The following is a 114,090-nucleotide window of genomic DNA, read 5'->3' on the forward strand; positions in this document are numbered from 1 at the left end:
AGAGAGAGACACAGAGTTAGAAAGAAAGAGAGACACACACAGTTAGAGAGAGACACACAGAGTCATACACCCAGTTACACAGACACTCACAGAGTTAGGGAGAGACACACAGAGTTAGACGGAGAGACACACACACACAGTTAAATAGGGAGCGTCACACAGAGTCATACACTCAGCTACAGAGAGACACACACAAAGTTCGAGAGACACACACAAAGTTCGAGAGAGACACAGAGTTAGAGAGAGTTAAATAGAGAGCGTCACACAGATTCATACGCACAGTTACAAAGAGAGAGACAGAGACACAGAGAGAGACACACACACAGAGTTACAGAGACAGAGACACACACACAGTTACAGAGAGAGAGCGACACAGCGAGTTACAGAGACACACAGTTACAGAGAGAGAGAGACGGACACAAAGTTACAGAGAGACACACAGTTATAGCGAGTTACAGAGACAGACACACAATTACAGAGACAGAGTTAGAGAGACACTGTTACATAGAGAGACACACATTTAAAGAGAGAAAGACACACACAAAGTTACAAAGAGAGAGAGTTAGAGACACAATTACAGAGAGACACATAGTTACAGAGAGAGAGAGAGACACACACAGTTACAGAGGGGAAGACACAGTTACAGAGAGAGAGACACATAGTTTCAGGGAGAGAAAGTTAGAGACATGCACAGTTACAGAGGGGGAGAGAGAGTTAGAGACACACAGTTACAGAGAGACACACACACATTTAAAGAGAGAAAGACACACACAGTTACAAAGATAGAGAGTTAGAGACATAGTTACAGAGAGAGACACACAGTTACAGAGAGTTACAGAGAGAGACACAGTTATAGAGAGTTAGAGGCGCGCACACACAGTTACAGAGACAGACACACACACAACAATTAAAGAGAGAAACACAGTTAGAAATAGAGAGAGAGAGACATTCATAGTTACAGAGAGAGAGACATAGAGACACACAGTTACAGAGAGAAAGGCACAGTTACAGAAAGAGAGAGAGACATAGTTACAGAGCGAGAGGGCCACAGTTACAGAGAGAGTCACACAGTTACAGAGAAAGGAAGAGACACACAGTTAGAAAAAGACACACACACAGTTGCAGAGCAAGAGAGACACAGTTGCAGAGAGAGAGAGAGACAGTTACATAGAAAGAGAGAGAAACACACACAGCTACAGAAAGACACACACACAGAGTTACAGGGAGAGGGAGAGAGGTACACAGTTACAGAGAGAGAGAGACAGTTACAGAGAGAGAAAGACAGTTACAGAGGGAGATACACACACAATTACAGGAAGAGAGAGAGTTAAACACAAGCACAGACTAACAGAGAGAGAATTACAGACACACACATAACTACAGAGAGAGAGAGTAACAGAGAGACACATACACAGCTACAGAAAGAGAGAGAAAGTTAGACACACACACAGCATCAAACAGAGAGCCACAACACATATACAGTTATAGAGACATAGAGGGTTACGGACACACACAGTGTTACATAAACACACAGTTACAGGCACACACACGGTGGCTGGCACAGTGGTTAGCACTGCTGCCTCACAACGCCAATACCTGGGTTTGATTCCAGCTTTGGGTGACTGTGTGGGGTTTGCACGTTCTCCCCGTATCTGCATGGGTTTCCTCCGAGTGCTCCAGTTTCCTCCCACAGTCAAAAAATGTGTGGGTTAGGATGATTAGCCGTGCTAAATATGCAGAGTTATGGGGATAGGGTGGGGGAGGGCCTGGGTAAGATGCTTTTCCAGGCTGTTAGTACAGAGTCGATGGGCCAAAGTGCCTCTTCCTACACTGCAGGGATTATATGGTTCCAGCTACTGAGACACAGGTGCTAGCAACTGGAAATAAAATCAGAAAACACTGGAAATATAAACTCAGCTGGTTGAGGAGTATTTGTGGAGTGAAAAAGAGTTGACCACAACTGAGATCAAGAGAGAGTCACGTAGTGTAGAGACAGAGACTGAAGCTACAGAAAGGCTTAGACAGACACACAAAGACAGAGAGGGAGATTCATATTTACATAGAGTTAGAATGACAGAGAGAGAGAGACATGTAGAAAGTCATAAACTGACATCAAAATAAGGGAAATAAAGAAATGGAATGAATAAACAAATAAATTGAGGGACAGATAGAGAACATTCTCACACACAGACACACACACACGCAGACACCAACTCACAGATACAACACACTTGCATACACGCTCACACTCTCACACACACTCTCACATACACACTCTCTCACACAGACTTTCACACACAAAAACACACACACAAAACATGCACACACACATTCTCACATGAAAACACACATTCACATACATACACACACTCACTCTCACGCACAAAACATACATACAAACTCTCACATACACACACACTCTCATACATACAAACACATGCATATGCACAGACACACATGCTCACACACAAACACGTGCACCCACAGACACACACAGTCTCACATAACACACAAACATGCACAAACACACACATACACACACACACATACGCACACATACTCTCGCATGCACACACTCTCACATATACACACACACATTCATATACACAGACACGCACTCTCACATACACAGACAAACACAAACACACACAAATGCAGACACACGCTGAGACAGACAAACACACAGACCGATAGACACACTCGCACATGCTGAAAGTGACAGAGAAAAAGGGACAGAGTAAGACACACATCAATAATCAGAGAGAGACACACTCAGGGTTTGTATTAAAAGATAAAATCCAGTCGACATTCACTTACAAAACAACATCTCGCCAGATGTACAAATACTTATTATTAAAAATAAAAATTATTTGGTGTATAACATTCCTGGTGGTTATGTAGCCCTGTGGATGTACAGATGTCGACAACACTCTGAATGACATTATTGTTACTAGAGAGGCGGTGCTTGACAGACTGGAGGGACTGATTGTGGACAAGTCCCCAGGACCGGATGGAATGCATCCAAGGGTTCTGAAAGAAATGGCGGAGGTGATAGTGGATGCCTTGGTGATTATTTTCCAAACGTCGCTGGATTCCGGGGAAGTGCTGGAAGATTGGAAAATGGCTAACGTTATGCTGTTGTTTAAGAAGGGTGGCAGGCAAAAGGCGGGGAATTATAGGCCGGTTAGTTTAACATCTATTGTAGGAAAAATGTTAGAATCCGTGATCAAGGAGAAACTAGCGAGGCAGCTTGACGAGAATTGTTTGGTAGAGCAGACGCAGCATGGTTTTGTTAAGGGGAAGTCGTGTCTGACGAATTTATTGGAGTTCTATGAGGATGTGTCTCGGGCGGTGGATAGAGGAGAGCCGGTGGGTGTGGTGTTTCTTGATTTTCAGAAGGCGTTTGACAAGGTACCTCACAGGAGGTTATTGCAGAAGGTCAGGGGGCATGGAGTTGGGGGTAGGGTGTTAGCGTGGATAGAGGATTGGTTGTCAAATAGGAGGCAGAGAGTGGGGGTCAATGGGTGCTATTCGGATCGGCGGTTGGTGACTAGTGGAGTGCCCCAGGGGTCGGTGCTGGGGCCTCAGCTATTTACCATTTATATAGATGATCTGGAGGAGGGAACCGAGTGTATGGTGTCGAAATTTGCTGATGACACCAAGACTGGTGGAACGGCAAATTGTGCGGAGGGTGTGGAGAGTCTGCAGAAGGATCTAGATAGGCTGGGCGAATGGGCCAGGAACTGGCAAATGGAATTTAATGTTGGCAAATGTGAGGTGGTCCACTTTGGTAGGAATAATGGTAGGAAGGACTATTACTTACGTGGCGAAAAACTGCAGCATGTAACGGTGCAGAGGGACCTCGGGGTCCTTGTGCATGAGTCGCAAAAACCCAGCCTACAGGTGCAGCAGGTGGTCAGGAAGGCAAATGGGATGCTGGCCTTCATAGCGAGGGGGATTGAATATAAAAGTAGGGAGGTCTTGCTGCAGCTGTATAGGGCACTGGTGAGGCCGCAGCTGGAGTACTGTGTGCAGTTTTGGTCGCCGCACTTACGCAAGGATATTTTGGCCTTGGAGGGAGTGCAGAGGAGGTTTACTAGGCTGATTCCGGAGTTGAGGGGGTTGAGCTATGAGGAGAGGCTGAATAAACTAGGCTTTTACTTGTTAGAGTTTAGAAGAATGAAGGGGGATCTCATTGAGACATATAAGATGTTGAATGGGTTGGATAGGATAGAGGTGGAGGGACTCTTCCTGCTCAGAAAGGACAGTAGGACTAGGGGGCACAGCCTCAAGATAAAAGGGGGGCGGTTTAGAACAGAGTTGAGGAGGAACTTCTTCACTCAAAGAGTGGTGAATCTTTGGAATTCTCTGCCCATTGAAGTGGTGGAGGCTGCCTCGCTCAATATTTTTAAGACGCGGGTTGATAGGTTTTTGATAGGCAAGGGGAGTAAGGGTTATGGGGAGAAGGCGAGAAAGTGGAACTGAGCCACGACAGATCAGCCGTGACCTTATTGAATGGCGGGGCAGGCTCGAGGGGCTAGATGGCCTACTCCTGCTCCTATTTCTTATGTTCTTATGTAACACTCATTCACACTGGGCAGTACATTTAGCCAATGATACCAACTCAGGAATCACAAGCTTTGAGTCTAGAATCTATACCTGTGACAAAGCAGCGTGTATTTAGTGTACAGACGCCAGTCTCTGGGAGTACAGAGTATCAGCATGTATTTAATGTGGAGGTGTTTCATTGGAGAGAACACAGTTTTGGAGTAGATTTAATGGTTATTCTGACAGTTCTACAGTGTATGAAGTGTAAGCTGTCACTGGGAACCGCCTGTGTTTCAAGTTGCAATGTGTTTATTCCATTTCGCTCATTAGAAAGCTGCTGTCTCTTTTTTAATTCCCTCTTTTTAGGCAACACGCTAACATCTCACAGATAACAGAATTCTTATCTGAGATGGACAGAGAAAGCTTCAGTGAGACAGAAAACTGCCCTGCTTCACAGATAGGGAGCAAATGGAGAGATAGACCAAGTGAAGCAGGGAGATAGGGCAGAGAGAAGGAAGAGGAGAGTGCAAAAGGAAAATAGCAAGGAAGCAGAGGCAGAAGGAAGAAGATATGATGGGCAGAGGAAGAAAGCAGCAATATTTATAACATTTAGCAGTCGAGCTCTAATTTTACATGTAATGTCATTAATAATCTGTGCTGAATATACACAGACCCTAAAACCACCGTTTATTAACCATTGAGTAATGTCATATCTGAAATACAAAGAATATTCACCGATTTTTTCAGAGTTCCAAAGAAAATGATTGTCACTCTGTGAAGAAAACAGGTAGAGGCAGAAAAACAGAGACATTTGCACAAACATAGAGGTGATATTCACACACTGCACAGATGTAGGCACAGAGTGAAACAGATAAGCACACACATACCCATGCACACAGCCACATACACACCCATATACATACACATCCACACACACCACATACACACACATATACACACACATATGCACACACCCACACACATACATACACCCACACACAACATACACACACCCACACACAAACAACACATACACGTCCACACACAGACACAAACACACACACACACATACACCCAACATGTATATATATATACACACACACCCACACTATGCAATGGTTGTTTCCCCTGATCAGTGGCAGACAAGAGATTATAACAGTTCATTTAGACAAAGCATCATCAGCCCATTTGCCCAGAAACCCTCAAACCAGCGGGGGACATATTTCCCATGAGGCACCAACAGTGAGAACGGTCAAACCCGGCTCCCCCACCCGGACTCCGGATCCTGGTGAAGGGGCTGCTTTTTTGGGTATCGCCACATCACGAAGAAGCAGCCACGAGGGAGGGGATCACCTCCACCGTCACCGTGTGGAGCACGCGGGGACCCAAGTACACACAGCGGAAAGAGAATGCAGAATCCAGAGTGTCCCATCCACCTTATCCAACACCAGCTGCCAAACCTGCGGCAGCTCCAGGATTGGAGTATTCGGCTACCGCAGAGCCCACCTCCCCAAAGTGGAAGCAAGACCCTGAGGGACTGCCAGAGAAAAAGATCGATACATCACTCTGCATTATAACACTGAATACATTTCATTATCGTTCGTTATCATGCAAGAATATCCCATAAATCTGATCAATGACAATCCCAATATAATTTCCAGTGTTTCTAATATAGAAGACAAGATGGAATATTTCTCTGGATGCCTATATAACGTCAAGTGAGTACATCACCAGGCACACCTGTCCCCTCCATATCTCCCTGTCAACATCCTTGGGGTTACCATTGACCAGAAACTCGACTAGATTCGCTACATAAACACAGTGGCTACAAGAGCAGGTTGGGAATTCTGCGGCAAGTAACACACCTCCTGACTCCCCCCAAAGCCTGTCCACAAGGCACAGGTCAGGAGTGCAATGGAATACTCGCCACGTGCCTGGACAGCTCAAAAAGCTTGACACCATCCAGGACAAAGCAGCCCACTTGATTAGCACCCCATCCACAAACATTCACTCCCTCCACCACCAACGCTCAGCGTGTACCATCTACAAGATGCACTGCAGCAATTCTCCAAGGATCCTTAGACAGCACCTTCTAAACCCACGACCACTTCCACCTAGAAGGATAAGGGCAGCAGATAAATGGGAACACCACCACCTGCAAGTTCCCCTCCAAACCACTCACTGACTTGGAAATGACTTGGCAGGGAGGTCTTGCTGCAACTGTACAGGGCACTGGTGAGGCCGCAGCTGGAGTACTGTGTGCAGTTTTGGTCGCCACATTTGCGTAAGGATATATTGGCCTTGGAGGGAGTGCAGAGGAGGTTCACTAGACTGATACCGGAGATGAGGGGGTTGGACTATGAGGAGAGGCTGAATAGACTGGGTCTGTACTCGTTGGAGTTTAGAAGGCTGAGGGGGGATCTTATAGAGACGTATAAGATAATGAAGGGGATGGATAAGGTAGAGGTAGAGAGATTCTTCCTGCTTAGAAAGGATAGCAGGACTAGGGGGCACAGCCTCAAGATAAGGGAGGGTCCAGTTTAGATCGGAGTTGAGGAGGAACTTCTTCACTCAAAGGGTGGTGAATCTCTGGAATTCTCTGCCCGTTGAGGTGGTGGAGGCTACCTCGCTGAATATATTTAAGTCACGGGTAGATAGGTTTTTGACGGACACGGGAATTAAGGGTTATGGGGAGAAAGTGGGAAAGTGGAACTGATCCACTTCAGATCAGCCATGATCTTATTGAATGGCGGGGCAGGCTCGAAGGGTTAGATGGCCTACTCCTGCTCCTATTTCTTATGTTCTTATGTTCTTATGAAATGTATCACCATTCCTTTGCAGTTGCTGGGTCAAAATCCTGGAATTCTCTTCCTAAAGGCATTCTGGATCAATCCACAGCACATGGACTGCAGCGATTCAAGAAGGCAGCTCACCACCACCTTCTCAGGGGCAGCTAGGGATGGGCAATAAATACTGGCCAGCCAGAGATACCCATGTCCCATGAATGAATAAAACTAAATATATATCTGAAAGGATGTTGCCAACATTCCAAACTGGCCAACACACAAAGTAAGATACCATTCAGGTTCTCAAATACATCACGTTACACTCTGAGGTTCTTCAATTTAGTCAAAGAAACATTACAGACATTTCAAAATAGTCACCACAAATGCTGCAAAGGTTTTAAAGTTGTCTACATCGCTCAAGTGGGTGGCACGGTGGCACAGTGGTTAGCACTTCTGACTCACAGTGCCAGGGACCCAGGTTCAATCCCTGGCTCGGGTCACTGTCTGTGTGGAGTTTGCATATTCTCCCCATGTCTGCGTGGGTTTCCTCCGGGTGCTCCGGTTTCCTCCCACAGTCCAAAGATGTGCGGGTTAGGTGGATTGGGCATGGGTAAATTGCCCCTTAGTGTCATGGGGATGACCAGGGCAAATATGTGGGTTTACAGGGATAGAACCTGAGTGGGACTGTGGTTGGTGCAGGCTCAATGGGCTGAATGGCCTCCTTCTGCACTGTAGGGATTCTGCAAAGTGTCTTTTTGAATAATTCCCTTAAGCTGGTGAGATCCTTTTCCTCAGATAACTGATCCCTACACCTTTAATTCTTTTATCGCACACAACCCTTCTCTGCAGCCATGCCCATCTCCCTGGCCCGGTGACAATCAGCTGCTGCTCCTTTCCCATTACAAATGTGAGGCTGTAATCCAGGCCGACATTTCAATGCAGTGCCTGGGGTGTGTCACCTTGTCAGCATCCCGCCTCTGGGACGAGGCATTAGACTGCGATTTACCCCAGACTGTGTGTAACCCCAGATTTTGATTTGATTTGATTTATTATTGTCACATGTATTAACATGCAGTGAAAAGTATCCTTTCTTGCATGCTATACGACAAAGCATACAGTTCATAGAGAAGGAAAGGAGAGAGTACAGAATGTAATGTTACTATCATAGTTAGGGTGTAGAGAAAGATTAACTTAATGTAAGGTAAGTGCATTCAAAAGTCTGACAGCAGCAGGGACAAAGTTGTTCTTGAGTCAATTAGTACGTAACCAAAATTTTGTATCTTTTTACTGATGGAAAAAGGCAGAAGAGAGAATGTCTGGAGTGCATGGAGTCCTTAATTATGCCGGCTGCTTAGCCAAGGCAGCGGGAAGTGTAGACAGAGTCAGTGGATGGGACGCTGGTTTGCGTTTGGACTGGGCTACATTCACGACCTTTTGTAGTTCCTTGCGGTCTTGGGCAGAGCAGGAGCCCAGACCAAGCTGTGATACAACCAGAAAGAATGCTTTCTGTGGTGCGTCTGTAAAAGTTGGTGAGAATCGTAGCTGACATGCCAAATTTTTCTGTTAAATGATTGGATATTTTGCAGATGAGCACAGGTATCCGGCCAATTCTCTTTGTTCAACCAATACCATAAAAATGAAACAAAGTTGGAACCATTCTTGGGCCTTCTGTTCAACAAAGAACAAAGAACAATACAGCACAGGAACAGGCCCTTCGGCCCACCAAGCCTGGGCTGATCACGTTGCCCTGTCTAGACCAACCGTCTGTATCCTTCTATTCCCCGTTTGTTCTGTCCAGATAAGGGATCTTGATCAATTGGGCCAGTGGGCTGACGAATGGCAGATGGAGTTTAATCTAGACAAATGTGAGGTGATGCATTTTGGTAGATTGAACCAGGGCAGGACTTACTCAGTTAATGGTAGGGCGCTGGGGAGAGCTACAGAACAAAGAGATGTAGGGGTACAGGTTCATAGCTCCTTGAAAGTGGAGTCACAGGTGAACATAGAACATAGAACATTACAGCACAGTACAGGCCCTTCGGCCCTCGATGTTGCGCCGACCAGTGGAACCAATCCAATGACCCTCTAACCTAAACTATTCTAATGTTATCCATCTGCCTATCCACTGACCATTTGAATACCCTTAAAGTTGGCAAATCCACAACTGCTGCAGGCAGGGCATTCCATGCCCTTACTACCCTCTGAGTAAAGAACCTACCTCTGACATCCGTCCTATAATTACGACCCCTTAATTTAAAGTTATGTCCCCTGTGAAGAAGGCATTCAGCATGCTTGGTTTCATCAGTCAAAACATTGAATACAGGAGTTGGGACGTCTTGTTGAAGTTGTACAAGACATTGGTAAGGCCACACTTGGAATACTGTGTACAGTTCTGGTCACCCTATTATAGAAAGGATATTATTAAACCAGAAAGAATACAGAAAAGATTTACTAGGATGCTACCGGGACTTGATGGATTGAGTTATAACATGAGGCTGAATAGACTGGGACTTTTTTCTCTGGAGCGTAGGAGGCTGAGGGGTGACCTTATAGAGGTCTATAAAATAATGAGGGGCATAAACAAGATAGATAGTCAATACCTTTTCCCAAAGGTAGAGGAATCTAAAACCAGATGGCATAGGTTTAAGGTGAGGGGGAAGATACAAGAGTGTCCAGAGGGGCAATTTTTTCACACAGAGGGTGTTGAGTGTCTGGAACAAGCTGCCAGAGGTAGTAGTAGTGGCGGGTACAATTTTATCTTTTAAAAAGCATTTAGACAGTTACATGGGTACCAAGAGTATAGAGGGACATGGGCCAAATGCGGGCAATTGGGATTAGCTTAGGGGTTTTAAAAAAAAGGGCAGCATGGACAATTTGGGCCAAAGGGCCTGTAAATCTCTATGACTCTAAGTTTTAAATGTCGCTAATGTGTCTGCCTCAACCACCTCACTTGGCAGTGCATTCCAGACCCCCACCATCCTCTGTGTAAAAACCTTCCCCACGTTTCTACTGAACCTTCCCCCCTTATCTTGATCTTGTGCCCCCCTTGTAATTGTCATTTCTGCCCTGGGAAAAAAGCTTCCAACTCTTCAGCCTATCGACACCCTTTACAAACCTCTGTCAGGTCACCCCTCAGCCTCTGTCTTCCCAGGGAGGACAATCCCAGTTTATTCAATTGCCCCTCGTGGCGGATGCCCTCCAGACCAGGCAACATCCTGGTAAACAGTTTCTGCAGTCTCTCCAGAGCCTCGTCCTTCTGGTGGTGTGGTGACCAGAATTGGACACAGTCTTCCAAATCTGGCCCAAAAAACACTGCCAACTTTTATACTCATTTGCTGTTTGTGGGATTGTCCCGTGCATAAGTTGGCTGCTCGGCTTGTCGTCATTGCAACACTTGAACAGCAGTCATGACTTCTTAAGACTGTAATATAAAGAAAGGACTCGCGTTTCTATAGCAGCCAGGATGTCCCAAAGTGATTTACAGTTTACATCCCTGAGTACGGCAAGATCCCACACATAGCAAAGTGATAACAATCAGGTAATCAGAGAGATTGCTTCTCCGTATCCTTGTTGATTTTGATCCATTTCTCACGCTGTCTCTATGCCCTCTTACCACCTCCCCCACCTTCCTCGCTCAAGGTTTCTCCCTCCCGTTTTGCTCTGGCCCAGTTCCCCCTCCAGTTTGTTAACACACTGACTCTAGTTCACAGGTGGAAGCCAGTTGGGGCCCCTCGCTCCTGCAGGCTGGACTCAGATACCTCGCAGTCCTGCCTCTTCAGTTCATTTGCATTGGAAATAACTTCAAATGTTTCCATCTGATTTGAGTACAACTGTTGTGAGAAACTGTTGCTGGAACAGACTTTATGGAAATGAAGGTTCGAATACCTGTCCCAGCAGGTGAAGGAACTGTGAGTCACCCAGTGAAATCTCTGCTACCTTATATCCCTTAACACAACACCAATAATAATGGAAATCTTTCTTTATTTTATCTCTAAGCGGCTGGATTCTCTTCAATGGCAATGAATCATTTGTGCAGATTGATTCCCGGGATGGATTGGAGCTGGGAATATTGGTTGGGGGATGTATGGAGTGCTGGGGCGAGAACAATCCCCATCAAAGAGAAACTTGAAGACAGAGCAGCTGCAGTCAGCACTGGTGTAGACATCACTTTATCCAACTATCTGGCAGTTTGTGAGTTTGTCAGGCTATCCCCTTCCTCAACTAGCTCATAAATAGATGGGATCGACAGATAGAAACTCTATCCGCAGCTCTGAGACTCTCGGACTGGGGGACAAAGAACAAAGAACAGCACAGCACAGGAAAGAGGCCCTTTGGCCCTACAAGCCCGTGCTGCCCATTTTAACACTCAGTGAGTACCTCATTCAAGTCCTTCGTCATTTGCCAACGTTTTTGTCTACCTCTAGTGGCCTCCACAATAAAGGGGGTGGAAATTTAGGGAATTATATGTACGCCAGATTAAGGGACATCCAACTCAGGGACAATTTATTGACACCAATCAACCTAAAAAGCACGTTTTTGGGGTGTGGGAGGAAACCGGAGCACCCGGAGAAAACCCACGCAAGCACGGGGAGAATGTGCAAACTCCCATAGACACGGACCCAAGTCGGAGATCCGACACGGGTCCCTGTAACTGTACAGCAGACAGTGATAGTCACTGAGCTGTCTTGTTGCCCGTCAGTTGGTCCAGTTTAAGCGCACACTAACGACGTGAAGCACTAGGCAACTCTCGAAGCAACATCCAAGAGCAGCCCTCACACGACCCACCGCGTGTTGGCCAACAAGGTGGACCGAATCACCTGTGGATGTAAAAGGAGACAGAGTCTAACAATCACAGCCAGAGCTTTTAGGAGTGAAATTACCCAGAACTTCTACACACAAAAGCTGGGAGAAGTTTGAAACTCTCTTAGATACATGATATAGGTGCAGAATTAGGCCATTCAGCCCATTACATCCACTCCACCGTTCAATCATGGCTGATAAACTCCTCATCCCCATTTTCCTGCCTTCTCCCCATAACCCTCCAACTCATTACCAATTAAAAATCTTTTGGGGTAGCACGGTGGCACAGTGGTTAGCACGGCTGCTTCACAGCGCCAGGGACCCAGGTTCAATTCTGGCCTCAGATCATTGTCTTTGTGGAGTTTACACATTCTCCCCGTGTCTACGTGGATTTCCTCCCACAGTCCAAAGATGTATGGGTTAGGTTAATTGGCCATGCTAAATTGACCCTTGTGTCAGGAGATTAGCAGAGTAAATATGTGGGGTTACAGGGGAATAGGGCCTGGGTGGGCCTGTGGTCAGTGCAGACTTGATGGGCCGAATGGCCTCCTTTTGCACTGTAGGAATTCTATATCTAACTCCTCCTTAAATTTACTCACTGTCCCAGCACCCAACGCACTTTGGGGGGAGTGAATCCCACGGGTTCACAACCCTTTGGGAGAAGTAGTTTCTCCTCAACTCTGTTTTAAATTTGCTGCCCCTTATCCTCAGACTGTGACCTCTCGTCCTAGAATGTCCCACAAGAGGAAGCATCCGCTCCCCGTCTACTTTATCCGTACCTTTTATCATCTTGTAAACCTCAATTTGATCTCCCCTTATTCTTCTCAATTCCAGAGAGTATCGGCCTAAACTGTTCAATCTCTCTTCATACGACAAACCCCTCATCTCTGGGATCAATCCAGTGAACCTCCCCTTCACCAACAACCTGTCCCGGCTTCCCCGAGTTAAGAAAGCCCCACCAACACCTCTACTTTCTCAGGAGACTAAGGAAATTTGGCATGTCAGCTACGACTCTCACCAATGTTTACAGATGCACCATAGAAAGCATTCTTTCTGGTTGTATCACAGCTCGGTCTGGGCTCCTGCTGTGCCCAAGACTGCAAGGAACTACGTGAATGTAGCCCAATCCATCACACAAACCAACCTCCCATCCATTGACTCTGTCTACACTTCCCGCTGCCTTGGAAAAGCAGCCAGTATAATTAAGGACCCCACACATCCCGGACATTCTCTCTTCCACCTTCTTCCATCGGGAAAAAGATACAAAAGTCTGAGGTCACGTACCAACCGACTCAAGAACATCTTATTCCCTGCTGCTTTTGAATGGACTTACCTCACATTAAGTTGATCTTTCTCTACACCCTAGCTATGAGTGTAAAACTAGAATCACAGAATCCCACGGTACAGAAGAGGCCCTTCGGCCCATGAAAGGCCCTGACCTGCCCACCTAATCCCACCTGCTGGCACTTGGCCCATAGCCCTGAATGTTATGGTGTGCCAAGTGCTCACCCAGGTACTTTTTAAAGGATGTGAGGCATCCTGCCTCCGCCACCCTCCTGGGCAGTGCACTCCAGACCCTCACCGCCCTCTGAGTGAAAAGGTTTTTCCTCAAATCCCCCCTTAGCCTCCCTTTAACTTGTGTCCCCCTCGTAACTGAGTGTTCAACTAAAGAAAACAGCTACTCCCTATCCACTCTGTCCGTGCCCCTCACAATCTTGAACACTTCAATCAAGTCATTTCTCATTCTGCACTGCGTCCTGGATTGTCTCCTTCCCTTCTCTATGAACGGTATGCTTTGTCTCTCTAACATGCAAGAAACAATACTTTTCACGGTATCCCAATAGATGTGACGATAATAAATCAAATCAAATTGATAGTCAATTAATGCTGAACCTGAGATTGATCATTTTTTTGTTTGAAAAATGTGATCTGGGGCAAAGGCGCTGAGGTTAGTGTGAAATTAGCCAAGATCATAGAAGCCACGCAGTACAGCATCAGGCCATTCAGCCCATCGTGTTTGCACTGACTCCCTGACAGGGCATCCTACCCAGACCTTGAGCCAATAACCTCACTAATCCCCCCGAACCTACACATCTTAGGACACTAAGGGGCAACTTTAGTATGGCCAATCAACCTAACCTGCACATCTTTGGGTTTCATTGAATGAAGGAATAAGCTGAAGGGGCTGAATGGCCTTTCTTTGTTCCTGCCCATTTTTCACACTTTCTTGTTCCCTCTTGCAGACATTCGTAAGCCGTTTCCTGTAGCCACAGAAGCGCAGCAAACAATTAGAACGTCTCACCCGGAGAACTCCCTAATCAGGTCTATCCAGGCACCCTGAGCCATCTCTGCAGATCCACGGTGGCACAGTGGTTAGCACTGCCGCCTCACAGTGCCAGGGACCCAGGTTCAATTCCGGTGTCTGTGTGGAGTCTGCACATTCTCCCGTGTCACATATCTGCATGTGTTGCTCCGGGTGCTCTGGTTTCCTCCCACAGTCCAAACAAAGATGCGCAGGTTAGCTGGGTTGGCCGTGCTAAGTTGTCCCTTCGTGTTAGGAGGATTAGCAGGGTAAATGAGGTTACGGGGATAGGGCCTGTGTTGGTGCAGACTTGATGGGCTGAATGGCCTCCTTCTGCACTGAAGGGATTCTATGATTCTACAATGTACATGGGACAATTGAAGCTGAGACAGGGAAGGGTTAAAGCTGCAGCGTGGCTCCATTTCTAACAGGGGCGCTTTGGCCAGTTTGGGACAATGACATACGCACGTCCTCTGCTGGTCACAAATCAGTATTACACCGGCCTGCAACACCGCCGTCAGGTGAACGGAGAGTTCTGGCCTCAGAATTCACCTGACAAAGAGTTTAACCTCGAAAGCTTGCGAGTTTACTATCAAATAAATCGGTTGGACCTGGTGTTGTCAGACTTCTTACTGTGTTTACCCCAGTCCGATGCCGGCATCGCCACATCATGACTACCGCTGGCTGCCAGCAGATGGGAGCGCTGAGCTCGGCTTTTTATCCATTCACATTTGGAACTTTCTGTTCAAAACAGAATTAAATTTCTGTCTATCTGCATAACTGGAGTTATTCATCCCCAGAACCATTCCTGTAAATTGAAGATCTGTGGTGTGGGGATAGATCAGATTGGCCTTTATAGCGAGGGGGATAGAATATAAAAGCAGGGAGGTCTTGCTGCGGCTGTATAGGGCACTGGTGAGGCCGCAGCTGGAGTACTGTGTGGAGTTTTGGGCGCCGCACTTACGGAAGGATATTTTGGCCCTGGAGGGAGTGCAGAGGAGGTTCACTAGGCTGATACCGGAGATGAGGGGGTTGGACTATGAAGAGAGACTGAATAGACTGGGTCTGTACTCGTTGGAGTTTAGAAGGATGAGGGGGGATCTTATAGAGACGTATAAGATAATGAAGGGGATAGATAGGGTAGAGGTAGAGAGATTCTTCCCGCTTAGAAAGGACAGCAGGACTAGAGGGCACAGCCTCAAGATAAGAGGGGGGGGACAGTTTAGATCAGAGTTGAGGAGGAACTTCTTCACTCAAAGGGTGGTGAATCTCTGGAATTCTCTGCCCGTTGAAGTGGTGGAGGCTGCCTCGCTAAATATATTTAAATCACGGGTAGATAGGTTTCTGATAGACAGGGGAATTAAGGGTTATGGGGAGAAAGTGGGAAAGTGGAACTGATCCACTTCAGATCAGCCATGATCTTATTGAATGGCGGGGCAGGCTCGAGGGGCTAGATGGCCTACTCCTGCTCCTATTTCTTATGTTCTTATCAGAGCCAAAGGAAAACAAAGTTTCTCCAAAGATGTGTGGGCTAGGCTGATTGGCTATGCTAACGTGTCTTTTAGTGGTAGGGTAAATATGGGGGGTTATGGGGATGGGACATGGGGGGGGATTGTTGTCAGTGCAGACTCCATGGACCAAATGGCCTCCTTCCACACTGTAGGAATTCTATGATTGTAAAGTTTTGTGATGTGAGCAAAATGTAAGATTGGTGGAAATTATGGAGTCTGTGAAGGGTGAATTGTAAACCTTGGGGAACCAGAAGACAGGTGAATATGGGATTGAGATGGACAACTGACTTTTGGATGAGCTCAGGTTTAAACAGGTTGCAGACAGGGGGCCGAGTATTGGAGTAGCAAAGACTGGTTCAGCAGCGAGGGAGCAAATGCAGGTGAATGTTATGGGGAGTGGAAAAGAGTTTTCTCAGGGATTGTGGATTTTCAAATTCTTTATTTGCAGAGCAACAGAGACTACATTTCAGAAACGTATCTATTGAATGTGAAACACTTCCAGGTTATCTGGGGGCATGAACACAAATTCTTTTTATAGAAATGTCAAACGGCGGCCTGGAGTAACAGCACCGCCTGCTGGCAACAATGCAATATAACCAGAAAAAACTATTCTTTTACCCAAAATGTAACCTAACGACTTAACTATGTACAGCACACGCTACACTTCATCTTAGCCAAAAGGCTGAGTGTAATACTGCGTGCCCTGAATTAGAGACAGTGTCAAACTGTTTAAAAAGTTGGGGAATTTTACAGGTTAACTGCACTTTTCATTTCGTTATTTTAGACAGGAAATCTCGGCCTTTTGGCTAAGATCAAGTGAGCAATAACGGCACACGGTAATTTATTGAGGCATGTATATAGCGTTAAGTATTGAAATGCAATGACTGTAATTTGTATAAAACTGTAAAAATGTTTTGATTCTGCACTGTTTGCAATTCAAAGCCATGTAGATTTGCAATCGTTTATTTGAGGTTTTTATGAATAAAGTATATTTTTGGAAAAAAAAGTGTAGTATCGACGTGCTGTGCTTGGTTGAAGTCATTAGGTTACATCTTATCTTAACTTGAAGCAATTTTTAAAAGCGGCATCTCGGCCTTTTGACTAAGATGCAAATGAGATCAGGCCTTGGAGGGGAAGCAATGCGTACTCCAATCAGCTTGGATCATATAGATCAAGCCCAGGAGAGGAGGTGAGAGCTCTGTCCTGTCAGCTTGGATCGGGAATGCCTCAACTTGTTAAGATTCTGAATTGAACTTGATCGGATCGAATTGGAATTTTAAAAAATCTATTGTATGAAATATTTTATCTAAACTCATGTTCATTTGCATCCGAGGGAGGCAATGATGAACAATGAGTAAGTGTTGTGCACAGATTGCTGCATTTTTCTTGTACTGTAAACAAATATAATTCACAAATTATTAATAAGTGATGGGATATTGAAAAGTATGGAACTTTGAAACCCAACTCTGCTTTCCTACGGCTGAAACCCTCATCCATGCCTTTGCCATCTCCAGGTTAAAGTTTATTTGTTAGTAAAAGCCACTAGCTTTTCTGATCACAAACAGGGCATATAAAGGCAGTTTACAGAATACTGATTAGAATGTGAGTCTTTACACCTTATCAAGTCTTAAAGGTGCAGACAATGTGAGTGGAGATAGCATTAAGCATAGGTTAAAGAGATTTGTATTGTCTCCAGACAGGACAGTTAGTGAGGTTTTACAAGCCCAGGCAAGTTGTGGGGGTTACAGATAGTGCGACATGAACCCAAGATCCCGGTTGAGGCCGTCCTCATGTGTGTGGACCTTGGCTATCAGTCTCTGCTCAGCAACTCTGCGCTGTCGTGTGTCGTGAAGGCCGCCTTGGAAAACGCTTACCTCTGCTGATGTTCGGGTAAGCGTTCTCCAAGGCGGCCTTCACGACACACGACAGCGCAGAGTCGCTGAACAGAGACTGATAGCCAAGGTCCACACACATGAGGACGGTCTCAACCGGGATCTTGGGTTCATGTCGCACTATCTGTAACCCCCACAACTTGCCTGGGCTTGCAACACCTCACTAACTGTCCTGTCTGGAGACAATACAAATCTCTTTAACCTATGCTTAATGTTATCTCCAGTCACATTGTCTGTACCTTTAAGACTTGATTAGGTGTAAAGATTCACATTCTAATCAGTATTCTATAAACTATGTGTGCCTTTATATGCCCTGTTTGTGATCAGAACTCCCCACTCACCTGACGAAGGAGCAGCGTTCCGAAAGCTAGTGGCGTTTACTACCAAATAAACCTGTTGGACTTTAACCTGGTGTTGTGAGACTTCTTACTGTGTTTACCCCAGTCCAATGCTAGTATCTCCACATCTTTGCTATCCCCAGACATGGCTTTTCTAACACTCCTAGCCAGCATTGCACATTCTACCCTCGATAAGCTGGGTCATTTAACTTATGCAATTGGGATCTTTTTTGACGATGGGGCTGGTTAAGGGAGTTGGACACAAAAGTGGAGTTAAGGGCACAGTCTTATTGAATGGTGGAGGAGGCTGGAAGGGGCAAATGACCTATTCCTGCCCCTCAGTCCTATCAGTCACAACTCACACCAAATGCCATTGTCCCAGGACCCCAGTATTGTTCCCAGTCAGGCAAATTCTCAATTATCATAGAATCCCTACAGAAGGAGGTCATTTGGCCCATCGACGCTGCATTGACCACAATCCGATCTAGTTCCTATCCCCATAACCCCACTTATTTACCCTGCTAATCCCCTGGCACTAGGGGCAATTTCATATGGCCAATCAACCTAATCCGCACATCTTTAGACTGTGGGAGGAAACCAGAGCACCCAGAGGAAACCCTCACAGAACCGGGGAGGAGAATGTTCAGACTCCACACGGACAGTGACCCAAGGCTGGAATTGAACCCATGTCCCTGGCGCTGTGGGGCAGCAGTACTAGCCACTGTGCCACTACGCCACCTGATTATAAAATTCTCAACCTTATCTACAAACCCCTCAATGGCTTTACTCCTCCTTATCTCTGTGATCAGCTCCTGCCCCACAACTCTCGGAGGTCTCTGCACTCCTCTAATTCTGGCCTCTGGTGCATCAGTTTTAATCATTCCACTATTGGTGGACATTCCTTCAACATCCTGGCATCTCAGTTCTAGAATTCTTTCCCTAAACGACTCTGCCTCTCTCAGTTCTCCTTCAAACCTATCCCTTTAATTAAACTTCTGGCCACTTACTGTAATAATACTTATATAATAATAATTACCTTTATAATGAAGCACCTTGGATACCTTATTAATTACTCAGTGCATTCATTTTATAATACATTGAAGACGCTGTATAAATACGAGTTGTTGTTGACAATCCAAGAATCCCGACCATGCCAAAGGAGGCCATTCAGTCCATTGAGTCTGCACCAACTTTCTCACCCATGCCCTCTCCCTCACCCTACCCCTATAATCCTGTACATTTTTACCACAGCCAATCCATGTAACCTGCACATCTTTGGATGCTGAGGAGCACCTTCCCATGGCCAATCCACCTAAGCTGCATATCATAGAATTCCTACAGTGCAGAAGGAGACTGTTTGGCTCATCAAGCCTGCACCAATAACAGTCCCACCCAGTTCTTATTCCCATAACCCCTGCTATTTATCCTGCTAATCTACACATTTTGGGACACAAAGAGACAGTTTAGCATGGACGATCAACCTAACCTGCACATCTTTGTATTGTGAGAGGAAAACGGAGCACCCAGAGAAAACCCACGCAGACATGAGGAGAATGTGCAACTCCACACAGGCGGTGACCCAAGGCCAGAATTGAACCCAGGTCTTTGGCTCTGTGAGGCAGCAGTGCTGACTACTATACCATCCCTGACCGTGGGAGAAAACCAGAGCACCCTGAAAAATCCTACACAGACACAGGGAGAATATGCAAACTCCACACAGAGAGTCACCAAGGCTGGAATTATACCCAGGTCCCGGACGCTGTGAGGCAGCAGTGCTAAGCACTGTGCCACCATGATTCATCAATTGTAGTTCTGCTTAGATAGTACCCAGTGTACAACAATATGGCAGGGTTGTGTTCTGAAGCAACAACAGAAAATGCTGGAAAATCTCAGCAGGCCTGACAGCATCTGTGGAGAGAGAACAGAGTTAATGTTTCAAGTCTGGATGACCCTTCGTCAGAGCTGCTGTTGTGATGTTCAGAGATGTGTTCTGCAGCAGTGCCCTTCCTCCAGCAGGTGTCAGTGTCACCATCCACTGCAAACAAATTGAATTCTTGGTGTTTTGCTGCAGTGACATTATTGTTCAGCAGGGGGCAAAGTTGCAGTAATATATTGTTTGTACAGTTGGGTGAATCACATTGCTATTGTGGAATCTTGCTGTGCAGAAACTGGCTGCCACATTTCCTACATTACAATAATGAGTAGTTCCAAGACGCTCCAATTCTGTCCCTAAACCTTTCCACCTTTCTCTTCTCCTTTGAGACTCTCTTTAAAATCTACATCTTAAAACATGACACCCAAGCCCTTGGCCACCTGACCTAATCATGTGACTCAGTGTCATATTTTCTGAGGCTCCTGCTAAGCATTTTGGGACGTTTCATTACACTAAAGGCGCTATCTAAATGCGGGTTGTTGTTGCTTGCTACATTTCAGAAATATTCCGCTGGCCATAAGAACATAAGAAATAGGAGCAGGAGTAGGCCATCTAGCCCTTCGAGCCTGCCCCGCCATTCAATAAGATCATGGCTGATCTGTTGTGGCTCAGTTCCACTTTCCCGCCCTCTCCCCATAACCCTTAATCCCCTCTCTTATCAAGAACCCATCAACCCGCTTCTTAAAAATATTTAGCGAGGCAGCCTCCACCACTTCAACGGGCAGAGAATTCCAGAGATTCACCACCCTTTGAGTGAAGAAGTTCCTCCTCAACTCCGTTCTAAACCGCCTCCCCTTTATCTTGAGGCTGTGCCCCCTAGTCCTACTGTCTTTTTTGAGCGGGAAGAGTCTCTCCACCTCTATCCTATCCATCCCATTCATCATCTTATACGTCTCAATGAGATCTCCCTTCATTCTTCTAAACTCTAACGAGTACAAGCCTAGTTTATTCAGCCTCTCCTCATAGCTCAATCCCCTCAACTCCGGTATCAGCCTAGTAAACCTCCTCTGCACTCCCTCCAGGGCCAAAATATCCTTGCGCAGGTGCGGCGCCCAAAACTGCACACAGTACTCCAGCTGCGGCCTCACCAATGCCCTATACAGCTGCAGCAAGACCTCCCTACTTTTATATTCAATCCCCCTCGCTATGAAGGCCAGCATCCCATTCGCCTTCCTGACCACCTGCTGCACCTGCAAGCTGGGTTTTTGCGACTCATGCACAAGGACCCCGAGGTCCCTCTGCACCGTCGCCTGCTGCAGTTTTTCGCCACGTAAGTAATAGTCCTTCCTACCATTCTTCCTACCAAAGTGGACCACCTCACACTTGCCAACATTAAATTCCATTTGCCATTTTTAAGATCCTGAAGTTGTAAAAGATGCAACAGAAATGGGAAACACATTTTGCAATACTCTTAAGGAATGATTTACCTGTATAAGGGTTAAAAACATGGGAACAAGAGGCCATTCAGCCCCTCATGCCTGTCCCATTAGTCAATGAGATCATGGCTGATGTGTGAGCTCCCTTTGCAAACCCTCCTTTGTCCCATATTCCTTAATGTTTTTGTCCAACAAAGCAAAATTTATCAATCTCAGGCTAACATTTTAACAACTGGTGGTAGTGTAGCAGTATTGTTACTGGACAAATAATCCAGAGACTCACCAAAATGTTCCAGGATCTCGGTTTGAATCCCACCACAGCTGATGGTGAAATTTGAATTGAATAGAAATCTGGAATTAAAAGTCTAATGGTGACCATGAAACCATTGTCGATTGCTGTACAAAGCCATCTAATCTGCCATCCTTCTCTCCCACAACAATATAGTTGACTCTTAAACAGCCTAGAACCTTCCCAGTCAAGGGCAATTAGCAATGGGCAATAAATGCTGGTCCAACAACATCCACATCGCAGGTAAGCATTTAAAAAGATCTAAGCTCTGCAGTCCTGCCACATCCAGCCATGAATGGTGCTGAACAATTAAACAACTCACTGGAATTTGATTTTATTTATTATTGTCTCATGTATTAGCATACAGTGAAAAGTATTATTTCTTGTGCTCTACACAGACAAAACATACGGTGCGTAGAGAAGGACAGGAGAGACTGCAGAATGTAGTGTTAGTCATAGTTAGTGTGCAGAGAAAGATCAACTTAATGCAAGGTAAATCCATTCAAAAGTCTGACAGCAGCAGGGAAGAAGCTGTTCTTGAGTCGGTTGGTACGTGACCTCAGACTTTTGTATCTTTTTCCCAACAGAAGAAAATGGAAGAGAGAATGTCGAGAGTGCGTGGGGGCCTTAATTATACTGGCTGCTTTGCCAAGACAGCGGGAAGTGTAGACAGAGTCAATGAATGGGAGGCTGTAGGAAGCTGAAGGAAGAGTCTCCACAAATATCCCCAGCCTCATTGATGGAGGAGCCATCAAAACAAACATCTGTAACCATCTTCAGCCAGAGGTGCTGAGTGGATGGTTCATCTCAGCCTCTTCCAGTCATCGCCCTTTTACATTCAATGGCATTACCATCGCTAAATCCTCTATTATCAATATCCTGAGGGTTACCATTGACCAGAAACTGAACTGGACTAGCCATATAAACACAGTGGCTACCAGAGCAGGTCAGAGGCTGGGAATTCTGTGATGAGTTTATTGCAGTTTTAATGGAAGCCTACTTGTAACTAATAAACAAATAAACTTAAATAAACCTCCTGACTCTCCAAAGCCTGTCCACCATTCACAAGGCACAAGTCAGGAGTGTGATGGAATACTCTCCACTTGCCTGGATGAGTGGAGATCCAATAACAAAGTTCAACACCATCCAGGACAAAACAGCTTGCTGGATTGGCACCCCATCCACAAACATTCACTCTCTCCACCTCCAATGAACAGTGGCAGCTGTGTGTACTGCGGCAGAGTGGTTAACACTGCTGCCTCGCAGTGCCACGAACCCATGTTCGATCCAGCCTTGGACAACAGTCTGACTGTGGGTTTCCTCCCGGTGCTCCAGTTTCCTCCCACAGTCCAAAAATGTGCAGGTTGGGGAATTACCAGGGTAAATATGTGGGATACAGGTGGTAGGTTGTTGAATGAGTTGATGTTTACGTTGTTGGTGCTGTTCCCAAAGTGATCCGACAGGAAGAGCAGTAACACCCTGATTTCTGTAGTAACTGCTGCCAGCCAACAGGGAGCACTATCACCCAATTTCATTTCCGAATTGGCTAAAATTTGGTACAAGGAGATAGGGATCCTCCATAATCCCTCACTCAGAATAAATTGTGAAAGATCCCCATCTACTGTCTGTACAACATTACAGTTTTAATATTCAATTTTATTATTGATGGCATTTATCTATTCCAAAATAAAATAATTTAATGACTCCTGTCCCATTTGTTCAATGGTAATTATGAAAAGTTGTCTTGTTCCCTGTTAACTTTGTTAACTCATTTGATCTGTCACTCTGCCCATCTATTGTCCTGTCTGTCCTCTCAATGGACATAAAAGATCCCATGGAACTCTTTTGAAGAGGAGCAGGGGAGTTTCCCCTGGTGTCATGGTCAATATTTATCTCTCAATTAGTACCTCAAAAAGAAGCAGTGATTAGGTGATTATCACATTGCGGTTTGCAGGAGTTGCACAAATCAACTGCCATTTAGCATTTCATCAAATGTAAGGCACTTTGGGACATCAGCAGGTTGTGAAAAAAATTCAAGTCTTATTTTTCTAACTCCAGCAAAGACAATCCTAACCTAGTCAATCTCTCCTCATACATCAGTCCCGCCATCCCAGGCATCAGCCTGGTAAACCTTGGCTGCGTTCCCTCAAGAGCAAGAACATCCTTCCTAGAAAAGGAGACCAAAACTGCGCACCTAACTCTAGGTGTGACCTCACCAGGGCCCTGTATAATTGCAATAACACATCCCTGCTCCTGTACTTGAGACCTCTCGCAATGAAGGCCAACATACCATTTGCCTTCTTTACCACCTGCTGCACCCACATGCTTACCTTCAGTGACTGGTGCACAAGGACATCCATATCCCACTGCACACTCCCCTCTCCCAATTTACAGACATCCAGGTAATAATCTGTCTTCTTGTTTTTGCTTCCAAAGTGAATAATCTCACATTTATCCAAATTATATTGCATCTGCCATTGATTTGCCCACTCACCCAACCTGTCCAGATCATGCTGAAGGATCTCTGCATCCTCGTCACAATTCAGCCTCCCACCCAACTTGATTTAATCTGCAAACTTTGAGATGTTACCTTATCCAAATCATTAATATATATTGTGAATAGCTGGGGTCCTAGCACCAATCCCTGTGGCACCTCACTAGTTACTGCCTGTGAATTTGAAAAGCACCCTGTAATCCCTGCTCTTTGTTGCCTCTCTGCTGACCAGTTTCTATCCATCTCAGTTCACTTCCCCCAATCCCATGTGCTTTAATCTTGCCAGCATCTCCACCTCATGAATATATTTAAGGCTGGGATAGACTGATTTTTTTTGTTCTGTCAGGGAATTAAGGAAAATGGGGAGTGGGCGAGAAAATGGAGTTGAACCCAAGATCAGCCATTATGGTACTGAATTGCACAGCAGGCTTAATGGGCTAAATGGTCCTACTTATTTTGTTTTTGTGTTATCTATAACTCCGTAAATCTTCTCATAAATCACCTCTGATCTGTTTACCCCTCATTTTCTTTCCACCCATCTCTTTCTTTCTCTCCATCCCTCTCCCTATCACTGTTTATCCCTCTCCTTGTCGATCCATCTCTCTCTGTTACTGTTTATCCCTCCATCTGTCCTTCTCTCCATCTCTCTTCCTTTACCCATCTCTCTAATTATCTCTCCCTCTATCCATCTTTCTATCTCTCCCTCTACCCTTCTCTCTAATTATCTCTCCCTCTATCCATCTTCCTATCTCTCCCTCTACCCATCTATCTCTGCCCCTATCCACATACAGTGGTTGACAGCTGGGAGGCCACGCCCCCCGTGCCCGCAAGTAACCTCTTCCCCAGAAGACGGTGACGTCATGCGGGTCCTTCCAGCCCGGCGCAGGCGCGCGGGGGACACCTGCAGTCACGCGCCGCCTCATATCCCTCCGCGCACTGGGGAGGGAAAGGGGGTGAAGCGGCTCGGGGACTATTTCCACAGATCCCTTCCCCTTCCATTAAAATCCACACAGGCGGCCACCGGGAGGGAGAGGGTTTCCTGGGGGCATGTTCGGATGGCGGGGTAGAGGCGGGGCTTGGCGCCGCCGAGGCTCAGATTGAGGGTTTTTTTTTAATGAGGGACGCTGGAGGAAGTAGTCCGGGGTTTATTTGTTTTGCTGGTGCTGGCGGAGGTGGCTGGTCCTGTGGGGGAGGGGGTGAGGCGGTTAAGATGGCGGCGCCCTGTGGAATGTCGACTCGGTGAGAGGTAAAAACCCCCGCGGGGCCGGGGGAGCGGAGCCCGGGGAGAGAGGCAGGGACAGGCCGAGGCCGCCAGCGCCCCGCCGGCCGGAGCAGCGGGAGGCCGGGGATCCGCGGCACCGGCCGCCTCCCCTCCCCCCACCGGCCCGGGCCCCGGCCCCGGCCCCGGCCTGAGGGACCAATACCCCCCCGCCCCCTCTCCCTCCCCCTCCCCCTCTCCCTCCCCCAGCCCGGGGGCTGGAGCCGCTGCCGCCCCGGGACCCCCACACCCCGAGCCGCCCCCGCGACCCCTCCCCTCCGCCGCCCCCCTCCCCGGGACCCCCCCCACGCGGAGCCTCTGCTGCCCCCGGGCACCGCCCCCCCCCCCCTCTCCCTGGAGGCGGAGTGAATGAATGTTTAAATTTGAGGAGATTGAGGTTTTAATTAATTGAATTTCTTTGTTTTATTTTCTCTAATGTCGGGTTTGTCTCGGGGTCTCTGCCGCTGGGCCGGGTCCCAACTCCAGCCTTTATTGTGAAATAATTATTTTGTTTGTGCAAAAACAAAAGTCAATCTGATCTTCCCCTTGCTTTTCCCTCACCCCCAGAACGTGGCGCAGCCTCTCCCCCCGTGGGCATCCTTCCAGTCGCCCCTTTGTGTTAAATGATTCTGACACAGACCCACCCCCCCGCCCTCCAACCCATACTTCACCAACACTCCGACTGTTTAATTTTTTATGGCTCTTTTGTGTTGCCTTCAAATAACAGAAGTAGAAATATCTGGTGCATGGAATAAACTAATCCTGCAGGATGTAAACAAGTCATGTTCATGGGTTAAGATGCAGATCGAAGATGTGCAGATTAGGTTGATTGACTACTAAATTAACCCTAGTGTGGGCGGGCGGCGGGGGAGGTTAGCACTGCTACCTCACAGTGCCAGAAACCTGGGTTCAAATCTGGCCTCGGGTCACTGTCTGTGTGGAGTCTGCACGTTCTTTCTGTGTCTGTATGGGTTTCCTCTCACATTCTAAAGACATGTGGGTCAGGTTGATTTGGCTATGCTAAATTAACTCTAGTGTCAGAGGGATTAGCAAGGTAAAGATGAGGGGTTGCAGGAATGGGGCCTGGATGGGATTGTGGTTGATGCATACTTGGACTGACTGGCTCCTTCTGCACTGTAGGGGTTCTAAATTGCCCCTTGGGCCATGGAGTTACGGGGTGAGCCTTTGTGATAGTTGGTGCAGACTTGATAGGCTGAATAGCCTGCTGCCCTGTAGAGATTTCTGTGATATTACTGAATGTCAGAACTGGCGTGAGGAGCTCAATGGCTGCCATTTGTTCCTGTGAGACCCAATGATGGGCTCGGCCCTGTACTGACTGTCAGTTTCTTTTCAGAAGCATTCAGTCCTTTTTGGTTGAATTGTCAGGCAGCCATTCAACTTTGTGGAATCTCTGGTAGTTGTATTTTTAAATGTTTACGCACCAATAATCTTTGTTCAAATGTGAAACTCGACAATGACAGCTTGCATTTCTATAATCCTTTAGTGAAATGTCCCAAGGTGCTTCATAGGAGCATTAGCAAACAAAATTTGACACCGAGCTGAACAAGGTACTATTAGGGCAGGTGGACTAAAGCTTGGTTAAAGAGGTAGGCTTTCACATTGGGGCCAAATAGCCTCCTTCGCGCTGTAACATTGTCTGTAACAGCTGTCCAAATGAGCAGGAGTATTTTAAAGGAGAGAGATTTAGGGTGGGAATCTTGGTGCTTAGGACATAAGCAGCTGAATGCTGCCAAAGGTAAAGCAGTGAAAATTGGGAGTGTTCGAACCCACAATTAAAGGAGTGCAAGAATATCAGATGGGTTGTTATTCCAGAGGAAATTAGGAATGGAGAGATTTGAAAACTTAACCAGCAGCCAGCGTTGGTTAGCGAACTCAGTATAATGAGTGAGGAGGTGCAAGTCAGCACATGGGCAGCAGAGTTTTGGATGATTACATTTACAGAGAGGAGGCTGGCCAGGAATGCAATGGAACAGTCAAATCCAAAAATAACAAAGGTGTGATGAGAGTTGTAATAACAGATCAGTTGAGGCAGAGATGGAATCAGACAATGTTATCAAATTGGAAATGGTGATGACACAGGCTTGCGATCAGAAGCTCAGCTCTGGTCAAATTTGACACTAAATTGTGAACAGTTTAATTCAGTCTTGGAGCTGTGAGGAAGAGGAATGCAGCTTGAAAAAGTCAAGTTCTCATGCTGTTCTTTTCCCTAATACTTTGTTGATTCTCAAATTTTAGTTGTTGCACAGAGCTTCTAGGGTAAACTAATTTCTCAGTACTGGTGTTTTACTAACAATGTTAGTATGTGAGGGCTTTCTGCTAACCTCTTCTCCACTTGTTTTCCACCAGGACCCATTTTCATGGAATCCCTACAGTGTAGATGAAGGCCATTCAGCCCATCAAACCTGCACTGACAGCAATCCTATCCCTGCAACCCCACGTATTTACCCTAGCTAGTCCCCCTAACATTCAGGAATAATTTAGCATAGCCCATCAACCTAACCCGCACATCTTCGGACTGTGGGAAGAAACCAGAGAAAACCCACACAGACTCATGGAGAATGTGCACGCAGTCCTCCAAGGCTGGAATTGAATCCGGGTCCCTGATGCTGTGCGGCAGAGGTGCAACCACTGTCCCACCCCAACCTACCACAGTGGGTAGTGAGGCTTAAAGTATTGCAACTGCTGTCATGCCCACCATGTGCCCTGTTCCCCCATTTGTGACCCTGATCCTTCTTTGTAATGTCCTGTCTCTCTTTCTCTCCCTCATATGCTGAGGATGGTGGGTTGAGGATCCCTGGCAGCATTTAACATCAGTTAGCTTAGATTGTGTAGAGGGATACGCAACCAATACTGTTGTGTTTTACACTGTTTATAATGCTTGCTTGTAAAATGGTGCACACTCTGACTCAAGATGAATAATGACAAGGGAGTTTATCTAATATATACACTTACAGCTGTTAATTCATGAGACTTGGGAGTTGCTGGCTTGGCCAGGGAATGTTGATTGTGGTTGATGGGTTACCAATCATGCGTGTGTCTTTGTCCTGGATGGCGTTGAGCTTTTTGAATGTTGGAGCTGCACTCATCCAGGCAAGTGGACAGTGTTTCACTACGCTCCCGGCTTGTGTCTGGTAGATGGTGGACAGCCTTTGGGGAGTTGGGAGGTGAATCACTTGCTGCAGAATTTCCAGCCTGTGTTTCTGTGGCTGGAGAACTTGTTATTACTTAAGTTATTGATCAGTGGTGACCCTTGGAATCCTGATGGTGCAGAGTTTGACTGGAAGTGATGGTGACTCGGCATTCTCTTGTTGGAGGTCAACATTGTCTGCCACTGAGATAATTGACATCCAACATCCATGACCATCTTCCTTTGTGCCAGGCATGACTGTAGGCATGGAGAGTTAGAACATAAGAACTAGGAGCAGGAATAGGCCATCCGGCCCCTTGAGCTTGCTCCACCATTCAATAAGATCATGGCTGATCTTTCTGTGGACTCAGCTCCACTTACCCGCCCGCTCACCATAACTCTTAATTCCTCTACTATTGAAAAATTTTTCTATCTTTGCCTTAAAAACATTCAATGAGGAAGCGTCAACTGCTTCACTGGGCAGGAAATTTCACAGATTCACAACTTTGTGTGAAGAAGTTCCTCCTCAACTCAATCCTAAATCTGCTTCCCCTTATTTTGAGGCCATGCCCTCTAGTTCTAGTTTCACCTGCCAGTGGAAACAACTTCCCTGCTTCTATCTTATCTATTCCCTTCATAATCTTGTGTTTCTACAAGATCTCAACTCGTTCTTCTGAATTCCAACAAGTATAGCCCCAGTCTACTCAGTCACTCCTTATAAGCCAACCCTCTCAACTCTGGAATCAACCTAGTGAATTTCCTCTGCACCCCCTCCAGTGTCAGTATATCCTTTCTCAAGTAAGACGACAAAAACTGTACACAGTACTCCAGCTGAGGACTCAGCAGCACCTTCTACAGCTGCAACATAACTTCACTGTTTTTAAACTCCATCCCTCTAGCAATGAAGGACAAAATTCCATGTCTTATTTACCTGCTGCATCTGCAAACCAACTCCTTGTGATTCTTGCACAAGGACACCCAACACAGCAGCATGCTGCAATTTTTTTTACCATTTAAATAATAGTCCATTTTGCTGTTATTACCCCTGATTCCCATTGACTTCAGTTTTGCTAGGGCTCATTGATGCCACATTCCATCAAATGTGGCCTTGCTGTTAAGGACAGTCATTCTCTCCTCACCTCTGGAGTTCAGCTCTTGACTATGTTTGGATTGAGGCTGTAATGAGTCCTGGAGCTGAGTGGCACTGGCAGAACCTAAACTGGATAAGAAGTCTCACAACACCAGGGTGAAGCCCAACAAGTTTATTTGATAGTCAACCCACAAGCTTTCGGAACTCTGTTTCTTTGTCAGGTGAGTGGAAAGTTCTGATCAGAAACAGGGCATATAAAGGCACACACAGTTACACATTCTGTAAACTGTTTGCCTTTATTTGCCCTGTTTCTGATCAGAACTTTCCACTCACCTGACAAAGGAACAGTGTTCTGAAAGCTTGTGGGTTTACTATCAAATAAACTTGCTGGACTTTAACCTGGTGTTGTGAGACTTCTTACTATGTTTACCCCAGTCCGATGCTGGCATCTCCACATCATGAACCTAAACTGAGCAGGTTATTGGTGAATAAGTGCCACTTGATGGCACTGCAAACACCTTCCATCACTGTGTGTAGACTGAAGGGGCAGTAATTGCCCAGATCAGATTTTGTCCTGCATTTTGTGGCTGGGCCATATCTGGGCAATTTTCTACTATGTTGAGTAGATGCCCGTGTAGTAGCTGGATTAGAACAGCTTAGCCAAGGGCAAGGCTAGTTCTAGAACTCAAGTCTTTTATAAGACAACCAGGGCCTATAGTCTTTGCAGTGTCCACAGTGCTTGCCTATCTCTTTATCACGCAAAATGACTTGAACTGGGTGAAGACTGACATCTCAGGTGGTGGGGACCTCGAGAGAATCAAGGAGAATCCATCTACTTGGCACTTCTGGCTTAAGATGGTTAATATTTCATCAGCCCGGTCGTTTACACTCATTGGCTGGCCTTTGCCATATTCTAGGGTGGCAATGTTTATAGAGCCTCTGGTTAATGTCTTGCCCATCGCCTGGGTGTTTGTTTCTTTCTGTAATCCACAAAGAAATTTCTCAACCAAAGATAGTTAATTTTAATTCCAAATTCCAACTGAGCTGGAGAGTTTGTGAATTTTATAAGCTATGTCCTTCTCAATGTTGAAGACCGCAGTATGAGTGAATTGGAAACCAGGACTCCTGTACTCTCCTGGTTGATACTCTTTTTTTGAAATGAGGGTTCTTTCTTTCATGGCCACCTGATACCCCAAAGTGTGTACTAGTCGATAAGTATGGTTTTTGTGTGTAGTCCTTATTGTTAAATAGAAAATGTTGCAGCTCCACAAATAACAATGTGATAATGGAATGACCAGAATCTTTTCTCCATAAAGTTGAATGAGGGATAAATATTGGCCAAGACACTAAGGAAATTTATTGAGATAGGGAAGGGGGCTCTTTTGCACCCCATCCAAACAGGACTGCTTCAGCCAACAGAAGGCACTTCTGACAGCACAGCACTCTCTCCATTCAGTGCTGGAGTTTGTGTTCAGACCTCTGGAATCCACAGTTTCCTCCCTCGGGGTGAGAGCTGCCAGTTGAGTTGTCAACGCTACCTGTCATTCGCAGCCTGAACCATATCAGGTGGCCGGGTGACACAGTGGTCAGCACTGCTGACCCACAGCGCCAGGGTCCTGGGTTTGATTCCTGGCTCAGGTCACTGTATGGAGTTTGCATATTCTCCCTGTGTCTGTGTGGGTTTCCTCCCACACTCCACAGATGTGCAGGTTTGGTGGATTGGCCTTGCTAAATTACTCCTTCATGTTAGGGAGGCTAGCTGGGTAATTGCATGGAGTTTTGGGGAATCGGCCGGGATCAGTGCAGGCTCAATGGGCTGAATGGCCTCCTGCGGTGTAGAATTCTAAGTGGTGTCTCCTGATGGGGCTAGAAAGGGGTGTGATGAATACACCAGAAGTAATACCTAGCCTTTTGGCTATAAAATGTAAAATTACTTTGAGGCAGAAAGGATTGTATTTTAATCAATAAATGAAAAGAAAAGAAAACAAAACAAAATCCAGAAATATTCCATTTTTACATTCTGGTTCTGTAGGATGTATGGGCAAAATATCTTCCAACAGGGATGAAAGTCTTTAAGATTGTTACTTAAAGTGGATTCTGAGTATTTTTCATATTATCTAGGGAGAACACAGTGCAACTATAAAACTAAGTCCATTGTGGTGACATTTCTGTGAATTGCTAGCCTGCTTCAGTGAAGCAGTGCCATTGACATGACTTTTTTCTGGGATGGTGTGGAGCTTGCACTGTGTTAAATCAATTTGACACGTGAGCCTCCTACCCCCCCCCCCCCCCGTTTTATGTCACCCTGATGTGGAGATGTCGGCGGTGGACTGGGGTAGGCAGTGTAAGACGTCTCTCAACACCTGGCTAAAGTCCAACAGGTTTATTTGATAGCACAAGCTTTCAGAGCGCTGCCCCTTCATCAGGTGAGAGAGTCCTGTTTACAGACAGGACATATAAACATACAAACTCAATTTACAAAATACATTACTTTATAAATCGCGTTTGTGTCTTTATATGCCCTGCTTGTGAACAGAACTCCCACTCATCTGATGAAGGAGCAACAGTCCGAAAGTTAGTGCTACCAAATAAACCTGTTGGACTTTAGCCTGGTATTGAGACTTCTTAATATGCCACCCTATTGTCATATCCTCTATTCCTTTCTCCCTTTATATCCAACTTCCTCATAAATGGCAGCATGGTGGTACAGTGGTTAGCACTACTGCCTCACAGAACCAGGGACCCAGGTTCACTTCTGGTCTTGGGTCACTGTCTGTGTGGAGTTTGCATGTTCTCCCTGTGTCTGTGTGGGTTTCCTCTGGGTGCTCCAGTTCCCTTCCACAGTCCAGAAATATGTGGATTAGATTGGCCGTGCTAAATTGACCTTAGTGTCAGGAGATTAACAGTCACTATGTGGGGTTGCAGGAATAGGGTCTGGGTGGGATTGTGGTCGGTGCAGACTTGGTGGGCCAAAGAGCCTCTTCTGCACTGTAGGGATTCTATGAAATGCATCAGTACTATTTATCGCAACCACTCCCTGTGACTGTGAGTTCCACATTCTCACCGTTCAAGTTCTTCCCGAATTCCCAATGGATTTATCTTGTATCGATGGCTTCAAGCTTTGAACTCTCACCCCGCTTTACATTGTCTCTGTGGAACCCTGGCTCATAACTGAAAGACCCCTTGCTGTAGCTACTCTGCCCAGTTGACCCACAAACGTTAATGCTCCACACACGACATGAATAGGAACTGAATCCCACCAAAGCTGGAAACCTTTAATCTGTTTTTTCTCTCTTTCTGAATGTTGACAGACCATGTTGTATATTCCAGCATTTCCTGTTGATTTTTTTTTAAGTCGGTGCAGAACTGCACCAGAAAGTCGGACCAATCTGGTAAGTCAGGAAATATTCTGACTCTAACACTCTCTCTGATATTTGCTTATTTTTTTAAATAAACATGCTTTCCCAGCTTCTGCTAACCAGCTCCATTTTAACTCCAATTTTAAAGAGTGTGAAGTCCAGTTTGAGGACTGTAAATAAAGTTGGGAACTTCTGTAGCCCTGGGCAAGTGGCCAAGAATTTGAACACGAGGCTCCCCAGTCGATGTTTTGAACGTCTGTCTTTTGCCAGACACAAGTGGTTGCTTTGTGGTTGCTTTTTTTTTGCTGTGACTGTTTCTGTTCCCGAGTGACAGTGAGTAGTCCTTATTAAGGTGCCTCGTTATTGTGGCTTTTGCGGGGGGTGGGTGGGCAGCAGCAGAACAGAACTCTAGGGATCTGCACTCTGCAGCTATTTTTGAATTCTGTTTGGCTGTAGCTTGTTCATATCATCGTGTTAAACTTCCATTTAGGAATTATCGCTCTCCTTACTACTTGTTGATTCTGTGACCTCATCTGGTCCCACAGCCCCAAGGTCTTTGCACCATTCCAATTCTGGCCTCTTGTCCATTCCTGACAGTGCTGGCGAGGGCTCTGCCTCTGCCTCCTTATCCACTTAAAGACTCACCTTACCTCTGGTCACCACCTGTCCAAATATCTCCTTGTGTGGCTTAAAATCAGTTTCTGTTTGGTGAAACGACTTGGGATGGTTCACTCGTATGTGACTGCAAGTTGGTAGATTTTTTTGAGCCTGGGCGTGAAGGACATTGGGGAGAGGAAAATATGATCAAAGCTTTTCTGCAGCCTATAGTGTAGCAATGAATATTGTGGAGGGGCAGCTTCTCTGAGTGTGTTTGTTCAGCTCTCTGATTTACATGGTGGAATCTCGTATTCTGCAATGTTACCTGGGGCTTTTGTTTGTGTACTGTCTTGTTGATTTTGCAGGGTGGATGCTGTCAGGGCCAGAATGACAAGAACCAGAATTGGTGGTTTTGACTCTGACAATCTGAGAAGAGCTGAATCATCCAAACAACTGGTGATCGGAGGATATTACCACCCATGACAATTTGGGGGTGGGTGCTGCTCGGCCGATTGGGGGCAAGATATTGTGATCCCCCTCCCCAGGTGATATACAATGCCCCCTATCTGTCTCTGGGTCAGTAGACAGCTGGTAGCTGCCTGTTCTAGTGTTCTCTCTCAAACCTCTGCAGTGTGCAGGATGGCTCGCTGTCTGAGCTCGGGGAAGAGAGCAGTGGAATTGGGACCATCATTCTTAAGTGAATGACTTGCATTTCTGTAGCACCTTTCACAATCTCTGGCTATCCCAAAGTGCTTTATAGCCAATGACGCCTTTCTTGAAGTGTTGTCACTGTTGTAGATAAAATAATACCTCTGAGATTGTTAATGAGTCAAAATACAGTGGCTTTTATTTCAAAGCTCTGGCGTTTATTCCAGTGCTTTGGGAGAACTGATAACAATGGACTGCCAGACTTCTCGTAGAACACAAACTCAAGTGGACATTTATACAGCATGAGTCTTAGTGTCAATCACGACACAAATTTCCCATTCCGGCCAGAACTCTGGATCTTCCTTGGTCGTGATACAGCCCCAGATTTAATCAGGAATCACAGTCCAGCTGGCAGCTGCAGTCATGACACAGGCTTCAATCCAGTCATGATTCAAAGCCCTCCTGCAGCAGTACTGGCACCCCTGTCTTTGCAGTTACTTGTGCGATCGTGGCTGTCCCAGCAGGACTCTTCCTGTTAAAAGCCGGTATCGTGATCTGCCATCAGCAGCTGTTAAAAGCTGGTGTCGTAAATTACCATCTGTGTAACAATGTCCAACTAACACAAGTAGGTAAGATCTGCAAAGTCTACAAAATAACAACTGCATTAAACTATCTGTCTTTATAAAAATGAGAGTTAAAGCATGTAATACATGAACATGAAACTTGTATTACACCGTTAGCTTTCAGAGCGCTGCTCCTTTGTGACACCTTACCGGATGAAGGAACAGCGCTTTGAAAGCTAGTGGCGTTTGCCACCAAATAAACCTGTTGGACTTTAACCTGGTGTTGTGAGACTTCTTCAAAATAACACCAGAGAGGACAAAGTGGCCTCCATTTAAGACTTCATACAAAAACAGCACCTTCAACAATGTAGCACTGCCTCGGTTGTGCAGTCGAGTGTTGGCCTAGAATTTATATTGGAAATACAAGAACACTTCCCGGTCCAAATTATTCCCAGCTCACCATCCCCATTTAACTTGGAAACTTCACATGTCTGGATTCTACGTGGAGTATCATTGGGGACCAGCTGATGTTAAAAAAATGAAAAATAAGGGTTGAATTTTAATTTTGAACCATTTGATTTGGGGAGGGAGTTACCATTGAACAAGGCAGACAGCGATTTTAAATGGATTGTTGGTTATTGACCCCCTGTAATTTAGGAGCACTGAGACTAATCCTAACACAGCAACTGGCTCAGTTAATTTGATATAAACCAGAGATCAAATCTTCCTTGTAAAGCTCAGCAGCTTAAAGACTTGCATTTATATTCCTCCTTCAACAACCTCATACAATTCACAGAAACATGTCAGATAAAATTCTTAACACTGAGATGCATATTATAGAACCCCTATGGTACAGAAGAAGGCCATTTGGCCCATCAAGCCTGCGCCAACAACAATCCCACCATATTCCCGCGTATCTACCCCCCCCCAATCCCTCCGAAACTAGGGTCAATTTAGCATAGCCAATTGACCTAACCGGCACATCTTTGGAATGTGGGAGGAAACCCACGCAGACATGGGGAGAACATGCAGACTCTGCACAGACAGTGACCCAAGTTGGGAATCAAACCCGGGTCCCTGGCGCTGAGGCAGCGGTGCTAATCACTGTGCCTCCGCTAAGTCCCTTTTAATATTGTCAACTAGTGATATTGCAGAATAGATAACCATTAATAAATGACCTGATGCAGCACTAACTTTGCACTGAATTCATGTCTGTGGATATAATAATGAGTAACAATGCCGGTTCTTGCTCTTGTGTTTACAGTGCTACCCTGCTAGTCAGCAGTCAGGGGTGAGTGGGTTTAGAGCTGGCTTGGGTTGAAGCTGCCACCTGGGTTTGAGCTGAGGACACGGGCCACGTGAAGCTCACACAGCATGACGCAGCCGGTAAATGTTAGCGACCTGGTCCCGCTGCTGGAATCCACGGACCTGCAGGTTCTTGAGGAAGTAAAAGGATTCATCACGGACCATCTCCGCTCAGGTGGGAGCGTGTAGGAGCTAGCTCTCGGCTCAGTCCTCAGTTCTGATGGAGCAACTCAACCAGAATTGTTTCTCTGTTATGTTTAGGATCAAAATATTTCCAGCATCTAATTTTTTTTTGTTTAGTTTCTGGTGTTTGCTGGTTTTAATTTGTAAAAGTAATTTTAATATGTATGCATTTTTGATTAAATGATCCCTGATAATCAGTGTTTAAACAGTTCTGCAAATCACCAGAGAGTTACTAGGGAGTAGTCAGTGATTGCTGTCATTCTGTTTGCTGTTCTAGGCTCATTCATCTCATCATCATTAGGCCCCTCAGCCCCATCAAACCTGCAACAACTCTTTGCAAGAGCTGTCCAATATGGTGCACTACCCATTCCCCATAGTCCGAGTTTTTAAGTATATATCCATTTCTCCTTTGAAAGTTACTATTAAATCAGTTTCTGCCACCCACTCAGGTAGCACATTTAAATCACTATAAGTTTCTACATTTAGATGTATTTAAAATTCTCAGCCCACCTCTGGTTCTTTTACCAGTGACCATCAATCCATAAATGACACTGGGCGGCATGATGGCACAGTGGTTAGCACTGCTGCCTCACAGCACCAGGGACCCAGTTCAATTCCAGCTTCGGGTCACTGTCTGTGTGGAGTTTGCACGTTCTCCCCACGTCTGCATGTATTTCCCCCCCCCACAGTCCAAAAGATGTGTGGGTTAGGTTGATTGGCCATGCTAAATTGACCCTTGTGTCAAGGGGATTGGCAGGGTAAATGTGTGAAGTTATGGGGATAGGGCCTGGATGGGATCGTGGTTGGTGCAGACTCAATGGGTTGAATGGCCTCCTGCACTGTTGGGATTCTATGATCTCTGTCTTCTGGTTACGTGACCCCATTAATTTATGTTGCTTGTCCCTCTGACACAGGGACAATTTAGCATTGCCAATCCATCTAACCCACGCATCTTTTCCTCTTATAGTTTAATTATTAGTGTCACAAGTAGGCTTACATTAACACAGCAATGGAGTCTCTGAAAATCCTGTAGTCGCCACACTCCACCTGTTCAGGTACACGGAATTTAGCATGGCCAATCCACCTAGCCAGCATGTCTTTCAGATTGTAGGAGGAAACATGGGGAGAATGTGTAAAGTCTGCACAAACAGTGACTTAAGCCAGGAATTGAACCTGGGTACCTGGAGCAGCACTAACCACCGTGCTGCCCATAAATTTGTAGTAAAAATTGTTGAGATCATTTGAAATTTGGAATTCCTGCATTTGTCCTGATGAATATAAGATGAAAAACTTTGGCAATACGTGTCTCTCTTTGCAACAAGCTCGATTATGCCAAGATTGTGGAGAGTACTTACTCTCTCTTCATAAAAGTTCTGTGTTTACTATTGATATTATCTATCTACAGATCGTGGCCCCTTGCTGCTGAATGCATTGGTAGATCATTACTTGGAACATAATTCTATGGTAGCTGTACAGATACTTTCAGCTGTACAGGAACCCCATGATAAGGTAAGCTGTAACCTTAAAGATGTGGTATTTCTTCCAACAGGGAACTAAGCTCTCCTTAAAGGGTGGTAATTGGATAAACGTAGCTCCAACTTCCCGAACTCCAGAAAGATTGGTCAGAATGCTGGTTCATCCTCTGTTCAGCTATAAGGACACAGAAGAGGAATCCAAAATTATTTCAACATGCTTTTTATTGAGCTAATGGAGGAAATTGGGGCTGCCCTTCGATGCTACAACCAAAACTCTAAACGTGATTGCTGGAATTTTACTGCCTTGCCTGCCAAGTGGTTGGCCTCGGGTGGGATTTTATGAGCTGCGCCTGAGCGAGTTTGTAAAAAAAAAAGTGCCAGATGTCAGGGGATGTAGACTGGAATGCCTAGGTGTTGTTATTAGACCAGTGGCATGATGACAGAGTGGTTAGCACTGCTATCTCACAGTGCCAGGTACCTGAGTTCGATTCCGGCCTTGGGTGGCTGTCTGTGCAGAGTCTGCATGTTCTCCCCGCGTCTGCGTGGGTTTCCTCCAGGTGCTCCGGTTTCCTCCCACAGTCCAAAGATGTGCGGGTGAGGATGTTTGGTCATGCTAAATTGTCCCTTAGTGTCAGGGGGACCAGCGGGGTAAATAGACGAGGTTCAGAGGATAGGGGCTGGGTGGAATTGTTCTCAGTGCAGACTCGATGGGCCAAATGGCATAAAGGGATTCTATGAAATATAGGTTTGTCTTAAATCTAGCGTACAACATCACAAATACTGGTAAACTGGATTCACTTCAGAAAGGAGGGAGTGACATGCTTTTTATGAATGCTAATCCTTTTAAGAAATATCACTTTTTTAAGATCTCTACAGCTGCTTCACATCATAAATCCGAGGATCACAATTTAAACCTGAATTTGGAGTTGAATATTGCAGGAACTGGGCACCAAATCTTTTTCATTGTATTTTCAGTATGTGTGAATTGTTGAAAGGCTGAGAGCCCAGACTACATGAGGACAGGCAGCCTGTTGTATGTCACCCAGGTGGCTACTTTTCAACTCTCCTGCCAGTTTTACTTCCATGCTGAAAGAGTGGGCTATCGCCTCCAGCAATCAGGGATCCATTTGAAAATGTTTTGTATTTTGCAGCATCTCATGGACCGACTAAATGAATGCATGGGGAAAGCAGCCACCCGACTATCTGCCGTGACCTTGCTGGGTCACGTAATCCGACGTGAGCCAACTTGGATCCATAAGCTCTTTCGTGCACCTGTGCTGGTTTCACTACTCAAGTGTCTGAAGGTTCAGTACACCCGTTTTTAAAATAACCTTACTACCCACTGTTTTTCTTTTCCCCCTAAAGTGTATCCCAGTGTTTGCGCCTAAAATGTGCTTTGGTGTTTAAGGGACTGTTGGAAGCAATAATTAGCTTCAAGTTATCATTGGGCTATTGATTGGCTTCATTTTAAAGGTTAATTTTTTACCTTTGCTCTGAAACTTTGCTTATTTGAGTAAAGCAGTTTTGATTATAAATGTATTTAGATTTCTTGCCCTTCTCCTCCTCTCCCTTCCTGTCTACCGTCCTATCTCAAATTCATCTTTTGATCTAAATTGGTACTCTCCCAAGCAGTAACCAGATAAAAACTTGGCTCCAGTGTCTTAAACATGTCCGTACCCCCCCATCCAATCAAGGTTCACGCTGAGGTTTAAGTGAAAGAATGGCTTGCAAGTAAAAGCAACCTTTTGCTGCTTCAGGACATCCAAAGCACTTTTTATTCATTTGTGGGACATGGGTGTCGCTGCCTGGCCAGCATTTATTGCCCATCCCTAGTTGCCCAAGGGCAGTTGAGAGTCAACCACATTGCTGTAGGTCTGGAATCACATGTAGGCCGGACCAGGTAAGGACGGCAGATTTCCTTCCCTAAAGGCCATTGGTGAACCAGATGGGTTTTTCCAACAATCAACAATGGTTTCATGGTCATCGGTAAATTTTTAATTCCAAATATATTTTATTGAATTCAAATTCCACCACCTGCCTTGGCCAGATTTTAACCCAGGTCCCTAGAACATTAGCTGAGTTTCTGGATGAATGGTCTAATGATAATACCACTCGGCCATTGCCTCCCCTTGTCTGTATGGATTCTGTGGGGGATCTCCTCTGCTCCTCTATGGATCCTACCATGGAATCTTTTATGTATAGTCCAGACAACAGGCTTAGTGAATCAAAAAGGCAGCTCCGACAGTGCAACAGTCCCTCAGTACTGCACTGCGGTGCTGTTTCAGATTATGGGTTTAAGTGTCTGGAGTGGGACCTGAACCCATGACTGTCTGATTCCAAGTGAAGCATGGCTGGTGGGTCTTGAGTTCCTGCTACCTCAATGCCAGGAGATCAGAAAGTAAGTCATTCAGTGCTTGGGAAGAGCAGTCCTTTTAAAGGTATGGGCTCTCTTCGGTTACGTCCCCGTTTTTGGCATCGTTTATAGCTGACTTGTTTCCTGGCACAAAGTGGGGTGGGAATCTGAACTAGCACTACTGCCACTAGTGCCAGGGACCGGGTTCAATTCCAGCCTTGGGCCACTGTCAGTGTGGAGTTTGCACTTCTCCCCATGTCTGCATGGGTTTCCTCCGGTTTCCTCCCACAATCCAAAGATGGTTAGGTTAGGTTGTGTTAAATTGCCCCATAGTGTCAGGGGAGGCGAGTGGTTAGCAGAGTAAACACTGGGTTATGGGGATGGAGCCTGGATGGGATTGTTGGTGCAAACTTGATGGGCCAAATGGCCGCCTGCACTGTAGCGATTCTATGATTCTGTTCAAACTAAGTTTCAATTAAAAAGTTCCAAAAACTGAGATTGGTAGAATGTTGTTAAATATGGGAATGATGGGATTGTGAGAGCTCAAACCATCACGCAAATCCATTGACACTGTCTACACTTCCCGCTGCCTCGACAAAGCAGCCAGCATAATTAACAACCCCACGCATCCCGGACATTCTCTCTTCCACCTTCTTCCTTTGGAAAAAAAGATAGAAAAATCTGAGGTCAAGTACCAACTGACTCAAGAACAGCTTCTTCCCTGCTGCTGTCAGACTTTTGAATGAACTTACCTCGCATTAAGTTGATCTTTCTCTCCACCCTAGCCATGACTGTAACACTACATTCTGCATTCTCTCCTTTCTTTCTCTGTGAACGACATGTTTTGTCTGTACCGTGCACAAGAAACAATACTTTTCACTGTTAGTGCATGTGACAATAATAAATCAAATCATAAAGAAGTTGAAATGGATCAATTGTGGTCTAACCGCCTGACAGCACAGCCGTGAGGGCCGAATGGCATCCTTCTGTTCCGAGAATGGCTTTGAATGTTCAAATGCACACGTGAAGATTCCTTTTTCCTATGGGTTCCTGCTCATTGCCTCCCCAGCTTGGACTGTAATTAATCACCATGTTTTACCGTTAGGTTAAACTGAAACACCTGCCTCCATTGAGTTTCAGCTGTCGCTCTTCTCTCTGCAGACAGAAACGGAGATTGTTGTGCTCACGACTGGAGTCCTTGTATTAATTGTCCTCCTGCCAATGATCCCACAAGCTGGGAAGCAGTATCTCCTTGATTTCTTTGAAATCTTTGGCCGGTTAGCTGCCTGGAACATGCGGAAACCAGGTATGTCAATGATATAGTGAGGGGTTTGGGGGGGGCGGTGGGGGGGAGGAGTGATTCTGGTTATGCCAATCGAGGCAGGACATGATTGTCTGATCTTTTTTAAATCTCCAAAGTGCTTGGCTTTGAATCAAAGGCTCCTGGGATGAGAATCTCTTTTGCTCCAGGGCGTTAAATGTAGTTTTGAGTTTTTGCACTTCAGCTTTAATCACAATGGACAAGAGCCCACTCTGCGAAGCTGATAAATGGCTAAATGTTTGTGACTGGTTGATGTAGAAAGTGTCATCACTAGGGCGGCACTGTGGTTAGCAGTGCTTCCTCACAGCGCCAGGGACCTGAGTTCAGTTTCCGGCTTGGGTCACTGTCTATTCGGATTGGCGGTTGGTGACTAGTGGGGTGCCCCAGGGGTCGGTGCTGGGGCCTCAGCTATTTACCATTTATATAGATGATCTGGAGGAGGGAACCGAGTGCAGGGTGTCGAAATTTGCTGATGACACCAAGATTGGGGGAAAGGCAAATTGTGCGGAGGGTGTGGAGAGTCTGCAGAAGGATCTAGATAGGCTGGGCGAATGGGCCAGGAAATGGCAAATGGAATTTAATGTTGGCAAGTGTGAGGTGGTCCACTTTGGTAGGAAGAATGGTAGGAAGGACTATTACTTACGTGGCGAAAAACTGCAGCAGGCGACGGTGCAGAGGGACCTCGGGGTCCTTGTGCATGAGTCGCAAAAACCCAGCTTGCAGGTGCAGCAGGTGGTCAGGAAGGCGAATGGGATGCTGGCCTTCATAGCGAGGGGGATTGAATATAAAAGTAGGGAGGTCTTGCTGCAGCTGTATAGGGCATTGGTGAGGCCGCAGCTGGAGTACTGTGTGCAGTTTTGGGCGCCGCACCTGCGCAAGGATATTTTGGCCCTGGAGGGAGTGCAGAGGAGGTTTACTAGGCTGATACCGGAGTTGGGGGGATTGAGCTATGAGGAGAGGCTGAATAATCTAGGCTTGTACTCGTTAGAGTTTAGAAGAATGAAGGGAGATCTCATTGAGACGTATAAGATGATGAATGGGATGGATAGGATAGAGGTGGAGAGACTCTTCCCGCTCAAAAAAGACAGTAGGACTAGGGGGCACAGCCTCAAGATAAAGGGGGGGCGGTTTAGAACGGAGTTGAGGAGGAACTTCTTCACTCAAAGGGTGGTGAATCTCTGGAATTCTCTGCCCGTTGAAGTGGTGGAGGCTGCCTCGCTAAATATTTTTAAGAAGCGGGTTGATGGGTTCTTGATAAGAGAGGGGATTAAGGGTTATGGGGAGAGGGCGGGAATGTGGAACTGAGCCACAACAGATCAGCCATGATCTTATTGAATGGCGGGGCAGGCTCGAAGGGCTAGATGGCCTACTCCTGCTCCTATTTCTTATGTTCTTATGTTCTTATGTGTGGAGTTTGCTCATTCTCCCCGTGTCTGCATGGGTTTCCTCCAAGTGCTCCGGTTTCCTCCCACAGTCCGAAAGACATGATTAGGTGACCGTGCTAAATTCCCCCTCAGTGTACCTTAACAGTTAAAAGTTTGTTTATTAGTCACAAGTGAGGCTTACATTAACACTGCAGTGAAGTTACTGTGAACTTCCCCTAGTTGCCACACTCCGGCGTCTGTTCGAGTCAGTGCACCAAACCAGTCTTTCTGACTGTGGATGGAAACTGGAGTACCTGGAGGAAACCCACTCGGACACGGGGAGAATGCGCAAACTCCACACGGTCAGTGACCCCAAGCTGGGAATTGAACCCGCGTCTCTGGTGCTGTGAAGCAGCAGTGCTAACCACTGATACTGTGCTGCCTCCGGCACAGTAGCACAGCAGCAGTGGAACAGGTGCCGGAAAGTGGCGACTAGAGGATTTTCACAGTAACTTCATTGCTGTGTTAATGTAAGCCTTACTTGTGAAATTAATAAATAAACTTTTAGATTCGCGTACAGGTGTTTTTGGGTGCAGTTAAAGCATTATCCTGCAGGTGTCCCTCACTCTTACGGTCCCCTGAAAGAGAGAACCTGTGATTATGGAGCATCTTTCACAGCCTCAGGATGTACAAAGGCATTTTGCAGTCAATGGAGGACTTTTGAAATGTAGTTACTGTTGTAACACAGGAAACATGGCAACTGATTTTCACACAGCAAGATCCCACAGCAGAGTGTTGAATCAATAATGGTGGTGAAGATTGAGGAATAAATATTTTTCAGCACATCAGGGAGAGCGCACCTAACACGTTTCTGGAGTAGTGGTCTTAGAGGATCATTTTACATTAATCTGAGAGAGAGCAGATGGCTTTGGTTTAACTGATTAAGTTTATTCCTGGTTGTAGGACATGTAGAATTTGCCCTGGAATCTATAACTTGGTCTTCCACTTCCAGGCTTGCTCATTCTTCATTCTTGTAACAAAAGCAAATTAGTTCTGATGCTGGAAATCAGAAATGAAAGCTGTAAAATACAGGAAACGCTCAGTAGATCTGACCACACTATGGTGAGAGAAACAGAATTAAATGTTAACATCCATATCCATTCATCGATCGTACAGTTTTCTGTACATTGATTTTTGTAACAGCTTCCATTTTTACAATGCCTCTGACAAAGTAAAGCTAACAAGGTAAAATGATCTTACTGGGTGGATAATGGTAGCTTGTTGTGTGCAGAAGCAGCTGTCCCAGGCTTGTGTGACGGGGCACACCTGCCCACATGCTCCAGCTCTGCTGCTAAGCAAATTGGATGCAAGTGGGATTAGGAAACAGTGTGGCTGGGGGAGACAATCGGATTAATCGTATAAAATTCAAACAGGACTAGACAGGGAGGATATTCCCGATGGTGGGGGTGCCCAGAACCAGGGGTCACAGTCTGAGGATTCAGGGTAGACCATTTAGGATGGAGATGAGGAGACATTTCTTCACCCAAAGAGTGGTGAGCCTGTGGAATTCATTCCCACAGGAAGTAGTTGATGCCAAAACATTGAAAGTATTCAAGAGGTGGCTGGATATAGCACTTGGGGCAAATGGGATCAAAGGTTATGGGGAAAAAGCAGGATTAGGCAACTTATAAAAAGGAAGAGGCTGGCTAGGGTGAACGTTGGTCCTTTAGAGGATGAGAAAGGGGAGCTAGTGGTAGGGGATGGGGATATGGCGAAGGTCTTGAATAACTTTTTTGTTTCTGTCTTCACGGAGGAGGACGTGAATAATTTGCCGGGTGTTAGCGATGGAAAGGTGGTAGGAATGGAGGGTCTTAATGACATTACTGTTACTAGAGAGGTGGTGCTCGACAGACTGGAGGGGCTGATTGTGGACAAGTCCCCAGGACCGGATGGAATGCATCCGAGGGTTCTGAAAGAAATGGCGGAGGTGATAGTGGATGCCTTGGTGGTTATTTTCCAGACGTCGCTGGATTCCGGGGAAGTGCCGGAAGATTGGAAAACGGCTAATGTTACGCCGTTGTTTAAGAAAGGTGCCAGGCAAAAGGCGGGGAATTATAGGCCGGTTAGTTTAACGTCTGTGGTAGGTAAAATGTTAGAATCCGTCATTAAGGAGGAAATTGCGAGGCATCTTGAAGGGAATTGCTTGATAGGGCGGACGCAACACGGTTTCATTAAAGGGAAGTCGTGTCTGACAAATTTACTGGAGTTCTATGAGGATGTGTCTAGGGCAGTGGATAGAGGAGAGCCGGTGGATGTGGTCTTTCTGGATTTTCAGAAGGCGTTTGACAAGGTACCTCACAAGAGGTTATTGCAGAAGGTCAGGGGACATGGAGTTGGGGGTAGGGTGTTAGCGTGGATAGAGGATTGGTTGTCAAATAGGAGGCAGAGAGTGGGGGTCAATGGGTGCTATTCGGATTGGCGGATGGTGACTAGTGGGGTGCCCCAGGGGTCGGTGCTGGGGCCTCAGCTATTTACCATTTATATAGATGATCTGGAGGAGGGAACCGAGTGCAGGGTGTCGAAATTTGCTGATGACACCAAGATTGGGGGAACGGCAAATTGTGCGGAGGGTGTGGAGAGTCTGCAGAAGGATCTAGATAGGCTGGGCGAATGGGCCAGGAAATGGCAAATGGAATTTAATGTTGGCAAGTGTGAGGTGGTCCACTTTGGTAGGAAGAATGGTAGGAAGGACTATTACTTACGTGGCGAAAAACTGCAGCAGGCGACGGTGCAGAGGGACCTCGGGGTCCTTGTGCATGAATCGCAAAAACCCAGCTTGCAGGTGCAGCAGGTGGTCAGGAAGGCGAATGGGATGCTGGCCTTCATAGCGAGGGGGATTGAATATAAAAGTAGGGAGGTCTTGCTGCAGCTGTATAGGGCATTGGTGAGGCCGCAGCTGGAGTACTGTGTGCAGTTTTGGGCGCCGCACCTGCGCAAGGATATTTTGGCCCTGGAGGGAGTGCAGAGGAGGTTTACTAGGCTGATACCGGAGCTGAGGGGATTGAGCTATGAGGAGAGGCTGAATAAACTAGGCTTGTACTCGTTAGAGTTTAGAAGAATGAGGGGAGATCTCATTGAGACGTATAAGATGATGAATGGGATGGATAGGATAGAGGTGGAGAGACTCTTCCCGCTCAAAAAAGACAGTAGGACTAGGGGGCACAGCCTCAAGATAAAGGGGAGGCGGTTTAGAACGGAGTTGAGGAGGAACTTCTTCACTCAAAGGGTGGTGAATCTCTGGAATTCTCTGCCCGTTGAAGTGGTGGAGGCTGCCTCGCTAAATATTTTTAAGAAGCGGGTTGATGGGTTTTTGATAAGAGAAGGGATTAAGGGTTATGGGGAGAGGGCGGGAAAGTGGAACTGAGCCACGACAGATCAGCCATGATCTTATTGAATGGCGGGGCAGGCTCGAAGGGCTAGATGGCCTACTCCTGCTCCTATTTCTTATGTTCTTATGTTCTTATGAGTTGGACGATCAGCCATGATGGTAATGAATTGCGGAGCAGGATCAAAGGGTCAAATGGCCTCCTATCTTTGTTTTTATGTATATAATTTGCTGTTTTACAAGTGGAGTTCTACACTGTTTAAAATGAGAAATTTTGAAATGCTGCTGTCCTGCAATATGTAGTCTTTTCTGTTCTCTCTTCATTCTAACAGTCCAAGTGCCAGAAGTATATCTGATCCATCTACACGCCAGTGTTTATGCATTATTTCACCGTCTCTATGGGATGTACCCGTGCAATTTTGTGTCCTACCTCCGCTCCCACTACAGTATGAAGGAAAACATGGAAACTTTTGAGGAGGTGGTTAAGGTAAGACCTGAGCTGGATTCCTTCTCTTTTTCATGGGGGGGTGGGGAGTGGGGGCAAGATTTAGTAACATTGATTAATGAAGACAGAGTGGTTGTGTGCATCTTAAACTGCACTGACTGCTGTAAAGTGCTTCGTTAGGTAAATGGGGTGTGTCTGCCTCGGTCGCAGTGTGACTTTGAGAACAAAGAACAACGCATCACAGGAAATAGGCCCTTCGGTCCAACAAGCCCACACCGCCATTTTAACATTCAGTGAGCGCCTCATTCCAATCCTCCTTCTGCCTGTGACTTTTGCCTACGCCTCTCGGATTCCACAATAAAGGTGTGCGAATTTAGAGAATTGCGTGTGCTGCATTGAGGGAGGTCTAATTTAGGGACAATTTGTTAACACCAAAAGGCAACCCCGGAACTCTCCCAAAGTGCTGCAGGTGAATGGAAAAAGGACTTTGGCTTATATCGTACCAATCACCAACCCCCCGGACACCCTGCATCACGTTATGCCTAAAGGACTACTTTGCAGCAATCAATGCTCACCCACACCTCTTTACTCTAAGAAGGTAGTTCAGGGCGGTCTCTTTGAATCACTGCAAGTGGCTTTAATACAGCAAAGAAGCTTTCTAAGTCACTTCTCTGGGCAGTTAAGAGTCTGCCGCATTTATGTGGGGCTGGCTAATAAGGAGAGCTAAAGGCTTGGCAGTCCTTAGGGTTCTGCTTTCTGGGAGACGGGTGTAATAGGTGGGGAGCACAGGAGTAGGGGTTATGGGATTAGTGGAGTTTAGAGATTGGAAAGGACTTGTGAGCAGCAACCGAATCAAACAGCTTCCCTGCTGCCATCAGAGTTTGTATGGACTTACTTTGCATTAAGTTGATCTTTCTGTACACCCTAGCTATGACTGTAACACTACATTCTGCACTCTGTCCTTTCCTCCTTGTGAATGGCATGCTTTGTCTATATAGCGCGCAAGAAATAATACTTTTCACTCTAAATACATGTGACAACAATAAATCAAATCATCAGTGATGCCCCTTGTTGCCTATTGCATTGCACGCCCTCTCCCTCGAGGTTGTCTTGAGTGACCAGTGGGTGAGGCATGAGGGCAGCCAGCACACTAGCTTTGTACTCCTGGATGGGTCAGCATTTTCAGAAGAGAGGATGGGGGGGTGTGATTAGTGTGGACTAATGGTAGAAAATGGAAATGAAAACTAGAGTGTATGTGCTTGATCATTAAAAAATGACTGTTCAAATATGTTGGACACGTTTACCTATATTCTTCATTGAACTTTAAATTTATTAAGTTCATCTGTGTAAACTACGGGTGTGTGGATGCGGTTTGTGTGTGTTTGGGGGCGCGGTTTGCGGTTTGTGTGTGTGTTTGGGGGGGCGTGGGCGTGCGTTCGCTTTGCACACGCAAGCGGGTTCTTTGTTCACACGGTTTGATCACGTTTCATATTGACTGGTTTGGCTTTTTATCAAAGACCCTTGTAACTGACAGGCAGCAACAGGTTTTTGGTTACATTGATCTTAAACTTACTACGTTCCCAATAACTGTCACAGCCGATGCTGGAACATGTGCGAATCCACCCCGAGCTCGTGACTGGAACCAAGGACCACGAACTGGATCCCATTAAGTAAGTGATATTTTGTAAATTTTTCCACTTGTCTCAGTGGCATGTTTTCCAATTTTTATTAACGAATCTAGACTTGTCTAAGAGCATTTCAGCTGATGCGATGTTACTGTTGCTTTAAGTGTTGAATTTTTAACTTTGTGGACCTGTTTCTCATCTTTTTTTCTTGCCATTCTGGTTTAATTTTTTTGGGTTCCTGGCTTCATATCAAAGTTGTGTTTTCACTAACTTTGGAGAGAGTGATTGTTTTGCGTGTTGAAGTCTATTTTAATCGATTCTGGCACTAAGTGGTATCAGGTGGCCAATGTTACAGCTGGCTGTAACAATTCTTTTTATTCTTCTGTTCCTTGCAGTGTGTGAAACAGAAGCTTTGTTGTTGTATAGAACCTTTCACAACCTCAGGATGTTGCAATGCATTTAAGAACTAAAGTACTTTTGTGGCTGGTCACTTTTGTAAAGTAGGAAATTAATTGCACAGCAAGCTCCCATAAAAAGCAGAAGGATAATGAGCAGATGATCTGTTTGTTTAATGTTGATTGAGGAATGGACATTGACCACAACTCTGGGGAGAACTCTCCTGTTTTTTTAAATGCTGCAGGATCTTTCTCCCACCCCTCCCCCATCTTGATGGCAGGTAGAGCCTCTGGTTAATGTCTCACCAGAAAGACAGCACCTCTGACAGTGCAGCACTCCCTCTGTACTCAGTGTAAACTTGGATTGTGGGCCCATGTCTCTGGTGGTGGGAGGCGATTGGCCTAGTGGTGATATCACTAGACAATTAATCTCAAACTCAGCTAATGTTCTGGGGACCCGGGTTCGAATCCCACCGCGGCAGATGGTGGAATTTGAATTCAATAAAAAGAAAATCTATAATTAAGAATTTACTGATGACCATGAAACCATTGTCAGGAAAACATATCTGGTTCATGAATATTTTTTAGGGAAGGAAATCTGCTGTCCTTACCTGCTCTGGCCTTCAGGTGACTCCAGAGCCACAGCAATGTGACTGTCAAGTGTCCTGTGAAATGGCCTAGCAAGATACCTCTAAATCCTCAATTTTTTCCTTTGGTTCTTGTGCCAATCACCTGAGCTTGGTGTCTTCTGATTCTCAACCATTCTGCCAGTTTCTCTGTCTGGACTCCTCGTGATTTTGAACAACATCTATTGAGTCTCCTCTCAATCTTCTGAGTAAAGAAATTAGCAGGAATTTGTGTGTAGAGATTGGTGAGAATGTGGAGCTTGCAGGTTGAATGTGTTGGCATTGATGCATTTGAAGGGAAGGTGAGGAGAAGGGAAGAGAGAGCAGGGAGAGATTGTTCAAGTGGTGAATCTCATTCAGCATAAATACTAGCATAGATTAGATGGGCCGAACAGCTTCTGTTGCAGCTCCTAACATCAGAATATTTGTGAATGTAGATAACAATGTGATAATGACCATGTAACGTTATTTGTGATGATGATTTGAGGGATAAATATTGGCCAGATCACAGGGAATAACTATCCTGCTCAATGCCATGGAAGCTTTTACATCCACCTGAACTGGCAGATGCAGGGGCAGCACAGTGGTTAGAACTGATGTTTCACAGAGCCAGGGACCCAGTTCAAATTCGGCCTCGGGTCACCATCTGCGTGGAGTTTGCATGTTCTCCCCGTGTCTGCATGTGTTTCCTCCAGGTGCTCGGGTTTCTTCCCACAGTCCAGAGATGTGCGGGTTAGGTTGATTGGCTATGCTAAATTGCCCCTTAGTGTGAAGGGGACTAGCTAGGGTAAATATATGGGGATGGGGCCTGGGTGGGATTGTAGTCTGTGCAGATTCAATGGGCCAAATGGCCACCTTCTGCATTGTAGAATTCTATGCGACATCCCATCTGAACAGCATCTCCAACGGTGCGACACAGAAGCAAAGCTTGTTTTGAAATGCTCACACCCTGCAGTGGAGCTTGAACCTGGAACATTGAGACTGAGGTGAGGTTGTTGTCCACTGAGCCAAAGATGACCGGGGTCTGGGCTGGAGCTTTATATTACATAATATCTGATCAGCTGCTTGTGAAATAGACTTGAAATCTGAGAAGCCAATGGTTACCTTTGTAAGTTCAATGGAATGGACCGCAAGGGGAGTTGTAGCTGAGCAGACTTGTGTATTGTTTTAGCAACAGAAACATGATTCTTACAACAGTTGACTGGGTTAGACCCACCCTGAGGCAATGGGCTTTTATTCTCCAGTGTTAAGCAATGAAATGGAGTGATTACGAGTGACTAATAGTTCCATTTCCTGTTCCATTGCACAGGTGGAAGCGATTTGAAACTCATGACATTGTGATAGAATGTGCCAAAGTTTCTCTGGACCCAAAGGAGGCATCATGTGAGGAGGGTTATGCAGTTATGCCTAAACACTTCTCTACACATACACAACAAAAGCACACAGACCACAGCTCCAGCCCATTCTCAGATTCTCAGAGCAGCTTTGGTAAGGAAGGTTATCTTTGGTTATATAAAAATGTACAGAAGTTACAGAGCAAACAGGCCATTTGGCCCATCTAGTCCATATTGATGCTTATCCTTCTCACAGGAGTATTCTATGTCTCTGCCTTGTTCCAAATCCTTTTATTCACCTTTCATTCCGCAAATTATCAAGCCAGTTTGTAAATGTTGACCTGGTCTTTGGTTTAATAACTCTTGGAGTGAGTTCCGCAGTCCCTCAATCTTCTGTCCTAAGTTCTCGTGCCCCCTCCTTCAGGAGTCAGGGTTCCATCAGTCACTGGAAACCATCCATCCTTCATAAATTTAAATACCTTTTAAATCATCCTGGAATTAATGGTAATCAGTAAAATTTTAAGTAGTGCTTTTTGTTGGTCTACTTTCAAATTGGATCTAATTTTTGACTAGAAGAGGAAAGAAAAAGACAAATGTTTGTTCCTGGGGGATATTTTACTGGATAAAAGTAAATGACTGTGGATGCTAGAATCTGAAACCAAAAGAGAAAGCTTTGACAAAGAGTTATCTGGACTCGAAACATCAGCTCTTTTTCTCTCCTTAACAGGTGCTGCCAGGCCTGCTGAGATTTTCTCTTTTGGATATTTTACTGGAGTTTTTTTTTGTGTAGGAAGTTTTTTTTGAGAGTTAAGTTATTTCACCTTTTTGACTGAATTTCATTACAGGTAGCACCTCTTCTGCAACCTATACACCCCGGGTCCCGTTCTCCGCTCTGCCTGGGACCCAGTCTCAGTATAAGACACCGCCAACCTTGCAACGCCTCCCTACAGATGGGATCCAGGTAAGCCAAGTCTGTGCTAAGCGAGAACGATGTGGTTCAGCTGAATTTTGAAGTTTGGTGTTGCTGAATTTATGCCTCTCCTTCCAGGACATGCTCTGGAGCCCATCTTCAGCCTGTGGGCTGTCAACACCTCCCTCCTCCCGAGGACTTTCTCCCAGCCCATTTGAAACATCGCAGGGTGCCCCTTGTCTACACAGGGTTTACAGTACACCCGGTAAGTAAACCCCAGCTCACCCACTACCTGCTTTATCACTAAGGGTTGTTGCTCAGTTAACTGGGCTATCCCTGTATGATGTATGGTGGGAAGTCCCTCAGTAAGCATTCCATTTGACTTTGCACTGTTGGCTTTTGATGGATTGTGATGGTGAGTTTGATTTTGAGCCAAGTCTGCAATGGAAAAGTCTGCAGGTTGTAGACTGATCCTCCCCTCAGTTTGGGTTGTATTGAACTTGGATACAAAAAGTAGTTGAGGCCTAAATTTTGTAATTTTGAGAAGAAATTAGAATCATAGAATCCCTACAGTGCAGAAGGAGGCCATTCAGCCCATTAAGTCTGCACTGACCACATTCCCACCCAAGCCCTATTCCCCATAACCCCACATATTTACCCTGTTAATCCTCCTGACACTAAGGATCAATTTAGCACAGCCAATCAAACTAACCACACATCTTTGCTCTGTGGGAGGAAACCAGTGGAAACCCACGCAGACATGGGGAGAATATGCAAATTCCACACAGTAACCCAAGGCCGGAATTGAACCCGGGCTCCTGGCGCTGTGAGGCAGCAGTGCTAGCCACCATCCTGCCCCTTTATTAGAAATTAGATCTAACCCTTGGGGCAAAAGGGACAGGGGCAAGGTGGGATCAGGATATTGAATTTGATGATCAGCCATGATCAGCTTGAAGGGCTGAATGGCCTACTTCTAGTTTTACAATTCATAAGCGTTGCTGGTGGTTGCAATTGGTGCAGTTTGATGTGAAATGAGCATCACATTCAAATACATTGGCTTAAGGTAAACAGTGCAGTGAGTCTGGTGACAACACCGTGCGATATTGTAGTTCTAGGAGAGAATTATCTCAACAGGCATTGAACCTCCTCCATAGTAACTCAGCAGTTATTGACATCATGGCACTTGCCGATTACCCCTCTTGTCACAAGCGACCAATGGTTGCAGTTGTTGGAAGGCCAGTCCCTGAGACGCAGGACTTTAATTCCTAATAAAAGGGTGGCATGGTAGCACAGTGATTAGCACTGCTGCCTCACAGCACCAGGGACCCAGGTTCCGTTCCCAGCTTGGGCCACTGTCTGTGTGGAGTCTGCATGTTCTCCCCACGTGTCTGTTTGGGTTTCCTCCCACAGTCCAAAGATGTGCGGGTTAGATTGATTGGCCATGCTAAATTGCCCTTTAGTGTCCCAGGATGTGTAGATTAGAGGGATTAGTGGGGTAAGTGTTTGGGGTTACGGGAATGGGGCCTCGGGTGGGATTGTTATCGGTGCAGGCTTGATGGGCTGAATGGCAGTCTCCTGCACTATGGTTTCTACGAATTTTGCTGCACAAGATCATTAAGGCAGCACCCTCGACTTCACCTGTTAAGAAAGCAGGCGGCTGAAGAAATAGCAAATACTAAACATGTGAAATAAACATGGGCAACACTGAAAATATGCTGGTGGTCAGTCAGTTTGCAGATGGAAAAGGCAGGTTATGATGTTTTGGGTGTGAGAAGGTTAGTCACGCCGAATCCCTGACTGCAATTATTGAATTCCACAAGCGTGAGAGGATTTAGTATTCAGATTACATATTTGTTGGCTGGCTGTTTTGTATTTCTAGGCTTGTTTAATCCAAATTTACCAGTCTCTCACAGGACTTGTACAATAAACAGGTTTGGTTTATTTGAAGGTGTGGCAAGGGGTTGCTCAGCAGACAGGTTTATTTCAAAGATTCAACAGCTATTGTTAACAAAGTGCAACTGGAATTCCCCAGCTGCTGCTAGCTAAATTGAAAACTCCTCTGAACAATGTCTGGGTTTACATCCTGGCTACTTACTCGTTAGCCTATTCTCTGTGATCTCACAACCAAAGCTGCTGAAAGAGTGGTTTTGTTAATTCTTCCTCTCTTTCTCACAGTTGGAAAAGGATCATCGACTGAAGCACCCACCCTCTCCCCGACCCCTACGTGTCCCACAGATGAGTTTATGCACAGTTCCTTCCAGGGAGCAGCATTGCCAAGGAAGGTAAAAGGATGACGTTTGCTGGTATAACATAAAGATAAATAATAATATGCATCACTAATACTGTGAAATAGTAAAAGCAAATTATTGCGCCTGCTGGAATCTGAAACCAAAAGAGAAAATGCTGGAAAATCTCAGGTCTAGCAGCGTCTATAAGGAGAGAAAAAGAGCTGACGTTTCAAGTCCAGATGACCCTTTGTCAAAGCTAAAAGGCATAAAAAGTGGGAAATATTTATACTGCAGGGGGAGGGAACGAAAGATGAGTCCTAGCTATAGAAACCAGGGAAACCAGCTAATAGCAGTCCACAGAGAGAATAGTGTGTGAATGGCCAAACAACAGAGAAGATAGAATAATAGTGTGATTGTTATTTTCCGTAAGTGGTACATTGTAAACCGGTGATCGGTTTTCCCTCATGATGCTGTTTTTGGGAAAAGCTAATAGAATGTTTTGAGGTGTTTTAACTGTCTGTGTGCCTGACTTCCTTTCTCTGTCTTTGTTTTCCCTTCTTTTCCCCTCTCATTCTTTCCCCTCTTCTCTGTTGTCTCCTCCCTTTATACCCTGCAATGTCACATTGCAACTGCCTTCAGTCTGGACTGCCGTGGAGATTGGCAGGGGCATTCACCTTTACTTTCACTTGATAGTTGATTTGTAGGAATCCTTTCCAGGCTGCTGAGAGCTGCTAGTTTTGCTGAGTTGGATTCATTGAGCACAGTCTCCAGTGTTGTGTTAAGGCGCTTTTCTGAGTCCAGTGATTCTCAAAAATTTTTGGGTGAAGGACCCCTTTTCAAATATATTCATTTGACAATTTGCCCCTCTTGAGCAAGAAGTCCCACAACACCAGGTTAAAGTCTAGCACATGATGAAGGAGCAGCACCCCCCACCGTCCCCGAAAGCTCGTGATTCTAAATAAACCTGTTGGACTTTAACCTGGTATTGTGAGACTTCTTACTGTGTCCACCCCAGTCCAATGCTGGCATTTCCATGTCATCTCTTGAGCCAGGCTGAACTCACCTGAGGCCCATCATCTTGCCGATTCAAGAATAGCCTCTTCCCTGCTGCCATCAGACAATTGAAAAGTCCTATCACCTATTAAGCTGATCTTTCTCTTCCTATCCATAACTGTAAAACTACATTCTAACCTTTCCTTTTCCCCATGTACTCTCTGAATGGTATGTTTGGGCATATAACTCGCAAGGACCAACACTATTCACTGTATCCTAATACATGTGACAATAATAAGTCAAATAGGCCTACCTGATGATTGTCCTGCCACTCCTATCTACTCCATGACTGCTCCCCTTTGAGGGCCAGACAGTCAGCCAACTGTGTTGTATTGACTGTGGTGACTGCTCTCTGCTCCAGCCTAACTCTGAGCCCATCACCAGCTGCCCCCCTTGCTGCAATTTGCAAAATGCTGCACTGAGCTATTCCACCCACAGCGTACTCCTGGACCAGTAACTGAGAAGTTGTAAGGTCAAAACACGATAAGGCAAGTTAATAAAAATGGAAATGTGGACACTGGCACCAGAAAAGGACCACAAAGACCACCAGATTGTGGTTTGAAAAACCAACTTTCTCACTCATCCTTTTCATGGAGAGAGTCCTGCTATGACTTCAACCTGGATCAGAGTTCTGTATAAACCCAGATTGACTCTGAATCAGTGCAATTGGAGAGGACAATAAATGCTGCCTTTAATCACAATAGGTCCTAGGTTATCTCCTTCCAATGTGTGTGAAGATGTCGGCATTGGACTGGAGTGGGCACAGTAAAAAGTCTCAAAAGCAGGTTAAAGTCCAACAGGTTTATTTGGAATTATGAGCTTTTGGTTGAAGGAGCAGTGTTCCGAAAGCTCGTAATTCCAAATAAACCTGGTGGACTTTAACCCGCTGTTGAGACTTATTGGACTTCTTCCAATGTGCCTTTGGTACTTTGCTCTTTTTTTTTACCCCCTATGCAATATGATTCTTGGTGCATTTAGCATTTGGTATGGAGCTTTTAGCTCATATTGCAAGCATTAATTACACCATAAGTGCTAACCGTCACAGACTCCCATGGTCTTAATTCAACCCTTATATTTCTAATATCTTTTTGTATAAGGTCCCTTATTTTAATGTCACGGTGGTGTAATACTATCCTGTCGTAACTGCTGTTGCAGGACGGTAAGCTGGAGAGTGGAAAGCCATTCATTAAACAGCGGCAAGTGACGAGTGATAAAGGAACAGCTGACAGCCCGTGTGGTGAGTGGAATGCCTGTTTTGTTGGTATTGAAGTGCTCAGCCCCTCCTAGGCGTACATTCCAATGTGCAGAGAAACTGTATCTAGGTAAAAGCTTGCTCCTAGAATTGGGTTTCAGAAGATTTGCAATACAGAGACAGGCATTTCAGTTTAACTGACCTATGGTGGTGTTTATACTCCACATAAACCTCTTCCCAACCCTCGTCTTTTCAACTAATCAACGTATTCATGGGAGTGGCACAGTGGTTAGCACTAATGCCTCACAGTGCCAGGAACCCGGGTTCAGTTCTGGCCATGGGTGATTGCGTGAAGCTTGCATGCTCTCCCCGTGTGTGTGTTGGGGCGGGGGGCGGGGGGGGGGGGTGGTCAGTGGTTAATGGGGTAAATATGAGGTCATGTGGATAGAGCCTGAGTGGGATACTCTGTCAGAGAGTCGGTGCAGACTCGATGGGTCAAATGGCCTCCTGCACTGTAGGGATTGTATGATTCTTCCTCTTGCTTATCTAGTTTTACCCCTCAAATGCAGCATTTGTCTTGACTATCCCATGTGGCAGAGAGTACCATTTTTTTTGAGGCAAAGAAGTTTCTCTTGAATTCCTCAGGTTTCTCTGCGACTAAAGTTTATGGTCCTAGTTTTGGTCTCACCCCACATGTGACAGCATCTTTTCTACCCCTTAAATTTCAAGGTGTCTATTAGGACATCTACCTTTTGTTTTAGAGAAGGGAGCTCTAATCTTGTCTCGTTCCTACTACACCATCGTTGGTTAGAGCTTATTAGATTTTTTTCACTGCACTGATAATTATGTCTTGTCAACTATCAGTGTATTGGGAAAAACAATTCTGATCTCTGCTCAACTGAATGCAGTATTGTTTCCTGTTAGCCATGACTGACCTTTTTCTGCATTGTGTTCAGGATTGGAGCATAAAAACATCAAAACTGTAACCTTGAAAGAGCTGTCAGAGGTTATAAAGGGGTTGAATCTTCAGGATGGAATGGAAAAAGAGAATGAGGAAGGTATGTTTCTGATGCCAAATGGAATGAATGATAAGTAAGGGTGCTGAAATCTGCTGACTGTTGAAATAATTCTCTCCATCTCTCCCTGTCCATATCCCTCCCTCTTATTCCCAAACTGACTGATCTATTCCTTCTTGAGGATGCTCACACACAGCATCTCTGCTGGAATGTTGCATTGTCCTTTGATGTCGGTTTTATATTGCCTTGTAAAACTCCAAAGACTTTAGATGGTTGATACTGATAGATTCCTCATCAAGAGTGTACTAGTTCGGAAACTGTTCTATCCACAGACTTCAGAGCATCGTTCTTATCACCAGTTTGGTTTATTAAAACACTTTGAGCACTAGATGCCCATATCCAGAGTACAGAATGCAAACAAAATTGAAAAAAGAACAAATTCTCAATGCAGTGATATTCTGACATCCTGCAAAGCTAGGAAGGTAAAAAGTTTTCTGCTCTTGAGATCTTGATCTGGGTGCTGTGGGGTCAGTATAGACGTGATGAATCTTGATTGGAACTTTGAGAGGGTATAGGAAGGAATAAAAGGTGTAAGGTGTTGTATTTAGAAACTACGTCAGTGGAATTTTAGAAAGAGAGGGTGGCACACTATCAGTAGGTTCATGTTTCCAAAATCCTGGAACTCGCTCCCTCACAGCACTGTGTGCCTACACTACACAGACTGCATCAGTTCAAAAAGGCAGCTCACCACCATCGAGGGCATTAGGGGATGAGCATTAGATGCTGTCCTAGCCAGCGATGCCCATTCCCATTTGTTGCATCCCTAACTCCTGAACCAGAGTTCGTGGTCTCAGGCCCCACTCTGACTTGAGCCCGTAATACAAGCCGCACTGTCAGAAGCATCATCTTTTGAGTGAGTTTAAACTGATGTTTTCTCACTCATTCATTTGTAAAAGATTCCACTGTAGAATTATAGAATCCTTACAGTGCAGTAGGAGGCCATTCGGCCCATCACATTTGCACTGACAACAATCCCATCCAGGCCTTATTCCCATAACCCCATGCATTTACCCTACCCTAACCTGATACCAAGGAGCAATTTATCCTTGTCAGTCCACCTAACCAGCACATCTTTGGGCTGTAGGAAGAAGCCAGAGCCCCTGGCGGTAACCCATGCAGACACGGGGAGAACATGCAGATTTTGCACAGACAGTGACCCAAGCCAGGAATAGAACCCAGGTCCCTGGCATTGAGGAAGCAGTGCTAACCACTGTGCTGCCGTATTTGGAATACAGCCTCTGAAAGTTCTCCAGGCATCTTGGCCAACATTCCCCCTTCAGTTCCACCGAAGAATTTGACTATTTGTTTTTTGAATTGATCTGAGCAATCTTCTTATTTCCCTGCAGTGCCACAACTGGCCACGCTTCAAGAATAATCCAGTGGCTGTCAGTTGTTTTGTAATGTCTCAAAGATATGAAAGTTAACTCCAAGTTTATTCTTCTTTTCCCTCTTGCTTGCATAAATGCAAATCATGTCTGACAAACCTAACATTAAGCCCACTAAAGAGTTGGTAGAAACGTGTTCTTTGTACAGGCCGGTAGAATTCTCTGCCGCAGAGCATCCTTAAGAGAGAGGGAAAGGGGAATTTCTTTGAAAAAGAGGGGATTTTATATGGCCAGGAGAGTGAGAATGCCCTAGATGGCTCATGAGGGAAAACTCTGGCACAGACTTAATGGGCCGAATTGTCTAATCCTGTGCAATAGTGTTCAGAATTCTTGTTTGTTTCTGGTGCCTGATGATGGCCAAGAACAAGAAAACGCTGCCTTTCTAAGTTAACCCACAACAGTGAAAAGACTGAACTCATGATTTACTTGGCTAAAAGAAATGCATTTACTCAACGTTTTGGTTTCTGTTAGTGAGCAGTATCATTGGCAAACTACAAAGAAAAATGTGTAATTAAAATTTCACAATGGCATTACAATGCTCATGGTATTTAGCAAGATAAAAGTGTTTCTCTTTCTTTGGGGTCATGGCCTCCATGGAAAGTCTGAGCAGGGGCAGTGACTCTGGGAATTAATCCCTGCTTCTTTAGATATGGAGTTCATGAAACAGGGCAGCACATGGTTAGCACTGCTACCTCATAGCTCCAGCGAGCTGGGTTCAGTTACCTGCTTGGGCCATTGACTGTGTGGAGTTTGCACATTCTCCCTGTGTCTGCATGGGTTTCCTCTAGGTGCTCTGGTTTCCTCCCATAGTCCAAAGATGTGCTGGTTAGGTTGATTAACCATGCTGCATTGCCCCTTAATGTCTCGGGATGCATAGGTTAGAGGGAGTAATGGGTAAATATATGGAATTACGGGGATAGGGCCTGGGTGGGGTTATTGTCGGTGCTGACTCAGTTGACTGAATGGCTTCCTTCTGCACCATAGGAATTCTATGATTCTGTTCTATGATTCTAACCCTCTATTTTCTATTATCCACGGTTTAATTATCACCGTTTCCCTTCATCCCATCAGAGGCAACCATGTCTTCAGCTTAAGCTGTAGAATTCCCTCCCCAAATATTTCCAACTCTCTCCACCTCCAAGACTCTCCTTAAAGCTTGATCAAAGAGACCAGTTTTTATGTCACATTTCCTAATATCCCCTTAGATGGCTTGGTGTCAGCTTTTGTCTTTATGCACCTCTGAATTGTTTGGGTCATTTTACCATCTTAAATAAAGATGCTACATAGATGTGAGATTTTCATGTTTGTCAGTAATATGGGGACCTAGAACAGAACTACTCTTGTGTGGAAGGAGACGTGTTATAATTAGACCAGGGCTGGGCGTTTCACTGAATATAAGGATATATTTTTACTTTGACAGCTGCTATTGCTGATGAACTATCTGAAATTACCCCAGTGGATCTGCAGTCCCTGGTCACTCGAGGTGGATTCGACTCCCCATTCCAGCACAGGACTGAGACTCTCACTGGCCCTCAGATGAAGCGGGAGCAGGAGTTGTACTCTTCAGCTGCTGAACAGGGAATGTGCCCTGAGCCCCAGAAAGCCCTGCCTACAATTTGCAAAGCGCCAGACCCTCACTCGCAAGAGCAATGTACCATCAAACAAGGATTTATGCCCATCGACAAGCCAGGTGAAAACTGTTCCGGAAGCCCAATCAAACAGGAGGCCCTCAAAGCCAGATCAACAACAATGGAAGTATTTACACCCAGCCCCCTGGTGAAGGTCCAGCCACTGAGGCACCCTCCACTTGGTAGTGGTCACCCCCTCCCGTATGAACACCTTTTTGATTTGACCTTGCCAAAGACGGCAAGTCTCTTCATCAAGCAGAAGACCTCCGAGCTTCAGAAGGCAGCGGGCTTGCAACTGGAGGATTCTGTCTCTCAGTCGTGTTCGTCGATCTCGCCCCTGGACGTGCTGGACAAGCTGATTCAACATGGGGGAGATGCGCATGTGAAGGAGCTTAGCAGGTAAGATGGAGGGGAATGATGGGAATCCCATTGCAGTAGTGAAGGAGCACTGCACTGTCACAGGTGCCATCTTTTCCAAGGAGGCACTAAACCAAGACCCTGTTTGCCCCCTGGGATGGATGTAAAGATCCCACAGCACTCTTTATCAACAAAGAGCGGCGGAGTTCTCCCCATTGTCCTGGCCATGATTTATCCCTTAACCACAACATCACTCAATCATAGAATCCTTACAGTGCAGAAGGAGGCCATTCGGCCCAGCGAGTCTGTACCAACAACAATCCCACCCGGGCCCTATTCCTGTAACCGCACACATTTACCCTGCTAATCCCCTTAACACCTTGGTCATGTTAAATTGACCCTATCAACCTAACCCACACATCTTTGGACTGCGGGAGGAAACCAGAGCACCTGGAGGAAACCCATGCAGACACGGGGAGAATGTGCAAACTTCACACAGCGACCCGAGGCCAGAATTGAACCCAGGTCCCTGGCGCTGTGAGGCAGCAGTGCTAACCACTGTGCTGCCAAATGCTTTACAATGTTCTGAGATAGAGATTTTCTATAAATGCAAGCCTTTCAGAAAGTTCAGAGCATTTTGATTTTGAATGTAACTTTGTAAAAATATTCCCTGCAAATTATTGCAAATAAAACCAAAAGTATTCTCAATTGTCCTATTCGGAGATTTTATTTTTTTCCATCTGATCAAATTCCAATTGATGTTGTTCAAGAGTGTTATATGTACAAGTTTCTTCTTTGGCACTTTGTACAGGAGAAGGTTTATTGCTGTTCCAGCTCTTAAATTTGCTTCTTAAGAAAAGGCATGGATTGGTGCCTGGATACCAGCCCCTATCCCAAGTAATGTTGATGAGTTGTGGTATTGCACTGTCTCCATATTGCAACCTATGACCATCTATTGCACGATGGCACAGTGGTTAGCACTGCTGCTTCACAGCGCCAGGGACCCACATTCGAATCCTGGCTTGGGTCACTGTCTGTGTGGAGTCTGCACTTTCTCTCCGTGTCAGCGTGGGTTTCCTCCCGGTGCCCCGGTCTCCCCCCCCCCCCCCCCCCCCCCCCCCCACACACACACACACACACACACACACACACACACACACACACACACACACACACAGAGTCCAAAAGACGTGCTGGTTAGGTGCATCGGCTGCACTAAATTCCACCACACACACACACACACACACACACACACACACACACACACACACACACACCCCCCCCCCCCCCCCCCACCGTACCCAAACAGGCGCCAGAGTGTGGCGACTAGGGGAATTTCGCAGTAATTTCACTGCTGTGTTAATGTAAGCCTACTTGTGACACTAATAAATAAACTTTAAAACTTTAACTATTGGGATGGTGGGACACTTTTACACTGTGGGGAGGCTGGTACAAGTTGACACTGAAAGATATTTTTTGTTGCTAAACAATGAAGTAACTGATGGAAGTGCGACCCCACCCTCCCCAACTCTGTTTATTTTAGATTTTATCCTGTGCAGCCCGAGTCCCAAACTCAAAGGAAAATGGTCAGGTAAGTATGGAATTTGCTGTCATGCCACTTAATAACCAGCAATTAAACTCCAATAATTAACTGAATCCATGAGGTGTTTCTAACTCTCTCGGCGATTGTTGTGGTTAATTTATTTGATTAATGGGAAGCAACGATTCTTGATTTCCTGTATCCCCCTTTACTGAATCCTACTGCACATGGTTGGAGGGGGAGGGGGGGGTCATTAAAAGAAATGTTCTCTTCCTGGTCTTATTGTCTCTTAATTATTGAAAAGTTGAGATGGGCAAAGGCAGATAAAGGCTGACTGGGTGCAGCAGTTGCAAGTGTGGTGAAACTTTCAGGAGTTGTCAACACTGCAAGGTGTCGATGCAAAGTGCTCATTTGACTGCACATCATATCCAAAAGTTCTGTCATTGGTCACTTAATAGCGTGCAGTAGTAGGAGCTGCCAATTGATTTCATTTTCTTTCCCCCAAGCACTGCGGTTTGCCACTGTGTTCCTATCTCACAGCCCTCCCTGTGTAATAAATGTTCGGGGTAGCAATGGTTCTCAAATTTTGCCTTGTTGTGGGTCACACACACACATACAGATCTTGCCCTGAGACATGCTCCCCAGGACCCAGCCCAGTTTTGCTTTCAAAGGTTGGTGTTACGTCAGCTCAAATGCTGATGCCTTGTGCAGTAAGTGTTTTTCTGATGTACACCAGCTCAAGAAAAACCACACGCCAATCAGTCTAATTGTTGGTACTGGGTGACCTGTTAGGGATCATGTATATATTTCTCCTACCCCTCTAACCTAGACGCTAGTGCCAGTTGAAACTGTCCTGTTTGTACACAAGGGAAACTTGTCTGTGCTGCAACTCTTATGAAGACCCTTGAATGACAAAAACTTGATATTGCATTATTGGAATATAGGGGGGAGAAAGCATGAATTGTTGGAGGACTATTTCAGTACAGGTGAGCTACAGGCTGGCTTGTTGTAATGTTCCATCTTCCTGGTCAGTTTTAATTGGACACCACATTCACAAGCGCTAATCGCACCTTCCCCTCAAGTCTTATGCGTGACACAAATAAAAGAATGGCTCACCAATTCAGACACGGAAATTAATCAGTCTTTAGGATTACGTAGAACGTGCTGTAGAGAAATGGGCAATTCGGCTCCACTGGCGTACGCCAGCATTTATTGTCCATGCCAGCTGCTTCTCTTCTTCCAACCGAATCATTAGTTGCTGTGCGATTGCTGTGATATTTTCAGATGGTCAGTCCTGGTCTCCAAGCACAAGAATCAGTAATTGGTGCTTAACATGGAAGCTGTACCTGTACGGTCTGAATTTTTAATTGATATATACACGGCTCATGTCACCATTTGAAATTTCTGATCCAATCTTAAATATTCCACTTCTAAGAATGTAGTTAATGGTACAGAGTTATTCTTAATTTAATGAAAGAGAACCTTACCACAAATGTAAGCACACTCTTGAAGTGTGAAAATGTTAAATAGTTCTGTTAATTGTAACTAACTAGGTATGACTTTTTCTAATATTTTTAATTTGCATATATATTGTGTTACACATACACGTTTATAACTTTTGTCAATGTGTGATGTTTTACTCTAAATGGTTTGAAGAATCATTTTGGGGAGGTGAGCTTAACACCCCAACTATTCAAGCTCCTCCTTGCCTAATCAGGCAACCAGTATTGCTTTTCCATGACTGAGTTTGTATAAAAGCCAATTTGGGCACTTGGAATGCCACTCTCCAATGAGCAAGTCCCTCTTCTGAGGTTGGGGGAGGTTCATTAATGTTATAAAAGAATCTTTTCTTCATGTTGTACCTATCCTGAGGGAATAGCTTCTACTTTGGGCATCGTTTGCTATTTCCCAGCACTACCATCTGTAATGCAAAGCACAAACTTTAACCAAAAATCTGAAATCTCTACTGTGGACCCGTGGGTCTGAAACAATAAGAGAAAGTGCTGGAAAATCTCAGCAGGTCTGGTAGCAACTGTAAGAGAAAAGAGTCCAGATCATAGAATAATAGAAACCATACAATGTATAAGGAGCCCATTCAGCCCATCAAGTCTACAGTCCCACTAGGCCCTATCCCCATAACCCCACATTTACCCTGCTAATCCCTGTAACCAATGCATCCTGGGACACCAAGGGGCAATTTAGCACGGCCAGTGCACCTAACCCGCACATCTTTGGACTGTGGGAGGATACCGGAGGAAACCCACGCAGACACGGAGAATGTGCAAACTCCACCTGGAATTGAACCCAGGTCCCTGGAGCTGTGAGGCAGCAGTGCCACCTTAGCATTTGAGCTTTGACAAAGGATCATCTGGGCTCAATGTCAGCTCTTTTCTCTCCTTACAGATGCTGCCAGACCTGAGATTTCCAGCATTTTCTCTTTTGGTTTCAGATTCCAACGTCCGCAGTAATTTGTTTTTATCCTGTAGTTCTGATGTTTATGAAATATCTTAATTATTCACCCACAGCTGTTGACTGGTGTATAAGTCATTGCTTCTGCTTAGTCTGTGATAAAAACAGAGTCAACTTGAATTGATGTCAAGCGCCTGAATGTGCTGAATCTGGGGAATAACTTTTAAAATCTAGACTTTGCTGTGGGTAGACTTGGCCAATTTGCGCACAGCAAGAGCCCACATGGGAAGGAACATCGCTCAGTCTGTTCTTGTGATGGTTGAAGATAACTGTGAACATTCTCTTTTTGTGGAATTTCGGGAAAGTTGGCATCTCTGGCACTGCAGGTCTCTGTCAGTGCAGCGTAGTTTTGTCAGCCTAGAGTATGTGCCCCACTCCCAGAGGGGGGAGCTTCAACCACAGCTGTCTTGGGTCCAAGGTGAGACCGGCATTGTTCTACACTCTGTTGGCAATCAGCAGCAGTGACTCAATGCATTATTCACAGCAGTTTTTCTGCTTAATAATTCTCCACCCCCTGATATAAAGAACCTGGTAATGTGGCATCCCTCTTAGTATTTCTCCCAAGTACTTATTCCTCACAGGCCTTGATTAGGCTTATCCGGTCTTGAGGGCATACCAGTTTGAACCCTATTTTCTCACAGATCTCCATCAGCATGCTTAGTGTAAGCTGCAGGAAGCAAACTTGTGGGCAATTTAAGAAAGAGGACAAGAGGGCAGCGAGTTCTCTGGCTGGTTAGTAACCAAAGCTGCAACCTTTCATTGTTGACTTGCATCCCAGATGGTACAGTTCAGGTTGGTTTTTTTTTGGGTCTACTGCATTTCACTAACTGTTGTACTAATGGTGAGTTTGCATTAATGGAAAGATCTAGTTGGTAAAATGGTTACCTGTCCTTGACCAGTATCAACATCTCACTGTTTGTTTTCATGTGTGAATTTAGATTGCCTTTGCCCAGCAAATCTGCAGACTGGACACATTTTGGAGGTAGGTTGTGCATGTTACAGTGATTGTTCTGTGGGTTACACTGCTTCACCAGTGAGTGAACCTGACATATGAATCACAAACGTTGCAGCTACTGATATTGAGCAACGATTTAAATGGTGGTTTACTAAGCGTACTCATTGCCGTGTGACACAACCTAGCACTTTAACCTGTGTTTCTCTCTGCCCTGTGCTAGCTAATGCTAGTAATAAATAACTGAGGTAACCTGGGACCATTTTGTACAGATTTCTTGCTCCTGTAAGGTGTGAGCTCCTCATAAGCACAGTGGTTAGCACTGCTGCCTCACAGCGCCAGGGACCTCGGTTCAATTCTGGCCTCGGTCACTGTCTTTGTGGAGTTTGCACATTCTTCATGTCTGCATGGGTTCCCTCTGAGTGCTCCGGTTTCCTCCCACAGCCCAAAAGATATGCTGGTTAGGTGCATTGGCCATGCTAAATTCTCCCTCAGTGTTCCTGAACAGGTGCTGGAGTGTGACGGCTAGGGGATTTTCACAGTAACTCCATTGCAGCAGTAATGTGAGCCTACTTCTGACACTAATAAATAAAGAAATAGCTTAAAAATGAAATCACTAATTTCATAGAATCCTGAACATAAGAACTAAAGTGCAGAAGAGCCCAATTGGCCCATCAGGTCTGCACCAAGTCTCTGACAGAGTATCTTATCCAGGCCCTCATCTCTGCACTATCCCCATAACCACATGTGTTTGCCACGACCTATCCACCTAACCTGAATATCTTTGGATTGAGATAGGAGATAGGAAACCGGAGCACCTGGAGGAAACCCATGCAGACACGGGGAGAACGTGCAAACTTCACACAGCCAGTGACCCAAAGCTGGAATTGAACCTGGGTCCCTGGAGCTGAGACAACAGGGCTAACCACTGTGCCACTTGTGTGACAAAGTGAAATAGCAGTTGTGTTGTTCTTTTAATCACTGGAGTGACCAAACTTTTGTGTGCAAGTCCCATACATCATGAGCCTTGATGCCCTACATAAAGTTTAAATTAGCATTACTATTTAAATGTGTGAATATCTCAAATTCTGATGCCAATGTATCTCAGTGCTCTGATTTTTGGATTTATCTATCAGAAGCAACAGTGATATTGCAGAGGGCAGAGTGAGTGAGCAATCCAAACATTAATAAGACCGAGTGTCTGAGCTTCAAAGGCAGGAGTTACAAGTTAGAAGACCCTGACCTTGCGTGCCCTTCTGACTGTGGTTTCTGAAGTTCTGTTCCTCAACAGTGGAAATATGAATAAATGAAGCATGGTTGTTTTTGTATGACTGTGCGTTATGTTACTTTTCAAATGGAACAAATCCCTTGTGCGTTTTCAAGGCAGGCTTAGGGACCAGATTCCAAAACATTTGGAAATGTAACTAATTGGATCAGAAGGTGCAGTTGAGTATAAATTATATAAAATAGCCAGTATGGGAGCAAGGCATCAAAAGGAGTGTCTGTTTAACATCACTATTAACTGAAGGGATATCAGTCCAGCTTTATTAGGGCAAAATGAGGTTCTGCAGGGAATAGAGTGAAAATTGCTTTGTTGCCATGTGAGCAGTTGTGTAAATCAGGGTGCAGCGGGGAGTTGGAGTGATCACAGCATGAATAGTGGCTTTGAGCAGTATTACAGGTGTTAGAAAGTTAAATTTAGAGAAAAATTTTAAAAGGTTTTTTTTAAAGAAGGGATTAGCAAAAAAATAAGGATATCAAGTAACCGCACTCCACATCCTTAATGCAGAAATAGAATGTCAATTTAAAACTCTCCTCTTTGCATAACCCTCTTTCAGCGCCTCGCCCTCGTTGCTTCTTTCTTTAAAAGAAAATTTTCTTTTGATTCCCTTTTCCCCTTCCCCCACTTCCTGTCCCCTTTCTATTAAGTGTCCTGCGGTACTTGTCTTTATCTGGGGCTCTGCAGAAATGGCTGATGGGTTTGGGAATAAGGTCATAAAAAAGGCTGTAGAAGTGGACAGGCTGATTGTGAGGCAGCTGAGTGAGAGAAGCAATTGAAGAAGAAGATGAATTGAAACAAATGTGGCTCGCTCATAAATTTCTGGGTTCCGATCTGTTTTGACCAGTATACATTAAGGAGAATCGAGTCATTCTGGGCAATGTTTCTATTTGTGAGTGCAACTGATATCTTGCTCAAGGGCACTCCCTGAAGACAATGCCTCAATGACATTTTGCCATGTACTGAGTTTCTGATTGTGGCGATGAGGGTGTGTGGAGCAGTCTGGGCAATTGACAAGCCCGGACAGGACCTATTCTGTACTGTTGACTTTGATATTGAGCCAGGTTTTTTTGCCACATTTTGTCCTAGTCCTGATATTTTGTGGGAGTAACCCTCTTGGTCAGTGCATGGTATAGTGGCCTCCAACCAGCTGTAATTGTAAGTGAACCATTATTTCCAGTGTGTAAAAAGAAACGCTAAAATCCTGAGTACCAGTGTGTGGTTCAGGAGCAGGCAATAGCCTCAGTTCCCCACCCTGTCTAATGCTGAATCAATCTTTCTTGCTGATATTACCTCTTGACCCAGCTATTCCAGTGTTCTCCAGTTTGACCTCCACCTTCACCCTTTGTAGACATCTATTTATCCAGAACTTTGCTGTTTGTTTTCTGTGACCACTCCCACTCGCCATTATCCCCTGTGCTGAACAACACCGTATCTTGTCCTCATCCTTATGTTTAAATTCCTCCATGGCCTTACTCCTCCCAAGTCAATCTTAAGCAACACACACTTACAAATTTTGGTCTTTTGCAACTCCCGCCAGCTAATTTTTATCACCTCCAACATTAGTGAATGTGCCTAGGCTCCAAGCACTAAATCTCTTTCCCGAAATCCCTGCACTTCTCTCTCCCCCTCCTTTAATGTGGTGAAGCCGTCATTGGACTGGGGTGGGCACAGTAGGACATCTCTCAATGCCAGGTTAAAGATCGTATCACAAGCTTTTGGAGCGCTGCTCCTTCTTCAGGTGTTGCACTTTAACCTGGTGCTGTGAGACTTCTTACTGGGCTCCTCTTTTAAAACATTCCTTTTGAACGTACCTCTTTAACCGGGCTTTTGGCCACCGGTCCCGAGATCGCCTTTTGTGGCTAAGCGTCAGATTGGTTTTTCTGATAAACACTGAAGTGCCTTGGAATGTTTCAGGCACTATAGAAATGCAAGTTTTTGTACCTGATGTACATGGGATGGCTGGGTGTCGTTCTAGCTTCCGCTTGTGATCTAACTCTCAGCATCCTGTTGATCTCAGGTTCTGTACCCATGGATGAGCTGCAAAGGATTCGGAATCAACTCATTTTACTGCACAATCAGCTCCTGTACGAGCGTTACAAGCGAGAGCAGCATGCTCTTCGGAATAGGCGTCTGCTACGCAAAATTCTTAAAGCTACTGCGCTGGAGGAACAAAATTTAGCAATGGTGAGGCTTTAAAAATATTTTAACATGTTTACCTTGGACACCTGTAAGAAGGCTGTTGCTATAGATTCTGGCAGCTTTGCTCTTGTTTGTTTCTCTGTCGGTTCAACGAAAGGCCCCATTGGAGCTTTTATTCCCCATCCACCTCTCTGCTCCCCCTTCATAGAAATCATAGAAACCCCGCAGTACAGAGAGAGGCCGTTTGGCCCATTGAGTCTGCACCAAACTTAATCCCACCCAGGCCCCCCACCAATATCCCTATATATTTTACCCACTAATCCCTCTAACCTACGCATCTCAGGACACTAAGGGGCAATTTTAGCATGGTCAATCAACCTAACCCACACGTCTTTGGACTGTGGGAGAAAACCACAGCACCTGGAGGAAACCCACGCAGACATGAGGAGAATCCACACGGACAGTGACCCAAGCCGGGAATCAAACCCAGGTCCCAGGAGCTGTGAAGCAGCAGTGCTAACCTCTGCTACCGTGCCGGAATTGAATTGAATTCAATTCAATTCAATGCTTGATTGGAAAAGTTTTCTCCCTCCATCTCTAAATGTTAAACCAAAGGCCCCATCTGGCTTTTAAGACAAACATAAAAGATCCCCTAGCACTATTTAGAGAACAATGATGTCCTCCAAGTGTCCTGGTTCATTCTTTGATCAAAGCTACCAATATAGCTCATCTAGTTCTGTTGTTGATGAGATCTACTGCGCTCAGTTTGCCCGTGTGTAATGTTCCCCCACAAACTAACACGCCCATGCCCACGCCTGCACTCCCACTCGCACCCAAGCTCTTGCCCATACTTGCATCCACTCCCCTCTTGCTCGCTCGCTCAGCTGCACTCTCTTTCTCACACTCGCATGCTTTCTTTCGTGCATACATAATTTGCAAAGTATACACCTGGGGAAGGAGGGCCTTTGTCAACTCGCCATGAGAGTGGGCCAGTGATAGGTTTGAAAGTTGTTAACGGCCTGCTCTAATGTGGAGGGGGGATTTGAGGTGTGGTGGGGAGGGCTCGTTAGTGAAGTCATTCCCGCTTTCCTCGATCGCGATTTGGAGGGATTTGAGAATTGTGTTTCATCACTTCGAACAACTGAGCCTCTGTCTGTCTTGTGGCCAATTCCATCTGCAGAAGGACCAGCTGAAGCTCCAGGACCAGGATATTGGAGATCTCAAACACAGTTTATTCATCGAACAGAACCAGTATCGTCTACTGCGAGAAGAAAAGGAATCCATCGTCAAACATCTCAACAACCAGATTGCAGAGCTACAGAAGGAGCGAGGAGATTACCGTGCCCGCTGCCAGGAGCTCCAGGTAAATGAGAGCCCGCTGCCAGGGGCTCCAGGTAAATGAGAGCCCGCTGCCAGGGGCTCCAGGTAAATGAGAGCCCGCTGCCAGGGGCTCCAGGTAAATGAGAGCCCGCTGCCAGGGGCTCCAGGTAAATGAGAGCCCGCTGCCAGGGGCTCCAGGTAAATGAGAGCCCGCTGCCAGGGGCTCCAGGTAAATGAGAGCCCGCTGCCAGGGGCTCCAGGTAAATGAGAGCCCGCTGCCAGGGGCTCCAGGTAAATGAGAGCCCGCTGCCAGGGGCTCCAGGTAAATGAGAGCCCGCTATCACACCATTGGGTGAATTTGAAGGGGAAGAAGGTTAAAAGTGTGTAGTGGATCCCCATTAATCTTTTAGTTATGTGTGCAGAGTGCTTACGCATATTGACCCATGGTTCACCTCCATTCCATTTTATCCACCATCCATTTAACCACTCCAGGAATGGCGCAGTGGTTAGCACTGCTGCCTCACATGCCAGGGACCCAGGTTCAATTCTGACCTTGGGTCACTGTCTGTGTGGAGTTTGCATGTTCTCCCTGTGCCTGCGTGGGCTTCCTCCAGGTGGTCTGGTTTCTTCCCACAGTCCAGAGATGTGCAGGTTAGGTTGATTTTCCATGCTAAATTGACCCTTAGCGCCGGGGTTGTGGTGGGTGCAGACTGGATGGGTTAAATAACTGCCTCCTGCACCCTATGGATGCTATGATTCTAACCAATATAATTACACTGATTCCACTATAACAGGTGTACTGTTGAGGTTTTACACCACTGTTTTCAGTTAGAAATTTGATTTATTTTTAATTCTTTGGGTATGGGTGTGGCTGGCATTTATTGTCCTTCCATAATTTCCCTTGAAGGTGGTGATGAGCTGCTGTGAGGTGTGGAGGGATTCAGGCATTTTTGATTCCGTGTCAAAGGAATGACAGTATATGTACCAGCCAGCATCACATTCAATTATCCATGGTAACCCAGTTACTGGGTGTGTTCATTAACAATCTATGTTCGTAGTCAAGGAGTAGATACATTGGAGAGACTGATACAGTGAACAAAGCAGTATTTAACTATCTGCCTTGAAAGGTTCCCCTTAATGTCGAACAGACTCCCAGCAAAAGCATCCAAGGCCGAATCAGTAATTTATATTGCTGGAAGGAAAGATACGTTGCTTTTTGTCTTGTATTCATCAGGACAAATGCAAGAATACCAAATTTCAAATGACCACAATTTATACTACAGGAGAAAAGGAACTTGTAAGTTGATTGGGCAAACATCGTCATGGGAAAATAGGCTCTGAGTTCCTGTGTAATTTATAAAAGGTACACAGAATCCCTATAGTACTGACAGGAAGGAGGCCATTCATCCCATTGAGTCTCTACTGACCACAGTCTCACCCAGACCCTATTCCATAACCCTCATTACCCTGCTAAACCCCCTGACATTAGGGTCAATTTAGCATGGTCAGTCCAACTAACACGCACATCTTTGGACTGTGGGAGGAAACAGGAGCACCCAGAGGAAACCCATGCAGACATGGGGAGAACATGCAAACTCCACAAAGCTTGGACATATTCCTTTTGTTTGCAGAGGATAGGTTCTGATATGAATGTTTTGTCACTTCTGATGAGTGTAAATAGGCCATGTTACAATCCTGACTGATTATCTTAGATTTTGTTAGTACACTCAGGATTGTTCAACAAGTGCTGCCCATGTTCTGTTTTTTGGGTTTTGCAAATGCGGGCAGTTTGAATGCCGTCTATACTGCAGTTGGTGGAACATACTGTTGATTCAATCAGCCAATCATGGAGACATACGGCCTTACGTACCTGACCTCACTGGCACTGAAATTGATTTCAAGTTGTTCAATTGTGTAATTAGCAGACGTAAGCAAATCTTGATTGAAAAGGAGAATAGTATTGACACTTGGGATTCAAATTGTAAATGAAGTATTTTTATATAGTAAATTATTTCTGCTGACAGGAATGTTGGTGACCAGAGAATACAGATTTTAGATACTCAGCAAAAGAAAGGGAATGGGAGAAATAAAAATGCAGTTAGTTGTGATCCAGCAGTTGAGAGGAAGCAGATTCAGGTATTCATTCCTAAACAAAATTGAATATGGACTCAGAGAAAAAGTTCCTGAGGTTTCAAAGTTTAAAGTTTGTTTATTAGTGTCACAAGTAGGCTTACATCAACACCTCAACGAAGCTGAAAATCCAGCGCCTTTTCGGGTACTCAAAGGAGCAATTTTAGCATGGCCAATCCACCTAACCTGCACATCTTTGGATTGTGAGAGGAAACCGGAGCACCCGGAGGAAACCCAAGCAAACACGGGGAGAATGTGCAAACTCCACAGAGACAGTGACCCAAGCTGGGAATCGAACCTGGGTCCCTAGTGTTGAGGCAGCAGTACTAACCACCCAGAGCAAGGACAGGGCATTTGCCAAACAGCTGGCAGAGGTATGATGGGCTGAACAGCCTCACTGTATGATACTATAGTTGTGGTGCTAGGTATAGGCTGAGCTTGTCAAATGCTCTATGAAATAATGTGATTCCTCTTCCAGAAAGAGAGGGCAATGGGGGTGATGTCTATGAAGGGCAGTTGTATTGGGGAGATGTAACTTTGCTAATATCCGGATATTAGGAAAACTGGTGGGACAGAATCCATGGCTGTACTGCCCAAGAGGAGGCCATTAGGCCCATCATGTCTGTGCCCATCTCTGAGCATTTCAGCCAGTCCCACTACTCTGCCTTTTCACCTACACAGTAAGGATTCTGCCCTGTCTTATATCACTGCTTATTTTATAGATTAGTCCAATACCTAAAGGAAGCCACTGAACTCAGGAGCTGCAGTTCGCTAAACAGGTGCTTCTACCAAGGGAAGTTAGAGTCAAAGCAAGCTCGATGGAGAGGGTTGATGTGTGCAGTGGCCTTTATGGATCCTGCTCTGTTTTCTAATTTCCAAATCTCTCTTTTTAGAACAAACTGCAGGATTGTCAGAAGATGATTGGAGAATTGAAGCTGGAACTACAGAAGGTCAATAACAAAGCATGCAACACAGCATATCTCCTAAACCAGATGACAGAGAAGGTGAGTGATTTGACAATGTACTTAACAAAAACCTGGACTGGTTTGAATCAAATCCTTTAGAATGTTGTCCCCCAACTCAGTTTAACTCGCTTAGACTTGTATTTATTGCTGCACACCCAATACTTTCAGCCATTCTGTAGAGTTAGCCAACCTAAATGTCCGGGCAATGGACAGCTTCTCATTGGCCATTCCCAAAACAGATACAGCACAGGGTTAGATAGAGTAAAATTCCCTCCACATTGTCCCATCAAACACTCCCAGGGCAAGTACAGCATGGGATTAAATATAAAGTAAAGCTCTCTCTACACTGTCCCCCATCAAACACTCTAGGACAGATACAGCACGGGGTTAGATACAGAGTGAAGCTCCCTCCTACACTGTTGGTTCAGTGCCAACAATGATACAGGTGGCTTAATTCTGTGGCTGCAGGGAGCTCAGTAGAAACTAAAAGATTACTCTCCAATTTCTCTTGTCAACCTTCCCCTCAGTATAGACACATAGAAAACAGGAGCAGGAGGAGGCCGTTTGGCTCTTCAAGCCCGCTGTACCATTCGTTGTGATCATGGCTGATCATCCAACTCAATAGCCTAATCCTGCTTTCTCCCCATAACCTTTCATCCCATTCGCCCCAAGTGCTATATCCAGACACCTCTTGAATACATTTAATGTTTTGGCATCAACTACTTCCTGTGGTAATGAATTCCACAGGCTCGTGACTTTTTGGGTGAAGAAATGTGCACTGTTGCCTCAAAGCTCCAGGGACCCGGGTATGATTCCCGGCTTGGGTCATTGTCTGTGTGGAGTTTGCACATTCTCCCCTCGTTTGCGTAGGTTTCCTCCGGGTGCTTTGGTTTCCTCCCACAGTCCAAAGATGTGTAGGTTGGGTTTATTGGACATGCTAAATTAACACTTAGTGTCCCGGGATGTGATAGGTTAGAGGGATTAGCAGTGTAGCTAAGCGGGGATAGGACATGGGCGAGATTGGTGTCGGTGCATACTTGCTGGGCCAAATGGCCTCCTGCACTGTAGGGATTCTATGTTCTAAATGTTGTCTCACCTCCATCCTAAATGGTCTACCCTGAATCCTCAGACTGTGATCCCTGATTCTGGATTCCCCGACCATCGGGAACGTCCTCCCTGTGCAGTCCTGTTAGAATTTTATTCCCCCTTCATTTGTCTGGACTTCAGTGAAAACAATCCTAACCTAGTCAATCTCTCGTCGTACATCAGCCCTCCCCGGAATCGGCCTGGGTTTGGTAGTGGAAGGCTAATTCTCTTGAATTATTCCTAGTTCACCAGTACACAGTCCGTGCAGCAGCAGATGGAATGGCTGAACAAACAGCTGCTACTCCTGAGTGAAGTCAATGGACTACATATGGAGAAGCTGCTGCATTCACAGATGGGCTCCGCCAAGGTGAGGTTTTGATTTGATTTATTATTGTCACATATATTAACATGCAATGAAAAATATTGTTTCTTGTGTGCTATGCAGACAAAGCATACCGTTCATGGAGAAGGAAGTGAGAGTGTGCAGTTTGTAGTGTTCATCATAACTAGGGTGTAGAGAAAGATCAACTTGATGCAAGGTAAGTCCATTCAAAAGTCTGACAGCAGCAGGGAAGAAGCTGTTCTTGAGTCGGTTGGTACGTGACCTCAGACTTGTGTATCTTTTTCCCAATTGAAGAAGGTGGAAGAGAGACTGTCTGGGGTGTGAGGGGTCCTTAATTATGCTGGTTAATTTGCCAAGGCAGTGAGAAGTGCAGACAGAGACAATGGTTGGGAGGCTGGTTTGCATGATAGATTGGGCTACATTCACAAGCTTTTGTAATTCCTTGCTGTCTTGGGCAGAGTGGGAGCCCATACCAAGCTGTGATGCAACCAGAAAGAATGCTTTCTAGCGTGCATTTGTTAAAGGTGGTGAGAATTGTAGCTGACATGCCAAATTTACTTAGTCTTCTGAGAAAGTAGAAGCGTTGGTGGGCTTCCTTAACTATAGCGTCGGTATGGGTGGACCAGGACGGGTTGTTGGTGATTGGGACACCTAAAAACGTGAAACTCTCGACTCTTTCTACTTCACCCCCATTGATGTAGACAGGGGCATGTTCTCCTTTGGCTTGTTGACATTGAGGGAAAGATTATTGTTACCACACTAGATTCTCTCTCGTTCCTGTACTGTCTCGCCATTGTTTGAGATCTGACCCACTGTGGTGGTATCGTCAGCAAACTTGAATTGGAGGGGAATTTGGCCGCACAGTGTGTAAGGAGTATAGTAGGGGGCTGAGAACACAGCCTTGTGGGGCACCGGTGTTGAAGATGATTGTGGAGGAGGTGATGTTGTCTATCCTTCCTGATTGTGGTCTGTGGGTTAGGAAGTTCAGGATCCAGGTTATTGCCAGAGTGTGTGTTTGTTCTCCACGCATTGCAAACTGATGTTTAGCTGTTTTGTTTGAAACTGGGGATGTTGGTCAAATCTGTGATAACAGTATTTGGGATCCTTTCTAAATTTCAAGCTCATGACAACTTAGTGGCAGTTGGTGGTGTTATGATTGTTCAGAAGCCCAGACTAATGCATAGGGGACAAGGGTTCTAATCCCACCATAGCAACTGGTGAAATGTAAGATTTAATGAATAATCTGCAGTTGTAATACTAGTCTCAGTAATGGTGACCATGAAACCATTGTCGATTTGTTGTAAAAGCCCATCTGCTTCACTAATACCTGTTTGGATAGGAAACCTGTCATCCTGGCCTACATGTGATTCCAGACCTGCAGCAATGTAGTTGACTCTCAACTGCCCCTCTGAAATGGTGTGGCAAATCATTCTGCTTAAGGGCAATTAGTGGGTAGCACAGTGGTTAGCATTGCTGCCTCTCAGCGCCAGGGACTGAGGTTCAGTTCCCAGCTTGGGTCACTGTCTGTATGGAATTTGCATGTTCTCCCCGTGTCTGTGTGGGTTTTGTCCAGGTGCTCTGATTTTCTGCCACAGTCCAAAGATGTGCAGGTTGGGTGCATTGGCCATGCTAAATTGCCTCTTGGCGTTCCAGGATGCGTAGGTTAGTGGGATTAGCAGGATAAATTTGTGGGGTTACGGGGATGGGGCCTGGGTGGGATTATTGTTGGTGCAGACTTCATGTGCCAAATGGCCACTTCCTGCACTGTTGGGATTTTATATGATTCCATGATGGGCAGAAAATGTAAACCTTGCCTTTGTGACGCCTGGACCCCATGAAAGAATTAAAAAAAAAGATTTAACAATTCAGTCCCCTCTAACATCTCACACATGGGATTCCAGACCTCGGGTAGGATGGGTAAGGGATGAAATTGCCTTATTTCAAATCCCTCAATGCCTCCCCACTTCTCATACACCTTATAGCCCTTTGAGATCTCCCTATTCCTCCAGTTCTGACCTTTTGCACACAGATGATGTCATTTGCCCTACCATTGGTGGCTGTTCCTTCAGTTATCTGGGCCGTAAGCTCTGGAATTCCCTCCCTAAACCTCTACACCTTGATCTCCTCCTTTAAGACACACCGTAAGACATACCTCTTTGACCTGTTATACTGTTTAGCTTGGCATTTAATTTTGTTTAATTATGCTGCTGTGAAGTACTTTGGGGCTCTTTTCCACATTAGTGATGCCACAAAAATGCAAAGTTGTTAATTGGACTAAGGCACAATAAACTTAATCCAATTCCTGTTTTAAGGCCACCCCATTTTACAGCTCAAAAATGGGCCATTGAGCATCACAGGTCCAAGCTGTGAGACTCCTTAACCTTTCTTTCATGGGGCATGAACATCACTGGCTAGGCCAGCATTGATTGCTCATTCCTAATTGCCCCTGAAAAGCTGATCATCAGCCACATTTTCAAACAACTGCAGCCTGTGGTGTACCTCCAACCACCACTGCTGTTAGGAAAGGAGTTCCAGGATTTTGACCCAGTGACAGTGAAGGAACGGCAATGTAGTTCCAAGTCAGAATGGTGTGGGCCTTGAAGGCGAATTTGCACTTGTTGGTATTCCTATGCGTCTGCTGCCCTTGATCTTCCAGGTGGTAGAAGTTGGAGGTTTGGAAGATGCAATCACAGTTGGTGAGTTGCTGATGCAAATCATGAGGGGCATAGGTAAGCTGAGCTTTTTTCCCCAGGGTAGGGGAGTCTGAAACGCAAAGGCGTATGTTCAAGGTGAGAGGGGAAAAGTTTAAAAGGGACCTGAGGGGCAGCTTTTTCAGAGGGGTGGTGCGTGTATGGAATGAGCTGCCAGAGGTAGTGGTAGAGGCGGATGCAATTATGACATTTAAAATACATTTGGACAGGTACGTGGATGGGAAAGGTGCAGAGAGATATGGGACAAACGCAGGCAAATGGGACTAATTCAGTTCAGGAAACCAGATCGGCATGGATGAGTTGGACTGAAGGGCCTGTTTCCATGCTGTCGATCTCTGACTCTATCTGGTAGGTGATGCACACACTACTTTCACTGTGCATCACTGGTGGAGAGAGTGAATGTTGAAGGGGGTGGAGTGGTGTGCCCATCAAACGGGCTGTTTTGTCCTGGATGGTGTTGTGCTTCTCGAGTGTTGTTGGAGCTGCACCCACCCAGGCAAGTGGAGAGTATTCCATCACACCCCTGACCACATTCACACGTAATGGAAGGGCCTATGTTATCTTGTCGCACTGTAACTAGACTTTCTTGCCAGTGCTTTTGCTGCACTGCTTCCATCAAGAGGAGGGTTTAAGCACAAAGTGGCAGGTTTACCTGGGCTGATTCCATTCTAAACATACAGGGTGGGGTATCAGATGAGATATTAAACTGTTCAGGTGAGTACAAAAAAATCAGACAGCAATTTATATATTGCTATGACTCATTTTTCAGTAAATGTAAACATGGCTGTTCACCTAGAAAGTTTACAGACACATGTAAAAGGATCTTTTTTTAAAATCCACCCTGTCCCCATGACATTTCATTCAGGCAGCAGAGACAGAGATGTTACAGCTTTCTTTAGTCCGAGAGCGAGAAAAAATGAAACACCGCATTCAGCAGCAAGTCCAGAGGACAGAGGCGTCGCAGCGCCGAATAACAGAACTGGAAAGCCAGCTGACTAAAAAAGAACATCTGTTCCTCGAGCAAAAGAAATATCTGGAGAACGTCAAAAACCTGGCTAGGTATTGAGTGAAACGGGGCAGGGCGAGGGGGTGGGTCTGAGCTCGGCGAGGGGGCGGGCAGGGGCTCAGCGAGGGTCTGCGATCTCTCTGGTCCTTTACAGGATGAGAAAGGGGACCTAGTGGTAGGGGATGGGAATATGGCTAAGGTATTGAATAACTTTTTTTGTTTCTGTCTTCACGGAGGAGGACGTGAATAATTTGCCAGGTGTTAGCGATGGAAAGGTGGTAGGACTGGAGGGTCTTAATGACATTACTGTTACTAGAGAGGTGGTGCTCGACAGACTGGAGGGGCTGATTGTGGACAAGTCCCCAGGACCAGATGGAATGCATCCGAGGGTTCTGAAAGAAATGGCGGAGGTGATAGTGGATGCCTTGGTGGTTATTTTCCAGACGTCGCTGGATTCTGGGGAAGTGCCGGATGATTGGAAAACAGCTAACGTTACGCCGTTGTTTAAGAAGGGTGCCAGGCAAAAGGCGGGGAATTATAGGCCGGTTAGTTTAACGTCTGTGGTAGGTAAAATGTTAGAATCTGTCATTAAGGAGGAAATTGCGAGGCATCTTGAAGGGAATTGCTTGATAGAGCAGACGCAGCACAGTTTCATTAAAGGGAAGTCGTGTCTGACAAATTTACTGGAGTTCTATGAGGATGTGTCTAGGGCAGTGGATAGAGGAGAGCCGGTGGATGTGGTCTTTCTAGATTTTCAGAAGGCGTTTGACAAAGTACCTCACAAGAGGTTATTGCAGAAGGTCGAGGGACATGGAGTTGGGGGTAGGGTGTTAGCGTGGTTAGAGGATTGGTTGTCAAATAGGAGACAGAGTGGGGGTCAACGGGTGCTATTCGGATTGGCGGATGGTGACTAGTGGAGTGCCCCAGGGGTCGGTGCTGGGGCCTCAGCTTTTTACCATTTATATAGATGATCTGGAGGAGGGAACCGAGTGTAGGGTGTTGAAATTTGCTGATGACACCAAGATTGGGGGAACAGCAAATTGTGCGGAGGGTGTGGAGAGTCTGCAGAAGGATCTAGATAGGCTGGGCGAATGGGCCAGGAAATGGCAAATGGAATTTAATGTTGGCAAGTGTGAGGTGGTCCACTTTGGTAGGAAGGACTATTACTTACGTGGCGAAAAACTGCAGCAGGCGACGGTGCAGAGGGACCTCGGGGTCCTTGTGCATGAGTCGCAAAAACCCAGCTTGCAGGTGCAGCAGGTGGTCAGGAAGGCGAATGGGATGCTGGCCTTCATAGCGAGGGGGATTGAATATAAAAGTAGGGAGGTCTTGCTGCAGCTGTATAGGGCATTGGTGAGGCCGCAGCTGGAGTACTGTGTGCAGTTTTGGGCGCCGCACCTGCGCAAAGATATTTTGGCCTTGGAGGGAGTGCAGAGGAGGTTTACTAGGCTGATACCAGAGTTGAGGGGGTTGAGCTATGAGGAGAGGCTGAATAAACTAGGCTTGTACTCGTTAGAGTTTAGAAGAATGAGGGGAGATCTCATTGAGACGTATAAGATGATGAATGGGATGGATAGGATAGAGGTGGAGAGACTCTTCCCGCTCAAAAAAGACAGTAGGACTAGGGGGCACAGCCTCAAGATAAAGGGGGGGCGGTTTAGAACGGAGTTGAGGAGGAACTTCTTCACTCAAAGGGTGGTGAATCTCTGGAATTCTCTGCCCGTTGAAGTGGTGGAGGCTGCCTCGCTAAATATTTTTAAGATGCGGGTTGATGGGTTTTTGATAAGAGAGGGGATTAAGGGTTATGGGGAGAGGGCGGGAAAGTGGAACTGAGTCACGACAGATCAGCCATGATCTTATTGAGTGGCGGGGCAGGCTCGAAGGGCTAGATGGCCTACTCCTCCTATTTCTTATGTTCTCTGTAGATGGGCTTTAGTTTGAGGAGGGACCTGGTGCTTGGCTGTAACTGAACATTGCAGAATCTGTTTTTTTTTTCCCAAGTGGGGAGCTGCAGGCAGCAGAAAGCCGCTATGAAGCCCAGAAACGGATAACGCAAACTCTTCAGTGTGAAATCCTGGAACTCTACAGCAAGCTGGAGCAGGCAGAACCTCCAGAGAAACCAGTGGCTGTGCAGGAAACACCTCAGCCTGTAGAGGATAAGTAAGGAGAGCTGTTCTCTTGTTGATGTTAGCTTGGTGTAAATCTTGGGTGATGCAATGAGCTGGCATGCTGCCCTAACACCCTACAATCTGAATTCTTCAGGCAACTCTGGTTGACTCACTGGCTGTCTGCTCTCTGCCAGCAGAAATGCCCCAGACAGTTAAAATACTGGCAAAACATTGTGTGGCACAGTGGTTAGCACTGCTGCCTTGCAATGTCAAGGACCCAGGTACAATTTGTGGCTTCAGGTCACTGTCTGCACAATTTTGTGTGGGTTTCCTCTGGGTGCTCTGGTTTCCTCCCACAGTCCAAAGATGTGCGGGTTAGGTTGTCCAGCCACGCTAAATTGCTGCTTAGTGTCAAGGAGATTAGCAGGGTAAATACATGGGGTTAAGTGGGGTAGGGCCTGGGTGGGATTGTGGTCAGTGCAGACTTGATGGGCTGAATGGCTGTCTCCTGCCCTGTAGGGATTCTATAGAAAGGGAATAGAAAGTTCTGCTGATAAGACTAGATAAAGCAAGATGAGAAAATGCTCATTGAATGTATAAACTTTAGTGTAGACTAGATGGGCTGAATGGCCTGTTTCTGTGCTGTAATTTTTAATGTCACAATATTTCAGCTGGATCAAAATATTTATCCAGTCTGGGATTTTTTAATTGAAGAATATTTGCTTCTCTAATATCTCTCTCTCTCTCCCTCTCTCTCTCTCTCTCTCTCTCTCTCTCTCGTTTACGAATAGGTCTGAAAGCGTTGCTGCCGTGTGTGACTCGCTCGATAAGACCCCAGATGCAGAGAGCAAAAGCCGACAAGCCAAACCTCCGGTGGCCCCCGGCACCTCGACTGACCAGCCTCCCGATAGAAAGCCGCAGGCTGCACCGATGGCCACCAAGGCAGTGGCTCAGGGGCATGGTGCCACGAGCCCAAACCTCCTGGAGCAGCCCACCGCCCCAGTCACAGTCGGCTCCTACCCCAGTTCCAAGAGCCTCCTCGGGATGCGCACCCGTGAGCTGTTCAGGAACAAGAGCGAAAGCCAATGCGACAACGAGCGGCCCAAGATGGACAGCCTCTTTGAATCGCTTAAAACGGAGTGCACCGTGGAGCTGGGAAGCTCTCTGGGCCCCTTGAAACTGCCAGTTCCCAGCCCCGAGAGCGTCAGGCAGCTCAGCATAATGGACTATGACGGAATGCATCATGACCAGAATTAACTGAGTGGGGTGGGGAAGGAAAGAAACATAGTATTATCCTGAGCAGTTGATGCCTGCTTTGCTTTGTAAGCATGTCGTAAGTTTATAACAAGGTACAATCCAGTTAAGGGCCGCGTACTCCCTTCAGTGGAATGTTCATATATTTAAGGAAAAAAAAGCAAAAAAAAACTTGACATCAGATCCCTGTGTAACTGTGAACAAATACATTGTCTTTCATGTTTTGCACTACATTATGTTGTACGTATGGTATGTCTGTAGATGATGGCCACCCAGGTATGACGGAACAACTGATTGGAAACTTTTATACTCCCTCCCCTGTGAATGCTTGCTGCTGACCCAATCGGACTGCTCCTCTTTAGTTGGGATGGAAGCGTGACCTTGGAAGATGCTCATCGTACAAGCGGACAAACTCTCTTGCGGTGTTCAAAAGAAGAAAAAGATTAAAAAGGCTGGACCAACACGCCGCAGCATCTTTGTATCAGACTGTGTACTCTAAATAATGAAACAGTGCTGTGATTTAAAAAAAAACTTTTACTTTTACCCCAACGTCTGCGGTCGTCGATTTTTTTTTTTCCCCCACCCCCCCCTCCCCCAGGCTGTGATGATTTTGGACTCTTGACCTCTCTCACCAATTTAAATCAAGCCAGAGACTGGGGGCAGAACTGCTTGTGAATTTGAGCGAGAGAGACTCTGACTCGCCATTTTGAAGTGTGGTGGTGGTGGTGTTCAGTGGTATCTTGCCAAATTTGTCTTTTTTTTTGGGGGGGGGGGGTGGCCACTAGGGGGGGAGGGTTTGTCTGCCTGCTCAGACACAGTATTCTTTGGAGGGGGGGTGGGGGGGAAGGGGTTCAAAGTTGAGTTGGCGATGAATATTGCGCAGTAATTTAATAAAGGGCTACCCTCCACACTTGCAATGCTCTCTTTGTTTGAATTTATTGGCCGCTGTCATAGCGTTTTTTTTTTGCACCCAGTGAGAAAAGCATTTCTGCAGGTTAGTCGTAAAGGCTTACAGAATGGAATCAGGCCCTTTGGCCCAGTTTGTCCATGCTGCCCTTTTAAGCCACTAAACTAGCCCCAATTGCCCACATTTGGCCCATATCTCCCCCTACCCATCTGACCCATGTAACAATCTAAATGCTTTTTAAAAGACAGAATTGTACCTGCATATACTACTGCCTCTGACAGCTTGTTCCAGACACTCAACACCCTCTGTGTGGGGGGAAAAAATTGTCCCTTTGGACCCTTTTGTATCTGTCCCCTCTCACCTTAAACCTATGCTCTCTAGTTTTAGACTCCCCTCCTTTGGGAAAAGATATTGACTACCTCACTGATCTATGCCCCTCATTATTTTATAGACCTCGATAAGATCACCCCTCAGTCTCCTACGCTCCAGAGGAAAAAGTCCCAGTCTATCCAGCATTTCAAACCGTCAAGACCCGGTAGCATCCTAGTAAATCTTTTCTGCACTCTTTCTAGTTTAATAATATCCTTCCGATAATAGTGTGACCAGAACAGTACACAATATTCTAAGTGTGGCCTTACTAATGTCTTGCACAACTTCAATAGGATGTCCCAACTCCTGTATTCAATATTCTGACCAATGAAACCAAGCATGCTGAACACCACCTTTACCAGTCTCCTCCCCATGACTCCACTTTCAAGGAGCTGTGAACTGTACCTCTAGATCTCTTTTGTTCTATAACTCTCCCCAGTGCCCTATATTAATTAAGCCCTGCCCTGGTTCGATCTACCAAAATGAATCACCTTGCATTAAACTCATCTGCTATTCAGCAGCCTACTGGTCTAATTAATCAAGATCCCATTGCAATCCTAGATAACCTTCACTGTCTGCTATGCCACTAATCTTGGTGTCATCTGCAAACTTACTAACCATACCTCCTAAATTAGGTTAGCCTACACTTCCCTGATCTGGAATGTGAGCACAGTGATCTGAGAGCATAGGCTGCAGGGTGGTGTCCTGTACCAATTGAGGTGCGAATGGAAATTGACAAGGCTATCACCTTCCATCCTTGGTGTCTCCAAATAATGTACAGGTGAGTTCTTGCTTGGCTAAAATTATGCATCAAGTTTATTATGAAGCAAGCTGCAGATTTCACTGGTTAAGAATTTGCAATATCTGTTTCTAATGAATGAATAAGCTGTTCAACTGTGTACTATTCTAGAATTTGTTCTTTCACAGGATTTGAACACCAGGTAAGCTAGCATTTATTGCCCAACCCTAATTGCCCTTGAGAAGATAACAATTAGTCACTGCGTTGAACCTCTGCTGTCCAAATGCTGCAAAGACTCTGACAACATTCCAGCAATATTCTGCCAAGGTTACCAATACAGCAACAGCACTGATTACCCAGCACAATGCGTGTTATACACAAAAAGCAGAACAGATCCAACCTGGCCAATTACAGTCTCATCAGCCTTCTCTCAATCATCAACAGTGTCATCAAGCAGCACTGACTCAGTAATAGCCTGTTCATGGGCACTCAGTTTGGGTTCTGCCAGGGTCACTCCGCTCCTGATCTTATTACAGCCTTGGTTCAAATGTGAACAAAAGAGCTGGGGACTCCAGAGGTGAGGTGAGAGTGACCGCCCTTGACATCAAGGCCACATTTGACTGAGTGTGGGATCAAGGAGCCTTAGTAAAGCTGAAACTCAATGGGAATCAGGTGGCAAACTCTCCACTAGTTGGAAATGTACCTGGCACAAAGGAAGGTGATGGTTGGAGGTCACTCATTTCAGTTTCAGCACTCTGGGTATATCTACATTGCACAGACTGTAGCAGTTTAAAAAGACTGCATTTAGACAATACGTGTTAAGCTAGCCATCTGTGCCTGCATACCATGAATGTTTTTTTTTTAAATGGTGTAGGTACATCCACACTGCTTTTGGGAGGAAGTTTCAGGATTTTGACCCAGCCACAGTGAAGGAATGGTAATGTAGTACATAATTGCAATGATGTTTGACTTGGAAGGGAACTTTCAGGTGGTGGTGTTCCCTATCACAGGTTGAACTTTCAAAAGAGCCTTGGTGAGTTCCTGCAGTGCATCTTGTAGCTGGAACACACTGCTACAACTGTGCATTATGGTGAATGGAATTAACATTTTAAGGTGGTGGGTGGAGTGCCAATCCTGGATGGTGTTGAGCTTCTTAAGTATTATTAGCACTGTATGTATTCAGTCAAGCGGTGAGTATTCCATCACACTCCTGACTTGAACCTTGTAGATGGTGGACAAGTTTTGGAGAGTCAGGAAGTGAATTACTTGCTGCAGGATTCCCAACTTCTGACCTGCTTTGGTAGCCACTATATTATGGCTAGTCTAGTTCAGTTTCTGGTTAATGGTAACCTCCAGGATTTTAATAATGGAGGATTCAGCAGTGGTAATGCCAACAGGCAGCATAGTAGTACAGGGGTTAGCACTGCTCCCTCACAGCATCAGGAACATGGGTTCAATTCCCGGCTAGGGTCACAGTGTGGTGTTTGCATATCCTCCTCGTGCCTGCGTGGATTTCCTTTGAGTGCTCTAGTTTCTTCCCGCAGTCCAAAGACATACTGGTTAGGTGCTAAATTCCCGCTCTGTGTACCCGAACAGGTGCTAGTGTGTGGCCACTAAGGAAATTTCACAGTAACTTAATTGCAGTGTTAATGTAAGCCTAATTGTGACAAAATAAATAAACTTAAAAAAAAATTGAATGTCAAGGAGAGAAGGTCATTACCGAGCACCTGCATGGTGCAAATGCTGCCGGTCAGAGGCAGTCAAGCCAGCGTGGTGTCTCCCAGCTGAACTTTATGAAATGCAGTAATGAATACTGAATCCAAATTATGATTAAATGTTTTGTTTTTCCACATTCATCTATGTGCCGTTGTGAGGAAATCCACTGGTAAGTGAGGAAAGAGTGAATAACATTGATACAAATGCTGAATGGCTTCCTAAAGTCCCAACCTGGATTAAGTAGGCCTTAACGACACAGGCAAGATGTGCAGAATTTTAGAAAACTTGATCAAGGAAGTGAAATAGATTGTAGCTGAGTTTAATTTTTTTATACATTCATTCATGAAACATGACTATTGCTGGCTGGCCAGCATTTATTGCCTGTCCCTAGTTACCCTAGGAGGGCAGTTGAGAATCAATCACATTGCTGTGGCTCTGGAGTCATGTGTGGACCAGACAGGTAAGGACAGCAAATTTCCTTCCCTACAGGACATTAGTGAACCAGATGAGTTTCTTTGACAATCAATAATGGTTTTGTGGTCATCAGTAGATTCTGAATTCTGTGGTGAGGTTCGAACCCGGGTCACCAGAACATTAGCTGAATTTAGGAGAAGGAAAAGGGATAGGGAAAGACAAGTTTGTGGAATCATATAATCCCTACAGTGCAGAAGAGGCCCTTTGGCCCATCAAGTCTACACTACCCCTCCAAAAGAGCACCCTAACCTCATAACCCCATGCATTGATCATGGACAATCCACCTAATTCACACATCTTTGGACTGTGGAAGGAAACTGGAGCACCCATGGGAAACCCACAGACAATGGAAGAACATGCAAACTCCACGCAGACAGTGACCCAAGGCTGGAATTGAAACTGGGAGGCATCAAAGCTAACCACTGTGCTACCATTTTGCCACTGGACTAGAGACCTCAAGGTAATGCTCTGGAGACCTAGGTGGTTGAGGCAGACACGTCAGTGACGTTTAAGGCTTAGCTGGATAGACACATGAACAAATGGGGAATAGAGGGATACAGGTGGTTGGTCTAGATAGGACAATGTGATCAATGCGGACTTAGTGGGCCAAAGGCCTATCCCTGTGCTGTATTATTCTTTTTCTTTGTATATGTCTACAAGAAGTCTATTGGTGACTGTTTGTGATCATCGTTTAAAAACTCATTTAGTTCAGCAATGTGCGTTAGGAAAGGAAATCTGCAGCCCTTATCCAGTCTGGCCTACATGTGACTCCATACCCACAGCAATGTGGTTGTCTCTTCAATGCCCTCTGAGATAGGCAATGAATACCAGAGCAGCCAGTGACATCCTACATCCAAAAACCAATTTAAAAAATCAATTTTAGCTTCTGGCTGGGTATTTAAAATAAATAACAGCAAATCCACAAAATTACACTGATTAGATGTTTTGACAACTCCAATGTTATTAAAAATGGTGAATAATATCTATATTAAGTCACATATGTCCTTGATAATACAGGAAAATATATCATGTGATTTGTGAGAATATATTGCCATATCCTTAATATCCAATCTATGTTTATATATTCTATATGGGATACGACTATAATTGCTGCAATATAATTGCTGCAGACATTCTGTATATAAATGTATAATCAATTATTTTCATGCTCAATATAATTGCAACAGGCCAGGCGGAATCTTTGTCAATCGGACTTTCTGTTCCTGGCGCGGGTTGCGAGGCGGACGCTGTTGTGTGTGAGACCGGATGTTGCCATGGCGGCGGTGGTATTTGGATGTGGGACCGGATGTTGCCATGGCGGCGGCTGCTGTGGGGATGGAGCCGGAGCAGGAACCGGGTTTGGGGCCGGAGTCGGGTCAGCGCTCGGAGCCACCGCCCGGCGCACAGGCCACGGCGATCAGGCTGCGTTTTGAGGCGGAGAAGCGGCTGGTTTGCGCCGAGTATCCGGGGATGGTTCGCGACCCCCGGAAGATGCTGGAGACCCTGGGAGGAGAGGAGGGGATATCCCGGGTGAGTGAATGGCCGCCGTTAAAGGGGCCTCACCCCGTCCCCAATAAACAGGGGGTTAGATACAGCTCCCTCTACACTGTCCCCCATCAAACACTCCCAGGACAGGTACAGCACGGGGTTAGATACAGAGTAAAGCTCCCTCTACACTGTTCCCCCATCAAACACTCCCAGGACAGGTACAGCACGGGGTTAGATACAGAGTAAAGCTCCCCCTTCATCAAACCTTTGTGTTTTTCAAGCCATTCAGTTTATTGGTCATTATCACATTGCTATTTGTGGAGTCTTGCTGTGTGTATAGTGGCTGTTCTGTTCCTGGTTAGTAAAGTTACTGTCATCCCAGGTGCCTGTAGGCTTTGAGAGGGAGGTGTGGGGAAGGAGCTGATTTGTGGTGATTTAACCTGAGGATCACCATATCTCAAGTGAGGGGCAAGGTTGGAAAAGCTGGGCCTACAAGAAATACCTCAGCCAGTATGGGAATGAACACGCTGTTGGTGTTGCTCTGCATTCCAAACCAGCTGTTCGGTCAACTAGGCTAAACTGAGCCCCTGTTTCTAGATTACAACACTAGGCTACACTTCAAAAGTTCATTGGCTATCAAGGACTTTGAGATGTCCGATGGCTGCAAAAGACCACAAGACAAAAGCCATTTGGCCCATCAAATCTGCACCAATATTCAGTGAGATCATGACTGATCTGGTATAATCCTGGACTCCAGTTTATCACTTTATCCGCATCAGCTTTGATTTTCTTACTGATTTTAAATCTGTCAATATCAGCCTTGATCATACTTAATGACCCAACCTTTACAGCTCTCCACAGACTCACTATCCTCTGAGATAAGAAATTCTCCGAGATTGTGGCTTCTGGTCCTAAATGCCTCCACAAGGGAAACAAATCTTTCAGCATCTACCCTGTCAAGGTGCTATATAAATGCAAAGTTTTTTATCTTTTTGTTCAAACTGCTGATTGTGCTGTGTGTAAGCAACCACCTTTCTCACAGTAATCCTTCCAAGTCTGCTTTGTTTGTTTGGAATAGACCCACGCTGACCCGTGCCGGAGGCTTGAACTGCACTTCCGTCCAAAGGATCCTTACTGCCACCCAGTGTGTGCCAACCGCTTTCCTTCAACCAGTATGCTGCTCAGGGTGAAGAGGAGGTGGAGGAAAGTGAAAGCAAAAGCATCTCTTGAGGAAGGGCACAGAGAAGAGGAGGTGAAATATGAAATGGAAATCCTCGGTGTTATTGGGACTACTTACAAATTCCAGGGTAATGTGTTATTGGGTTGTGTGTGGGTGTGTTTGCTGCTTTCAGAAGTTACAGGGAAATATCCTGTCCGCATTTAACCCATGATAGCATCCTGGGGGAGGTGATGGCCTAGTGGTATTATCGCTAGAGTATTAATCCTGAAACTCAGCTGATGTTCTGGGGATCCGGGTTCGAATCCTGCCACCACAGATGGTGGAATTTGAATTCAGTGAAAAATATCTGAAAAATTTGAAACCATTGTCAATTGTCGGGAAAACTCCATCTGATTCACTAATGTCCTTTATGGAAGGAAGTTTGCCGTCCTTACCCAGTCTGGCCTACATGTGACTCCAAAGCCACACCAATGTGGTTGGCTCTCAACTGCCCTCAGGCAGCTAGCGATGGGCAATAAGTGTGGCACACCCAGCGATGCCCATGACCCATGAATGAATAGTAGTAAGTTTCAGTCTTAGGACTGGGGTGTGGGAAGATTTGTTGTTATCTTGTAAACTTCTGTACTAAAGGTACCATTGTGAAGAGAAGGGAAGTAATCTTGTGGCACTTGCAAAAAAGATTGAGGGTTCCCCTGGTGTCCTGGCCAACATGTATCACTCAATTAATATTAAAAATGACAGATTATCCCTTTGTTATCTCATTGCTGTTTACATAAGAACATAAGAAATAAGAGCAGGAGTAGGCCATGTAGCCCCTCGAGCCTGCCCCGCCATTCAATAAGATCATGGTTGATCTGAAGTGGATCAGTTCCACTTTCCCACTTTCTCCCCATAAGGCACAGCTTTTTTACGGGAATCTTGCTGTGTACAAATTGGCTGCCATATTGCCTACATTATTACATCACTGGCTACAAAGAATTTTGGGAGGTTGAGATGCGAAAGGTGCTTTAGATTTCAAGTCTTCCTCTCTGTACAGTTTTAAGTTGGGGATTGTTTTGGACAAATCCTTTTTTTTGCACCTGAGTGGAATGCCCCCCTGTCATTCACCACGAGTTTTATTCCTCTTCAGTTCTGCCAGATGCTCCTCAGTAAGTCTGTCTAGGTTCAGTGCAGAGAGTATTTCTTTTCCCCCCCTAACTCGGTTTCAAAGGCAACTCAACCAAATAAGCAGTCCTTGTATGTGGGCCAGACAGTAAATTTCACAGCAAAATATAATTGAATCATACAGCACAGAAAGAGGCCATTTGGCCCATCATGCACAGGCTGGCTTTTTGGAAGAACTATCCAGTTTAGCTATGCAAATGTTTTCCTTTTCAAATAATTACCCAATTTCCCTTTGGAAATTACTGTTGGATTGGCTTCCACCACCCTTTCTGGCAATATTTTTCCAATGATCTTAAATCTATGTCCTCTGGTTGCTGCCAGTGTAAACAGAGACATGATGGCACTGCTGCCTCACAGTGCCAGGGACCAGATTCAGTTCTGGCCTCGGGTCACTGTCTGTGTAGAATCTGCACGTTCTTCCCGTGTCTGCATGGGTTTCCTCTCGGTGCTCCAGTTTCCTCCTGCAGTCCAAAGATGTGTGGGCTAGATTGATTGGCCATGCTAAATTGACCCTTGTGTCAGGGGGATTAATAGGGTAAATATGAGGGATTACAGAGAAAAGGCCTGGGTGGGATTGTGATCAGCGCAGACCCGATGGGCTGAATGGCCTCCTTCTGCACTGTAGGATTCTATGATTCAGAGAGTGGGATTTTGCTCACCTTCTGCAGTGTTTCACAACAGCAGGAGGTGGCGCGCCACTTGCTGTCTGTGGGATCTAATGTTCCTGCCATTGTCAATGGAGATTCCTGTTGAACGCACCCTTTACCAACAGCAGGAACATAAGACCCACATCAATGTAAATGAGATTTTGGTGAGTTTCTCCTTTTTTTACTGTAACCAAACCCTACATAATTTATATTAAATCTGTTAAATCTCCCTTTGATCTTCACTACTCTAAGGAGAACAGCTGCTGATTCTCTAAGTCTTTCAACATAAGTAAATCCCTTATTCCCGCTACCATTCTGGTAAATCTCCTCTGCAGCCTCGTTAATGTTCCTCTTGAAGTGTGACACTTCCAAATACACACCATGCTCCAACTGAGGCAAAACTCGTTTTCATATTTTAAATGCAGAAGATATCAATCATGAATCTGACCTTGTCTTTGCCCAATGCCATAGACCCTCAAAAGATGAACAGATAGTATATTCTGTCCCCATGTTACTTTTGCTCTAAAATTGACAGTTGGACACTTCTGAAAGGAAACCTTGATTTTGATTTGATTTATTATTGACAGTGAAAAGTATTGTTTCTTGCTTGCCAAACAGACAAAGCATTCCATTCATAGAGAAGGAGAGAGTGCAGAGTGTGGTGTTACAGTCATAGCTTGGGTGTAAAGGGAGATCAGTTTAATAAGAACAAAAAAAATTATAGCAAAGGAACACGCCCTTCAAGCCTGCGCTGACCATGCTGCCCATCTGAACTAAAACCTCCTACCCTTCTGAGTAAGGGGCTTTAGTTCAGATGGGCAGAATGCAAGGCAGGCGCATTCAAAAGTCTGACAGCAGCAGGGAAGAAGCTATTCTTGAGTCGGTTGGTACGCGACCTCAGACTTTTGTATCTTTTTTCACAACAGAAGAAGGTGAAAGAGAGCGTGGGGTCCTTAATTACGCTGGCTGCTTTGCCAAGGCAGTGGCAAGTGTAGACAGAGTCAATGGATGGGAGGCTGGTTTGTGTTGGATTGAGCTTCATTCACGACCATTTGAGGTTTCTTGTGGTCCTGGACAGAACAGGAACCCTACCAAGCTGTGATACAACCAGAAAGAATGCTTTCTATGGTGCATCTGTAAAAGTTGGTGAGAGTCGTAGTTGACGTGCCAAATTTCTTTAGCCTTCTGAGAAAGTAGAGGCATTAATGGGCTTTCTTAACTATAATGTCGGCATGGGGGGACCAGGACCTAATCCTAATTCTGTGACACCTCCACCTACCCAATTCATTAATTGTGGGTTTTGTGATTGTGTCTGATAGGAATGTCTGATTTCCAGTTCCTCGTCATGCACACGGCAAAAAATGGCTCGCAGGTGTCCATGTACAACAAGGTTATCCTCCATAAGCCTGAACACAAAGAGTTTTTTGACCAGGATTTGCCGCTTTACATCCCTCCACCAATATTTTCCCGTGTGGATAACCCTGTCGATTATTACTACCGGCCAGAAGTCCAGCACAGGTCAGTATAGACACCTGATGTTGGGAGTCCAATTCATTGAATTCACCAAGACAGCCTTTCAGTCACCAAAGCAGAAGTGTAACAACGTCCATTGTGTTGTATTCCAAATGATTCTTGATGAAACCAAGTTCATTTCACTGATCTATTTGGCCTCAATTTCTAAAGCTTTATCTTTCTAATTCTTCCTTCTATTTCTCCCAATTCTCAGGCAACAACCATCTCTGAATCAGCACCTAAAACAGATGATCTAGTCATTATCCTGTTGCTTTGGACTAATTGGCTAATGCATATTTCCGACATTAGAGCGTTTCATAAAATACTTTGTAACATTGTGAAAGATGCTATAGAATTGAAAATTCATTTTTATTTACATCTTAATAATAAATATAAATTTTGTTAGTGATGGCACACGGCTAATAATAACAAGCTGATCCAAGAGGGAGGTGATAGATTTGTGGTTCCCGTGTTTTGGAATGGGTGACCTCTCAGTCTATCCAGTCTGGGGCCCACAAGGAACGAGAAGGATAAGAGGTGTTCTGTTCTTCAATTACATCGTCGTTTATCTGACATTAATGGTAAAGGCATATATTTAGTTCGTATGAAATTATTCTAGTATTTTTATTTTTGGCTTTCCCTGTTTGCAGGGATGGTTACCACCCACCAAAACTATCCAATGAGAATCTGATAGGCTTGGGGCGAGCTCGCCGGCCTCACAATGCCATCTTTGTGAATTTTGATGATCCGGAGGTTCCGTCGCAGCCTCTTGAAGCTGCTGTTCAGAACTGGCGGAAATTCAACACCCAGGCCGCAGACCGGAGAGCAGAAGACGAGCTGAAAAAGGTGAATGGCAAAGGCATCTCTGCCTTGTTTACAGTGTCCCTGATGTTGCTTCTTCGGATCAATGCTATTCGGGGTGGCACTGTGGTTAGCACTGCAGCCTCACAGCGTCAGGAACGTGGGTTCGATTCCCGGCTTGGGTCACTGTCAGTATGGAGTCTGCACGTTCTCCCCGTGTCTGCATGAGTTTCCTCCGGGTGCTCCGGTTTCCTCCCATGCTTCAGAAGATGTGCTGGTTAGGTGCATTGGCCATGCTAAATTCTCCCTCAGTGTAACCGAACAGGCGACGGAGTGCGGCGTCTAAAGGATTTTCACAGTAACTTCATTGCGGTGTTAATGAAAGCCTACTTGTGATGCTAATAAACTCTATATCTTTCTGAAGAAGAGCGCGTGAGTTTTGCCCAGCGGCCAATATTTAATCCTCAACCAACCAATCAATTGCTCATTATTTAGGCCATGCTAATTTTCTGCTCATTAGCACAGCACTGCACTGTTTGCTGAACCTCGCTTTGTCAATTGCCTGCCAGATTACTCACATTACAACAGTGACAACGCTTTAACATTACTACATTGTTTGTAAGGATGGTATAAGTGTAAGTCTTTCTCATGGGGGGAGTTATTTTAATTGCAACTCAACCAGTATAACTGTTACAACTGAGGGTCACTTCAGAGGACAGTTAAAAGCCAACCACTTGAAAGTTTGGTGACTGTTGAATCCTATTTCCATTACTGGGGAAAGGGTTATAGGCACATTATCTCAAGTTTTACAAGATACAGGAATGTAATTAGGAATGGCGAAACCCAGGATCTGATAGTGTGTACCTGCCTTCTGTGTCTTCAGCATTTTGCAATCCGGCCCATCTGGTCCCGAAATGCAGTGAAAGCGAATATTGATATTCACCCAGACAAACTGAAGCTGCTCCTACCTTTTGTGGCCTATTACATGGTGAGTTATGAGTTGCTTTTCTTTCCTTGGCTCCATCATTAGTTCGGTAAATTGATGCACCATCCTGTATGGATCCTGAATAAACCGCGTCTGCTGTATTTGGCATACAGACCGGGTCCGAGCTCCATTTGTGCCTCTGGCTGTTCCGTGTTTGAGCTAAATGTCCTTGGGCATCCACCAAGAGACCCATTCCATCATTGGCCAGTCACCCCTGCAGAAAATGCTAAAGTAGGGCCATTGGACCCTATCTATTATGGATCCTGCCCCCAGGCATTCAGTAGCTGAGAGCATTCTGTCACACTTCTGCAATGCTGTACTGGATGTCTACATCATATTGTACATTACTGGGTTCTTACAGAGATCGTGAACTTGTCTGTGATGTTCCTAAATCCAAGTTAATTTTTCATGGGATTAAACTGTGGAGCTGCTTTCATTGAAGCATTGGCACTCACCCACAGAAATATTGGTTATTAAACTCAGTAGTCATTTTGTTGCCTTCCCTTCCATATTGCACTCTCACAGCTTACAGGTCCCTGGCGAAGTCTTTGGGTCCGGTTTGGTTATGATCCAAGAAAAGATTCCAAAGCGAAGATTTACCAGGTGTTGGATTTCAGGCTTCGATGCAGCACCAAACACGGTAAGTGATGGGACGGAGCGAATCCACTGAGCCCGGCACATGAAAATAATTCACTGAGCGCTTACAAAATACAAGAAGACACTATTGCATTCCTGCTTCCCCTTCTCAACTTTGTTCCCTCTAATTCAGACAGAAACCCCCAAGATATATTGTGGGAGTATTGCACTGCGGGAGGGAGGGTTGATTCTTAACTGCCCTCTTGCATGGTTCAAGGGCAATTAGGAAGGTGCAACAAATACTGGTCTTGCCAGTTGCACCCACATCCCATGAAAGAATACAGTTTTTAAAAACCACCCGAGCACTCCTTCATTTGTAACCTAAATGCACCACCTAGATTTGAGAGTTGGGCTCAAATTTATAAATTCTAATTCTGAGACCAGTGTTTTTCCCATTGATTTTCAGCTGATTCCTGAACTATGCAGGGAGCCCAGTGGAGAACAATCTTAACTGGAAACTTTGCTGTTAAATGCTAAAAATGGTGCAGGATCGATCATTTTTTATTTTGCAGGTTATATGCCCTCGGACATGCCTGTGAAGGCGAAACGCAGCACGTTTAATTACAGCCTCCCCATCACCATCAGCAAGCCAGGTAAGGGACATAGACAATATGTACTGTGTTGACAGGAAAAGACACTCTGGCCCAACCAAATTGATCCACAAGATATATGTTGCCTTGTGCATCACGATATCCTCCCTCCACCCCTAATTCGCACCCATTATCACCGGGGAGGGGCAAAGCAATTAGATTAAAAGCCCAGGTCACTTTGGGGGGAGGGGAAATCAGGAAAATCCCTCCCCAAATAAGAGATCACTCTGGCCCTGATAATTCCTGCAGCACCTACCTTTCATATGAGGTGGTCTTGCCCCATTCAGAAACATGTCCAGCTCACACATGAAGGAATTCAGAGAATCAGCATCCACCATTTTAGAGAGCAGCCTGAACCACACACCCGTTGTTCTTGCAGTCTGCTGCTGTCATATCATTTTGGACAGTGAAGGTGCTGCCATTCTTTCTGGCTAAACTAAATTAAACAAACAGAGGGACAAATCAAGAAGAACAGCCCTAAAAGGGGAACCGCCCAAAATAAAGGCAAAATGGACGTGTTGCCGAGGCAGGGAGGTGAGATCCTCTGGACATTCTTTGTATATCATCTTGACAAGTTGGGAGCCAATCCTGTTAGACCCTCCTCCTCTGTTTAAAAAGTTTAATTGGAAAGAGAGTTTGTTCTATTGCCCCGTGACCTTCCCTTTCTCAATCGACTTAATAGAGGTTTATAAGATGATGAGGGGGATAGATAGAGTGGACGTGCAAAGACTATTTCCTCGGAAGGATGTAGCTGTTACTAGGGGGCATAAATATAAGGTTCAAGGTGGGAGATTTAGGAGGGATGTCTGAGGTAGGTTCTTCACTCAGAGTGGTTGGGGTGTGGAATGCCCTGCCTGCTGTGATAGTGGAGTCAGATGCTTTAAGAACTTTCAAGCGGTTATTGGATAGGCACATGGAGCACACCAGAATGATAGGGAGTGGATAACTTGATCTTGGGTTTGGACATAGCTCGACACAACATTGAGGGTCTGTACTGTGCTATGCTGTACTGTTCTATGTTCTTTCTTTGTCAAATCTTCCAGCCTGACAACTCTCAGAGCCTGATTTCATAGAACATAGAACACTACAGCACAAACAGGCCCTTCGGCCCACAAGTTGCGCCGATCACATCATCACCTACCAACCTACAGACCTATCTATAACCCTCAATCTCATTAAACCCCATATACTCATCCAGAAGTCTTTTAAAAGACCCCAGCGAGTTCGCCTCCACCACCACTGACGGCAGCCGATTCCATTCACTCACCACCCTCTGAGTGAAAAACTTACCCCTAACATCACTTCTGAACCTCCCTCCCCGCACCTTAAATCTGTGTCCTCTCGTAGCGACCATTTCAAACCGGGGAAATAGCCTCTGAGAGTCCACCCTATCTATTCCTCTCAACATTTTGTAAACTTCTATCAGGTCGCCTCTCAACCTTCGTCTCTCCAGGGAAAAGAGTCCCAGCTCCCTCAACCTAACTTCATAAGGCATGCCTCCCAGTCCAGGCAACATCCTTGTAAATCTCCTCTGCACCCTTTCAATAGCTTCTACATCTTTCCTATAGTGAGGCAACCAGAACTGTGCACAATACTCCAAATGAGGCCTGACAAGGGTCTTATAAAGTTCCAGCATTACCTCCCGACTCCTAAACTCAATCCCTCGATTAATGAAGGCCAGTACACCAATCGCCTTCTTGACCACCTCCTCCACCTGCGAGGCCGATTTAAGAGTCCTGTGGACCCGGACCCCAAGATCCTTCTGCTCCTCAACACTACTCAGACTTCTGCCCTTGATAGTGTACTCGTTCATCCCGTTGGTTCTGCCAAAATGGACGACTACACATTTATCCGCGTTGAAGTCCATCTGCCACTTCTCCGCCCAGTCCTGCATCCTATCTATGTCCTGCTGCAACTTTTGCCATCCTTCCAGATCATCCACAACACCACCGACCTTCGTGTCATCAGCGAACTTACTTACCCATCCCTCCACTTCCTCATCCAGGTCATTTATGAAAATGACAAACAACAAGGGTCCCAGAACAGATCCTTGAGGCACTCCGCTGGTGACTGACCTCCATTCAGAAAAAGCCCCATCCACAACCACTCTCTGCCTTCTGCAGGCAAGCCAGTTCTGGATCCCCAAGGCCAAAGGCCCTTGGATCCCATGCCCTCTCACCTTCTCAAGAAGTCTTGCATGGGGGACCTTATCAAACGCCTTGCTGAAGTCCATGTACACTACGTCCACGGCACTTCCTTCGTCAATGTGTTCAGTCACATTATCGAAGAACTCAACTAGGCTTAAGAACATAAGAACATAAGAAATAGGAGCAGGAGTAGGCCATCTGGCCCTTCGAGCCTGCCCCGCCATTCAATAAGATCATGGCTGATCTGTCGTGGCTCAGTTCCACTTTCCCGCCCTCTCCCCATAACCCTTAATCCCCTCTCTTATCAAAAACCCATCAACCCGCTTCTTAAAAATATTTAGCGAGGCAGCCTCCACCACTTCAACGGGCAGAGAATTCCAGAGATTCACCACCCTTTGAGTGAAGAAGTTCCTCCTCAACTCCGTTCTGAACCGCCCCCCCTTTATCTTGAGGCTGTGCCCCCTAGTCCTACTGTCTTTTTTGAGCGGGAAGAGTCTTTCCACCTCTATCCTATCCATCCCATTCATCATCTTATACGTCTCAATGAGATCTCCCCTCATTCTTCTAAACTCTAACGAGTACAAGCCTAGTTTATTCAGCCTCTCCTCATAGCTCAACCCCCTCAACTCCGGTATCAGCCTAGTAAACCTCCTCTGCACTCCCTCCAGGGCCAAAATATCCTTGCGCAGGTGCGGCGCCCAAAACTGCACACAGTACTCCAGCTGCGGCCTCACCAATGCCCTATACAGCTGCAGCAAGACCTCCCTACTTTTATATTCAATCCCCCTCGCTATGAAGGCCAGCATCCCATTCGCCTTCCTGACCACCTGCTGCACTTGCAGGCTGGGTTTTTGCGACTCATGCACAAGGACCCCGAGGTCCCTCTGCACCGTCGCCTGCTGCAGTTTTTCGCCACGTAAGTAATAGTCCTTCCTACCATTCTTCCTACCAAAGTGGACCACCTCACACTTGCCAACATTAAATTCCATTTGCCATTTCCTGGCCCATTCGCCCAGCCTATCTAGATCCTTCTGCAGACTCTCCACACCCTCCGCACAATTTGCCTTTCCCCCAATCTTGGTGTCATCAGCAAATTTCGACACCCTACACTCGGTTCCCTCCTCCAGATCATCTATATAAATGGTAAATAGCTGAGGCCCCAGCACCGACCCCTGGGGCACCCCACTAGTCACCAACCGCCAATCCAAATAGCACCCATTGACCCCCACTCTCTGCCTCCTATTTGACAACCAATCCTCTATCCACGCTAACACCCTACCCCCAACTCCATGTCCTCTGACCTTCTGCAGTAACCTCTTGTGAGGTACCTTATCAAACGCCTTCTGAAAATCCAGAAAGACCACATCCACCGGCTCTCCTCTATCCACCGCCCTAGACACATCCTCATAGAACTCCAGTAAATTTGTCAGACACGACTTCCCTTTAATGAAACCGTGTTGCGTCTGCCCTATCAAGCAATTCCCTTCAAGATGCCTCGCAATTTCCTCCTTAATGACGGATTCTAACATTTTACCTACCACAGACGTTAAACTAACCGGCCTGTAATTCCCCGCCTTTTGCCTTGTAAGGCACGACCTGCCCTTGACAAATCCATGCTGACTATTCCTGATCATATCAAACCTCTCCAAATGTTCGTAAATCTTGTCCCTCAGAAGCCTCTCCATCAGCTTACCAACCACTGAGGTCAGACTCACCGGTCGGTAATTTCCCGGGCTATCTCTGTTCCCTTTCTTAAAAATAGGAACTACATCCGCAATCCTCCAATCCTCTGGAACCTCTCCCGTCTCCATTGACGACGCAAAGATCATCGCCAGGGGCTCTGCAATCTCTTCCCTCGCCTCCCACAGTATCCTGGGGTACATCCCATCTGGTCCCGGCGACTTATCTACCTTGATAGAATTCAAAAGTTCCAACACATCCTCTTCCTTAATATTCACGTACTCAATCCTTTCCATCTGCTGCAAATCCATAACAAAATCTCCCAGATCGGCTTCCACCGTGAATACTGAGGCGAAGTACTCGTTAAGCACCTCCGCCATTTCTTCTGGTTCCACACAAACCTTACCCCCCTCACCTTTTATAGGTCCTATCCCTTTCAGCTGCCTGATCCCTAAATTTTGGAATTCCTTCCCTAAACCTCTCTGTTCAGATGCTGCTTTAAAATCTACCGCCTTGATCATGCCCATCTAAACACCTCTTTTTGTGGCTTGATATGAAATTTTGATAGTGCCTCTTTGAAGCACTTTGGGATAGTTTTGCTACACTAAAGGCATTTTGTAAATGCAAGTTGTTGAACTCATTGAATACTAACCAGAAGGAATATCTCTTGTTACCTTCATCCCGTCTTGAGGTTAGAAATAACCAGGTCATTTGTGTTGCTCCCACTGCTTCGTTAGCTTGGACCATCTAACTTAGCACTGACTGGGGATCAAACTCATCTTTCTGGTCCCCATCTGGTACAGAGATGACCAGTGCTTGTTCATAACCACTTTTGAATGAAACCCAGGTCTTGAAATGGCTTCTTTCATGTGAATGGGGGAAGGCACTGCCACATTTCCCAGGTCCTTGCTACCTCCCTGCTCACTGAGGCCAATGGAAACGGGCTAGATATTCCCAAGGCTCACTTCAGATGTGTGTCTGGATGGTGAGTTTGCAAGAAGCCACCTCCCCTCAGCCTGAGGGGTACAAACCTGCAGAGAAAAGCAAAGAAGTTGCAGCCCCTATAGTGCCTGTACCAGCTGCTACTCGGGAATGCTGCTCGATGCAAGAAAACATATAATGCTCGGAATGTTTGCTGCTTAGTTGTTAACCCGATTATAATCCCCACCCCTTCCAGCTTTGATCTGAAGGTGATTTTCCTACTGTGGACAACACTTGGTAAAACTAGAAAGCCAAGTAACCAGCATTTTGTTTTTGAAAGGCAGGAAATCTCCACTCAGCAGTTACGCCCGGAATCTCTCACAAAGACATAGCAACCAGTTCCAAAGAGCTGATTGAGATTGCTCAAAGAGCTAACATTGGCTGAAACCCACGGGGACTTTTAAATGTTGAGTGGAATCCTAGAATCCCTATAGTGCAGAAGGAGGCCATTCAGCCCCTTGAGGCTGCACCACCAACAACCCCATCCAAGTCCCCCTGACATTGAGGTGCAGTTTAGCACGGCCAATCCATCTAACCCACACACCTTTTGGACTGTGCGAGGTAATCGGAGCACCTGGAAGAAACCCACACAGACATGGGGAGAAAGGAGAAACTCCACACAGACAAGAGAGGCAATGGTCAAGCGGTATTATTGTTAGACTATTAATCCAAAAACTCAGCTAATGTTCTGGGGACCTGGGGTTCAGATTCCACCACAGCAGATGTTGGAATTTGATTTCAGTAAAAACAAATCTGGAATTAAGAATCTACTGGTGACCATGAATCAATTGTCAGAAAAACCTGTCTGGTTCACTAATGTCCTTTAGGGAAGGAAATCAGTCATCCTTACCTGGTCTGGCCTACACGTGACTCCAGAGCCACAATAATGTTGTTGACTCTGAACTGCCCTCAGGCAACTAGGGATGGGCAATAAATGTTGGCCAGCCAGCGATACACAAATCCATGAATGAATAAAAAAAATACAGAGATCCAAGTCAGGGATCAAACTCGGGTCACTGGTGCTGTGAGGCAGCAGTGCTAATCACTGTACCATTGTGCTGCCCCTTGTTTGAATGGCCCAGAGTAGTCAGCCTGTCTGATATGCCTGATATTTATAATTGATGCCTATGACGATGGCACACAGGCTGATGTCAGCAGCTCCCATGTCAAATGCAGGCAGTGATAGCAACGTTGCAAATGTATTTCTTTTTAAATCAAGTGCGTGATTTTAAATCAGACTAAGTGTAGAATTAACTCTTTCTCTCTCTCTCTCTCTCTCTCTCTCTCTCGCTCTCCATCTCTCAGCCCCCCAGGTGGTGAGTATTCAGGATCTGGCAAAGGCTCCAGCAGTTCTCAGTCCACCACACAGGAAGAAACTGACTGAATCCGGATACAAACTCAAAGTAAGTTTCCAGTACATTATTGAGATAACGTATTTGAGGTTTGGAGAGACAGCCATGATGTGGAAGGAAATTTGTGGGCCAGTGAGAGTCATGAGAGGCTCCATGGAATGCAAAGTGTGATTTATTGATGATGGGCTGAATGACTCCGCCTCACTCCCAAGTATCCCTGCTGTTCTGTTTCATTCAGAATTTCTGTAGCCACTTCTGCCAAAGTTCCTGTGAGGCTGCTGCTGATCAGACTGTGTCCCTCTGCAATAACGTACTGACTTGCAAAGTCCAAATGCCTGGGTTTCTACAAGCAGTCTGTGCGGTATTGAATTTGAATGCATTGTTGACGCCTGCTATTTCTGTCATTGTAGAAGTCGGCCTACATATTCCAAGAGGACACTTTGCCACCTTATCGGCAGATGTTTTACCAGCTGTGTGACCTGGATGCAGAGAGGTACTGACACCTTGTTCTCTCATGGGGGAAAAGTAGAGAATGGGAGGGGGAATATAAGAGCTGATGGACTGATTAGATTAGGATGTGGAAGAATGGAGGAGGCTTGTCTCAAAGGCTCAATTTCATTTTCTATTGTGGAGTAGTAGCACTGACCCTCTGACGGTGCGGCACTCCCTCGGCACTGACCCTCTGACGGTGCGGCACTCCCTCGGCACTGACCCTCTGACGGTGCGGCACTCCCTCGGCACTGACCCTCTGACGGTGCGGCACTCCCTCGGCACTGACCCTCTGACGGTGCGGCACTCCCTCGGCACTGACCCTCTGACGGTGCGGCACTCCCTCGGCACTGACCCTCTGACGGTGCGGCACTCCCTCGGCACTGACCCTCTGACGGTGCGGCACTCCCTCGGCACTGACCCTCTGACGGTGCGGCACTCCCTCGGCACTGACCCTCTGACGGTGCGGCACTCCCTCGGCACTGACCCTCTGACGGTGCGGCACTCCCTCGGCACTGACCCTCTGACGGTGCGGCACTCCCTCGGCACTGACCCTCTGACGGTGCGGCACTCCCTCGGCACTGACCCTCTGACGGTGCGGCACTCCCTCGGCACTGACCCTCTGACGGTGCGGCACTCCCTCGGCACTGACCCTCTGACGGTGCGGCACTCCCTCGGCACTGACCCTCTGACGGTGCGGCACTCCCTCGGCACTGACCCTCTGACGGTGCGGCACTCCCTCGGCACTGACCCTCTGACGGTGCGGCACTCCCTCGGCACTGACCCTCTGACGGTGCGGCACTCCCTCGGCACTGACCCTCTGACGGTGCGGCACTCCCTCGGCACTGACCCTCTGACGGTGCGGCACTCCCTCGGCACTGACCCTCTGACGGTGCGGCACTCCCTCGGCACTGACCCTCTGACGGTGCGGCACTCCCTCGGCACTGACCCTCTGACGGTGCGGCACTCCCTCGGCACTGACCCTCTGACGGTGCGGCACTCCCTCGGCACTGACCCTCTGACGGTGCGGCACTCCCTCGGCACTGACCCTCTGACGGTGCGGCACTCCCTCGGCACTGACCCTGTGACGGCGCGGTTCTCCCTCGGCGTCCCACACACTGAGGCACAGCTAGGTCACTGAATCTGGATCATACATATTCCACAGTTCACCATTTGGACATTGCGACCTCGATTATTGTGTGAATATAGAAACCTCCAGTGAATTTTATCAGTTGGAATACAGCAGTTGTGTAAAAATAAAGACCTTAAAGGACTTACGTGGTTCCTTGTCACGTTCTCAAGATGTCCCAAATGCTGGCTGATGATTAAATGATTCCTGTCTGCAAATTCTTCCCTTCCCTTTGTCCGTTTTATTTCAGTTTACGGAGTATTATTCATCGTAATTCAGGCAATGAGACGGTGTGTACTGAGCGGGACGGCTGGTGCCTACCCAAGACCAATGATGAACTCCGGGATCGGATGTCTAACATGATCAAAGAAATCTGTCGCAATAACAAAGCAGGTGAGGCCCGTGGCTGCGCTAGAAAAATGTTTTGAAGTTTGTCCAATTTAGTTTATCTTTCTGCTCCCAGCACTGGCTATCCTTCTCTTCCTGTCCCCTCCTGTAACTGCGACCACTGGCCGTACCTTGCTGCATGCCTGCTACCCTCCCACTGTGATGGCACTTTGGCCCCCTGCTCCCGCATTCTCCCCAGTCCATACAATGCACAGGATTCTGGGTTCTGTGGCATATCTTCGACTTGGCTGAACCATACTGTCTGCGTTTGGCCAAAACATGGGAGAAATCTCACATGAAGCTGGTGTGCAAGTTTTTTTAATTTACCTGTTCATGGGATGTGGGTGTCACTGGCTGGGCCAGCATTTATCACCCATCCCTAATTGCTCTTGAGAAGGTGATGGTGAGCCGCCTTTATGTAGTCCATGTGGTGTAGGTACACCCATAGTGCTGTTAGAGGAGTTCCAGATTTTTAGGATCATAGAATCTCTACAGCACAAAAAGAGGCCATTCAGCCCATCGAGTCTGTACTGATCCCAATCCCACCCAGGCCCTGTCCCCATAACCCCATGCATTTACTCTAGCTAGTCCCCCTGACACTAAGGGGCAATTTAGCGTGGCCAATCCACCTAACCCGCACATCTTTGGAGACATTTTGACCCAATGATGGTGCAGGAATGGTGATATTTGTCTCAATCAGGATGGTGTGTGGCTTGGAAGAGAACTTCCAGGTTGTGGTACTCCCATGTTGTGACTGCTGCCCTTGTGCTTCTAGTTGGTAGATGGTAGAGGTTACGGGTTTGGAAGGTGCTGTTGAAGGAGCCTCTGTGAGTTGCTGCAGTGTACCTTGTAGATAGCACACGCTGCTGCCATTATGCATCTGTGGTGGAGGGAGTGAATGTTTAAGGTGGTGGATGGGGTGGGAAGTATTCCTACATGGTCATCTTATGTGTACAACTGTATTAGGGAGCGACCTGGATGTAGATCACCCTCCATTAACATTGCTTGGCATTTGTCACTGTGTCTGTTCACCCTTCCCCTGTTGGAGCTGCCTGGTGCTTCTATTGGGGCAGACAGGCATGCTGAGGGGGATCAGATTGTAACTGACTGCTGTGTAAAACAGAACCCACTTCTCTGAAAATAAGTTCTCTTCTTTTTTTGTGTGGGGGGGGTGGTTTAGCTTCAACTTCTTTGAGAAAGAAACCATTGGTCACGCAGGAGAGGGAAGGGTCGGAATCTCCGGAGGATGAAGAGGATGAGGATGAGTATCCACCGTCTGAAGGAAGCGAAAATGAAATGGAGACTGAAATCCTCGATTATATGTGATTTGACTGAACGGAGCTGGACTTGCTGACATGGAGAGAGAGTCGACTGATGTTGGGCAGTGTTTGAACTGAGCTTGACTAAAGGAAGCTGGTATTTCCACAGTCGCTGCACCTAGCAGCCGCAGAGAGTTCCCTGAAGCCGGGCTCCTGTATCCAGCAAGTGCTGTTGCTGGAGTTTGTTATTGCCCATTCGTCCAATAAATCCACAGCTACTTCCACGCTGCTGTATGCCTCGACCACCAACAGATAAACACAACCCTTGCGTGGGTGCACAGTTAATAACTGGAGTTGGTACACATACGCCATGTGCCATGATGCAGAGACCTCCTGTCTCTGTTATATACACAGTGAGGCTGGTGGTTTGTTTGACTTGTTAGTGCAGCAATTGATCAGATTTTTCCCACATTAGTTATGGAGCCCTGTCCCCTGTGTGGTGGGGCAGTTCATGCTGTTGGGAGGTTGAAACCCTCTGTTGACTCCTCATGCACCAAGTTCCTGTTCCCATCCAAACCTTTGTGTAATGGACCACAGATTTTCCTAATCCAGTGCCCTACTAATGGGTGGCACAGCGGTTAGCACTGCTACCTTACAGTGCCAGGGACCTGGGTTCGCTTCCTGGCTTGGGTGACTGTCTGTGCAGTGTCTGCACATTTGTCCAGTGTCTGCGTGGATTTCCTCCCAGTGCTCTGGTTTCTTCCCACAATCTGGAAGACATGCTGGTTTGGTGCATTGGCCACGCTAAATTCTCCCTCTGTGTACCCAAACAGGTGCCGGAGTGTGGCGTCAAGGAGATTTTCACAGTAACTTCATTGCGGTATTAATGTAAGCCTACTTGTGACACTAATAAATAATTATTATCCATGGTTTGTATGTGTGAGCATAACAATCAGTTAGAAATATGTCTGATGCTGTTACAAGATTAGATGGTGAGGTTTTTACTGTTGGATTGTTTCATACATTTTGTGTCTTTACAATGACAGCCAGTTATGCTCCACAAAGGATCATTCCATCTGCCCTCGCAAGGGACTTCCAATCTTCCCAGCATAAACTGAACTCAGTTCCCAGAGGTGGTGACAGTGTGAGTTCACCAATGGGATGGATTCACCAACAAATGATGCCACCCAGTGCTGTGAGGGAGCCATTTCAGTCCCACTTCTTTTCAACTCCAGTCCTAACGAGGCTGTATTTAAATATAGTTTACTCTTATTAAATTAAACTTTTGTAGTTTAATTCTCCTCTTAATTGTATTGTGATTATAGTTGCTGCTGGGGAGATGGGGGTGGCAGTGAGAGGTATCTCGGGTCTCTAGATGATCTGTCTGGGATGAGGGATTTACAAATTGTCTCACTCCCTCCTGTGGCTCTGCAACACTCCGGTACTCAAGACCTGCAGGGGGACTGACTCACTGGTCTGACTGATGATACGGTGGCACAGTGGTTAGCACTGCTGCCTCACAGTGCCAGGAACCTGGGTGTGATTCCCGGCTTGGTCACTGTCTGTATGGAGTTTGCACATTCTCCCTGTATCTGCAGGGGTTTCCTCCCACAGTCTGAAAATCATGCTGGTTAGAACATAAGAACATAAGAAATAGGAGCAGGAGTAGGCCATCTAGCCCTTCGAGCCTGCCCCGCCATTCAATAAGATCATGGCTGATCTGAAGTGGATCAGTTCCACTTTCCTGCCTTCTCCCCATAACCCTTAATTCCCTTGCCTATCAGAAATCTATCTACCCGTGACTTAAATATATTCAATGAGGTAGCCGCCTCCGCTTCAATGGGCAGAGAATTCCAGAGATTCACCACCCTTTGAGTGAAGAAGTTCCTCCTCAACTCTATTCTGCACTGCTCCCCCTTACTTTGAGGCTGTGCCCTCTAGCTCTGGTTTCCTTTCTGAGCGGAAAGAATCTGTCTACCTCTACCCTATCTAGCCCCTTCATTATCTTGTAAGTCTCTATAAGATCCCCCGTCAGCCTTCTAAACTCCCAACGAGTACAGGCCCATCCGGAGTATAGGCCCAACCAGACCCTGGTTAGGTGCATTGGCCATGACAAATTCTCCCTCGGTGTACCCAGACAGGTGCCAGAGTGTGGCGACTAGGGGATTTTCACAGTAACTTCATGGAATGATGATATAAGCCAAATTGTGACAAGTTAATGAAGCAGAATCTTCAGGAACAGAGCTGCCCCTTGGAGCTGGGATTCTCGCAACTCATCTGCAGTAATGCTGCAAACCAGCAGATGGGGCAGCTTCTCCATCCTCTTCGCAGCCTTCACTGGTTTAGCAATGCTCCAATTCACACCTGCCATTCCACTGTCCTCGGTTCTGCCAATCTGTGCTTAAACTCCCTGACAGCATCGCTCAGGGGAGATGGAATATAAGCATATGGAAATGATTGACAGGGAAACAGTGCTGGTTCATCAAACCTGTCCCACGTATGTGGAGTGTGGAGCTTCACAACCAAACACTCCTGAGACCCATCCGCAGATCTTTCATAAAACACTCAGCAGGAAACTACTGACAGAATTTCTCAATAGTTTGGTTTGGACATTCTCAGGAATGTGGCGGGGATTATGATAGGCCACCTGTCCTGTATACTGAGACCACATTCTGATCAGAGGCCACTGTTTATCGGTGAGATGATTGAGATACAGTTAGCCTTGTTGACCTCTTTGCTGGATGTGAGCTGATTGGGTGATTCTGCTGTGCCAGGAAAAGAAACTACAATCCGATATTGAAAGCAAAAGTGGGGGGGGCGGTGGGGGGTTAAATATAGAGGTGCCACTGGTATCACACTGGTTAGCACTGCTGCCTCACAGTGCCAGGGACCTGGGTTTGATTCCTGGCTTGGGTCATTGTCTGTGTACAATTTGCGCATTCTCCCCGTGTCTGCGTGGGTTTCCTCCGGATGCTCCAGTTTCCTCCCACAGTCCAAAGATATGTGGGTTAAGTGGACTGGCCATGGTAAATTTCCCCTCAGTGTTAGGGGGACTAACAAGGTTAAATGCATTGGGTTATGGGAATAAGCCAGTTCTGGGTGGGATTGTAGTCAGTGTGAATTTGATGGGCTGAATGAACTTATTCTGCACTCTAGGATTCTTTGATTCTACATGGAAGTATAGAGGCTGCCTGTTGAAATTATTTCCACGCTGCCGTTCTTCCACCTCCTCCCCTGAAAGTGTTGCTATTCCAAGTTGACGGATGCTATTTGGTGGGATCTTGACAGCACAAGATAAATAGAAAACATGTAGGCAGCAGGTGACTGCACCTCTGAACTCAAGCTAATCTCAAACCTGAGAAACCTCCAGCTGCAGAAACAGTTATCTGGACAAATGAGTTATTTGCAGAGTTGTTTGCCAATAGCAAGCAGTGGCTGCAGGAGAAAGGAGATGCTTTAGTTCTGAGCGCTGTGTAAATGATTTTCTGCTCCTTTGTGCTTTTTGAGCCTCTTTACAGCACCAAACACGGACTGTGACAATCCCTGCCCGTTGAGATTTGTACCTACCTCCTAAACCAAATCGAATAAAATGAACACATTGCATTGTTGTGATTTCCGAAGTGTTGGATTCAACTTCACCCTCGCAAAACTTCAAATTAGTACTTAACGAGACATTAGTGATATGTTCTTGAAGATAAATGCAAAATACTGCAGATGCTGGAATCTGAAACAAAAATAGAAAATGCTGGAAAATCTCAGCAGGTCTGACGGCAGCTGTGAGGAGAAAACATTTTGAGTCTCGATGACTCTTCGTCAGAGCTCAGAGCTGCTGAGATTTTCCAGCATTTTTCTGTTTAGCTTCTTGAAGATGATTGATTTGAAGGGAAAAAACTGGGCTTGGGGCTAAGTTAAGACATCTTTTTCAAAGATGCACGGACATGAGGGACTAAATAACTTCTTCCTGGACTGTAACACTACATTCTGCACTCTCTCCTTCTCTATGAACGATATGCTTTGTATAGCATGCAAGAAACAATATTTTTCACTGTATGTTATACATGTGACAATAATAAATCAAATTGCACTTCTGGCACCATGAGGATATGGCAGGGTTAAATCTGTGCTACAAGCTTGGAGTGAAATGCAGACGGTGTTATGTCTTAAGGTGAGTTTCTTTTGTTCTATTACAAACAAAATGTTATTAACCCATTCTTAAATATCACTCTGTGTCTCTTTGGTTTTTACTGTGAAGTCTCTCCCCAAAACCATAGTGTGTCCAATTATTATCAGCAGATTTTGAGCATGCAGTAAAATTTACTAACTAAATGTTTTGGCTCCATTGATAGCAGGACTTTTCCCACTGGGAAAATCTTAGCATTCTATTCATGTATTTGTCCAGACACCCCTTAAAAATTACATTTGAAAACAGTGGAATTTTTTGCTGTACTACTGAGATTGTTTGAAAAAACTACATTAACGATTTCCAGGGTAAAAAGGGGAGCACTGGGAAAACAGTAAACTAAAATAAACTGAGCAGTCTCAAATCGCTGATGCATGCAAGAGAAATAGCAGGTCAATCAGGATCCATGGGACCTTACCACAAAGGAAATGGATCAAGGAGTTCCTATGCAGTAATTTGTACAAGTGAATAAAATTGCAAATGACTTGCTCCCACCAGCTTTTTTCAGTACAATAGGAAGTAAAACCTTCAATTTGCTCCGGAACTTAGTTCATCCAGCCAAAGCCAGGAACCAAAATTTACGATGAGTTGACAAAGACCCTCCAAAACCACTAATCATCGCCGGATGATTCAGGTTCCACCGGAGGAATCAAGTGGAAGGCAAAAGCACTGGTCAGTTTGTGGCAATTTAAAAAGGCTGGCACAACATTGTGAGTTTGGTGAGTCCACCCTTATAACTCAAACTATCAAGACCTAGTAAATCTTTTCTGCACTCTTTGTAGTTTAATTATAGTTTTTCTATAGTAGGGTGACCAGAACTGTGCACAGTATTCCAAGTGTGGCCTTACCAATGTCTTGTATAACTTCAACAAGACGTCCCAACTCCTGTATTCAATGTTCTGACCATTGAAATCAAGAATACTGAATGCCTTCTTCACCACTCTGTCCACCTGTGACTCCATTCCATGCTTGGTTGAATCTGAGTTGCTTGATGACTGTGTCTCTGCAATTATGAGAATGATGCAGAATTAGTTCCTGCGCTTGCATCACATGACCCCCAGACTTACATTTTTAAAGTGCTATTCGTTAACATGGCACTCCGAAATCAGAGTGCCGTGCTAATGCTGATGCATTATCACACTTACCTTTACCCATTGAGCAGATACCACCCACTAGTTTGCTAACATTCTTTATTTCTCGCTAGTAGATCATTTGCCTGCGACAACTTGTCAAATTCAGAGACAGACCAGTAATGATCTATGATGGGGAAGGTGATGGCCATGGTATTGAAAGTTTAAAGTTTATTGATTAGTTTCACAAAAAGGCTTAATGCAAAAAATTAACACTACATTGAAATGCATTATCCATATCCATTTTTGAAACCATATGTGTCAAGAAACCTTGAGTTGATCATCCAACGCAGAGTGATCATTCCTCCTAGTCTTTATGAAAGAGTTCCTGAACAACTACATGAAGGACATCCTGATATTGTCCAGTTACTTTTGGTGGCTAGGTCTGGGTGCTCAGATTGAAGAAAAAATGAGAGTGTCAATCCTGTGCACAAATAAGAAATACACTGTAATGTCTTCATTACACTCTGAGGGAATAGCCTAAAATGCCATGGCAATGATTACATGTAGATTTTTCTGGTCTCTTTTGAGGGTTACATATTCTTTGTCATAATTGATGCACCCTCGAAGTGGCCAGAAGTTATCATGAGATCTACTACAACTGATCAAACCATTGAAAAACTTGATGAAATCTTTGCAACATTTGATAAACTGAAACAGACTAGCAGGGTTGCGGGGATAGGGCCTGAGTGGTATTACTGTTGGTGTAGGCTCAATGGACCAAATGTGCACAGTGTGGATTCTATGATTATTACTCTTAAAGAGGACAATGTTTGATTTGTCATTGCCTCCAGAAACTTTAGAGATAGTACAGCGTCAACAACAATCTCAAGTTGTTGGAAGATAAGTGAAATAATGCTCATTTCAACAAGGAAATCGAGTGTTAGTGTGTAACTATGCCATGAGTGAGAAATAGGTACCAGCCATAGATTTAACAAAAATAGGTCCAATTTCTTACATGGTTCAAACCAAAGATGAACTAGTTTGGCAACCAATTGTTGTCATCATGAAAAGATTTCTCTGAATCATCTCCAGAAGTACCAATTTCTTTATTCCCTAGTTTTTTGACTACCACTACGGAACACTTGGTTGAATCTGAGTTGCCTGGTGATTGTGTCTCTGCAACTATACTACATGAGAATGATGCAGAATTAATTCCCACGCACACGTCACGTGACCTCCCCCAGACTTACATTTCTAAAGTTAAAGTTTATTTATTAGTCACAAGTAAGGCTTACATCAACACTGCAATGAAGTTACTGTTAAATTCCCCTAGTTGCCACACTTCGCCACCTGTTCTGGTCAATGCACCCTAACTAGCACATCTTTCAGACTGTGGGAGGAAACTGGAGCACCCGGAGGGAATGCACGCCGACACGGAGAACAGACAGTGACCCAAGCAGGGAATCAAACCGGGGTCCCTGGCACTGTGAGGCAGCATTGCTAACCACAATGCTACCGTACCACCCAAGGTGCTGTTTAGAACCTCATGATATCCAAAGCTGTTTTTCAGCTAATAAGTGCTTAGAAGTGTAGCCTCTGCTGTAGAAAACAGCAGAGATTTTGCACAGGGTCAGCTTTCATAACTACAACGAGACAAGTTATTTGAGGGATAAATATTGACTCATGCAATGGATCAAAAATCTAATACTTTCTTCAAAGCAGCAGCTTCAGAATATTTTACATCCACCTGGTAAGACAGACAGTGCCACAGTTTATCATTTTGTCTATCAGAAAGCATTGATATTAGTTATAGAACAATGATAGCTAGGAGTGCAGGTTCATAGCTCCTTGAAAATGGAGTCACAGGTGGACAGAGTGGTGAAGAAGGCATTCGGCATGCTTGGTTTCATCGGTCAGAACAATGAACAGAGGAGTTGAGATGTCTTATTGAAGTTGTACAAGACATTGGTAAGATCGTACTTGGAATACTGTGTACAGTTCTGGTCACCCTATTATAGAAAGGCTATAATTGGAGTAGAAAGAGTGCAGAAAAGATTTATTAGGAAGCTACCAGGGCTTGATAGTTTGAATTATAAGGTGAGGCTGGATAGACTGGGACTTTTTTCCCTGGAGAGTAGGAGGCTGAGCGGTGATCTTATACAGGTCTGTAAAATAATGAGGGGCATAGATCATCTAGATAGTCAACACTTTTTACAAAGGTAGGGGAGTCTAAAACTAGATGCCATAAGTTTAAGCTGAGAGGGGAGCGATACAAAAAGGTCCAGAGGGGCAATGTTTTTCACACAGAGGGTGTGAGTATCTAGAATAAGCTGCCACATGTAGAGGTGGGTACAATTCTGTATTTAAAAAGTGTTTAATCAGTTAATCAGGGTGGGGTGGGTATAGAGGGATATGGGCCAAACGCAGACAATCAGGACAACTTAGTGGTTAAAAAAAGGGACGACATGGACAAGTTGGGCCGAAGGACCTGTTTCCATGCTGTAAATCTCTGAGTCCATGACAACAGTAAGGGGGTTATTGTCCTGGATTTTGAGCTCATATCTTTGGAATGGAATTTGAACTCACAACAGAAAACGAAGGTGCTACTTACTGAGCTGCAGCCAAGACTGTCATTGGCTGCCATGGAGCCATCAAGGTTGACATTGGTTGAGTTATAATACCATCATTGATGCCAAATAGGATTGGCTCAAGCTCAGGAAAGTCCAGCTCTCTAAAGATTGAGCCTTGAGCTGAGAGTCTGGCTCCGTCTCACGCTCTGTTTGGGGAATGGGGTCACGGTTTGAACAGATGGCAATAATTGGTGTCAAATTTTTTTTTTAATGAGATGGTTGGCACCATACTATACATTTGAGTATGAAATATTAGCTCTCCTCCTCAGAACATGTTCTGTTTTTCCTGAACTTTCTCATTAAATCTTTTCTTGACCTTAGGGTTTAGGCAGCTGAAGCATGTCCCCCACAATGGTGGGACAGTGAAAACTGGGGATGTACAATAGACATCAGTTGGAGGAATGCAAAGTTTTTGGACATTCATTCGGCTGTAAGATTTGATTTTGTTTTATTATTGTCACGTGAAAAGTACTGTTTTTTTATGCGCTATACAGACAAAGCATACCACTCGTAGAGAAAGAAAGAGTGTGTAGAATGTAGTGTTCAGTCATAGCTAGGGTGTACAGAAAGACCAACTTAATGCAATGCAAGCCCATTCAAAAGTATGACAGCAGCAGGGAAGAAGCTGTGCTTGAGTCGGTTGGTACGTGACCTCAGACTTTTGTATATTTTTCCTGACGGAAGAAGGTGAAAGAGAGAATGTCCGGTGTGCGTGGGGGCCTTAATTATGCCGGCTGCTTTGCTGGACAGCGGAAGTGTAGATAGAGTCAATGGGGGGGGAGGCTGGTTATTTTGGTAAGAGGGACAGTGGCAATGTTATTGAGGAATTCCAAAACAAAGATGCGAAATGTAAAATTGAGGTGTTTCAGACCCAGAGCCAATATAGATTAGAGAGCAGAGGGTAATGGATGAATAGGATTTGGTTAAGCAATGGCAGTTTTGGATGAAGTCCAGTTTATGAAGAGTGAAAATTGAGAGGCTGACCAGAAAAACACTGGAATAGTCGAGTTTGGATGTGACAGAAACCTACATGAGGATTTGAATGGCAGATGGGCTGAGTTAGGGATGGAGTCAGATGATGTTACAGAGATGGGAGTAGGTGGTCTTGATGATGGAGAAGCCATGGGAGTTAGAAGCTCAACATGAGATCAAAGAGGACATGGAGGCTATGAATGGTCTGGTTCAGTCTCAGAGAGTGGCCAGGGAGGGGGTTGGAATCTAGGGATAGATAATTAAGTTTGTAAAAGAAGTTATTGATCATGGCTTCAGTCTACCCAAGGAAATTTCTGCTCATCCAGTACCTGATTTCTCTAAGTCCTGCAAAATTCCTTTGTAATTTTTGACTGCTATCAGCTCATCTCTCAAGCTAATTTGTTCTAGAGAAAGTAGCCTCGGCCTGTTCAATCTTTCCCACCAGTTGATACCTGTTTTTTTAAATTATTCCAGTCTTTCACTTCAACTTTGGACATCCAAGTATAAGAACATAAGAAATAGGAGCAGGAATAGGCCATCTAGCCCTTCGAGCCTGCCCCGCCATTCAATAAGATCATGGCTGATCTGTCGTGGCTCAGTTCCACTTTCCCGCCCTCTCCCCATAACCCTTAATCCCCTTGCCTATCAAAAACCTATCAACCTGCGTCTTAAATATATTTAGCGAGGCAGCCTCCACCACTTCAATGGGCAGAGAATTCCAGAGAT

At 45.7% G+C, this 114,090-nt stretch overlaps 2 protein-coding genes across 7 annotated transcripts; both read left to right on the forward strand.

Moving 5' to 3' along the window:
- Positions 1-25,451: 25,451 nt before the first annotated feature.
- tsc1b (TSC complex subunit 1b) lies at positions 25,452-82,646 on the forward strand. 5 transcript variants are annotated; one of them, XM_080212528.1, is made up of 23 exons: positions 25,452-25,515; positions 36,197-36,412; positions 37,826-37,929; positions 39,047-39,199; positions 41,410-41,554; positions 46,651-46,805; positions 48,360-48,433; positions 50,719-50,897; positions 51,589-51,704; positions 51,792-51,918; positions 53,829-53,935; positions 56,090-56,171; positions 57,083-57,184; positions 60,008-60,614; positions 62,116-62,163; positions 65,520-65,563; positions 68,833-68,999; positions 70,135-70,317; positions 73,298-73,408; positions 74,700-74,822; positions 78,375-78,568; positions 80,517-80,675; positions 81,415-82,646. In XM_080212528.1, exons 2-23 carry the CDS (start codon positions 36,307-36,309, stop codon positions 81,878-81,880), a joined length of 3,552 nt encoding a protein of 1,183 aa, XP_080068654.1. In that variant the 5' UTR covers positions 25,452-25,515; positions 36,197-36,306; the 3' UTR covers positions 81,881-82,646. The 5 variants fall into 5 exon arrangements, with proteins under 5 accessions (XP_080068654.1, XP_080068659.1, XP_080068655.1 ...); XM_080212529.1 differs by having other exon boundaries at positions 25,469-25,508; XM_080212530.1 differs by lacking the exon at positions 25,452-25,515 and adding an exon at positions 33,084-33,157.
- Positions 82,647-87,441: 4,795 nt separating this feature from the next.
- gtf3c5 (general transcription factor IIIC, polypeptide 5) lies at positions 87,442-108,574 on the forward strand. Of its 2 annotated transcripts, XM_080212158.1 has the most exons (11): positions 87,442-87,612; positions 88,649-88,877; positions 91,881-92,079; positions 92,724-92,919; positions 93,758-93,862; positions 94,385-94,499; positions 95,008-95,088; positions 101,199-101,296; positions 101,656-101,738; positions 103,114-103,256; positions 104,431-108,574. In XM_080212158.1, the coding sequence occupies exons 1-11, from the start codon at positions 87,553-87,555 to the stop codon at positions 104,574-104,576; spliced, it is 1,455 nt and encodes a 484-aa protein (XP_080068284.1). In that variant the 5' UTR covers positions 87,442-87,552; the 3' UTR covers positions 104,577-108,574. The 2 variants fall into 2 exon arrangements, with proteins under 2 accessions (XP_080068284.1, XP_080068285.1); XM_080212159.1 differs by lacking the exon at positions 87,442-87,612 and having other exon boundaries at positions 88,730-88,822.
- The last annotated feature ends 5,516 nt before the right edge of the window (positions 108,575-114,090 follow it).

Source organism: Carcharhinus amblyrhynchos, chromosome 25 (genome assembly GCF_965287045.1).
Source record: "Carcharhinus amblyrhynchos chromosome 25, sCarAmb.v2.hapA, whole genome shotgun sequence".
Taxonomy (NCBI): Eukaryota; Metazoa; Chordata; class Chondrichthyes; order Carcharhiniformes; family Carcharhinidae; genus Carcharhinus; species Carcharhinus amblyrhynchos.

Bases quoted from the DNA above. Each gene is read 5' to 3' on its own strand.
- tsc1b (XM_080212528.1), top strand. From the start codon at position 36,307: ATGACGCAGCCGGTAAATGTTAGCGACCTGGTCCCGCTGCTGGAATCC. The intron at 39,200-41,409 runs GTTCAGTACACC...TTCTCTCTGCAG, and splicing joins CACTACTCAAGTGTCTGAAG to ACAGAAACGGAGATTGTTGT. The intron at 70,318-73,297 runs GTAAATGAGAGC...CTCTCTTTTTAG, and splicing joins CCCGCTGCCAGGAGCTCCAG to AACAAACTGCAGGATTGTCA.
- gtf3c5 (XM_080212158.1), top strand. From the start codon at position 87,553: ATGGTTCGCGACCCCCGGAAGATGCTGGAGACCCTGGGAGGAGAGGAG. The intron at 101,297-101,655 runs GTAAGTTTCCAG...CTGTCATTGTAG, and splicing joins AATCCGGATACAAACTCAAA to AAGTCGGCCTACATATTCCA. The intron at 101,739-103,113 runs GTACTGACACCT...GTTTTATTTCAG, and splicing joins TGTGACCTGGATGCAGAGAG to TTTACGGAGTATTATTCATC.